Source organism: Fusarium tjaetaba, assembly GCF_013396195.1.
Source record: "Fusarium tjaetaba strain NRRL 66243 chromosome Unknown NRRL66243_c0000094, whole genome shotgun sequence".
Taxonomy (NCBI): Eukaryota; Fungi; Ascomycota; class Sordariomycetes; order Hypocreales; family Nectriaceae; genus Fusarium; species Fusarium tjaetaba.
The window spans coordinates 50589-190997 of record NW_023501290.1 but is presented as its reverse complement, the minus strand read 5'-3'; the positions used below and the strand labels follow the sequence as shown (position 1 = coordinate 190997).

Here is a 140409-nt window from a genome sequence, read left to right as displayed (position 1 = left end):
AGAACTGAAGAGCAGATCCGCCGAGAGACAAGTCTATCTCCTGTTTGATCAAGACTGCTTCGGTACAAGTTTGAAGCTTGACCTAGCGAGAGCAGCCAGGACGATAGTGTCTGATGGGATGCCTGCGGGTATCGAGACCCACGACACTGAAGAGTTTGTTTCGCCAAAGTCGATGGCAATAGTCAAGCTGTTGTAGTTAACAACTGCATCGAGGGCGTAGTTTTGTTGTTAGATTGAGAAGTGGCAGGCACGCGAGCCGTATCTTGCTCAGCGGGTGATGGAGGACTCGCAATTTGCACAGGAGTTTCAACCTAGCGAGAATGGAATATAACGACGCGGACGGGTAATTGGCGATAGTAAGCAAAGTCCGAAATGAAGCATTTGCTCATGGTATGACTCGTTGGTAGAGTCGCGGCCCCAATCACGAGCATATCGAAGTTGAAGTAATGAAGATGCCTCGCCATTGCCTCGTGTCCAAGCAGAATGGCAAAGCACGTAATGCACTTTGGACGACTCGCTTGATAACTCGCTCAACTTGCAGGATCAATCTTAGTCCATTTGGCTTAGGAGTCAATCTGGCCTTCTAGACCGTGACAGTTGACTGCTTGTTGGTGTTGATGTCAAAGCCAATGACAGCCTTGATCCCGCCTCTTGGCTTAGGAGTCAATCTGGCCTTCTAGACCGTGACAGTTGACTGCTTGTTGGTGTTGATGTCAAAGCCAATGACAGCCTTGATCCCGCCTCTGCTTCCGCTGATGCAGGCCTTCGTATTGTGTTAATGCTGAATTTCTTGACAAGAGCTGGATCTTGCCTTCGGTTCTGCCCATGTAAGCCTTGGCAAGTTCTTCAGCTTCTTGCCTTGCTAGGTGTAAGCGATTTCGACGACTACGCCAGGGCGCCTTGACCGGGTTTCTGACTGCTGGTTACATAGCTATGCAGAAAAGTAGGACAGGGCGAGGATAGTGAGGGCGAGGATAGTGAGGGCGAGTGGGTGAGTTGGTAGGACATATTTGATATGTCGATTGACGAGAGTTCACACCAACAGTTTCCGTGAGGGTTTGGTCGATCGTCCAGGGGACATGGTACACACACGAGATGTACGGTTTCCACATGCAAGACACCGGTAGGTTGAGCTGTAAAGAGTCCTTCAAAACATGATTCGAATGGCTCTTTGGTGTTCTTCGCAACAATTCATGCGATTCTAAATTCTCTTGCACTTTTCTTAAGCATAGTTAGTGTAATGTTTCACCTCCTCGTTGCCGGCCAAAGGCATACCTTCATCTCCTTCGGCCCGACGACTTCCTTCTTCTTCTTGTCGGCTCTGGAACGTTCCATTGAAGGCGGCTGAGAGCAGCGTTGCTAAGGAGCATCCTGCTTGAGCTTCTCTCTGGGAGAGTCAAGATAAGGAGTGGCTGAGTGAGCGATCTATGAGTCTTTCTCGTTGGTGGTCTCTGTTGAAACTAACCGATAGTCTGGCAACTGGCGTAGTGTATCCAAGATCAACAGAGATAGGTACTGTTGGATCAACATTCCTAGCGACCACCGCACCATCACTGATAATGTGGGCAAGGAGATAGCAATATATCGTAGTAGCGGTATAAAGGGCTCCAGGAACATGGTTTTGTCGGTCACAAGTCGCGCTGTGGCAACGCTGAGAACCACTTCGTGATATCACGCGAGGACCAAAGATATCATTCTTGTTTGTGATGTCGGTCAAACAAGGATATTATTGCTAAGTGCATGCTTTCCAACTGTTGGTGTGTTGGTGTATAAATAGCTCTATAATCCTTCTTTCGACGGAGGACGCGGCCGTGGAGGTTTTAGAGGAGGATTCGGTGGCCGTGGAGGAGGGTTCCGAAGCGGCGACCGAGGAGGCGACCGAGGCGGCTATGGCGCACCTAGTGATGCCCCGTCTGGCTGTTGTTTTTCTTCTTTCCAACAATCTCATTCACCACGGCGAAGCTAAGCTATCCCTTGAAGAAGCACCTGATCCTTTCAGAAGAACTTCTGTAAAGATCTCGTGGTTGTTCGTGATAGATGCAAGCGCGTTGGACCTATCTCCATCTTCTTCCACGAGGTACTTGCGCCTTGCAATATCGAGTTCTTTGAAAGATGACACCGGCGGCTTAGAGTTTGTACTCGCCAAGGTCGGGCTCTTCGTACTCTTTGTGGTTGTGTCCAGCGATTTCCAGAATGATGCTACCAAAAGGGTAAACTCGATTCCCCACCCCGGGTTTTGGACTGGTCTTTGTCGATCGCGAAGTTGAGATTCTCGGGAAAGTGATCAGTGCAATTCTGATGCCATGCTAGGAAGATGGTATCAGGTGTGATACCTACTGCCTTGATTTTGCTGCCGACAGCCACTTCCTCACCCTGTAGTCGTTATCGTTGATGTTATTGTCGAGTTCCGTGCACAGATCGACGCCCATCATCACACTTTCAGATGGCTCGGATTGAACGCGGCCCAAGACCTAGCTCGCGAGTCGTGGGATTGGATCTAGGCGACATCCAATTATATCCTTCTCCTGTATCGTCTTAAGAGTCACGCTCAAGTTTGCTCTGGTCTTCGGGCGATCTAGACGAGAAATAATCACTCCCTCTTGCTGTAGGGTGTCTTCGTGTGTGGAGGTCCGACTTGCCAATGTATAGCTTGTATGTATTGTTCTCATTTGAGGTCCGAAAGCCTGCAATAGGCGGCTGCCCTGCGTGACTCGTGAAAGTGAGGCCATTCAGCTCAATGCTCTCCGGGCAGGCCTAGCTTTTTGTCGAATCGAGCACTTCTTCCGAATGAAACAACATCAAGGTTGGGCTGTCCAACGTATTGACACCCCTGTGGTCGTCAATGTTGGATAATCAAACCCTGGATGTCATCAACTGTGCCTCAGAATACTCCATGTAGTCCGCAATTACCGCGGTCTTGACAAAGAGCTCGAGATCAATTCTGGCGGCAGATGCTGGTATTATCCGTGAATGGCATTGATGAGGCATGGCAAAAGCTGTGCCTCTTCTGCTTGCCAAGTAGCGGTCGAACAGATTAAACTCCTCCTTTATAAAGAATCTAGAGTTTTGATGCTTCCACTCTCAAGGTAAGAGCGAGTCCATAGATCTCAAGGCTTCTAAGTTGATGCTAATATTCCATTGCGAATCTATCAGTCCTTTGCTCGGCTCGAGTAAAGAACTCTGTTGTTGCTGAGTCACGCTTATTACCGCGCACACCACGGGCTGAGGAGCTCCAGTTGGACCATTCGACTTGTCAACACACTTGAATCCTGAAGTCGAAGTGGGTATTGGGTGGTTGACGGGATCAGTTGGCTGACAGGACCATTTTCTCAATGTCGATACCTGCATTCTCCATCATTTGGAGCGTGGTTTTCAGGTCAGTCAGAAGAGACACAGTGGGCAGAGCCTCATCATGGAGCTGTACCAAGTCTTGTTCCTCTTTGAAGAGGCTCCGTGTGTGGTAACATGAGTAGTGCTGAGCTGAAAAGGGAGGTCTGTTCGGATATTGGTATCTGGCAATGATCCCAACCGTTGCAAATATGACCGGGTCACAATATTTGCAAAAGACCAGCTTGTTGTGTCTTGGATACTCTTTGCCAGTTGACGTTGAAGTTGACGTCCTAGGCTGGCGACAATTTATAAGGAATTGACAGCATGTCTTGGAAGTCCGATCCAAAGACAAGCTCAAAGATTGCAGCTCCTCGGATAGGACGAAATGTTTATTGAACGCAGTGATCCACCTGGACTTTCCAAAGAACAGCGACAACACGTTTGTATTTGAAAACTTGCCCTGTAAGTATTCGCCTGCTAAGGTCTTGTGAGCTTCACTGCCGTCTGCACGGTTGAAGTTGCCGCACGGCTTTGGCAACGTCTTTCAGCGCTCAATTGTGGCAGCATTGAAAGGGTCGCCGTGACCATCATCAACGGAAAGCGAGTATTCGACAGTGCTTTAGGTATCTCCAGTGTAATCGCAAGCCTCATGGAGAGGGCGTAGTATTCAGCTTCGGTGGTCGATTTCGCGATTGTCTTCTGCTTTCGCGATGCTCATGAAATCGGGCAAGGGGCAGCGCGACTGGATTGTTTGAAGCACTCTTGTTCTCTTCTGGCTAGACGCGCGTTGAGAGGGGCGAGATTATTTTCGACACTATCTGTGTCACTTTCTTGGTAATTGTGCGCCGTCAGGTGGAATACTGAATTGTGAGGTGGACAGATTAGGGCATCCCGCTCGTGGAAATCGAATCTAGGGGTAATGTTGCTTCGGTCGAGACCTGCGGGAGCTGAAGATATCTGGCACTCTTCTTGTCTCTTTGCTGAGTCGTCAAGTCTGAAAGTAGCGGGAGAGGAGGGGTTTTTCCTTCCACAGCTGGCTTGTTGTCAATTTTATGGAAGGGTTTGTTACTGCAGCCTTGGTATATCGCAGGATGTTCAATGTATGAGAAGTATGCTGCTGCATAGTTCCTGTCATCAGGCAGTCCTCCAAGGTGATGGCTGCATGCAATCAAGGCTTCCACCTGGGGATGAAGTGGCTGTTGTGCATCAGAAGGTAAGAAATTATCTCCAGGCATCTGCTTTGAGTGAGACTTTGAACTGATCCTCTCCCGTTGATATCAAATCCGAGCGCTTTTGCTGTTCTGCCATTCGACAAACGCTTCGTAATGTTCTCGATCGATCATCAGAAACTGTCTCCAGGCATCTGCTTTGACGGATGATGCTTGAGGCTGGTCTTCTGTCGTTGATACAAACTCCGAGCTCTTTCCTGGCGGCATGATGTCGTGGTAGTTGGCACCGAAAGGTAGTATCGAAAGGTGGCAGTATTCCTTATCATGGTAGTAGGTAAGGAAGAGATTTGGCACTGCTCTTCTAAACGCTGGCTACTGGTCTCTTCGCGAAGTCTTCAAGTCTCAAAGAATCGGGAGATAAAGACATTCGCAGTCTTGAGGCTTCGACAAGCACCTAGATGTACTTGGTCCGCTTGTCTGATGGTTTGAGCTGCACCTTGATCTCCATAGCCTGTGATTCCATTGCGTATGACTGCCACGGCTGATCTCTCATTGACTGAGGCTGTGATATAGGGATATGTCGTCGCAGCGTAGTTGAAGAGGGAATTTGACTTTCTGCCTGATAAAGGAGTCAAGTCATGTGGCCGTGTCGTTAGGTACTTTGTTCTTGCCCTGCCTGCAATGGACTAGAGGTGGTTAGTCACAGGGATTGAGCGGTTTGTATTGGGGCCTTACGTGTTTACTGTTCGATAAACAGAGCTCACACATGATGTCGATGTGAGGAGACAAGGATAGGTAGTCGAGATATTTGATGCTGGAACCCAAACATGATGTTCCTCGCGGCATTGCAATCAATGTATCGCTTCCCAATTGTGCTGCTTGCTGTCTTGCTTAGGAAGATCAGTGGCATCGAGTTGAAAAAGTCTCGGTTTACTCCCAAAGCTAGCGATGAATCGACCACAGTTTGTTGATCTCGGCAATTTGTTCCTGAGTTCGCCATTCATTAATATCCTTTTTCCACGGAACCATGAGCTTAAATATGTTGAGAATATACCCCATCGCCTTGGAGTTGAAGGGTAGTTGCAAGCTTTGGATCATATCTCTTGGTTGTCGAGGTCTGAGTGGTGATCATTTGGGCTTGGGACCTGGTACTCCAAGAGTTGAGCTACTCCCGATATCAAGGTGCAAGAGCAGTTTATCAACTTTCTAACCCTTATACTGAAGCCGGAACTAACCTAAGGGTGGCACTGAGAAGATCCAGAGCTTGAACTTTTACTAAGAATAACACGGACGTTGAGCCGAGTCACCTCCGCGTCGCAGGTACAACTGGGAGGTAGATGATCCTTGCTTCGTGAAGTTTGCGGTGTTGAGTGAACGCGTACCTCTTCGCAGTAAGGTTCTGGGGGTAAGATCTCGGTGGAGGTCGTATAATCAGACCCTGTATTAGAACAGAGAAACCTGCGTTGGCAGTAGTGGTCTCTTGGTCCTTTAGGCGTTCGGGAGTAGACGACCCTTTGGCGAAGCGGGATCTGCTGGTCTTGGCGATTGCGAGACCGGAACCAATTGGGGGTGAAGCGCGCTGCAGTCGGCTGAAATGGCCGTTCACTTTCTCAATTGCATCTTGGTTGTCATCAGGCAGCGCATACATTCTAGGTCCCGGCCAATGACCTTGTTTCGCATCTCGAATTCGATCTTGTAGTGCCTTGATCCAACGTTGTTCCCAGCCTTGTCACCAGTCGCTTCCTCGAGCGTGATCAGCCAAGGCCTCATCCCTCAAGAAAAGACATCGAGTTCAATCAGGCCAGCACTTTCGGCGCATGTAAAGAGCGTGTCAGAGTAAGTCAGGTCGGGGGGTGATTGGCTGAGGGCCGCTGCGCACACCTCCCCGATCTATGCGTAGCATCTCAAGCTGTTGACTGACTATATTTGCCAAACCAACTGATAGAAGCCGAGTCTTGATGCATACCGACAGTTTGTTGTGTATGACCCATTGCTAAGTTCGTCGGTGGTTGCTGTAGTTATGGCGTACAAAGAATTGCCTTTCCTGGTGACCTCCAATTCGAACTTCCCCAATGAGAAGTCTCAAGTGATGATATAGGGGGTTCGGATTTCTTCGGCTCATAGGATTTCTTCTCTGGCTTTCCTTTGGAAATATTAGCTACTATATAGTGTGTAGTATGACTCTGGTTTCTTACCTTGAAGTTTATGGAGGCCAAAGGGTGTACTTGGTGTCCGGCCAGTGCAAGTCTCCATATCTTCTACACTGCCGTGTGTAAATATCAAAGGAATAATAATAAGCTCAAGCCAAATTTCTGTTTCGAGTGATGTTCTGAGGCTCATTCAAAATGGCCCGCCGGAATCGGAATCGTAGCCAAGGCGAGATTATTTGGGTTGGGTAGGGCAAACACAGAAGCCACAGGATTAGCTGAATTAAGTCACCTGCGATTTTGTTCTCCTGTCTTTGGTATCTCGTTACCAAAGATGTCTCTCTCCTCATAAGATGGACGTTCCCAACCCTTCCGAGCATAGTGCCTGGGGGTTTTGGATGATTGACGTGAACTGAGACGCATTCATGCCAGGTTTCAGAAGGCTTACCAGCTCCGTCCATTCCTCAGCGTTATCTTCTTTCTACTCTTGGAACCTCTCTTGCGTTGACTTTGTGCCAGGCGGAAGAGGCATCCATTGCTACAGGAGTGCCTGTATGGCATGGACGTGTGATGGCCGGTAGGCTCTCAACCCAGGCTCGTTTCGTTTGGGACGTCGCTAGTGCTTCTAGCAGTATCGACCGTCACGCTCAAGTGGCTAGAAGAGCAGTGATATGCAACGGGTCATGCGGTGTACACACCGAGTTTCGAAGTCATCCTTTAGATCATTTGGGACCCCGTCGGCAGTAAAAGTTTCCATCATCTGCTGACACCACTCGGAAGAGAGGGATGGGTGGTCCGCCCCCTGCTCCAGGGTGACTTTGTTCGGTCATCATGAGGCGCTCATGCTCCCTTACTTTAGCCATACCAATTACTCTATTACACTGGCGACCCTGTGGCTTTGCGAAGCTGCTACACTTGACTCCTTCTTGATGACAGTGCGGGACACCGTTTGTGAGTCCAGGCCTTGGTCTGAGGACTCGGTCATGAAGCCGTCTAAGGATAGGATACGGCCTGTGATGAACGTTCAATAGCCCCCTTGTAGTTCTACATTGCAATTGTAGGTACTTGTTGTTGCCAAAGTCGGAGGACTGTCCTCCGCATCACAAACGTCGTGGTTTCTCTTGATATGCCCTTTAAAACTGATTGACAATCGCTTGCTCGACAATGCCGTGAGTGGTCCCGGGCCCGGGGTGGTCATAGACTGCGTGGAGGCTGAGCAGTTCCAATTCGGGAGCCAATGTGGTATTTGTAGAGGGGAGGCTGTGCTACAGCGTAGTCAGCAGAACGTCAGGCGACAGGTTGAAAGGTCTTGGTTTTATTCCTCTCATCCTCGTCGCTTCACCCTGGACTTTGGGCCCCCGTTCGCTTCGTCATACTCAATTGCTCGTGCCTCAGCGGTTGGGTGTTTGCCTTTGAGGTGGCTCATGGCAGTTTGAAGCGGGTTCTCCTTGCCGAACTGTTCATCGCGCTTCTCACATCCAATATCCTCTGTATTTGTCTGGCGGTGGCTGTGGAAGTTGAACTTCTGGTGGAGGGAGTGAGACGGCGAGCTTTTCGTCGGCAGACCTCCCACAAGCTTTCGTCTTTGCACGTCTGATTCTGCGGGCAATTCTCCTGGGCAGGATAAGATGAGCAACCTCATCGGGCTTGTTTGCTAGTTCCCAATGATGCGGTAGATGGTTGTTATAGTCTCGTTGAGGTTGATAGTGCTGCGCGCTTCATGGAGAGCGGTGATTTGGCAGTGCTTAACGAGCCGCTCGCCACCCCCAGTAAGTACTCCCAGCTCCGGCGGTTGTCGTCTAGGTGCCCCATAACAACACCATTTGTCTTGCGACATGGTTGTGTTCGAGTGTTATGTAAGGGGCGATGGCTTAGCTGCTTGTATAAACATAATAGAGAATCGCCAAGCCGAATGACTCTGTTTTTTATGGCTGGCGTGGGCCACTGCAGTTGGATCTTCGCTTTGAGCTGCCTCTGCCAAAGCACCGGAACTGTGATGGCTTGCATGGTCTCATGTGACGAAATCTGGCAAACAACCTTGACGCGGTCACAAATTTCTTTGTGAGCATGTTTCCAGACGTCTCCAAGGTACTTGGAGCAGGCATCGACGGCACACATATTGAGTGACTTGGGCCTCGCATAACTTGATTCCATAATGAGCACACGTGCTGTGTATTTGGCGATCATGGTCTAGCTGACGAGACCCTTCTCTCGGTCCTTGACCATCGCAGTGATTCTGCCAAGGTGTTTCTTGCAAACCTCTGTAACCGCCACAGGCTGCTCATCTCCCCCTCGTAATCTCGCCCTGACGGCGCTGCTTGTTGTCGATCTTCAAAGCTGCAAGATCCAATTGCTTTAGCGAGAAACAGCAACGCCATCCAGGCGTGTCAATGGCACTGACGTGTGGCCAGTCGCAGTTGGCAAGATCAGATTCTCGAGCGTCATTGCTGCTTCTGGCGTACGAGGGCTAGTTGCCCTGATCCAAATATATTGGTCATCCCGTAGTGCTTGCAAATAACATTGGGAGAGATCGATTGTCTGACGGGTCCGTGCCGAGGTGAACAAATCGCCCGAGTTGAGTAAGTAGCGTGAATCCAATGCGCTGCTGATCCAAGAACCGTCTCTGGATGTACTCATCGACCCGGCGATTGATGTCTTCATGACCAACCCGCAATTTGCTAGGATAGAACTCGTCCGTTGTGTTGCAGTCCAACGACTTACGCTTCAGACGTCTTGGATACTGTGAGACCACCTGATACACTTCGTCAAAGGTATTTACAACACGCTTCGGCTGTGAGCTTGTCGGCGGCCCAGGAATTGTTTCCGGAACATCGCTCTGTGAGCTCTCGCCGTAGAAAAGATGAAGCGCTGAGCTATCATGCGATAATTGAAGCCGACGGATTGAGGTCGTGTTGAACAGTCTTCAAACTTCAGACAGAAGTATGGCCACGTCGTGAGCTCAAGGTGTAGTCTTCTCGTAGCCCAGCTTAGGTCTTTTTATCCGCTTAGCTTCTCATTGCAGACGTCAAAGTTGCTCTTCATCCCTGGTTCAAAATACTCAAGCATGAGTATCTTGACAAGAGGTCCGATGCTCCCATAGTTTGCTTCGAGTTCTAGGTACGTTTCGTCGTCAAGCTTCTTGAGCAAGTGTCTCGGGTTCAAAAGGAATGAATATGGCGGCCAAAGTGACCATCGCGCCATGTTTCGCAACTATACATCTAGTATACGTTCCGGCTTTGATGGAGGGGAGAGGTTTTTGACGCTTGTGTTTGGCACACCGACGCCAAATTGAGATTGAGGCGGGGAGTAAAGTGTTTCATCGCTGGAGAGGGCGTGTTAGAGACATCTCGACATCAAACTCTCCATTTCCGTAAAGTCTCGGTCACCTTGAGCCTTGTCCTGAAAGGTGAAGCTGTCTCGGGAACTGTCCCAGAAGATTGTGTAGCCAACCCAACTACCGTCAAAGCGAAGCTGAGATTGGGCATGATGTAGGGGGTAACTTGGGAAATCTACTATCGCGTCTTGAGAGCCACTAACGATGCCATTCCTCTTCAGTGTCCGGAGAAAGAAGCGCAGACAGGTAGATTGGGTTGGATAGCGTCAAGATAATGATAGTGTAATGTGTACTCTGCCATATCCAGTGTTATTGCAGACTCACAATCGAAGGCTCGACATATGCCTCCAAAGCAAATGGAGCTCCCCTCGATGCTGATCTTTTGATGGGTATCGTCAGCGATAAAGGGATGTCGCCAATTAGACCGTCTCGCAGCTGCAGTTCGTATTTGCATTTCTCGGTCAAGTGTCGTGATGAGATGGTGGACGAAGTCAGAGTAACGATCACCCCGACCGACTGACCAACTTGATGATCGAAAACAATACAAGGGCAAGGAGGTGGCACAGCAGATGTGATTCTTTTCCATCGCTCGGTGTTCAACGTTGAAGTGCTGAATGGCCACCTTTGCTTGGTGAACCCCATTATTGATCTGAGGGTGAATGATGACTTTGAGGGCTGGTTGACTGGTTGCTGGTGTGTCTCGCGGTTGACGGTGTTTAGTGACTGCTTGGAAGGACGGTGCCAGGGTGGTACAGCCGCAACAAGTTCGTCATCGCTGTTGCAAGGCTGGTTGATCAGACGTCCTTGTAAAGCCTTCTTGACCACTCTGATGTGTTGTGTCTCTGAAGTGCGAAATGAAATGAGCGCGTTGATTGTCAAGCGTGGGAAGTGAACGTGATAAAGCAGCGGCCACCAGTTCTATCAACACAAGACAGCACTGTTGACTCGCTCTGTTCTTAGCTCGATATGGCGAAACTACCGTGTATCGGAGAACTCATTCGGATGGTAATGTCGCCTTTGAATGGGTCGTAATCAAACCGACGGAACGTCACTTCTGCCTCTTTCCGAGCGCTCTTGAGGTCTTCACAGCTAAGTGGGACAGTTCTATAAAGCCGAGTGACAGGTGAGACCCCACGCTTGGCTTCGATCAGGGCGTGTAGAGGAGCGACGACGACAGCACGAGGGCGCTTGACGGAACCGAGAGGGGATGAGAGTTCGGCGGGCGGAACGGCTGCGACGCAGGACTCGCGTGAGAGAACGACTGGCGGTAACTCCAGCTGATAGCATACGACCGAGCAGAAAAGACAGTGAGTGCGCTGTCGCAACTTGCTGCACAATCTCACTATCTTAGCCTTGCCAAGTTTCATTGGTGTCTCTTGCGGACGTGGCGATGCCTGTATAGCCTGATCTGGTTGGGCTTGATGGCATTGCTGTCACCCAGCTCAGGACTGAGTATGTCAAGTAATACTGCGCCAGTACCTCGCGTCGAAGTAGAGGAAGTTGGGAGAAGGCCATGGAGCAGAAATGGGCAACGGGCGTAGTCTGAACCTTCACCGCAGATTTCCTCCGGTCCGACCTTTATCTTCGCCATCCTTGTGTAGTCAAGGTGGTTTTCAGAGTGTTCTCTTGCTCAGACATCTTCCACAAAGTGTGAGGAATGGAAGATGTTCAAGACCTGGAGACAAGTGAAGACCAGACTCCAACCAGGCCTTTATCACACCGGAGACTCGGGTCTGAAGGATAGATGAAATCGATAGCATCCACTCGCTGGAGCTGAGGTGTCGAGGCGTTGGTGGTGGTGGCGGTGTGCTGAGCGCGTCTTTAAGGCGACTTGTTGAGCCAAAGTGTCTTAGTTCACGAGTCGAGACACGTCGCTTAGTCGGCGAAGACACTGAAAAGTCCGTTGATCAAGCAACGGCTCTCTGAGAGGTTTAAGTGGAAGATGTGCCGACTCTGACACAGAGGGTAAGGACATCAACCAACTCATTTGGGCAATATACTCGTTGTCCTCCTTGGGAACTAACACATGACTTTTAGGCGACAAGCCAGAAATGGTGACGATTTCGTCCAGGGGTGGGCAAATGAGAGCGCTTGCTGCTCAATCATGGAAAGTCTCAGGGGGTCAAAAGTGTTCAGGGAATTCGACTGAGAGAGAGACAAAGTGCCTTGCGAAGCGGCAAAGACAGTCAAGGTTGAGTAAAGGAAGCGCTCTTGCTCAGGCGTAATGTTTATCGGAATTGTACATGCTAGGAGGGCGTCGAGTAGAACAGTTGAGGACGAGGGTGTGTCGAGTGCGGGAGTCTTATACACCAGCAAGACTTTGCGTGCGATGGACCAGACCTTCTTCTTGTCCTTAGAGCGCAGTTGAAAAGACCCCTGAGGGAGAAGACTGCGAAGAAAGGACACAATAATGGGAGAAGACCACAGTAGTAAAGGTCTTGCAGGATCCCCAGCCTTAGAGAGGCCGATGATAAGATGACAAGAGTATGAACGTGTGTAGAGCGTAGAAGTCTCCTGCACTCGCGAAACTTTGCGCGCGACAGACCAGACTGCTTCTTGTGCGTAGAGCGCAGCTGAGAAGACTGCGAAGGGAGAATGTTGCCGAGAATATTGCAAGGAGAAAACTTTGAAGACTGAACACTGCGAAGACAGAAAGACAAATGTGAAGAGAGTACTCAACCGTGGGAGACGACCGCAGGGGTACGAGTCCTGCAGGGTCCTCAGCCACAGATGGGGGAGAGGCCAAAGGCAAGAGATGGTCTTCTGAACAGAGGTGTTAGTAGGACTTGAACATGATGTAGATGGAGCTTACCGGCAGTAGATGTCTAACTGTCAAGACCCAAAGTGGGACGTTGAAGCGGGACTTCGCGGAGCAGAGAGTAGAGCGAGGGCAATAGCGGAGAAGAAGTCGGGTCTTCAACGGTAGGTAGGAAGATGCCAAAGAGAAGAGGTACCTCTCTGAGAAGAGACAAAGGTTAGTTTGTGTTGCGCATGGTGAAAAACAGCCTACCTCAAACAATGTCCAGCTGTCAAGCCAAAGCTGAGGGCAGCTTGGAACGAGGCCGGATGGAAAATAGAGCAAGACTTGACGGAGGATGGAACAAGAGCTCACAGAGCACAGAGTGGATGTAAAGCGATGGCAGTGCTCAGAGAGTGGACGCAAGGCAAAGGTGTTGATGACAAGATCCTCAGCAGCAAGGCAGTTTCAAAGACAAGAGGAATGGCCAGAAAAAAGGCCACTAAAACCTCTGTCAAAGACACAGCGAGTGCAGAGTGGAGGAAAGTGGAAATATAAAGACAAGATATGCCAACAAGAGAAGAGGCAAAGTTCGAATGCGTATATTGCAAGTGATTGTGTGTGTCTGAAGAGAAAGGAAGAAGACGATGGAGGAGGGTATTTGAACAAGACTTCTTCTCCCTGCGAGTTGGGACTTGGAGAAATTCTTGAGGTTGGTATCTTTGGCCAGTGGTACATGAAATGCCATGTATTTACGCAGAGAAGCAAAGTATTCCTGCCCTACACCGGAGGATTTCTCTCGATATGGCATCTCGTGTCACGTCGCTTGGTCGATGCCTTACATGGCGGTCCGGGCGTGTCACGTCTACGTGCCAATGTATCACCTTAATTCCCGTGATAATGGCCGGACGGGAAAATTGTGATCAGAGAGCCGTTAAGCAAGCCCAGAAGCGGTGTTTGGCCTGGGGAGGTTGGCAAGACTGGCCAGAGTCTCCGGGGTGTGAATGTCTTACCAAATGCTGTCCTACGATACCTTGATGTCTAAGATTCCCGCTGAGTGTCAATGTGCGGTGCTGCGTTAAACGTGAGTTTAACGTTGGATGCCGCCGTTGGTGCACCCCGCGACTAAGACAGGGGTCCAGCCAGGGCGTGCACCCCTAAATCTGATCGCCGATCTGAGATCTGGGGCCGGCAGGGCAGATGTAACCTTGAATCTACACATTGCAGGGGCATAAGACACACTTTCGGCGACAGGAAGATGCCAAACGATGGTATTGTCTACGTCTTGATTGATTCAGCAGCGTTGATGTTGTTTGGGTGACAATAAGAGCCAATGTTCTGGCTTGAGATGTGATATGAATTGAAATGAAGTGTTGTTTGCAGGGTCCTTGCTACCCCGCCATCGTCATTACCCCAGCGCACATCAGATCACAACGTTAAAAATAGAAATCTCGAGATATTAAGCATAATTCACACGTTTATAATCTTGTAGATTGTTGCCGCTCTCAATTTTACAGCATCAACTCAATGTAATTGCGTCAGAGATCACAACAATTCAGTTGTGTTGACGCATTGACCAATGCCTCCCGTCCCCGTCAACTCACACAGCGACTCAACCAGATTTCCAATGCGGCAGCCCGGATCATGTCAACTGCAACATCGCCAGCAAAAGACCACGTCATCTCAGGGTACAGTAGCTGCAGTGTTTAGAGGTCCGTGAAACGTAAACGTGAAAGCACAGAAAACAGGTTGCGTAATCTCAGAGACAGACTCTAGCCATGTCGCACAGTGGCACACCCTCCGGGGCGACACCAGAACAACGACGGACCGCTAGACTCCCGAGGATAGGAAGCCTCCGTTTGGCTAGTAGTGGCTATCCGCAGAGCAAAGTCCCTCCTTGATAATTATTGTTAGTTGACCTGTCGTTCTGCGGGCTGGCTTGTCGGCATCAGTGTTAGTTTGGCACGCGTGAGCCATGTTGTTGATGGATGTGCTGTTTTCGCGGCACAGCAAAGACTGATACGTCATGAGAGACTGGCGGTCAGAGGAGGAAGACAGGCGTCGAGAAGGTGTAGGTTAGTCGAATGCTTGGAGTCTATGATGCGATGCGGTACTCGCTGATATCTTGGTCCATTTCTTCAGGCATTTATTTACCTGCTACAGGAACAGGCCGATGAATTGAATTGACTCTTCCCTTGCACTCTTTGGCCTTTTGATTGATATAAACTTGCTGACCTAATATGAACTCATGATGAAGATAATCCCCCTCATGCATGAAACTGGTTGGAATTTGTCGACTCCTCAGCGCAAGACTCCTGAATATTTCGCAGATCTGCAACAAGTTCAAGATGTATACACGGCCAATCGCTGCAAACAGCCGATGAATTAGAAAGACACCCGAAAATACCTGCAACAATTCTACACCGTCTGAGAATTGACGACATCATATGTGCGACAACGCTGCGCACCCGCCCGCCGAGCCAGCTGCCTTTCTAACACGGCACATGTAGAAGTCCATATTGTCGGCGCTCAACGGTCGAAATGCAACACGTCGACGCCTTCATTCCGTAGGCAGCCTTCACGTGCTTATCAGATAATGCCTGATCATGATTCATTTGAGTTACGCCCTGCTAACGGATGAGTGCCTAAAGGTCCGGGCCTTATGCGCCGATATCTAGGAGGGCGTGGCTTGATACATAGATGCCTGATGCCCCTTTAACCTTTGCACGCAACGGCCGGGTAGGCTGAAGTCCAGCGACGGGATCTTGCATACAAATCGCTGCATGACTAAAGTCTAAAAGATGGGCTTTGCAACGGCATGGGAAATTCCGTCTTGCACTACCGTCCTCTTACACCACCTCCTCCCCGTTGCCCAACATTCACACCGGACCCAGACAAACAGAGCGAGACTGAAGGGAATTCACCATGAGAAATGCGCTCCCCTTGATCTTGATGTTGCCAGCGATGCCGGCCCCAAATTTGCGCGCGGAACCGGGTGCTGGCTTTTGACTGGGCATCTTTTTCGCAGGCAACCAAGATTACACTGCTGGAGATCGGAAGCTGATGATTCGCGAGGCAGTCAGTCCCGTCCCATCACGATGTACGTCCCAGTATGTGACAGCAACATCATGACTGTAAGTGAGAGCCTGGTCAGCGCAGACATGTGTGGCGCTGTCCTCGTCAACATAGAACTGGTGGCGGCCTTCATCACCTACAAGTCATGGTTCACAATAGTAAGTCGTCCGGAGACAGTTGAGGCGTTTCAAGAGAGCAAGTCACGCGAGCAAGTGAAGCGCATCCCTTGAGCAGATGAACCGTACTTGTATAGAATCTACTACAATAAGCCCGAGACTTGCAGCAACGTGAGAGTCCTGCTAGATGTGCGTAGATGCAGTACCAGAAGTACTTAGTGTCTTCCCAGGTTTCGCTGTAATTACAAGTACTCTTGATACTACAAGTGTGATCCGTTGACTTTCCTACTGGTGCGCTTCATGTGCCCAAGGGATACCGGTACTCGTGCCACTGAAGGCATTCCCAACAACATTGAACTGAAGCTCTGCCGAATCCAGCGCTGTGGTCCTAGGAACCTCTACGAGTGTACCTTCCGCAGGACTACAAAAGACAAGTAGGAATAGGGTTCCAAAGCCGCTCACAGTGCTTGCTTACGTCTGCATGGCCATACTGCAAGTCACCCCCTTTACGGGGTCCCAGCCGCTCTCCCATGGCATAATCAGCGAACTCTCACTGTTGTGTGTCTACTTTCTGGTGGCTTTGGCATTCATTCTCTTACTGGAAAGTAGATTTGTGATAAACTGAGGCTGCTGTCATCGATCCCGTAGTGCCTAAGACCCCCAAGACTGTCAGGGGGGGTGAAGGCCGTCTACCAAGACTTTGCCGTCATCACCAAGAACACTGAGTTGAATGCTGTTATGAAGAAGCCATAATTCGGAAACGCAATTTGGACTGTTTCGTCTCCTTCAGCACGCAAATTAGTAGACGGTATCATGGTAGTCCTTGAACATCATCATGCACCTCGACAAGCATAACATGGCCGTCAAGCGGAGGGTCTCAAACTAAACATCAATGGCCAGCGCAACCAAATCCGGTACTTCTCGAGCCAGCAGGAAGCTATGCCCATGTGTAGGCCAGCCGCGATGCACAGCCAGGAATAGCGATAGCAGACGCAGAGATCCAAGCCCTGGCAGACTGGCACCTAGTCGGCATTGTAGTAGTGATAGCTGCGAAGACAAAAGTATGATACAACGTCGGAAATTTACAGGGCTATCGGCGGCTGATCAGGAATCAGCCGAGTACTCACTCCATTAATGCAAATTGGACTTTTCTCATCAACGCCATTCAGGTGACAGACCGAAGGTAGCATGTGCTACGGATAGAACTGTTTCTTTGCATATTACGCGACGGTAATAAGCTCAGTCTTTGGAGATTGACATCGTCCCCAACGTCACTCCTACCTCGAAACATTTCGCATTTAGCAACATACGGCCAAAGGATCGCCAGTAGACGCAGAACCAGAGATCATCGGTTACATGTGGGCACCTACAATAGAAAGTCTTGCAGTATAGCCCGTTGCATTTCAGCATAGGGCACAAGAACAGTCAGAGTTGCGCGTTCAGAATGAGCGTGTCCCTGACAGCATTGCCTCCAGTTGCCCTGATTAATTGGGTGTTTATACCAGAAATCATCAGGAACTGGGATTGACTCTTTGACGTGTGCCTCGTATCTTTAGGAGGCGCGCTTGTGGTGTAATATGGTTCTGTAAAGGGGCAGATCACGGGCTGGAAAACCCCGAGGTAAGGGGTGCATCCCAACCCGTAGCTTGTTCATATGCCATGTTTCCGGGCTGCGAGAGTGCAGGCACAGTATGAAGTGGCGAGCTGATTTCGAAGACTCGAGACGCGGAATCAGGCCAACGCAACGAGCTGGTGGCTGGAGGACAGGTATGTCGAGCTTGAGCATGTCAGAAATGATGTCCCATCTGAGGCCAAGCATGCGACCTGGAAGTGAAGCGCCTTACAGCATCAATTGTCAGAATCTGGTCCTTGATGAATCGAGGGCGGCTGTTGTCGTGAGAGGGTCTGGCCTTACGTGTACTGGCTCAGTGTCAATCCATAGTGGCGCTTCTGGTTGCAATTGGCGCTGGTGCTTGTTGGTGATAATGCTAGTGCTGGTGCTGCAGCCGTTGCGATCGACGGGATGGCTGCCGGATCCTAGATTCCATCTCACCTGTGGCAGATGCCTTTCTCTTCCATGTACGCAGGGCATGGTCAGACCGAAGGACGCTTGCCCTCAGAGAAAGCAGCGTTTAGAGAGAAATGCGTAAGATGTCGGTGTTCTTTAGTGCAGAGTCGCCTCGCAGGATTCCGTCCTGACCGTGCGGTTGATCGAGATAGCCAGGAGTCGCGTGGGCTGCATGAAATGTCGTTGGTATAGGAAGAGGGCCCGGCGCCTCTGGATAAATGATCCTACACAATGAGATCAATGGGGACGGCAAAGCGCCCACTCTGGAGAGCGCTGCCTTGGTGTTGTGGGTGGCGTAGCTTCGAGAGACCAGATGTTGAGAGGAACCATGCCGCTTGGTAGACACAGGATGCAGCGCTTACAAGATGAGAGCCCCTGAAAGGCCAGTTATACATAGAGTAATGCAGAAGTTATTATTACTGGCATCGCATGGCCCAAAGCGCCGTCGTATCGGAGCTTCAAAGCTCAATATCGCAAGACGGCAGCCCCATCACTTGGATACATGACCCAAATGCCCAACCAAGCAGTCTCCAATCATCATCAACTCCGTCGATACAGAGGCCAAGGTCAGCGAAGGAGATACTCTGCTTTTCTCCGATACTACCGTCATCCTTGCTAGGCCTGTTGTATTGACTGTGATTTGCATGTAGCCTGATAGATTCGGCTTCCTATATCGAGGTAGCCAAAAGTCGCAGGGTAGATCGAGGAGTAAAGCATTCTCAGCACTTCGCTTGCTCTTGTGCAAAGGCTGTAGGATAGATCGAAGATTGGAACCCAACGCCGTGTGAAAGCCGTAGGGGTAGATCGTGGATTGGGGCGGTCTCGGCGGTCGCTTGCTCTTGTGTTGGGCGAGGGTTGGGTGTCAAAACCATCCGCGAGATGAAACTGAACGCGGGTGGGAGCGTCTACGTATCATCAGCTGATCCCCATATTCTCGTGTGGATTTGAGCAAAAGCATACAGGGCTGGCCCGAAAGCAGGTGAAATATGTCTCCTCGCCTCCCGCAATGCTCGGCTTTCTGGGCTTGCTACCACAGGAAGATGGCCGAACACGATCCAAGTATTTCACCGTGAATAACTCTTGTTCATCGCAAACCACAGGGACCAGTTCTAGCCAACTCGCCTCTTCAGGTCAGTCGTAATCTCTGTGGGAAGCTGCGACAGAATAGATGACAGGAGGAGGCGCTGGCGGATGGGAACCAAAGGTGAGAATTGTCGGTACTTGTGGGAGTCTGTGACTAGCAGACATCAAGTAAAAGAAAGAATTCACCAAGAGTAATAGCCATCGCCCTGAAATAGAGATAATCGCAGTCAATCCGCTTTGGATCCTGTTTGCAGCAGTTGAAGAGGGAGGGGTATTGAGAGTGCTATCAGCGAGGAAGACATTCTCGGGACTCCATCCAGACCAAACATAAGATAAAGAGCCGTGCAAGTCATACCGATGTTGGCGCCTGGTTGCTTGATAGCCTCAGTATCCCTGACCTCGGTATTGGCCTCAGTCTGGGGAGAGGTGAGGCCATGATGTAGAGTCGAGTCCTCTGTCTTCCTCCCAGCTGAAAGGCAAAGATAGTTATCGAGGGGAGCTCGAGTAAAAAACAAGGTCATAAACCAGCTCATCAACAGCTTCAATCGTAGCTACAGTTTCGCATCGCATCAGCCGTCAGATAGCCAGGATAACGAGCCGGCCGGTCGAAGCCTTGTGGATCAAGCTGAGAGCGTTGAGCGTGGCGGATGGACTGTGTGTTGGGGGAACGGTAGCTTTTCCAGCTAGCTCTAGACTCTCATGCTTTCGCCACTTTTGAGGAAATCCGATTCCAGTCGGACTGATCGAGAATGAACCAGGAAGTGACCATGGATTCGGCGACGAGAAGGTTGCTGGTTGCCGACAAGCACTCTTTTGTTCTGGTTCCTTTCCATATAGCTGCGGACTCTTGCGGTCAAGTTTTGAGAGACTCCCTTCCTCGTTACCTCTGTATTGAGTCGAGGTGATCGATCTAATCCCGAGATGTTAGCGGGCGGCCATGCTGCCTGGTGACTGTTCTCCGTCGGGCAGGTGAAGCGAATAGATGGCAGTGTCGCACGTGTTCATCGTCTTTCAAGATCAGTATCGATTTCATTGCGCTCAACAATGGCATCGCGAAGGGACTCGGCAGCTTGCCGTCGCGATCGTATTCGGTTGGGTTGCATGCTTGTTGTCGAATCGATCAGGGTTGCTAAATGCGAGGCTCGATGCACGCGGGGCGCGAGTGATGCTCTTCATTGCGAAACTGTCTGTCACACAAGGCGATTTCGCGTCGTCCGGCAGCAACAGCAAAGCTAATCAACATCGAACCGATTTCAAGGAGAATGTCATGGATAAGCTGCAATGGCGTACTTTCTTCATGGCTCGTATGCGTCGTTCGTTGCGGGCATGTCGCGGGTGCGTCTGGTGCATCTGTCAGGCAAGTAGATTAAGAGACACAATCAGTGATCGTTCCCAATGACGATGTTGGGCGAAGCTGAAGGTGGAAGCGTGCTGTTGTGATTGGTTGGTCAATCGTTATCAGCTTATCGATATGAAAGACCGCGGGCCACCTCTATGGTATTTTCATTATCACCATCACAACCCAGTTACAGCATTATGTATTAAGAACCTGTATGTCCAGAAGTCTGATTTTGTATCGAAATTCAGTTTATTCTTTTTTTCCGTCATGGTGCGTGATGCATTGCACGTTTCTTGGCTTAATGCTGCACATCACTTGTCGGACTTGAACAAAAGTAGAAGATGAATTGTTTATTGGATTTATAATTATTCTCACAACCAGGAAAGGAAAAACGACATCTTAAGCTCTAACTATTATCAGGTTCAAGTTCCATTCGCCCTCCTAAGCACTTACGTACAGCTCATTGAGTTGTTAGAACAAAATGTCGTTCTTCATGTTTGTCAACCTTTTATTGCCCTGGCTACCCTGTGCCTTCAGCAAGCATGTGAAAACGGTCTCCAAACCACCACTGGGCAGTACCACCCCGCCAAACCAAGTGGAGATCTAGCGCAGATCAACCGACGTCACCAGCCATAACCGGCGCCTTTCTCCACGAAGTTCAACAACATCAAGTCCCAATCACCACCCCAACGTCACCCGTTCCCAATCAACTGCACGACTGCCCCGACCGCTATACACGGCCACAGCTTGAATCCGAGGTCTGCTCAGATTTTATCCGACTCGTATATGCTCAGAGGAAGACGGCCCGACGCGTCTCACCCCGCGATGAGCCAGATGGCGACGATGCGATGCGATGCGCAGCTGGCGCGAGCACATTTGACGCAGATGTCGCTAATCTATGTATGTAATGATGTAGCAGGACATGTCTACCACGAACGACCGCCGTGATTCTAGCCTACGCGACAACAAACACGAGCCCCCGATCGAACTAAGTCCCGACCGACGGATAGAGGAAGCAGTAACGACGCTTTCCAAGGCACTCATAGCCAATGACCTCGAGATATACATACAGAAGCAATGATCTCTGTATCTGGGATAAAACTGCTTCTTCTGTAACCTCCATCCATCAATACATGCTCGTCCGCACCATAGGAATTGAGTCAACACCATACTTGGCCAATGGGGCTCTCTCAGCTTTCACTCCCTCATGCATGCTGCTGGCTTCCATTTCCGGGTCTACTGGCATTGCTAGACTGGACTGATGCTTCCCTTGCGCTGTAATGAGATCGTATTGTCTGCCTGTTAGCATTGCCTAGGCTAGGCATCCCGCATGCTTTGCTGAGATGCATGGCTTTCGCTGTTGGTGCTCATTGCCTCTCACCCTCGCGGTTCGTACTCAGGTAGTCGAATGCCACCTGGGGATTCAACTGCCTGGTGGTAGGCCTCGACGTCATATATTGCATTGTAATTTATGGCTTTCAGTCTCTGATATTATTTTGCTTTTAATTGAGAGGCTTATCTTTGTTGAGGCTATGCGCATATTGCCTTCCAAAAGCTAAAGTTAAATGGGATTTTTCAGTGTGGTGGCTTGATATGCCTCGCTGAGGCGTCATAAGCTTTAAGTATCAATCAATAGTCTCTGCACCAGTGCAATGTGACGAAGTGAAACAGAGGAACGCCAGCTTAAGCTTGGACCGATGAACAGCTTACTTTTCGAGGACTAGGGCTAACGTGGAGTCGCCGGTTTGTACACGTCCAATTTGCTCACTTAACCAGGCATTCAGTTATTCACGTTCTTGAGCATGGTTCGTGACTGGGCTCGAGAATGAGTTACCGGGACGTTGTTTCAATGAAATGGACTCGCCTTGCTCGGTACAGACAGTGGGTATCTCAGCCCCCAAGTGTTTGCGAATGGAGGGTTAAATGAGAACTGTCTTCCTATAGTCGATGGAAAGTAGATGTTGCGAGGGAGACTTCTTTGTGGCTTAGGGTTGGGAGTCTCGTGTGGATATGTAGCCTTTGTATATTTGTGAAGAGACTGGATACAGGTAACATGCGGTTTCGGGAGGTCTCCGAGCAGAACACGCCATGCGACTTGAAGCTCAGATTGTGGGTTGGAAGCGGGGTTGATGAAACGTTGCTGAATTGACGGCTCTGAAAAACATAGAGCATACTGGGACATATAGTAACTTTCTGACTGAATTATATATTCCGCCCTTGACGCTGGAGATTGGCCGATCCAAGTCTGCAGTTCCGAACCACTTTGAGTCTAGCAAGACTGCGGTATCCAAGCTGTAAAGGATCCTTATTAATTTGAAACGACAGAAAACCTCGCTGAAATGGCAAAGGACTGTGGGTTCCTCAATGCTTATTGCCTGTTGGTCTCTTGTTGGACATGATATTGATGGACTGCTAGGACGGGGCCGGTCGCTGCCGTCCAACATGGCTCCTATCTATCCCAGCACTGATACAGGAGGGCAAAGATGGTGGACCCGTAATCGAAGCTCGAATTCCCCTTTGCTTACCTCGGAACTGCGAATCTCACCAAGTCATTTACTGCCCGGTAGGAATCGTAATATGGATGCGTATGGGGGCTGGGGACTGATAAGATCTGCCATTCTCTTGGGAACAAGGAGATACGCAATGTAAAGGTATATACCGCTCTCTATTGGGCCTGGCGGTGTATAGAACTGCTGCCTTGACGGCGAGTAGATAGAGTTACAGTCTGGCCAGATAAAGAAGGGATCACGTGAATGCATTGAAGGAGATCTCTGCTGCACAAGGTATAACGATAAAAAGCTTGCCTAAACCACGAACAGTTGCCTTTGTCACTTTAGTCACTACAGCTAAATCCTCTCAACTATCTTGCACTTGACACAATCTCGCAAGCTACCTTGACGCTTAACTAGCGGACCTTGAGGTCCTCAACGAGCATGGTATCACGTTCCGGGACTTGCGGAGAAGAGTGAGTTTGTCATTTGAGGCCCGATACCAATAGCTCGACCTTGCTACACGTGTATGTTTAGCCAAAGTAGGTTCACAAATAAGGAGGCCCTGCAAAGAAGTGCTCCTTTGATACAGAAACACCCCGTGAGGGAATCAAGCCCACTGGCTGCATAAGTCGATTGTATTTAGCTAGAACATGACATCTTCACTGGGAAACACAGCGACATTCAGAAGCAGTACATATTGCTGCTTTAACAGGCCACCGACACGGCAAGTATGCGAACCAGTAAACCCAACAATGATGCGAGATATTGGGCGACATGCCCCTTGAATTGTCATTCATCGGTCACCAGTACCAGGTCACTATTGATCAAGAAAGGTTATGTTGTGGAAATTGAATACCAGAGCTTTCGGGCACCTCCCCTCGCGGGAAACATCCAGCGTTACTACAGGTTTCTTAAAGAGAATGAGCACTACGTATAGCTGACTCTACTTATTGGTTTCGGTCATTCGAGGGGGCAAAGATCTCGATTAGATAGATAATGTGTCTCGGGGGTGTCGATTTGCTCGAGGGCTATGTCGATATCGTTGACTTTCACCGATCCAAGGCTATCTTTCTGAGAGCAAGGTCGAGGGTAGTCTTGGAGACGTCAAGGGTAGTGAAGTGGTACCCGATGGAGGCCACAGAGCAGCTTATCCAACAGATCAGAGTACGCCGCGACGCTGAGGAACTCATCGGACAGGGTTATCGTCTTTGTTCACGGTGGTAGTAGACAGCGAATGCTTGGTGACGTTGCTGTTCTCGGAACAGCTTGCAGGCGTAATCGAGAAGCACTCAATAGTAGATATAAGGTGGAGATGGGGGAATCGATGAAGTTCTTGAAGACCATATGATACGTGGTGAGGTGTAGTAACCCGGCGCTTATGAGAAGGACCTCGTGAGGAGGTTCGGGGGAAGATCCGGACAGAAGACGAGTTCAGCAGGAATTACACCGTGGAGATGACGATGGGCATCCAGAACTGAAGACGGCACCCAAAAGCCCCCGTAGTCATTGACGAGACAAAGAGTGATGACACCGCATCGTCATCCATAGCAGGACCAACCTCTTCCGGATCGTTCTTCGGGATCGTCGACTATGAGATTATCTCCAACTTGGTGAGCAAGACCTGACCAAATCTCCCTAAGCTAACATCCACGCAGAGGATATGCTTCCTCATTGTAGACGAGCACGATACCGACCACAATAGCGTCAACTAGAGCGGCACTGTGGTCAACACATTCATCCACATATGCTCAATCACAGACAGGATCAAGGCCAAGTTGGAGAATATGCGCTTTCACCAGGTCGTCGGCACCAGGAACTGAATAGAGTACTACAAGCCACAAGACTAATCGACGAGAAGACTATCTACCCTGAGTACGAGACGATCCCATATATTGTAATAATGAAGGATTACGTCTTCTCTGCGGGTTTCGAGGACTTCGAGTCCGAGATCTGCGCGTCCCTTGACTTCTGTCTTTTGTTGATGAACACTCTGAGTAGGATGTGGTCAGAAGGTCGGAGATGTTTGCGGAGAGATTACGAGATCACCAGTACAGTCCCATTCTTGATGAGGTTCCCGAACTTCTCAGTCTTGTCTACCACGTCGCTAATCTTCATCTCCAGTATCACACCTAACGCCCTCATCCTCGCGTTGGACTCCCTCATCTTGGCGTACATTAACGCTGCGTTCTGGAGCATCGATACCCATCTTCATGCGCCATGGAATCTTGATACCTGACCCTGTCCATGTATGAGCTCCCTTGCCTTACCTATCAGAATTGCGGAGGGACGTCATCTAGAACGGGAATCAATACGATAGCCGCTGCTCCGGACATCTGTGCGATACAAGTTACGGAGATCTTGCAATGTAGCCTGTATAGGCTTTTACTGCAGATGATATATGCAAATGTCATGTCTTGTGCTAACAGGACTCAATTCCTTGGTGCCGGTCAAGGTTAAGACCGAAGCACTCAGCGAGAGAAGCCGATAAGCGCATTGATCAACCAAACCAGGCCCCTTTATTCGATTTTACCAAACAGAAGAAAGGGACAGAGACACTAACTCAATCCCAATTCCTCAGCGCGAAACCAACACACGGCCAATCGAAGTCGAGTTATATTTCTAAGCCTTCGGCACAGAACGATCGGCGATTGCGGGGACTATCAGCAGACAGGTCGCGTTGGCCTATGGACTGGTCGGTCGGTGCTGGGTGGACATTGCGCGGTGGGAACGGAGTTGAGAGCGATTCGGTGCGTGAAGAGCGGAAGATTGACGAAGATGGAGGAGTCGCAATGAGCTTGGCTTGGGTTGACGTGCGGTTTTGGGAGCGGTTCGGAGGGAGTTTGTCGGATCTGATGGCTTTACTCTTTGCCCTGGCGTTGGGCGTTATTCTCTGCTTTGTCAGTCAGTATCTGCATTGCATACTCGTCTTTGCTGCAGCGTGAATTGAAGAGCGTAATCTGGAGTTGAAGTGGAAACGCGGGGTTAGCGCGTAGCTACGTTCTTGTAGCATCTATTACCCCGCGACGCGCATGACGCGTTATCCAATGCATCCCCACCACTTTAGCAATGGCCCCTCTGACCCACCATCTCAACACTGCATCTTGCTTTACCAATACTTCTGCCGGCTACCTATGGACTTGTGTGAAGGCTGTGCTGTATTTTGTTGACTGACAGATCAAGCTGGTCTCTAGTGCTCCAAATCCTCCCCCAAAAGCGAACAATGGCTCTCCGATGAGCTTCGACACGCACGTCCCCAACCGACTTGTGCTCTCCACGACGAACTTCAACAAGCTTCGAAGAAAGTGCCCACGAGAATCAACTTTCGCTCCTATACAATTTCCCAAGAGACCGACCGTGACCAGCTTCCGCTCAAAGATGAGCTTCCATGATACCGCTCTTGACGAGAGATCTCGCTCCCAAGAAACCTGGTATAGATGACGAAACCGCGCTCTAAGAGCAGCCTTGGAGAGAGATTGCACGAGACCATAGATACAACGACAGCGCCCAACCTCCCGCTTAACACGGTTATGCAAGAAATCACTCTTGTTTCGCTCCACAGCAATCGATGCACCCAAGCAACCGATCCCAGTAAAGACCTTCGCTCAACAACAATCCTCCCACAAACCCCTACCCACGACCGAACATTCGCGCCGCAACGAGTATCTTGAGGCCGCTTCGATTGAAAACATTCGCTCCACAATAGTGAAAACAAGGAGATTATACTGGGGGAGCGGAATATCCTGGCTAGGCTTAAGACTGAAGTCCCTTCACGTTTGCGCACCCTGGGCAGCGACTTGGTGACCTGCTTCCAATTTCTCGCAAAGCGCCCGAACCTTTGACGCTTCCCTCGCTCTCGTATTGCACCCGACCGTCCTATAAAGCCCCTTCGACTTCAGCAATGGACACCGTCAGCTCCTGCTCAACACAATCTCCGTTCGCCCTGCCAGTTGACATCATGCCTTTAACAGCGATCTGTTAGACTTCAGGAACGTCCCAAACATCTATGTCCCGCACAGTCGACAACGGCTAGGGTGTTACCGACCTCACATCTAACGCTATCGCTGACCTGACTTTCCACACCGGCTTTATCGATCGCGGCCAAATGGTCCTGGCATCGACCCGGCTCCCCAGCATCGCCCCCCAGGCAGGCTTGTTCTTCAGCTATATGCCTACCCCCAGGCAGCTGAGTTATCGAGCCGTCCTGGCCCAGATGATGCTTCCATGCCCATCGCCTGTACAGTTTGCATCCCCCGCACACCTACCAGACCAGCCTGTGAAGATGTGCTCATCCACCAAGATGACGACAGAGGAAGCTAAGGATTCATGGATGCCGACCCTAGCGATGGTATTTAGGCACACCAACTCACCATCACCAACACACCTGACTTCTACTTCCAGGCCCCTTAACCAGCAGTCAGAATCGGGCGGCTGACGGAAGAAGATGGAAGCGTCCTTGTGAGGCTGGATGCAGCTCAAGTCAAGCCCTCCGTAGCTGTTCGGGAGGAGTTTCGGCCAAGGAAGGCCAGCGGGCTCCCTTATCGGCAGGAACATGATCAACTTGGAATGCCTAATAGTCAGCCACATATACCGAACCCGATGATAGCAGTATACGATGTTCGACACTTGCTTGGGTGCCGATGGACTATCGTGAGAGGCCCCCATGCCTGGCTTTATGTAGTTCATGAGGCGCTAGAGGTTTGGGATACATACTCGACGAACTTTCACCACTGAGCTTTTCTGGATGCCGAATGACGAGCTCCTCTCGAGTCTACCAACAGGCCACATGCAGACTGATTTCCTATACTCCCCCCTAACCTGCCAGTACCTCTCACCCACCCACACGCGCTGCGGCGCATGATGACACAGGCATACTCATACTATGCATCCTGGGATTGTCTCTGCTGACTAGACACTCGATCTCGCAAGGAAACGTCACAGGAGATCATTCAACGGCCTCAGCGGTGACTTTGCGTAAGGATATTCAGTGCGCTGGCAGAGACTGATGTCTCTGCCCCAGACCAAAGACAGCTGGTTATGATCGCGGCGGCACTTGACGAGACTCTCACTCTCCCCCGAAATGATGCAAGGACTTATCCTGCTTCCCTACAACAGAATCCGAGAGGCGCTGTAGCTGATATGCCTCTGCGATGGGCTTCATGATATCGATAGCGAGCGGTCTTTCAGTCTGGCCAGAGCACTCCACCGCTCAAGGCAGCTCGCAAGGATTGTCACCACGAGGACAGAGGACTTGAGCAACCTTACTAACAAGCAGAAAGTGACTCTCCAAAGATTTTCCATGTCACACCGGTTCTTCGGAAGAACCTTGATTCAGAGGGAATCTTGCAATTAACTTGACAGAGCGGGAGGGTTTTAGGAGATAGCGTGTTATAATACACAACCAACAACCAATCATCATATCATCAGCAGCCGTTACCTCCCCCGATATCACCAACACCTCCCAAAGCAATGGGCCCCCCGCTGTCCTCATTACCGTCATCACTAAGATCAGCATGGCGCTTAACCGTTCGCCCCTCGAGCGCCTGAAACGGCCTCAGCTCCCCGTGTCAACAGAGCATCTAAGAAACGCGGGATTCATGCACAGTCTACTGAACCGCCCCAAGACTGGGGCAAGTCACTGTAACGCGAAGTGCCTGTGTAGTCTGCTACGATAGCCTTGCCTGTGAATGACACACCTAAGAAACTCTTCTTCGCCAGCCGCGCTGCTGCCGCCTGTCTCCACGATGCGCTTGACCAACAATCTTCGTAACGTCGAAACCAACTGCAAGTAGCAATAGTAATGAGTAGAGTTGCAGTAGAACCGAGATGTCTTCAACTGCATTAATGCTTCATAGCAGCCAATACAGCTGCAGGCATGTGCGGAAAGCAACAACAAGCGGTATCACATAGGTCTTTGCCTGTGAGTCTGCTGGTGATATCAAGTGATCCAAGATAGCATCGAAACATTTCATCAAGCCCACTCGAGAGTCCAATAACGATGATAGCAGAAAGAGATCTGATACTGTCAAAATGAGATCGCCATCACTGGAAGCTTGAGCCTACAGTCAAGACACATCAACATGTCCAGCTCCCAAACCCTCTGACCACATCATATTCTAACTGAAACAGATCTGGCTGCACTTAGCCAAGTGATTGAGCAACTCGCATCAACGCTTCTCGTACCCAGTTCCATCGCAACCTGGTCATGATGCTTGAACGGCCACAATACGTAGATCATCATAAGGTTCTGACTTGGCAACTAACTGCGTTTACAATCGAGAGTCACACGAGATACGACTGCGTCTCATTTGTTCTCCCGTACTCTTCCATTTCTGTCGTCGACACTCGCTCCACTGACAGTCGTGGCTATGGTTCTTCGCAGGTCACGACGTTGCTCTCCTGAGTCTCTTTTATCGCGCACAGGACATTATCACAAGTCGCGCCTTGTTGCTCAAAGGCAGCTTGGTCTCATCGCAGCACAGATCACGACATCGAAGAACCGTCTCTCTTTCTCCTATTTCACCAAGTCCTCCTCCCCCGGGGACAAGCTGCTAGCCTTTCAGTCCTTATCAGATTTCTTCTCCATCGATTACTCGCATCCACGCATAAATATTTACAATAAACCTGCAGTCTTAATATCGACTCTTAGCCACGCCATCCAGTTCTCTGTTGCCGTCAGTAAAATTCCAGCCAACCTTTCTGCCTTAAAACATGTTCCGCCTCGCCTTACCTCTTGCAATGTCGATACCAACACCGATTGTTCTTGTTCGCCAGCCCAATCGAAACATCAGCTGCTGGTATGCCAACTTTCAATGTAGCATTCGATATCACCAAAAAGAATACTTCAAGATTTCACCTATGCCCAAAAATGCAAAGCGCCTGAGGTAGCCGAAACCGCCGCATGCTACTCCTCCATTACGTCTGTCATTTTCCCCTCCAAACGAGACACAGAGCGCATCGATATTCTCGAAAAATAACCTCCGAGTCTTCTGACTCCATTGACAAAAGCACCGAAGACTTGATCCATAACCTAGCTGCATTCCCCGCCGCCGCAGCGACTTTGATGTCCGTGGACATATTGATGAAATCGACATCATCCCTGCAGACAACTCTCTTAGTAACCGCATCTCGACGAACCCTTCAACGAACTCTTGACTCCTTTCTCCGGAAGAAACCTGTGGCTTGTCCTCACCCACTTCAGTCTCTTCACACTGCGATAAGGAAAGGAGACCAACGCCACCGACGAAGCCACTGCGACCACCGCCGACGAAAGCAAGTGCTGCTATACCAGAACGAGGTCCCGACGTTGAAGAAACCTTGGCTATCCCCATTCTCCTTCTACGAAGGCGTAGGCTGTACGAGTGAACGTGACACCTTTGTATGGCGAATTTCCCTCTTTGAAGACATAGCCTGGGACGGATACAGATTTCCATCAGGCAAAAGTCCCTTCGGGAAAGTGAAGAGGTTATTTTGGAAGACCTGACGATAGTTTGGTAAGGACATTGATTGAGGGAGGAGGAGACTGGGAAGAGGCTGGGGCACGAATGAAGGCCGGCTTCATGAATGCCGGTTAGTTCATCTGGCTTGCAAAGATCCGGTCATCCTGCAAGCCAGCGGATCAAGCCCCAATTTCCCTCCTTGACAGACCCTACCAAGGTCGCTGGGGGATCTTAACATACTGACCCTTCTGGAACCAAATACACCATTGGACGCCCCTGGGTTCAAAGTGCTGGAATTACAGCAGCCCTGTCTTGGAGTAGCTGTCGTCACGGCATTTATCGGCACCATATGGCTGTCTTGCCTTTTGCGAGGCACTCTACACACAACATGTCTTCTTCCGTGAGGTGTTACGGATACCAGCCCTTCATTTGCTGCTCTTGATGTTTTGCACATGAAACCGCCCACAAGACATGTGCCCCGTGACTGCAGCTCAGAATGTCATCTCGGAGTAGGTGAATCAGCTGAGCTTCGTAGTATTGCCGCTAATTCAGAATAGTGTATGATAATTCGCGTTATAGCCTTGCGCTTACGGCGTTGAGGGAACCTCGCTGTTCTCTGCTAAGCTGATTTATCCCCAAAACGTAGCTATTCGCTTCTCAAACACTTACAACCGCTCGTATACCATGAAGGCACGCCTCTCAAGCGACAGCGACCCCCTTATCATGCTTGATCTTTTTTGCTACTGTATCTCCCGCGATGTTAACGACTCCTCCGCCTTCAACCTTTTCGGACCAGAACACCGTATGCCGTGGAAAAACATTCCCTGGCGGGTTTTCGAAGAGGGTCTTGGCTTTCAACCTAGGCTTATGAAGCCTAGAGGCCATAATGATCTCGAGCTGTGGCGACTGACCCTGATATCCTTAGAGAAACTTTGACCAAAGAAGCGTCACCTTGCCGCTGATGTTGAAACGCACCCTCACATCAATACAGCCAATCGATTGAGAGAAGGAGATGATATTGTCGCTCACCCAGCAGAAGGCCGCTTCTCCAGATATGCACGTTGTGAGGAGCACGCTTGGAGAGCGCAAACATCATCTATCTGAGGAACACCAGCCGCAATACTAAGTGAGGCCAGGTTTTGGAGGAGGCCCAACTTGAAGGCGATCATTTCCACGGGAGAGAATCAAGAGCTTCAGATGACGGTTAACCTCGCTTGTCAAGGACAGAACATTATCTACGGTTATAGGGACTCCAATTGTACATGTCAAGTCAACATTGGGAATATTCCTACAGTTGAGCTTGGGTCAAGTCGCAGCATCTCGCTATCATAAGATGTGATCAGCTAGGCATTCTACAGAGGAAAGAAGTCAGCATAATTCGCAGGGGACACGTTTCTACCGCCTTTTCGAATGTCTCAATCTCGCAACTCGATGCCTCATCAAGAAAACCCAACAACACCCAGTCGAGCTTTGGGTGAGTCGCTGTTCCAACATGACCTACACAGGAACTAATACACTGCATGCGTTACTAATAGGGCTTATGATATATCTGTCAGTACATCGGTTACTTTGATTGAGAAGTGGTGTCGCTGTATATGAGATAGGAGGAGCTGAGTTACTGCAGACAGAGTAAGATGGAAAGAGGTTTCCAAGGACAAGGTGCGTCAACAGTTTATGTTTCTTACACAACAGGTTCTGCATCTCATATTGGCTCTCGCTCTCGCGAGTGGCAATGGAAAGACCCTTCCTTGTTTGGCCAGAACCACTGCAACCACGCAAACTGGCTCGGATTTACTCGACAACAAGCTCCCGCCACTCAGAGAACAACGATGAGCGTGTTCCTTGAGAGCACCATCACCTGGAAGAGTATATATTCCACGTGCAGCATGCGCTCTTCTCGATAACACGACTCCTAGTTCATAGCATTGAACGCCGTCTACTTCAACGACTGATCGTGGCTTGGACATTCCTCTCCTATTTCGCCTTTTGTAAATCATTTAGAATCCACCAAGGCCTCTTTATCTATGAACCTCGATAACCCTGAGGTCAATCATTATAGATCATTGGATCGAAACGTGGGTCTGTCTGCACATTGATTTTCCCACATGATGCTTCGACAATCGCATTTCGTAGCACCATTCCCTGCGTCTCTCAAGATAGCGCCCGAGAAAATACCTATATAGATAGGCTGACCAATGTTTCAGTCTCAGTCGCGACCCACATGATCGACGAGGAATACTGCCGCCGCCGTGCCTTAACAACTCCAGCCGGGCTGCGCAACATGTACTTGCAACTCACTGAGCGGTACTGACATATTTTGCGCTCTATAATCACTGGGCACAAAGAGATGAACAGAGTCAAGACGGGCTATCGACGAACGGGATACCATTCTGTTGACTGAGATGTACAAGGCACGCGGTAACTCAGCCAGTGTCTCGCAAATTGGTGAACTGTTTGACATGGCACTAGAGCGTGACCAATCGTATCCTCTTCCGCGACACTAAAATACATAAAGTCAAGACGGCGCTACGATGGAGAGCCAATCAACAGAGATGTGAGAGACCAAAGAGGCAATAGTCCTCAGTAGTACCAGGGTTTGATGGATAGCAGACAGGGGCCATGTTGAGACTAGGGCTCGTTGATGGAGATGAACTTTATACTTGAACTATTCGCAGCTGGAAGAGTCTGGAAGAACAGATGTATCGCTTCAAGTTCACTATCAAGCTTCCGCTCAGCACCCAGGGCCCGGCAGTTTTTGAGCCTCATCTACCAATACGAAATGTGCTGAAATGAAGAGACAAAGGTGACTATTGACGTTAGCACTTCTTGAGTGACTGTGGTGCGTAAATCTGTTAAGGAAACAATGTCAAAAACAAGGAAAGTGGCTCTTGTATGTTAAACGCGATCTTGATGAACACGCCTCAGATGCAGGGATGCAATTCCAGCGTTGAGAGGTTCTATTAGAGGTGCAGCTTCTTTGCTTCAGTGCGTTACAGGGCACCTTCACTATAATTTAGCGATGTCATCCAAATGGTGTGAGTGGAGCCAGCTGACCAAAGCAGCCAATCACTTCAAATTCTCACCCTCCTTCATCACCAACGACCTCTTCCTCCTCTAGCTCCTCAATCAGAGGCCGCGAGCAGCACAAACGTCCTGTACATCCCTCCATCACCCGCCGTTCGATTTCCGCTACTAGCTTATCGACCTTCAACGTCATGCTCGTTATTACTTCAAGCCCATGCATCTCGACGCAACAAGATCCTCCCAGACGTACCCGCACGACGCGAAACCTTGCTCCCGAAGCCACCGCTACCGGCGCTGAGCACGCCAAGGGCGCCGTCAACAAGCGCACCACTCGCAGCCAGTCATAAGGGAAACGACAAGATGCTCTCAGATGATCAGCTGTATCGGATGGAGTGATATTCAAAGCGGACGGAGAACCTGTGACTCCAGCATCCCGAGCCTGAAATGCATCCTCTGACTATCCTCCTCTGTGGTCCATCTGGCGTCTTCAGCCTCGCATCTTTGACACCACTTCAAGCGGACCTTTCAACAGAACGCGCCTTCTTCGACTTCATCGAACCTCCTTATCCGAATGCTCCTCTTCAGTCCACTGCTGCAATTGTACCGCACTACAGATCAGCACCGAAGGCCTCTTCACCCATTCGCGAGCCCCTACGACGCCCAAGGTGCGAACACCAACAACGTCGGTTTTACGAGTTCATAGTTGGGCTCAGCCGTATATGAAATGGACTGGAATAGGCTGCATCCCAAGACCTGAGGGGATGGCATTGTGTTTATCAACATCAGCTCCTGCAAGGGCTTCTTCAATTCCGTCACCATCTCTACACCGCACAAGGGAACACCGCGACTCTTTGCCTCATGGCATTCCCTCTAGCGTCATTCAGGTTGGCCGCCTTGACAACCTTAGTGACTGATGATCACTAATGCAACGCATGACAGCACAGAATTGTCGCCCGGTTCCCAGTCATGTCCCGAAAGCATTCTCGCCAGCCTCGACCGCGATTGACTTGTCACGTTTCAATCGCCCACCACCCATCAAGTTCCCCAGGGCCGCGACCAGCTGTTCCATCTTAATGACTCCGATCTTTACAGCAGGCGTGTCTCTCTGCGAACCCCGGTTTGGGAGGCGGCGCTGAAGGCCCTGCCCACACCCCACCAGTGCTTTGCAAATCGGCTGGAGAAGGATGTCCGTCAGATAAACCTCTCATTCTGTCAAAGATCACAAGTTTGGACGCCAACATAAGCCAAGAACGACCAAGGTGACGACAGCCCGGGCGAAAGCTGAGCAATCTGTCACCTGAGTCAACATTGGAAGACTGCAGAAGAGGTGCACGACACCGTAGTGCGACGGCCAGATCGAGAAACCCGAGACCAAGCGACCACGGCTTTTCCCATGTTCGAATTGGATGGATCGAATTGGCTTGGTGCAAGCAGAGCAACCCTTCACAGCGCATCCCCGCGCTTCAGCATTTTGCAAAGCACTCTGTGTCAGCCAGAATGCGCCGCAACGCCAAACAGAGTCGAATAAGACACTCCGAAGACCAGGGGGGAAAATAGCAATGACCTACAGCAATTGACCTGTTGGTAACGCAACTCCGTGCATTCAGTTGTCGTCGAGCTAGTAGAGTCCACGCGCTAATAAAGATCGTCACAGAACCTCTATCACCATTGCCCTCGATCCAAACCCGAATGGCCAAGGTATCGCAAGAGACCATCGCTAACTCGCCATCGCCTACAATTATTTTGGTTCGACTTCTTGGACGTGCGCCCAACGCCCCCTGGATATGGGCAGTCTTCTTGATGAAGCACACCGCCATTGGGCCGGCTCCCAAGTGCGGTCCAGCTCAAGTGCTCTTTTTGGCAGGCTTGTGATTTGTGGCTGCGGCTCTGAAGGCAGGCGAGTACGATCTCAAGAATATTCCCTAACGAAAACCTCGCGGGTACGACATCAGCGACACCGAGTTACCTCCCTTTACCCTTGACTTCTGATGAAGAGATTGCTTGTGGCACTATCTCATTACCAACCCTACAAAACCTTCTCAACCGGCTTTGACGACGTTGCTCAAGAAAGACGACAACGAGCGGACTGTATTACGCCCGAAACACCAAAGCATTTGACATAACGTCTCGCCATCATAAAGAGCGATCTGATCCTCGACATCAAGTTTTGAGGCTCAGTCTACCTTGAGCTGAGTGACATGGCCCGGGTTGTGTATATCCCAACACGACACCACCGTCCACCTAAGAGTAGGAGTCGCCGACTGAATCGCCGTTCTTTTCGACATTCTTCACGATTTCATCCTCCTGAATGACGAGACAAATGCGGCCGTGTCGTTCTTTATGGCAAGCTTGACCAACTCGGCCACTACCGGGTACAGCGATGTGATCTCCTGGGGCAATGCAGCGACTCGTCACCGCAGAGCGTCGAGGAGGTGGACCTGGCCCTCTCGAAACCGTTCTTGATCTTCAGCTTTGTAGGAGAGGGGATAATGGGTGCCCCCTCACCCCAATCATCTGGTTGACCTTCCTGCAGTGGTTGGACAGGACCATGATCGTGGTGGGTGTCATGATGAGCCTCCGGACGCTCAAGAAATCATCTGCGACGAGCTCACCAATTACGCAACCACAAGAGCAAGCGCAGAAGCCTCTGTGAAGTAGTGTCGAGGGATCCTGGGCACTTCAAAGCATCACCATGAGGGCAGCCCCATGTCCTGCCGGGGGTCACGAGATCACCTACAAGCCTACCAAATACGCCACCACGAGAGCCAGCGCGTAAGTCTCTATACAAAACGTTCCCATGAATTACCGAGCCACCAACGTTCGAGCGCCACGACAAAGCGCATTATCGTGTACCCTCTCCGTCTTTCGTTTCATTGCCAGAGTTCATAGGCTTTGACTCACTGGACTTTCTACGGAACCCGCACAATGGCGCCCGCCTTCAGACACGGGACCCTGTTGAGGATCAGCGAGGGGACACAGGCGCGACGTTGGTGGTGTGCGAGCACAAGTCCATACCTACCGGCGAGGACAGATCGAAGAAGTACAGCGCTGAGATGCTAGGCATGTCGAGGATGTGGCCGTTCGTAAAAGAGCTGAAGTTTGCGACGCCCGGCCAGCGTCCACTCGTGCAAAGCGGCTTTGTATACGTGACGAACGGCCGATTGACGCTTACAAGGGCATCGCGATGATGGATGCCGTATACCACACCATAGAAGCCAGCTACTCAAAGACGCTTTGCAAGCCCATCGGGGCGGTAGCAAAGCTCTACACCACCACGAATTCGATCGAGAACGACGTGCCCACCTCGACCGATGTGGCCGCTGAGACCGACGGCGGGTACAACATGGAGCAGAGGATGCCCTTTCCTCCGTGCAACTTCGTCGACCCCTACACCACACAATACCAGTGGGCCGGATTCAAGACCCTCGCAACGATGGTTGCGTTGAGAACCTGCATGAAGGCTATGGAAATGACGAAGGATATCGTGGACTCGGCAAGCGAGGTTGAGGCGTCGTCAGGGAACTGGATCCTAAGAATCATGGAGTGTACGATCATGGTCGCCGAGTTGTACATCAGGAGGATAGTCCAGACCTGGAGGAAGATGCGCGACCTGGAGATTCCCATCCGCTGACTGTATCTACATTCCAGATTAGTTTCCCCCGCCCGTTAATTTTTACAGCCTCACTGGCCGCTCCTCTGCCAGCATTTGCTCATTTTCGGGGCTTATGAGTGTATTTCTTCGAAGTCTCTTTTCATCAATGCAGCAGAAGCTTTTCAAATTTGTTATTTGGTCCTTGGACTCAGTGATACTGTTAGCTCCGGAGAAGGAAATGTCGAAAACGCAGCAGCTAACATGGCGAGCGGTCATCTTAAACAATCGGCATATAAGCGACGAGCGTTTGGACCGCTGATCCCCCGGGTTCTTTTGATACAGTAACAGTATCTATCAAAGCGAGCAATGCAATGCCAAACATGACTACAGACAGAGCCCCTGGATTTAGCCAGGATGATCACCAATCTCTTGCTTAAGAAGAGACGCAGCCGTTCTTAGATTGTCATGCACTTGAACAAACATGCTACGCAGGGCGGTGTCGAAAGCTTCTTCTCTGAAGCTTGCTGCAAGCGTTCGTTTCAATTCGGGTGTAAAGCCGTTCGCCATCAGCGAGGTCTGATTAGAACCGCTGAACTACTTCGCCGCAGGCGGTTTGACGAGCGCGGTGAATACATTGGCTGTTGATGTTCCAGGTCAGAAGTGTTTCATCATGCTTCAATTACTAAGATCCCTGCGAGTGAACCTGACTTGGGCGAAGTAAATTCCAGTTCTTCAATGTTTTGAATCCACGACCTTCCGCTTCTTTCAGCCTCCGCGTTCACGCAAGAACATGCGGAGTCTCTTCCTATTGCTCAGAAGCCCTACCATAGTCAATATCGTGCTGGGCGAGTGTTGTGCTGTATAACACTCCCTCTCCAAATTGCGATTCTCTATAGCCAGTTCAAGCTACGCAAGCCATTCTGTCTTGTTGGGTATCGCCTACAGCGCGGCCGCTCTACCAGAAAGCCATTCTGGCGATACCTCTTCCCGCCCTTGCCTGTGTTTCGACTCACCGTTACTTCGAGTGGTATGAATGGCAGCTTGCAATGGTTTCTGCACGCTGAAGCACATGATACAGGCGGCGGTTGGTCATAGAAGGCCTAAGATGTTCCTCTGGAGCGACGGTATTGTGAGAGGGAAGCAGGATTTAGCGCCACGGTGACCGCAGCCTTGATCCCATTCGATGCCTCGCCATGACACTGCAGATTATCTCTATTCCACCGGAATAACATAGCGCGGAGACAGCGACGAAAAGCCTCGGGGCGGTATTGTCTCTTCTGAGTTTGAGGTCGAATTGTTCAGAGCTAGTGTTCCTTGGCCGGAGAAGCTCGCCGCTCTGTCAAAGTGCGAGAAGGAGTTGCAATACTGAGGGTGTGCTAACTGGGATCTGGCCTAGATCTTGAGATATCCCCTCAGTGGCAACGCGGTCATGTCTCTTGTCTGTGCTTCTTCTACACGCTCTCCGTCACAGCGCAGCCCGCGAAAGTCTACCTCTTCCGACAGCCTTCTCGGGCAACAGAAGCAAGACCAACAACCTTGCGAGATCTGGGTTGATATGTTTCCGATCTGTTGCTGACGCAGTATACCCTTCAGTAAGGGCAACTGCCATAGATTGACAGAGACATTCGCAAATCTCATCTTACCTGTCGCCAGCTGACATTGGCACCCCGCAAGAGAAGAGTATCCGAGCGACCGATATGAAGGAAGCTTGAGCATATGCGGATAGGCCAAGAGAGCCTTTGAGGAAGTGAATGTGGCAGCTGATGCAATTCGCAAACTGCTACAGTGGTCGCCACGCAGATTCTGTTCCTGGGCCAGCACAGGGTCAAGGTTTCTGTGTACTCGAACTGATGCCTTGGTACAGAGATACGAGTGTGATATATACCAAGGCTTGGTATCAATGAGATTGTCCCAAGTTATCTGCTTCGATTGAAGACTGGGGTCAAGTGGCTGTTTTCCCTCCCTCGCAACCCGATCCCATACCTCGACAAGGAGGTTTCCCTCGCGATACAACTTCTGAAGACTACGAAGGCCATGAATCAGCGCCGACAACTGGGTCCTTCTCGCATTCCCTTTGGCATCAAACATTACGCAGCAGGGTCCGGACATCGCAGTGGGTGTAGCTCACACCGCGGCAAGTAACATCGTTACAATTGCTGCAACAATGCAGACGATATGAGGTAGTCAAGGGATGGCATGTGCCCTGCGTGATTACGAGTGCAGTCTCTTGGTGGATGGTCCTATATTGGGTGCGAGACCCAGTGTAGTACAGTCACAAAGTTGCTCTCAAGCAATCCCTGAATCATCGACTTCTGAAGGCCTTGGTCAGATTGTGCCTCGGATGTGAATAGTATAGATGATGATGGAGGGCGATGAAAGGAAGCTTGTGAATTGATCATGTTTCTTTGTTTGACTGCTGTTTGTTTGTGCCTTAAGCAGGAAGAGTGAATGCTGAAGTGAATCGGAGTGATCAACCAGCTGTCTTTTCATCTGTACGGCTACTTTATTTATATAGTCCTACATACTCCCTCTTTCTGTACTACTTTATATACTACTTACCTAGAGAATAAGATATCTCCAACTGCCAGAGAGCATCCCTCACGTATCATCTTCTTCCCACACTTGTCGCCGACCGTTTCCCCTATCTTCACTCTTCTATGACCTCGACCTTTACATCATCGTCCCTGCAACCACCGAACCAACCTCAAATTAGATATTCGTGAAAGCGATTACCTTGCAGGGTCACAAGAAGTCTATACAGCAACTGGGACCTATCGAGAAGCCGATGGTCAAGCCAGTGGGGGTCATGGTTACAGCCGAGGGCTATCCTTGAGGCTGTTGAGTGCGAGATGGAACACCTAGTCTGTGTAGATACCTCTGGACATGCCTTGGGGGGCGGAAATGCCCCCCACAGAGAGCAACGTGCCGTGTTGCGACTCGGCGGCAGTTCTGAATAGCATAAGAAGCGGGGAGCTCGGCGCTGTTCCGGAAAACGTGTCCTGAACTGGGAGATCAGACTCGGAAAATCTGGGGTATATGTTGACTTGATGCTCATACTGAATGGCGATGGCCGCACTTCTCGAACAGCGCCGGGCTTGGGTTTGGCACCAGAACCCGTCTCGCTCTTGGTCGAGTGTGACAGCTGAGAAGGCTATTCTGTCTCAGAGCCCATCCGCAGCATGCGAGAGGCACCTGGCGCTGAATTGCATGATGATATTTTTACAGTTGTCGCTTCTCACAGCCGCCGATACCAAAGTTGCTGTAATTTATTGAAGCGAGATCCACGCTACATTTGACCACTTCTTTATATGTCAAGTGTCATCAGACTTGCCGCCACGATGGGACCGGAAACTCGACGCACCAACATCAAGCAGTTGAGCGAGACTATAAATTTGATGGAGCTGAAGCCCTGGCAACAATTGATATGCAGAGATGCATCCCGTGCGGAGGAATCCCTCGAGTTCATCACTACCAAGGCCAAGAAACGCAACCGCAGTGACAACAAACTCTTCGGAATGAACAAGTTACATTTTCATTGCGATCAGGCGGTTTATCAAGCTAGTTCACAAGAAGGAACGCGCGCTCTTGATAAAAAGATCGGCATGGTTACAGAGAACAGGTTCTCTCCCAAGCCGTGGCAGAGACAACGAAGCAGTCGCCAGCGTGAAGATAACGCCGGATGGAAGGTTATGTAGAAGCTCTTACCGCGCTGAACATATTGCAAGACTTCTCAGTATATTGAACTCTTGATCGTAGTGGATGATGATCGTAGTAGATCAGCGACCAAAGGACGGTAGAGCTGACATGGGCGCAGATATAACTCAGATGCTACAGAGAGAGAGCGGAAAGGGCCAAATAGGGCGGGAGATAAAGGCGATGAGAACGAATAGCCTGAAATATCGAGAGGAAGGTCGGACGTGGTTCCGGTTGAGTCTTCGGTTGTCGACGAACTTCGATCTGCATCCAGAGGAAGAACACTAACTTGAGAGGCATGAAGCAGACCTCAAACGGGAGCAAAGCAATCTGTGTAGACTTAATCTCAATAATCTCAATGCATGATCTAACCGATCGATGACATTCTGCCTCTGTAAATTTTCAATTCGTCAGTCAAGAAGTCATGATCGTGATCACATTCCAAATACAGAGTTGGTGAAGGACACCTTCTTTCGGTGGTGAACCCTCTGTGTACGTGTATGGCTTTTCGGCAGGAGGATACCATTGCTCATCTCTATCACTGATATTATTTCTCCGTATTTTGAGCGCTTATATGTTGTCTGTTGTACGTTGGGGGCTCTTCCAAAGCGCAGTCGCTTCGTTCGTCAGAGGAGAAGTGTTGACCTACCAGGGCAACGGCCGAGGCTACCGCTCACCTCTACTATGCAGCATATCATCCGAGACGTGATTATCGTTAGAAATTTCGGGTCGCTGAACATCAGTCCACGGCTGGTGCTCGGGCTCGGCGATGGGTGAAGGGGATAACATGCTGTTGTTGAAGATCTTCATGCACATGCAAAGTAACCAAAGACTTCCGTGTTCAAATGGTAAGGACTCCCAACACCCCAAGACACCCATATCAAGAAACAAGCAGCCAAATAATAAGAGTATGTAAAAGCACAAAAGAAAGAGATAATAGAGAAAGGATGTAAGATAAAAGAAAAGAAAAGGGATGACCATCCCTACCCCTCACTATCATCATTCTGATCCTCACCAACATCACCCTCCTCAGCATCTTCATCATCAACCTCATCCTCCCAACCATCCTCATCCTCCCCATCTTTAGCACCCCGCAGGCCGTTAATCTGGGCCTGCATAGCTTTAACCTGCCCCTCAAGCTTCTCCCTCAAGCACTTCTCCTCCTCCAGAGCCTCCTTGAGAGCTTTATTCTCAGCCCTCTCCTCTCTCATGTGGCGCTCCACCTCTGCGGCCACCCTCTTCACTTGCAGAGAGGCCGCCCTTGCTCGTTGCCAGGCGTTGAACGTCTGGAGGCTTGATAGCACACCGCTGAGACCGGTGCGCCACTCTTCTGGGTTCTAGGTCAGGTTAGATATGGTGCAAAGAGAGGGGACAGGTTTTAACATACCACTGCAAGACCCAGTCGATGGCGGTGCGCCATCTCATGGACTCTCTGGACGTCTGTGCGAGATTCCTCAAGCATATCCTGCATATATCAGCAAAGTCATTCTGTTTATAGGTATATACTTACGTCTGAGCATTCGACCCCATCAGCCTCACAACTAAGACAAGGCCTCTCTGCAATAATTAGTATAAGCTATAAGTGTCGATAAAGCTAAGACTTACTGCCAGACTCGGCCATCTCGCAAACCCACGATGGGTTAGTCCTCCACTTCTCGATACACTCTCGACAAGCAACCGCATGGCACTGGGGCGCAGGGCTACGAGTAGTGAGATCAGGGCTCGCTTCACCTGCCGGCTCATCATCGAATGTAGACTCTACCAGGAGCTCAATGCTCTTGAGCCGTTTGGTCGCAGGCGTGAAGTCCTGTGTTGCAGCACGCTTGGTGCGGATCAGGCGTCTGACAGGCGTGACAGCCTGCGATTCCATCGCCTCTTCATCCACAGAACCATCCGAGTCTTCAATCACCACAGGACTTTTGGCCTTGAGAGGCGTTTTGCTGGCCCTCGCGGTCTTGGGCTCGGCGAGCTTGTCGACCTTGGGCCTGGGCCGAGGAGCCTTGGGTTTGGGCTTGGAAGCATCCGTCTGGAAAAAACACTAGACTGGTTAGTCAAGCAATTGGAAGTCAGAGGGATGGCTTACGCTGAACTTGTCGGAGGGTGTAGCTGCGGTCTTCCTGCTGTCATTCATGATGATAGCCTAGATTCCGAATTCTGTGTAAATATTAAGGATCGTAAGTAAGATGAGAAGAACTGTTCGTTAACGGTGAATGAGATGCGAAAAATAGAATGGAGAATCACGACAAGTGGTAGGCATAAGTAAGTAAATGAACATCAATTGAGACTCAAGCGCAAGATAATTCTGACAAGACCTCAACTAGCCTTGTCGTCTCTGCTCCCCTGGCTCAATTGCTTTTTCCCTCCTCTTCTAGGCAGCATGCATGCTCTGTCCGTCTCTCCGCCATAACACGACTGCATTATCAACATGTTTGGATCACTTCGGCTCGAAAGTTCAACGGATGTGAACGAACATGCACTCAAAGTTGCAAAAGTTGCGTGTCCTCTGTTTGAGCGGGAGGATCCGAGACGTTCAATCCGTTTTCGACGTTAACGGGCGGGACAGAGAGCTTAGTTGGTGTGTACAGTGTTATTCGGGGGGAGGGGTGAGATCGGCCATGCAAGCGCGCGTTTGTGAACGGGTACTTGCGCTGGGGAGTGAGATACAAGAATACAATGCGTACAGGTTGGGCTGAGACATGAGGGAGTCAGCACTTGGTTAATTTCGCTGCAGTGTGATAGCCCGTTTTGATCAAGGTACAGTACCCTGGTCGACGTGGTAGACACGGGAGGAGATTGGCAGCTCCGAATACCCGGTTTGTCGCTGTGTTTCTGTGAGTCTTGGCTGATTTGCTTTTGGGGGTCGCTGTTGGATTGTTGCGCTATATGTTGCACTTCGATGAGGCACTGTGTGAGGACAGAGTCACGAAATGCAGGTACTGAACCTCATGCCTAGCTACCTGCGGAAAGAATGAATCTTTGATAGTGACTGATTAATCCACAAAGCTGTCTTGGGTAGATCAAGTGAGCACTTCCAGATCGAGTGTTGTGTAAGTCAAATGCTGTGCAGAATAAGCAAGCATGAGAAATGGATCATTTGACAATCATGTGAACTACTTGGGAATAACCATGTAGTAAGTTCTCTGTGCTCATTCAAGCTCTCAGCTACAAGTCTCAATTGTAAATAACACATCTACGACTGCGTAGTCATAGCGACGCTGGATCTCTGACTGTGTTTCATGTTCTTGGGAGATGTCTGCCTCCAAGTCCACTCTCCATCACAAATGTTTACAGGTTCAAGTTCAGTAACGAAAAAAGAAATCCTGAAATCACGTGAAATACAGTCACGACTGTATAAGATACGTATCGTGCCAGCCAAATTGAGGAATTGACAAAAGACGGCTGGGCGTTACACAACCAAAAGCAACGGCCAACATATAATGAGACATCGGTCATGAAAAGCAGTGGTAGAACTAATGTATCTTTCCGCGCAGGCAGGATGCCGCCCCAACGAAACGCAACGCGATTTCAGGTTCTGATGTACCATGCGAATTATCGCAAACGAAGATGTGAGGTGTTGGTAGTCCTCCGTTCAGCCACATGCAGGGGACACGGTGATCACTATTGAGGCTCTGGATTTTGCACGATCTTGTAGTATCTACAGCTACAAGAACATCATCTTCAATATAATTATTAAGTCTCCTGCCTTTAGCCTTCAAAACGATATACATCACACCATATTCGGTTCTCAAGGTGCCAGCATAACTTTACGCAAAGCAGCACCATCACATCAGAGGTAGCCAAGATGAATGGCACTGTAGATACTTGGCCAACCACTCAGCAATCTCATAATCCCCCACATGGCTGAAACAAGGCGGCAGCAGACCTTCACGCTCGAATGAGAAAACAAGACTAGCCTCTAGACCTGGTCGAGGATGCAAGTACCTACCCGTTGATGAGGGCGTTTCTGAATGCCGTTCTACGGAGCTCCGATGCTCGGATTTTCTTGAGTTTTTATTTATTTTTCCATGTTCAAAGACGGAATGATGAAGTAGGCGATGGTTGACGACTTTGTGTACTTACGCTTTATACTCCGTTGGCAAAAGAGGAACGCATCAATCTTTTACATCGATCTTCTGTCTTTCACCCTCACGTCTACTCACATCACTCTTCATATCGCGTTTTACATCTATACTTTATGTCCATTCCACACCCATCCTTTCTAATAGAACATAATGGCTCCTAAGGTATGCTATCTACGCTCCAACATTGCATTACAAGCCTGACCTTTATAGCCCAACACTAAAACCTACTCTACAAAGGGAATGCGGCGGGCATCGCGTGTAAGTCCACGTTGCCCTGGATCTTGGCCGATTATCGCACTGACACAAGCCTGAGGACGTAAATCGCCTTCCTGATCCTGGATCCGGCTCTGAGTATGAACCTGAACCCGAACCTCAACCTCCATCCAACGCCGATGACGAGTCGAACGATGTGGCGCCTCCTCAATATGGGACTACACCTTGTATTCCATGCCTGAGACGCATGGTCAAGGTGCCCTTGAAGGGACATCCTGAGCCGTGTATCTTACCAGCGACTCAGCGCTCAAAGGCGTGTCCACAATGCCATGGGAGAAAGGACAGATGCGACAGCGTAAGATACACTGACAGAATCTATTTGTCTTTTTTTGATACGTCCTAACCTTGTATAGCCCGCGCGCTCAGTAGAACTATTCCTCAAAGTAGGTACGAATCTCGAGGATAACGTCTCTTGATACTAACTGCTCGTGTTTCAGGAATGGGAGAACAAAGAACGCAGGGACCGCATGGCAGATTTCACGGAAGTCGCTGAGAATTTACAAGACGCCGCCAAGCTCAAGCTCCTCGAAGGACAACAACTCGTACGATACCCATACCCTTAATAAGAACAGTACTAATTCACAGCAGCCAAAAAAATGGGCGGATTGGGCCAAGGAAGCCCAGGGATACATCGACGACGTGGATGAAGGAAAAGCAAAGCAAGAGGCGCACAACGAAAAAGTCAAATACGACGACATGTGTGCGAAGATCAAGGTACTAGAGGCTCAGGTGAGCAGTATTGAGGGTTGGATTGCAAAGAACGCGGGGATTCTTGTTTCGCGGGATGAGAATGATGAAATGTTTGTTCGGTTTATGGCTTGTGCGATGATTCTTGAGGAGGACGATTGCGAGAAGTTTCAGAAGACGTTGGATCGTATTCGGGGGGTGGAGGAGGTAGGTAATGACGGTACTGGTGATGATACTGTAGATGAGGAGGAAGATGAGGAGGAGGGGTCTTTGTCGGGGGGACGAGATGATGTCTCAATGGTGTCGGAGTGAAAACGCCTAAACTACCTCTTTAGCATCTTTATAGTCTCCGAGGGGAGACCTGAAGAACTTGGTTGGATTGGCTTCCTGTATGTAGTTGCTCGTTACTTGCATGGCTGTTGGAAGTGATTCGAGGGATATTGAACCACTACTGAGAGGCATTGGGCTGGGCGATAACTCGGGGCGGGAATAGTTGCACGCAAATTAAATGAACATTCCCTGTCGTGGCAACTTGTGCGTTTCAGTCTTGACGAGGAGAGTAAACGTATTGCGGATAGATTGAAGTGACCAGAAAGTCGATGAATGGTGATGCAAAGTGAATGTCCCATGGATGTCGCGGGCTAACGAAAGTGGAGGACCTGAGGATCAAGTTCACAGACGGGGGAAAGCCTCGGTATTTTATCTCATATCATCGAGCTGCTGACGGCGTTGAGAGCGAGATTCTCCATTGTCGAGTGGTGTGAATAGATGCCCGGGATCACAGACCGCAGTGAAGTACTGTTTCTCAATCGCCACCGATACTTCTCCCTCGTTCGAGTCGCATGAGTTCTTGTCCCTGCCTCGGCATGTAATGAGGAACCCCTATTGTCGCGATGTATTGTACCAAGAACTTTGTCTTGAGATGCAAAGCACAACGCGATTGAAGGTGTTGTTTTAGTGGGGTTTGTGCATACGCAGGCAAATTTTTGGTTGCACTGGATCACGACCGCGTTGCTGTGGACTGATCCTGATGGGGCTCTCTATCGGCTGACAAGTCGCGAAGAGTCTAATCGGCTTAAACTTCTTGGTATTGCCATATTAAGCGTCGCCTCCTTCTGTGATTCGGCCGGAGTGTTTCAATCGATCGGAACTCAATCTTGGATATCGAGGCGCTAACGTGCGGGACTCAGTCCAACCTGGAAGACGATTTTGGTTGGATCACCATGGGGACCTTGAGAGCAACGCGCCAGTGAAGGATGCTTTCAATCACTATGAGAAAAGAAGAGTTAGGTACTTTATTGAATTTGAGTCGTGGATGTACAGCTGTAGCGACTGTCACAGTTGGATCGAGAACCGCAATCGGTTAAGCGCATTTTGGTGGTTTGGTTCCAGTCATAAACAAGCATCCATTAAAGCCTTCACCTTGGCAGAAAACACAAGTTTAAGCGCCATAGTGCACGGGATAATCTGTTCAAAAGCCAGGCAGTGAGAATGACTGAAGAATCTGTTTATTTTCTTATGTTGAGGGAGACCGGGTGTTGCGGTTGTGATAAATTGCCAGACCGGGAAATTGATCTAGGGTAGCTTTGTCACTCGTGGCCACACAAAATAGTGAGCCAGTACAGCAGACACCGCGCTAACTAACTGGCCCACTGTTCAAATTGCTCCCCCGCTGAGAAACGCTGCTCCTGAGCCAAGCGCCCTGTATCATTGCGCACTGGCGATCCATATCTCGCTTTCTATTTCCATTCAGTTCTTCAATCGCCACTCACAAAAATGCCAACGATTATATATAGCTGAAAACAGGGAAGATAGTCAATTGGAGCAGCGTCGACGAAACTGTACTTATTCGGATAATTCTAAGGGTTCTGGGGACTGTCATTCTGCGCAGCAAAGTTGACCTAAGAGACAGCCTGGGGTAATGGTCATTGATTGATTGACCTGGCTGGGCTGATAAGCAGTAAAATTACGGGGGGCTTATCGCAAGAGCAGGCGGGGTCTTCACTGGAAGAGCAATTAAGTTACAGTGGACAGCTACGCTGCTCCAGAAGGGCTAGGCGGGTTGCTTCGCGTATCACAGATACGTCATTTGCCTTTGGGCATCTCAAGCTTGCAAGAAGCCTCAGTCATGGCAATCATCGTCCCTCATTCATTCCACCAGACCACAGCAAATGCAATGCTCAACATCCTGCGAATGCCTCACACGCGAGCAGCATCAGCATCTCCACAGTTAGCGCTGCAATCAGAGCGCGACAGGTTTAACAGCCTACCTGCTCCTTGTCGACTTTCTCAACTCTACGCGTCGACAGCAATTACCGACATCGAGCAACCCCGATCGAGACGCGAGCACACTGCAGATCAACTGGAGAATTGGCGCGCCCTTAAGAGTCGAAAAGATCATCGAATCGAGCAGTGTCTGACCTGAATGGTGCTTCACAAGAGCTCCAAGCGTGAGGGCCAGGTCTGCCAGGTCTCCATGAGGCCATCTCGAACGCGCATGATCTTAACAACAAGAACTCCTCAACGCCGGTCGCACAGCGCCCCCTCTGAGCATCAACATCTTTCCCACCGAGCGCGTTCAGCGCGTATACGGCGCCAAAAGCAGCATTCACAACCCGTTGATCCCGACGACAAGCCATACCCAGTAGGACCCCAAGCGATGCTTAACAACGCGATCCTCAAGTTCACGCCCGTGATGGTTGCGATGCCCGACTCCAGCCCGAAGCCCCCGACCGCTCTCGCAAGAACAATTTACATAACGGCCGACGTCGCGTCATCCGCGCCGAGACATGTCGCAAGCCTGAACTCTTCTCCGTGAGCTTCCAGGCTGCCTCGAAAAGCACATGATTGACCGTCCGGCACTACGACTACGTGAGCGACTGACGAGGCCCCCCGACACAGCCTAGATAGGCTGAGCCAGTAGTAGGCTCAAGATCATCACTTTGTTGTTCAAGATCAGGTTGAAGACGTTGACCGCCCGGTACGCCAGCTTGTACAAACCCTCCGGGAAATATCTTAACAGCGAATACTTGAACAATACTGCGAGGAGCGAGCCAGTCTGCCAATAGATCCCTGACCGTGCCATGCTGCAGCAGAGGCGCTGAAGCTCGTTGCGGCGACGATTGAAGATGAAGAACAGGGCTATGTTATACGGATACGTCAACTTGATCGCAAGTCTTCAGGTCCGACAACTGACGATCTGACGGCGGAAGGCGGAAGTTCGTTTCCGGTGCTAGTTTGGTCTCTAACATCCTCGAGCTGACGCACTATAAAGCGCTGCGCCCTTTACTATCAATGGAGGTTTCGAAGGTGCCGTGCCTCAAGGTAAGTTTCCTGCATTTCTGTCGTCAGCTTTAAACTAATGTTGCAGCTCCTCCACTCTTTCAACTACACTAGGATATCCTCCGAGAACACCTCCCCGCGTCGCCCGAAGATCGCTCGCCACGAATCCAACGTTGATACACGAGAACGCCCATGCCTAAGAACGACGAACAGGCCAAAGAATACTCGCAAGCGACTATTTACGAGATCGATACTATATTCATGGACTAGCTTGAGGAAGGGCTGCTTTGGAGAAGGATATTTCCAAGTCTGAAACCATGAATGTCACATGTGGTCGGAGGTCGGCAGTAACCTGGTGCTGTTATCTAGAGACCTTATATAATCTGAGATCATTCCTGAGAAATCTAGTGCCAAGTCCTCTAACACGACCATTCGGCCGGTCATCAAAAGCAAGAGAGGCGTGAAAGAAGTCAAGACCGACTCAACCAGAAAGGAGACTGGTTCGATCAGATGGGCAGGTAAAGCAGTTGCGCCCTTTTGCTGTTGTCGTGTATTGTATGGGATATACGTTTCTTGCTTGCTATCTTCCCCCTTGGCCCCAGACTCATTGCCGTCGGTCTCTGTATGGAAGTCCTCCCCCCCCATTGACTGCTTTTGCAGAAAGGCATATCTTTACTCAACATATCAATAGAGCGAAGCACAAGACAGTTAAATATGCGATGCAAATACGGACGGGTCCGAATCTCCACTTCATCAACAACCTCCTCCGAGCATGAGGATCAAAGAGCAAACCCGGAGTGAGCTTTTGGCTACACCATGGAGGATACCAACACCAACGTCTCCTCGAATTGCAGACACCAAGTCGCGTGCTTCTCAAAGCCTTAGAGGTCCTCCATCAGTACAGGTTACCGCTCATCGAACGTGCCACGCCCGCTTGCCTGAGTGCGCGTCCTGGAGAAGATCGCTACCACACGCTGTCCAGCTAACAAGAGATGAACCACTTTCTACGACACCTTAGAAGTCTGCTTGAAGGCGATTACCCGGGTAGGGACGAAAGCTTGATCAATGTCGGCCCTGGTCCGCCAAACCCGGCTTGAATGAATCGCGAGCTGGCAAGATCTCGGTTGAAGGCATACCAAAGACAGTCTCTTTGAAGTTCGGTGTATACAATCTTCACGGGTTACATCGAGACACTAACAACCATTAACGCTTCTTAATTCTGCTGGGTACCGTGATATCTCAGTTGTTGATGTATCCTTTCGCCAGCTTGATCATGGGAGCACCCAGCATTTGTCCAAGTTCTTCGATAACACGAACACCAACTTCACTACTCTTAGCGAAAGTGACATTGGTGAAGCTTCAGGACTTCTCTCTTGTTATGGTCTTGGCGGTTTTGCAGTCCAACATGTCTTGATCAGATTCGGCTGGCTTTCTCTGGATACAAGACCTTAACAACTGGACGGGAAACCCTCCGCTGTTAAGCGCCAAGTGCGGTACATTTTGCTTCGTTTCTATAGAACGGCTTACATCCCAGCTGGCGTGAACCACTCCTTTCGCAAGTTGGGCCAGCCATCCTATCGAATGGTGAACAATATCTCACGCTGAAGGAGTTCCGAAGATCGATGCAATGCCAGGAGGACAAGAGGAGTGTGTGATGCCACGAGCGACTCATCCAAGATGCTCACGTGTCTCAAAAGGGTGTTCGTAAATTCGCAAAGTGGCTTGTTGGCGTCACCAGAACTCTTGACGATGTTAGCAGGCCCGGCGACGTAACAAAAGGAGCAGCAGGCAAGACTTGGAACTGAAGACCCGAACGAACGAAGGCGCCGTTGCAGAACTGTTCCCCTCAAAGTGCTTGGGGATTTGCCTGGACACCACCGCGAACATACCGAGCTTCTGTTTCCTGGCAGTCGTGGGGAGACCAAGCTCATCACCAACCCACTGGAGACCAGTCTCGTTCTAACCGAGTACCGTAAGAGCAGAAGTGGATTACTTTCGAGACAATGGAAGATTATGGTACATTTCAAGGATGGGGCCCAAAGTCTACGGTAGCTAAGCTGCAGCTGGCTTGTAGACTGACAACTCACGACTAATGCGTTGATGACATGTGCAATTTCTGGCCCCGATTCATCTCTTGCATAATGTGCATCACGAAACTTGCGATTTGTTATGGTGTGGCGAGTTACGTTGAGATATGAACCGGCCAACGCAACTGCACGAACCTTGTACCACAACATTTCAGTCGCTCCTTGGATATGGACCAGGAAAGCCATTAATGAGCTTGACTGTGATCTTGTTCTTTGGTGGGAAGTGTCGATGACATCTATGAAGACGGCGACTGTGAGTGTATTGCTGTTCTTGAGATGGAGGTCGAGCTGAGTTATTGTACCTTCTTGTTGTTGACGGACTGGTTGTACGCCTAGTTGAACAATGCGATACAGTAGGATCAACAACGGTGCATATAGCAGAGACGTCTGCGGCCTTTTGGGAAGGTGATGAAGTCGATGCTGAGTAGTCTGCAACGATTTTGGAAAGGAGATGCCCCCGAGATTGAAGGTATGGCCTCTTTAGTTGGGCAACGTGAGACGCTGCTCTCGATAGCCGCTCCTGATGCCCCGAACTGATCCGAAAGAAATAGGCGGTAGACATCTAGTAATGTTCTTTTATGCTGTGTGAGCGACACTGCGTACTTCGAAGCTTTCAGGCTGATACATCTGCCAGTCTTTCGCTGGAGACCCCAATAGGGAACGGCGTCCTCTACTAAATCATGCTGCCGTCGTCTTAGGGCATCGGTTTCACATAAACACCATTCATGCAAGTCAAGCTACAAGGTAGTAGGGAACAATGACGATGTTGGAGTGCGAAGATACACTCTGGAATGAACTGGCTACCGTCGGATGATGTAATGACATGTCCGGATGCCTCAACATCGAACGTAGTGAATGCTGGCTGGTAGTCTTTGTCAGGCAATGATATATGCCACGATGAGAGTAGCACCTTCACTTGTTATCTGCAAAAGGGTCTCAAGAGCCCCAAGCGATGAGCATCGCAAAGCTCGACGGCGGCGATGTCCTACCTATATTTCTTCTCTTCGCTGCGGCCATTGATAAAGCTCCCCGCGGACGGCCACAGGCTGGGAAGTTCTAACACCTCATCCGAAGTCGCCTTATACGATGGCATCTCCGCGAGATGGACAAACTGGGAAAGCTGTCATTACATGTTGTGGCAGTCCGAGCCAGCCATGTTGAAACGTGGCCATGCACCGCTTGTTAGTAGTCGTAGTTCGTTGAGGATAGTGAATACTAAGAGTCTTATAAGCGTCCTTGTGAGTATGGACAGTCAATGACTAAATAGGGGCAACGGACCAACAAGCGACTTGACTTAGAATCCTTGAGGCCATTTATTTATCTCGATATAGCACCGAGAACCTTACCATAGACATTCATGGCTGCAGTGATGCCCTTCTCCGTTGAATCAGCCCTATAAGCCGAACTGGGAGGCCTTTAAACCTAGAGTATAAATCACGATGCTCCCGGCCCAACTGATGTGAGACAGTTCAGGCGCTACAATTGAGAACACTCAAGCACGGATTTGCGGCGAGGGAGAAAGGGGAGGGGGAAGTTTTGTACATGGAGGACCTGCGGCGTATAGTTGTTAAGGAATTGATGGACTGGCTAGACTCGGAGGCCGAAAAGATGCAACTCACGGAGGAACTGTCACGAAGCAAGCATATGACGGAAAATTGACAAAGGCGTGATTGTTCAATGTGGCGACAAGGACAGACCTATGGTATACAGAGGGCGACCAGAGAGTACCGCACCTATGTCCAAGGACCACTTTGACTACTGCTGGATAGAAGAGCCATACTCGATTTCTAAGACTTGTCCTGCCATTGAGGTGCTTCTCCTTACGCTCGCCAGTCTCGGGGTTCTTGTGACAAAGTGCAACTTATTGGTGTGGCCACTCTTATCGGGATCGAAAATGATCACGTAGGGGATTTTGCTTGCAAAATCTTTCTGATAAGAAGCTTTGTTGTCGGCAAGGAGCTTCATGTAAGCACCATCACACCAGTGCATCTCATCAGACCTTTGCCGACCTTCGGATGACCACTCTCAGTTTTGTCAAGTCGGTGCTTCCTCGACTAAATGCGTCTCTCTTTGATGCGCCAGACCCATACCCTCTTTCTGAGGGCGTTTGGCTCCGCCTCGATCTGGGCGTACAGATAACAAGGCCAGTCCTGTCCGTCAACCGGGCCAAGGGGGACACTGCCATCACATCCATGGCCATAAACAACCCCATAGTCACAGCGCCACTCACCAAGATGACAATGGACGCGACCATCGCTCGCGCTAGGTGGTGCTGCCGGTAAGAACTTGGTGACTTTGATGCCCAATGCGCGCTCATCGCAGAGTGTTGGTCTCAAGGGATCAGTCGAGTCTCGGATGTTCGCGTGGCCGGAGCATATAGACCACTCATTGGAAACGACACATACGTCAGGGTAGGTATGAAAGTCAAGGACGAGTGCTGGTGTTCACGAGGGTTGGATGGGGTCACCGGGGATATCGGGGTGAGCAAGATGGGCGCCTCGATTGCTGGTGCCTATGTGACGTCGAACAAGTGCTCGGCACCTATGACGGCCTCAAGTTCACGCAGGGGAGATAATGCCACTCGAGGAAATGGTGACAACATGCCTCGAAGAGATCAGTGCGTCTTGGTTATACAAGTTCACCTACAAAATGAGAACAGCGTCCAGAACAAGACCATTGGGATCTGAGGTAGAGCTTGATGTTGTTGACCTGCTTCGAGTGGATGTTGCTGTCGCTTCTTCCGATTACCTCCCAGGAGCAGTTCTTCCACGCACCCGGACTGGGCATGAACATGCGGGCCAGGTCGAGTAGGCCGTTGCAGCCGATTCCTAATTCTGAGCAGACCATGGCCTTGTGCCTCACCACCCCCCTCTCGTCTTAGTGAGTACACCCTCCTCCGTGATCCCGTTCGTGGTGATGTTTGTGATCGCTGTCAAGTCCGGCTCGATGCGTTCCATCGCCATCTTCTTCCTGCACTCGTGCCCGGTCTTCAATATACCCAAGCACCATAGCGTGAACTGGGGGGCGATCTTGTTCTGGCTCCAGTATGTCAACGGCATCTTGTATTCTGCTCCATCTCATTCAGATCGCAATCGCTCCGGATAACCGAATCGCCTTGTAGCAGCAGTCCGTGTACCCATTCCTCCACGAGTCCTGTATCGCATCTCGGGTTCATGTACTTCGCCTTAATCCCTTCGCCAACCTCACCCACAAGCCTGAGCGAGTACAGGAACATGGACACCTCAGTGACTGTCATCTGGTCCATGATTGCGCTCAAAACCGGGTACGAGGATATGCACAACTCCCTCAAGGTTAACTTGTTGGCGGTCATGGTCTGTTCTCGTCTTCACACACATAGACCCATAGCTGGCAGTTCGTTTTCTTCACCACAATCTCGACCTTTTACTCGAGCACGTCCGAAGCGAGATCTTGATGACTGGTTGGTGCTTGAGCTGTCCTCTGACGTTGCTCCGGTGCGCAAACGGCGGTGGAACCTACATCACCACTCTGACGAACTGCGTGTAGTCACATGGCTTCAGGGTCTCAGATACCATCATCCCCGCTGTCGAGCATCCGGTTTTGCACGTCACTGGGCTGTAATACGGGATTCGGATGCTGTTCAAGAAAGATTCCGTGGTGTAGCACGAGGCATCGGTGATGTACAAAGGGTCGATCCGGAATGAGCTAATGCTACCTATCTCGTTCGTGCTCTTGTTCCTACACAAGGTCATGTAGACCGTGGTGGCCGAGTAGGTACACGTGTAGTTGGAGTTGACCATGATCCGGATGCCGTTCTCGTCCGTCTGCTTATCCTTGTCAGCGGTCTAGTTGTCGGCTCCTGCATATGACGGGGTGTAGAGCCTAACCGGCGTAAGAAATCGACTCTCGATTACGCTAGAGATCGCGAGCATGATGTCTATTATGTCTAGGCAGTACTGCAAGAGTTTGGCGAGCAACTCACCCCCCTGATCGATCAGCTCTGCGGCCGTATGCTCGGTCACATCCACGCCCGTGGTGCCATCTACCGCCACAATCACCGGCCAGATCGTGATCGAGTCGTTCCGCTTCTACGTGTTGCACCACAGGTTCCTGATTCTGTAGATTCATATATTCACGTCGTTGCCCAAGATGACGGCCTTGATCCTGTGCTTCTTCTTGCGATCGATCCAGTGCGAGATAGTGCCCAACTCCCTGAGTATGTTCATGTACTTCCTTCTTCAGGACGCCAGGTGCCTGATCCCAACCGCGTGCACGAACGAGGCTGCGTCCAAGGCATCTAGACGACCGAGGCCATGATCTAGGGCGGAAGGGGGACGGCCAACGGGAACAAGCACCAGTTCAGCATCGAGCTCCGCATCGTGTTCTACCTCAAAAGGGCGAGAGCGGATGGTCTTGGACATGAACGAGGTTTGCAAAATATGGTTTGAAGTTACTTAGACTCTATCTAAAGTTCTGTCTCCTATATCCCTGCATCTTCTAATGCAAAAATCTGCTGTAGCAGATTAAACCTCTCTAGATATCTTTCAATCTCGTCTGGTCCTCTTTCTTTCGCCTCAGAAGGGATAGCCTCCTCATCCAGTGCTTCCGCCAATTCCTTTGCTGTGGCTGGTCTCGCAAATTCGGCTGTCAAGCTTTTATCTGCGCCCGACCTTAGCAGGAGGCTGACGGCTTCAGGGCATAGCCTTAACACTCCCCAATGAAGCGCTGTCGTACCTCCCACTCCATCGGCTTTGTGGTCGATATCTCTTGGGGTGCAGAAATGCTGTAGAAGTCTCTCAAGAACTGGTAGCTCTAAGTCGTAAAGTCTTGTAGGGACAAGTGCACCTGTCCTTGAAATGTCATACATGGTCCCTGCTCTTACTGCAGTCATCAAGGCCGTAATTCCATACTCTTTGTTGACAATATTGGATGCACCATGTCGAAGAAGCCATTCCACGGCTCCCATTGTTCCGCTATTATTAAAAGTTATTACTGTTCCAAGAGGCGTAGTGCTTTGGCCAGGCTTATGACCAATGTTGGATGCTTCTTCTTCAATATTGGCACCGTACCGAAGCAGTACATCTGCAACATTGAAATGCTGATTTTGCAAAGCTATTGACAGAGGGACCTCGTCCAATAATTTGCCATGGCTATTAACGAGCGTGCGCGCATCTGAGGAAGAGAGATTGCTTAATAAAGCATTCATAAAGTGCGGATCGGGATGAGCGTAGGCTGCCAAATGAATCGCGCTCTTTGTTGTTCTGTTGACCTTCTCAGATGCAATAGTTGATGTTGGACGTAAAAGCCAGAGGAGCCCTTGGCTGAGCCAGTTATCCGTCATTCCTTGCATCTTGGTCGGAGACACCTGAGTGTCTGGGCCTGCGTAGCTTAAAAGAAGATCGAAAATAGGCCTATCGCCGAAGGCGAGGGCAAGCTGAGCAGGCAAACGCAGATGCATCCCTGATGGAACAGGGTTAATCAGTTCGGGAACTGTCTGCTCGGGGTAGGCGGCCAGGAGATGTGAGACTATTGATATGTCTCTACTGAGAATAGAATGTTTGATCGCAGACGCATAGTCGAACGTGACACGTTCAAACTCCTGTGACTTGGCCGATGCCAGTATATCTATAGTTAGTTGCATTTGCTGTAAGTAAGATTCCCCGTGTAGTGCCATCCGATAATGGAGCGGATCTGGATTTACTGCATATCCCAGCAAAGAGCTCTGAGCACCTCGTTCTGTCATTGATTTCCAAACATTAGGTGCAGCGGATTGTATTGTGGATTCTCCGGTCATGTATGCCTTGAAAGCTTCTCCAGTATACTGGGGGTCAAATAAACCAGCTTTTCCATACCACTTAGGAGGTTGAATTGGTATGTCGGAGGCGAGTAACAATAGCAGCATACGAGAGTTGTGCGCACAACAAGCAAGTGCAGCTGCATGAGGTGCCCTGCTGTGGTCGCCCACTCCTCTGTCTTTATATGGATCCGCTCCTAGATTGATCAGCACTTTGGCGGCTATGTATGAGTCGCGTTGTACTGCACGGCAGAGAGGTGTTCCACCACCAACAGTTTCGCGAAAGTGCTCATTAAAGACAGTATTGGGAGCACAAACTCCATCAATATCTGCTCCACTATGGCATAACGCTAAAGCCAGCTGAAACAATTCATCTTCATCTCTATCTTCAAACGCGCAGAGCCAGTGAAGAGGAGATTCGAAATTGTCCGTCAGGATGTTGCCACTGGCCCCCGCTGCTATGAGATACTCTACTATAGCATAGTTTCCTGACCGAGTGGCTTGAAGAAGGGCAGTCTCGCCTCTAATATTCTGCGTGTTGATTAACGCACACGGTCCATCTTGAACAAGATGCTGTATGATATCAAGCCTGCCAACGGTAGCAGCAATATGAAGAGGGGTGTCTCCTGACTCTTGGATAGTCTCAAACTCAGGTATACTGGATCTATCCGAGAACAAGGAATGCGTTGTGATTTCCGCTTTGTATACTGAATTTTCGAGGAGCTTGTGTCCGACACCGCAATACTCAGTTCGAAATATTGAGAGTGCCTCTCTCCATGCATTGGGATCTAGTTCTCGGAGGGTACTAGATGCAACATGTGAGCCCATCATTGTTGCTCGCTTCAGCCACTGAATGGTTGTGTGTCTAGAGATTGTGTTGCTTTTTGGAACATTTTGGATCGTGGTCAAAACGTTACTGTCTCTCGCATGTGGTGTCTCTAACGCCTTGCTCACCCGATGATATATCGCTTGCGAGGATGGTGAACCCTTTGAGATAGTATTCTCGTTTGCGGCAGACTCGAGTAGCTTAAGAACCTCTGCTGCATCTATATGGTACCCGGTGTACTCTGCTGATCCTGGAGCGCTTGGAGCGACTGTCCCGATTCTGAGGAGGTTCATGATGGCGGCAGCGTGGTGAGCCTCAGCAGCCTCACCTTCTGATCGACCTGAGATGTTGACAAAAGCCAGTAGTATCTGGCGCTGCAGAACTAAAGGCAAATTATGCAGGTCACTGAAATCACCGATGGCCTTGTCAATATGTTAGTACGGCTATTAACTAGTCCTTCAGGTCTGTTCTTATCTTACAGTTTCTCTACTGGCTCGCTGCACAGGAGATAATCTATTAATGACTGTCGATGGCTCTGGTAACAACCTATGTTGTAAATTAGCTAAAGGCTTCGCCAATCTTAACCGCCCGTTCGGTTTAATACCCTGGTTGATAAGCAAGAAGAAGATCCAATGATCTTTCCGCCGGAGTCGTGAGTAACGATTCGAAGAGGGCTGTGACCTCATCTAATCTCGCACTTGGGACTGTCCCTTGATCGCGCATAAATCCGATGGCTACATCAATAAGCATCTTACTATCTTTCTTGAAAAACTCTAGGAGCTCCTCGGGGCTATGGTTCTCAAAGGCCTCGAGATAAATAAGCATCTTATTATTTTTCTTGACAAGCTCGAAGAGCTCACGGAGGCTATCGTTTTCAAAGGCCTCGAGTTTCCAAGGTGGCAACCCATCGAGTATGATTGACCACAAAATCAACCCACAGCTATAAACTAGTATCGTCAGTAAGCAATATCATCCTTGGAAACCTTGAAGCTCACTATCTGCCTTGATAAGCTGGTCTGTCGTGACTGGTGTCATGTGTTCTGGGGCCATCCACGGACGTGTCCCTGCAGTCCATGGTTTCGTGGAGTCATGCTGATCGAGGAAAATAGAAAGACCAAAATCACCGAGCTTAGCCACTGGCCTGAGCTCGGTGTCATGATGGACTACTAGTATATTTTCGGGTTTGAGGTCTGAGTGTGCAATCCCGTTCTGATGAAGGGCGTGCACAGCATGCGCAATATCACTTGCAAGCATGAGCTTGGTATCAAGATCGACCTTTTGCCTGCGGCCAAGGAACTGAGTAAGTGTCCCATATTCCCCATACTCTACCATGATTACAGGTAGCACAGACTCCCCTGAGCTTATTACTTGCTTGTCCCAAGCGAACCCATAGACATCCAAGATGCGAGGATGTTCTCTGAGTCCGGGATGGGAGATGACTAAGAGTTCTGTGGTAATCGACTTGATGACATTTTGCTCATCCAAGTTGTCTGCTATTTCGAGGTTTGGCCACTTCAGAACTATCTCTGCTCCGGCTGTAAGTCTTGATGAAGGGTCATCTGAGGTACGGACCGGCATATAGTCAGGCAACCGGAGGAGTCGAACGCTAAACTGGCTGCCGCGTCCGATCTCATTACTGATCGGCAGAGAATTAGCCATACCGAAGTTGGAGTAATGCTTATCTCTGACGAAAACTTCATTAAAAATCATGATGAAGGACGCAAAGTCATAGACTTGATAATGCTGTTCAATTTGGCCGATTCTGGCAGGGCCTCGGCTTCGCAATCGTTGGGCTACGCTGCTGTACATTGCGTCAGGTTTAGGGTGTCCAAACAGGTAAAGACATGCGAGTTTCTTTGTTCAAGTTTGACTGGTGAATCGGTTATTCGAGTCAAGCTGATCAGGTGGGAAGGCGGCAGGTCGTAACATTTATCATTGTTCATCAAATGTAATTTGACCTGTCAGAAATGCACTCTTGGTGGCTGAACATTTCAAGCCAAGCTGAAAATTGATGGTCGGCTGAGCAGCGTGCAGGAATGCTTGAAACCGACGGGATTCCGTAACATCCAATGATGGAGCGTATCTAGCGCCAGATCTACAGGGTGGTCAGCATCTGTGTGACTCTCGTTGAGTAAAATATCTTAAAATCTTACTTTTCCGTATTTTGACGGAGGTTAGCATCTGTGTGACTCTGCTTGAGTAGAATCATTTAAAGTCTTGTCCGTACTTTGACGGGGATAGGACTGTAATTCATGCCCATATCAGGTGATGCTCAACTCTTTATAACTTTCAGGTTCAACGGGAAAACAGCTATCAGAAAATTCGTCACTCCAAGACCCCAGTGCTTTCAAAATGGCCGAAGCTGTTCTAGGTGTACTTGGCCTCGTCGGTACTGCAATCGACGTCCTCAAACTGGGTTACATAGCAAGCGACCGCAAGGACAGCATCACCATTCTTCGAGGCCAACTACACCTCGAGAGTGTCCTTCTTCGGAGATGGGCAGAATGCGTCTTAATCGGCCCACCAGGCGAGGTGCCTGTTATACCAACGGAATACTGTGCCATCGTCCACGAGCGTCTAACCACAATGCTTGCTCTGTTTAGAAATTCCGGGCATTTGATTGAGAAACATAGTAGGGACATGCAACCACTATTCCCACCAACCCAAGCAGCAGAACCTTCTTTGCCCGGAAGGCACACAACTCTCTCCAACTATATGTCAAAGGTTGGCGCAAGGTCCAGTCCTTTCAAATGGGCAGTCCGTGACGCAGAAGTCCTTCGGCAACTTCTAGGGGATATTCAAACTATTAGGGTTGGACTAGAAGAATTGCTGCCTCCAGATAAGCAGCTCATGAGTCTTCAGATTCTTACAGATATTATGCCATCTACATCCACAGAATCTATACCCAGTATCGACACCGCGGCAAGAATTGCATCCGAGAACAACAAAGTTGACGCACTTGCATTGGAAACACTCCGTGCAACACTGTCCGTTCGCGCCCTGTCCCCAGATACGGTTCCAACTCTTGAAGAGGTCAACGTCAGGATGCGGCAACTCTTCATTATGAACTATTCGGTCAACACCGCAGATGGGATCTTGCCCTGGAAGATGGATCGCTGCAGTGTTCTCATGAGCAGTAACAAATTTTGTTCCAGCCCTCGGCCCGTTATTATCGAATGGCGACAGTTTAACCCAGAGTTGTATACCGATTTTCGGTTTTTCGAGGCAGATGTTGTTAAGCTTTGCTGGCTCTTGAGCTCTTTGAGGAGTCATCCAGATGTCCATCTTCCACGCTGCCTGGGTTACTTTAAAGACACCAAGTCTAGCTTAAGACGGTTCGGAATAGTCCTTGAATACTCGCAAACAATTCAGGCTTCTCCACTCAAGATTCAACCGAGTCTAGAGTCGTTGTATGATGCCTTGAAGAATGGTTCATATCGCTTACCAGCAATCGAAATACGGTTGAGCTTGGCTCAAAATATTGCAGCTTCAGTATTCCAACTTCTTTCAGCAGGATGGCTCCACAAATCTTTACGAAGCGACAATATTGTACTCACAAATGGCCTCAAGGTCGTTCAATCAGCCAAACCTACCGAGGATCTTGGGGCTGTTGACTTCATCATTGCAGGGTTCGAGTTTGCTCGCCTGGATAAGCCGGGACAGATTTCGGATGGCGATAACAGACCTAGCAAGGAGGATCTCTATAGACATCCAAATGCCACCAGTGAGAAGAGAGCACGTCTCGAGTATCAGCAAAAGGGTTATATCAAGAGCTATGACGTATACAGCTTGGGGGTACTGCTATCGGAGTTGGGCTTCTGGCGAAGAATTGACGAGTTGCAAGTAAGCCAAACTGCTAGAGAGGAATGGCAGCATGAACCATTTCCGCATTATCTGCGCGACAGAGTCAGCCGCGACATGCCAGGAATGATGGGCAGTCGGTTCACGCGAGTAGTGCTATGGTGTCTTGCTACTAGTCAAGGAGAGACGGTGCTTTCAACCGACCAGGAGCTTTTGGCGCAGTTCGAGGGGCAGGTTTTAATTCCTTTGTTTCAATGTCGACGAGCAGCAACTTTTTTGGTATAAGAGAAGACCGAGATTAAGATCAAGGAGTTATCGAGACGAACTTGTCTATACCCGGCGCGGCTGGGCATCCTGGCTCGTCGCAGTGCACCAATTTGTCCGCTAGCTCATTCGCGTGCGGTGTCATGAGCATTGTCGGGTCTCTAGTCATAGTCCTGACATGGAGGTCATCCAGTCGACAATCATATGGTGGTAAGGGCTCGGAATCCGACCTCCCAGCTGTGTTGGATGGCGATATCCCACATTGCGGATGCGGAGTAGACGTTGGTGCTGGTGTAGGCTTATGGCGGGAGTTGAAGCTAAGACTGGAATCACCAGAATGATATAAGGCACTTCGACGACTGGGGGAGGGCTCGGGACGTGTGAGGACATGAGCGACGACAGGATTGTGGTGGCGGAGGACTTGCTACGTTCTTGTACCTGGTTGTCATGTCTTAGCTTCGTGTTAAGAATCTCCTTCCATGGGGATGTGATTACAATACTCACAAGTTTCAGAACCCGTATGTTGCATCCAAAATTCGCATTATAGTGTTGGTCTGTTCATGGACCTTGTCGTAGATCGCATCCTTCTCTGCCTTGCACCTCAGGCGGAAGTCGTGAGCCTTGTCCAAGTCCATATCAGTCGGAACTCTACGCCCGGTGCCTGACAGACCTCAAGCTGTCGCCAGTTGGGACGAAGGCGTTCCCGCGCTCTGACAAGTCAATGCACACAGAGCCCGGGACCAGCTTCTCGCATGTCATGGTGGGAGACTGCATAATATCTTGCCAGCAAAATTGCTGATAGAGAACAACACCGAAGTGGTATGCGCACTTAGTAGGTTAAGTATGAACCTAAGGGATGCGTTATATGTATGTATAAGGTCGAGGCGCCTGAGGTGATGTGTGGGTGTAAGGGCCGCGGAGTTGATGTTGGTCTCGATGGCGACGAAGCCGGACTTCAGAGCTGCGGAGGATAAACAAGCTCTCCGCGAGAGTGTCGAGATAGTCCCCCTGACCTCTGGGCCGGGTCAACATGCCCTCTATATCATAGAACGTAACGCTAGCAAGTCGTTGTCATTCAAGGCGTGGGAGAGGATGTAGTCGGGGCTCGGGGAGACTTGGAGGAGATCAGGTGCTGGAAGTTCGGTGGGAGGTGTATAGCAGGATCGTAAGGCTGACGGTGGTGTCGCGAGCGGTCATCAATACCGTCTCGGCCGGTCCAAAGACATGTCGTGTCGGTGGCTCTTGTGACACCGTTGGTCGAAAGGTTGATTGTCCGACGAGCGGCCCGGTGCCTAGATAAATCACTGGGGTTCATTTTGGCACTGTTGGCAGAACCAGCAGTCGCGTGCTAGACATGGTCGTCTCGAAGGACGTTCGTTAGAGAGGAAAAATATAAGATGTGAATGTGTGAGCGTGGGTTGTTTTGAGCTGAAATTAGTTAAAGAGCGACACGGAAGGAGGACGTCGGTCGCGTTGGTTAGGTACGTCATTGCACGGCGCGTCACTGGCCCCACAATTGACGGGAGGCACTGTTGCAGTGGGAGATCTTTTAGCGAAGCATAGCGCGGAATTCCCCAGTGTCTTCTGACAGGGCGGAAGCAGTGGCATTGCCTGTAGTTTCAGTGGCGGAAACTGGGCCCAAAGACCTGCAACCACTCATTTCCATTCTCATCAGTTCCATACCAAGAACATCGTGAAGACGCAGACGCGGTCAAAGAACAGTCTCGGTTCGTTATTGAAGGCTGACACAGCAGCGATACAGCAGTGACGATAATCCCAGATTGCGACCGAAAACAGACTACGAATACTTCATATCTAAACCACCGCGGCTGGATCTTTCCGATCAACCGTGACCACGCTCAGCAACCCACTCCTTCTGTTATCCCCGATTGTTGTCACGACAGAAATATTGGCCGCGAGCACGAGTAGACACAAGTCGAACGCACCCAATACCTATGCCCACCCACCTCTGAAGACGAGACGACGCTTACTCGGTTGACGGCGACGATATCGGAAGGTGATGACGGACCGCGACGCATGATTCCTCGAGCACCGAGGTCAAGGTGACGTCAAGGCGCCGGCAATACTGACCTTGATGTTGAGCCATTGAGAAGTCAAGCCGCACCAACAACACCCCCTGTGGGCTACCGACCCAAATTGACCTCCGGCGTGAACCTGCTGTCAACGTGCTTCAACATCTTCTGCCGTCCGCGTCCTTTGTGCGGTTGACCCTCAACTCATTGCGATTTGCAGGCTCGACCTGGCAGGAGACGATGTTGTCCCCGCACATATTGCTAGACTTTATGAGCCCAAGGTAGGGCCCGAGGTAGTGGTGCCCTACCGTTGCTTGAACCCATCAAGATGTGATACATGGAGCTTTGAGCGTGGCAGCCGAACTGAAGAGCACGATGTGGCATGTATGTGATAAAGATGAAGCCCGAGAGTAACAGAGGGTCCACTAACGGGGCGAAATGAAGCACGGGGTCTCTGAGCACGACAACAACTCCGGGGTCGACGGGGAGGTGGGGGGCAACCCTACATGGAGGTATGATATGACATGGGGAAATGTCTTGTGACGTGGACCCTGTATAACATTGTGATGACCCCAGTAATATCTTCCAAAGAACATGGCAATGTTCCCGAATGACAACACGCCTTAGTTAAACAGTGGCTTGATGCATTGAGGTCATGACGGAAAACACTAGCCAGAAGTCTCATAGAGCATTCTGTAGGCGTGGAACTAGCTGAACATCTTTTCGGTCTAGGTTGGGGAACCGCATGCGAAACAAGCAGGGCAGCATCCAGAAGGTTTACCTGCCTGGCCCTGCCCTGCACAAATACAAAGGTTTCGAGTTCATAATGCCCCACAGAGATCTAATGATAGTGCTGGTGTATGACATGAGCCATATCTACTGTTTATTGGCTCTCTTTAGAGAGATCGATCAGCGGATCGGCCCGAGCCTTGTTTTTAGATCGGATGCGACTTTAAGGGTCCCGAGGGTGCCGCAACCACAAAAGATGACTTTTGTGGAGCTGAAGGTGCAACCAATTCTCACACAGCGTCATATCCCATTACAGCGATATTTGCCGCACGAGCAGAGACTTGTGGACAGTATGTACCATAGTATCTTGCTAGTAATAAAAAGATTCGGCGAATACTTGTCAGAAAGTATTGTTGAAGTCATGCAAACGCCAACTCCATGGATTGCGATGAAAGGATCCTCATTAAGACAACCAGTATAAGCTGGCTAGGATGCAGCATGACCATAGGGATGGTATGCCAAACCAGAGGAGTTTCTGACCATAAGGGCTTACAGAGGCTAACAGGATGAAACCTATCAGACGCTCGACAAAAGAGTCGGAGGCAAAAGCCATGGGGCCGCTGATATCTCATCAAATAATTGACAGTTAGAGTCTGCGCTTTTTGAAAAGGGCGACTTTGTGCATTCAATGAGTGAATGGTTCAAGGGTGGATTGAACGGGTTGTCCTAGTAGTAGTGACAATACTGGCGGATGGCAACTGATGACAGTTACGTATCGTTGAAGACATTCTGCGGATAACAGATTACATGAATAATCTGCTAAACCGGAGGTTTGGTGATGAATAAAGCCAAGTAATCAGCCGGAAAAGAGGTGTATTTGTTCAGAAGTCTCAATGATGATATCTGAAGCTTTGCAGTAAGAAGATAATCTGAGATACTCAAGAGATCAGGTCTTCCAGAGCCGAATAGTCGACCAGAAAAGAGAAGATCTTGTGGATGCGGTGTGCCAATAATGGCAATTGCGTGATACTGAAGTGATCAGGTACCGTGGAGTATTGGGAGCGCTTTTGACGAGATTGTCGGTGATTCACAGATGCAGTATAAACTGTCTCTGTAGGAACAATCTTAAACCAGTGTAGACAAGGAGATATTGTAGATTCTCAATGAAGCAGCTTAGAGCCTCGCAGCTTGGGAGCGAGAACACAAGCCATGGGTGTTGATGGTGATGTATGTGGATAAGGGATGATGCGAAAAGTTGGACCATAAGATCAACAGATTGGCGCAGAGAGCGAGTTTGGCGAGAATGGTCGAATATGTCATTTGTAGTATCTTTGATGTTTTTGATGTGACATCGTGTTTTTTAGGTGGTGTTTCCGAGTATGATGTGTTGTTTTGGACTTTGAAAGCAGCAGTGTTTATGTCTGAAGTCCTGAGCATTTTATGCTGTTCCCAATATCACATTCCTGTCCAAGGCAGTTTATGCCTCTTTACCCCATACAGCTGACATTCTAGAGTATCTTTTGCTCTCCCAAATCTGATATTATTTCCGAGGCAATTTTGCTTATCGAGTCATTAATCCAATTTGTTCCTCTTAGTGTTCCCGCCTTTGTAGGCTTAAAGAGCAATTTATGCGTCTTCTAAAGCAATTTATGCTTTTATAAGGACAGTTTATGTCCTTTTAGAAGCATTTTATGCTTCTTGGACTATTCTTTCTTTGGGCCTTCCTCCTTGTGCTTGTGGCATTCGTTGCCTGATAGCTGCACGGAGCAATCTATGCTCACTACTGTGTGATGGTGTTGGATGGTTAAAAACAGGATGAATGGTTGATGAATGAGATAATTGAATGACGGTGATAGATAGCTTGAGGTCTTTGTGTTCTTGTGGATAGAGTCGTTGAATGATAGAGGATATAGAAGAGATTGAAAGCCCGAACAAGGCGTCGTAGCAGTCTGTGGAGGATAGAGTCGAGGCTGTGGCCGGGGTACGGTCACGGAGGGGTTACTACGACCGAGTTCAGATGTTATGTATGGTGTAGATGATAAGCTGTGCCACAGGTGTCGTTGAGACACAAAATTGTGAGACTGGAAAGCTAGAACAGAGATCCCAACGTGGTTCAAGTCGGACAGTCATCTGGGACAGGTGCTGAAATACTTCTCGCTCTCCTCTCTGTTCTTAAGACTTCATGAACGTTGGAAGCCACCATCGAGAAAAGAGAAGAGTCAGATCTCCTTTTGAACGCGACATGGGTGTATCGTACCTAGCGTGGTAATGGAGGAGAGATATATGGGAATTCCCGCTCGTTGAGGCGTGGTGCAAAGGTAGCATTGCGACAACAGAGCTGTAGTATTTGAGCCTGGCATGGCACCTTCAAGGCAACTGGATAAGGGGCCGTGAAGGACGAGTGGAAGGGAGGTAGGTAGCCAGTACTTCTAACTAACGGTGTGCTCGCGCGAGCACTTGGGCGTTGTAGCGAAGGTGGTTGAGAGATTGCATGGTGGATATTGACGTTTATAAGTCGTTAAGTGAACTGGCTTTTAAAGAGGGAGTTCCTGAACATAGTTAGAAAGTGCGTAAGTCGTGAGAGGTTATGAGGACTTACCAACGGCTGACACAGGGATTCGCCAGGGCATAAGGATGAGGTTTGACCAACATCCGATCCACGAGGGGAAGAAGCACTTCGGTTGATTGTAGAGTAACAGAGGCATATTGTGTTTACTGTGGGCGTGAATATTGTGTAGAGTACCGCGGTTCGTCTGGAAGAGAGTCGAGTTAGTCCTGAAGTCCCGTGGTAGCTCACGGAAGCAGACTTACGCTTGTGGCATTGGCTGAGTGAGACTGGGTCAAGAGTGCGGTGCAGCATAGCTGACAGACACAAAGAATGTGTAGAGAAGAGAGGCAGTCGAAGGTAGCAACGCCTGAACAACAGGTAGTGAATATGAAACCGAAGCTTGAGCATAAACGTGAAGATATCTCGCAGCGACTTGTGGCGATGAAGTCATTACCGCCCTCAAGGACTTGAAGATGTGCTTGAATCTCAGCAAAAGAGAGGAGTGTAAGCCTTGAAAGTGCTCAAGTCCCACGATACAGAGCGAAGTGAGAGGTTTAGATGTAAAAGAGTTGAGAGATGAGAGAGTTGACAGTTGGAAGAGCCCAAGATGAGAAAGTCTTATGTCATCACCACCCAGGGCGGTGAGATATCTAGACATCATATCGCGAATACTTCAAGCCGGCTTCTTTATTCTAGTACCTATACAGCTAAATTTCAACAGAAAGACTACTTCTGATCCAAGCCAATGTCCAGGTAGCTCAGTACACGAGGCAACCTCCCCTTATGCTAGGTTGAGTGCCTGCATGTACGAAGCAGAATCAACGTCATTCACGCCATCTCTGTCTTTATCATGCATGCAATTCCGCGCAATTCGACGCTAGCGATAGTGGTTGCATGTATGTACGGAGCAGGTGTGAATGTCTTTATTCAGAGCTTCAAGCTGCAGACATAAGACCCAGTGCCTAACGCACTCACCATCACAATATTCTGTTTAGTAGTCCTAGGAAGTCTGATTGAGGATGGAATGATCTCCGGCGACGTTGAAATAAGATTTACGGTATTATCGTTGCTTGCTGCCCCGAGAGTCTGGACGCTGAGTCAGAACACAAGGAACGGCGGGAGTCACAAGAATTGTGTCCGCTGATGGAGAACACGGTGTTTGCAAAGGTATCATATGGGACCCTTGAGCCTTTCAGAGGAAATCTGGTGGGTCGATACGGTGCTTGAGTGTAATGCGCGGCAGAGTGCATATTGAGCTCGTGCATCCATTGGATCGTCGCTATGCATCAGAGGCAAACTCACGAAACATCATGCTATCAGAGGCCTTTGCTTCAGGCTTTGTTGCATGATAGCGGTCTGTTAACGGGTTGATGCTGCTGCTACGAATATGCAAATGTCATCTCCTTTCCGTCGCTGGTGGTGTATCAACTGGTGTCTGTGGATATTCGTTGGCATCTTCTGCGTCCTGTCTTTCTCTTTGACAATCTCAGTCAATCTACTCTACTCAGACAGTCTTGAACAAACTCAACTTCAGTCAAAGATCCTCAAGTAAATTCCTCTTGCGTCAGACAACCAGCACACCAACATGTGTGCCGATAACTCAGAAACACTAATATGCGGCCAGCAAGTCAGCAGCTACGCGCAAGGGGGAAGTTATGGACCCCAGGCAGGTGTACGGCAATGTGCAAAGACCAAGGCAATCCTTCTATGGGCAGTGTCCAATGGTCATCGCCCAGATAATCCCCAGAGCTGGCAGAATATACTCGAGTGGTGCAATTACAACCATGGGGCTGAGTTTCTTAACATTGTCGGGAAGCGACTAGAGAAGACAGTCTGGTACTTTACAAAACTGGCTTCGGGACACCAGTTGAACCAAGATTCATTTGGCAACTCTACAGATGGTATCGCAGAGGCAGAGGCGTGGCTTGCAAGGCAAAAGAGTCTCAATGATGTCGAGATGAAAGACGCAGACTCTGTGGTCAAGACAGATAACAAGGTTAGTTCATCACCCAAACCTGGCGTCTGCATATACTAACGCCTTCGAGTCACAAGTCTCAACTTCGACCCGCAGACGCACCAAAGTTCATCGACGCCATCGACCTCCACGCTCTAGCGACGCAGCTTCCTCTAGTGTCGGGTCATCTACATCCGAAACACGACAAGGCAGTGATAAAAGGAAGGCGTTGGAGCGAAGTTGGGAGATCCTGTGGGATCAAGCCAAACGGGATGCCGGGCAAGGACAAGATTACAAGTTCCGTCGCCTGATGGTAATGGAAGAAGCAATACAATCCATGAAGATCGAGATTGACAGGCTACAGTGGGAGAATGCCTTTGGGCTATGAAGGCCATTGTCTGGTCAGAGCGACGTATCGATGTATTAAGCGCGGAAACAGAGGTGGGACGAATGATTGATAGGTCCTTGTCGGCTCTTTCCAATATGGATGGGGAGCAGTTTTTTGGGATTTCTGGCACTGGCTATTGGACTACCTGCAGTTATCTTGTTGTGGAGGTTTGGAGGGGCGCGAAGGCAACGCAACCCGTATGCCCAGGATGTGACTAAGTAGATGTAAGAACAGGCTGAATCAAGACAGAGCCTACTCAGATTACCGATCACTTCAGCAATTTGACCTAAAAGCGATTATATGCTTAGTTGTATTGAGTTATTCTTGTACCTTGCTCGATGAATCTGTAATATAAATAAGGAGAACACCCATCAACCATCAAGTATTGCTGTATGCGTCCAGGACTCGGGGCCGACAACGAAGTACGTATTTCGATTAATAACCCTTTTCACAAGGTTCTTGGCAGTCCATCTCCAGGCGTACACCGTTGGCGGATTCTGCCAGTACTCGTGGCAATATCCCCAGTTCTCTGGGTATTTGGACCTTCGCTGGTGTGCCTGGATTAGTTTCAAGACCTCGTCATTCGTTTTAGCACTGCCAATATCGTTACGGGGAATTCTACCAGGGCCCTCGAATACTATTGCTGCGTCTTCCATGTAAACCACGGGAGTGTAAGGATCCTCTGCGAGGTGGTACACACGGACATTGTTGCGAGGTCCGAAATGCACGTTATCACCTTGCACGATAGCAATTTGGCCGGCATCTGGTCCGCAACGGAAATAATAATCTCCGGACCATCCCCAGAAGTCACGAGATTCATAGTATGCAAGCAGAGCCCCGTTGGAGTTGTAACTCACAACATCGCCTTCATACAGAGAGTCAGGCATGCTACCAGACGACACGTCCGGAATCAATCCTCGAATACCTAGAAGCCGGCGATTGTGGATTTTTTGAGGTGTTCGGAAAGGGATGGAAAAGAAGTCAGTTGGTTTGACTCCTCCCCAATGGGGGATCATGGTGACTTTATAAGTGCGACCTTTTACTTTGGGTATTCGGTAGCTTGTCACCGTGAGGCTCTTTCCATTATCCTCGATATGATTCAACACCATGATGATATCGTAATTCGTGGCCCACCCTGTCATAATCTGCTGCATCTTGTCCTGTGGGTACAGCAGCATTGTCTTGGACGTATTATCTGACCACAGCGTATCGACCCACGATTTGGCAGTGATTAAGAACCCAGCAGCTCCCACTGCAGCGGCTACTAATTGGGGCGCTGTGAACCAGCACCCAAGGCAGGCAAGGACGAGGCCTGCATTAGTCATGGCTTCGGTATAGCGCTCGTCAGTGCTGCTTTCGACTGTACACGAGACAACATCAGTGCTGTCATTTTCGATAATGACAGTGCCACTACTGCTGAAATCGGTAACCATCTGCATAAGAGTCTCCTGGTGCTTCTCTAGTTGCGGAATAGTAGCTACGGTCCAGTCCGTCGATCCGGAAAGACCATGACGAATGCGGAGTGACAGGTCGAGAGCGCACTTTCCGTCTGCACACTGGCTGAGTTTGCCTTGGAAGTCATGGCTTTTGTTAGTGAGGGAGAAATAGGCACGTTCTTGCTCTCCATCTTGTGCTTGAACGCCAACTTCCAGCTCTTTAGTGTGCGAAAACAGCCCAGGTACCGCAGATGTTTCTCCAGTAGTTGCTACTTTGCCATTCCAACAAATGCAGGCGTGCATTGGACTTGAAGCCTCCTCTTCTTGCTTCTTTTGTGAGAGCACCAATGCAATAAGGTTGCCCTGGAACTGATCGGCAAGATAAAGTGGTTCACGGAATATGACCGGTACATAGTCTCTAGACCTTTCCGCCGAAAGAGGGTGGTGCATTGCGAGAGCCATTGAACAGCTCAATGGTGGTCGTTGACTGTCCATCTGAAAACTAAGATGCAGTGTGGTCATATCCTTGGGGAGGTGCAGCGTAAAACCGAACTGCTTAGAGGTAAAGGTGGCCGCTTTTCCGTCTAGGGCAATGCTCATGGTTTCAATAACTGCCTCGAAGGTTTGAGGAGCAGCACTGGGAGCTTGAGCATCTTTATCAAGACTCTCAGACAGCAAGCCATAGATCCCACGTTGGCAGAGGACGATAAAAGGTGAACCAACTTCAACTCTCGAGGGAAGGACTATAACAATGAACTCTACCAGACTTGATGTGACCTGGTCAATAATTCCATGATAAATAAACATGATTGAGATAAGATAAATGCGTATGGCATAAGATGAGAGGCGGTAGAAGCTTTGGGGAGTTAAATAGCATATTACTCCATCAATCCGTCACCACAGTACCTAATATAGTAAATGTATAGCCCCACCCATTCTGTCTCTATCAACGGCATTTATAACGTGGAGATAGGAATGGGATTTGGCTGGCACTCAGGATACAGACCACCTCCCGTCTTAGATATGACCACATACGAAAGAATAAAACAACGTAAGACCGCACAAGAGCCGAAGCCTACTCTCGGTTAGCCTTCATGCAGAAATATTGGCAGACCGACCGAAACTGACGCCTTAGATTGGCAAGGATATGCAATGGAAGGAGGCCCAAGCACGAACGAATGAAGCTGAATTTAGATAAATCGAGTCACCAGACAGACAAACCCACGGAAAGCTGCTGCATACCAGCATTAGAGCGATAAGCCATGATCAAGCATTACGGGGCTCTACAAGAACAACATTCGCGGATACAAACGGCTGCAAGTGAAATTCGCATTTCCTGCCACTTAACTCTGCATCAATATTGATTCTTGGGTTCCACTCTGGCCCAAATTGGAAGGATATTGCCGGCTGAACTGCACAAGATACAGCTCACCTCCTTCATAAATACGGGATATCACGCAGTGTTTGTAGCTAGGTTCATGATCTGATAGGCCCGAGATAAGACACTGCATTGAAGATAAGGAATGGAGGAGTTCTAGCCAGCCACAATCTGCAGTGGGCGGTCCAACTGCAGGCACTAGACATCTCAGCTGTTATATGCGTTGCAATTATAGCCTGAATGGGAAATATACTGGGTTAAATGCAGTATTCAGCACTCGTATCCAACGGCTCTAAACTAAAACGAGTGGCACCGCTCCACCCCCGTCCCGTCCTATAGGTCAGGCAACCGTCAACTTCGAGACCTATGCGCTGTCGCTATGTATCATCATCAGGCAATGATCTACAGACTGAAGCAAGCTGAAATTCAATTGCCGAACCGCCAATAAGCCAATTATGTTAATTTGATAACATTGATAGATAGTAGCCTTGATGGCACTATTGAACCCTTGAGTTGTATACCTGATCTGTGTAATTTTACATTGGGGGTTTAACACAATAATAGGGTATAGTGTGACTTGGCCGTGAGCTGTCAAAAGGTAGCAAGACGCTGACGAGATTAGACAGGTCAAACTGGTCGAGGTTAAATACTCCTTCCTTGCCCTTCTTCCTTCTATTGCATTTTCAACTCTATACCCATTAGACGTGCTTGCAGTTACTAACCCCTCTTTACTGCCACCAAGCAATCAAATCCCACCAGCAAGACTCTTCTTTCTATAACTTCCACCCAAGTATCCAAGATGGCCTCCCCAAAATGGGTCAAGAAAAGCTCCTCTCAGGGCGTATCCAACGAACTGTACTGGCGGGGTGATGTTCAAGTCCCCAATACACGTCTAGCGGACGGGCCTTCGGCCGTGGTCTACCACCATAAGATTTATTGCTTCCACCGGGGCAGTGGCAAGAGTGCCGATCTGTGGTACAATGTCTATGACGGGTCGCATTGGTATGGCGACACCAAGGTTCCTAACACAGGCATGTCAGCTGGGCCATCCGCCGTCCTCTTTGATGACAAGATCTATGTCTTCCACCAAGGAAGTGGTGGTAATGGCGAGCTATGGTACAACGTCTTTGACGGTTTCAGGTGGCACGGAGATACCAAGGTCCCCAACACCGGCATGTCATGTGGGCCATCCGCCGTCCTCTTTGATGACAAGATCTATGTCTTCCACCAAGGAAGTGGTGGTAATGGCGAGCTATGGTGGAACACTTTTGACGGTTCCTCGTGGTGGGGGGATAATAAAGTCCCCAATACAGCCATGTCAGCGTCCCCTGCTGCTCGATATGTTCCCTACGACAGAAAGATTTACGTCTTACACCAAGGTGGTAAATATAACGGTCAACTTTGGTATAATGTTTTCGACGGCTCCGGTTGGTATGGCGATACGCATGTTATGAATGTAGCCATATCGACAGCGCCATCTGCGGGAACGTATAATAGCAAGTTATTCTGTTTCCACCAGGGGGGCAAGAACAACGGCCAGCTATGGTACAGCGAATTTGGTGGCGAGTACTGGGAAAGCGATAGCCGGGTACCGAATACGGGTATGTCATCAGACCCGTCTGTTGTTATCTATAACAACAATCTCTACGTATTTCATCAGGGCCTCAGGTCTAACGGTCAGCTCTGGTATAATGTTCTAGTAGGTGGGGAAGATGAATAAGCCCTTAATAAAAGATTATAAGCATCATCAAGTTCCTCCTCTGTCTCCCTCATCTCCCACACCAACTCACGTCTCTTCTCAAACAACTGATCCAGGATTCCCATCAACCCCTGCCTATCATCATCGCAGTCCTCATCTTCAATCAGTAAGCGGTATATTTGAAGAATCATCACGTTCCACTCGATGAGCTGCTGAGTCCCTTCGTCGATCTTGGCGCGGTGCATTTCGATCGTGGCCGTGAAGCTGTCGCCGGCGTTAGAGACAGACTCGGAAGCTTGGATATCGACATCGAAATCGTCGTGGTCCTCAACCATCGGGGGCTCGCCGTACTTGGCCAGGAGCAGCTCTGCGCCTTTCTGGGAGAGGTCCTGCCCATCCCACTCGTCGAGGAGAAAGGCGCGAGACCATGGCGCGTACATGAGGCGGTAGCCTGTATTGTGCTTGTCATACGAGTCGAAGCAGATGCCAGCGGCTTGGAGTTCCTTGTGGCGCCGCTGCACCCACGATCTGACCTGCTACCATTAGTTTCACCGACTGTAGAGAAAAGCATGCTGTCGGCTACTTGCCTTGTGGGGGACGATGTTCTCAAACTCCGCCGAGTGGGAAGAACCGTCTTCCTGCTTCAGATACAGGGAGCGTTCGATCTTGGGCCAGCCCGTGGTGCTGAACCAACATGGCTGGGCATGTTCGCGGATCAGATGCTGGGTCGCTGCCTTTTTGCAGCCTGGGCAGAGCGTGAAGTTGACACCGGGGCGTCTGAACTTGTCGAGGGGTTGATTGCAAGCAGTCTGTTTGTACGCCTCAGCACTAAATTATCAACATAGGGGAGATTCCTACCTCGGCGTCGTTGGTGATTCCCATCGTTGCGTTTGGGTCCTGTGTAAACAAGGAAGTTGGTTTACACGAGAAGTGAGTATTACGTTTGGCCTTTGGCTGACGTCTAGCCTCTAACGCGACAGTGACCTAGTTGTATAACCTTGAGATATGTGTAACACAAATTTCATTCATCCACATCAGATGCATATCTTGGGCAAAAGAAACAACACTCTTCATGCTATTTCCAACTTTTTTCCTACAACATCTCCAAAATTCACTAATTCGCCTTTCAACCACCACAATGGACAACGGACAAGATTATAACGATCCCTTTACAGAAGTGACTAAAACAAGAAAGCAAGAAATAAAGCAGTATATGAACGACGGTAACATCACGTCTGGTAACGCCACGTCTAGCGAAGCCGGGACCGCCAGGGCTGGTAGTAGTTTACGAACCACACAGGTGAACTTGAGCGACCTGAGCGAAGACAGAAAGCACATTCTAGCAGCAAGGATGAAGCAGACAAGAGACGAGTGGGACCGGAGCGAGTTCTCTGCGAGTAAGTCTTCTTCAGCTACACAGAGATAGACATCGAGCTGACATAGATGTACTAGGTACCGTCGACGGAGGCTCCGTTACGCAGAGCCACAAGGCAAGCCAGGTAGGCTTCAGCAGCCTGACAAGCCGTCGTCAGAACCAGCGCGCCCCTGCAGTTCCAGCGTTGACTGCTCGAGGTCAGAGAGCGACGAGAAGCTTGGGCGGCGGTAGGTCTTCAACAAGCACGCGAGAAGGGAGAGAATAGACTAACATTGACACTCTAGGTTCCCTCGCCGGCGGCTTCGTTCCTGTGCTCAAGACACACACTGCGTCCGGTGCTTTGCCTGCCCCGAAGTCACACGCTACGACCGGTCCCTTTGTGTCTGCTACTACTGGCATTGGCGGTTCTGTACCTGGTCCAAAGGCTCCGACTGGTATCAGCTATTTCCCTCATGTCACCAAGGCTCCCACTGCTACCGGCGCTTTTATACCTGTCTCCAAGACGGCTGCTGCGAACAGTGCCTTTGTACCTGCTACTACTACCGGCATCGGCGGTTTCATGCCTAGTCCTAAGGCACCCACTGCTACTGGTGCCTTTGCGCCTGTCCCTACAGCACATACTGGCGTCAGCGGTTTTCCTCCTGCCCCTAGGGCACCTACTATGACCGGCGGTTTCGGATATATTCCCAGTGCCTTTGCCCCCAAAGCACCTACCACGACCGGTGGTTATGGACCAATTCCCAAGGCCCCTTCTGTCATCAGCGCAACGACAACGGTTCTTCGCGATCCGAGCGTCAGCCCAGGACAAACCACAACCGCCCCCTCCCTAAAGATCGTCAAAGACGCAGACGCATCGCAGCTCGGGACTGGCTCCTCGGAGCAGACTGAGGAGCAGTTCAAGGAGCTCATTGATGAGATGGCGGCTCTACAGCAGAGCATGTCTGTCAATGAGCAGAAGCAGCGGAAGGAGAAGGGCGAGGAGAGGAATTAGAAGGAAATATGGTGAAGATGGATAGTCAGGAAGGTGTCGTTTTCGCGAGCAGATGGACAAATGATGTGGTATTATGTACATGATGGAAGTTCTTGCTGTATATCCCCTAGATACCTCATGGGACATCAGTGAAGTCGTGAGGCGCTGATTGAGACTTGAGGCTATTCATTCTTGTATGGTAGAGCTTACGCACCGCTTCAGGTGCTGAGGGATCAAGATAAATAACCAACATACATTCAATTCCTTGAAAATACACAACTTTCAGCACCATTGAGCCAGTGAACTCCCAAACTGACCACCCACTGAATCTGAAGCATGCCTTTTTGCCGTTGTCTCTCCCCATCGACGTCCAAATCACCCCCTCCTCGCCCTCCTCTCCCTCCTCCTGTACCGTTTATACTTTGCAAAGTTTTCGGGAGTCAGGAGGTCCTCCACATCACCATCTGTCTGCAGAACATGGCTGCCATTTGGGGAACTTGGGAGAGGCTCAAATACATCAGAAGCAGCACCTAGCCAACTCTCATCCTCTTCCCCTTGTGAGCCGATATCACCTACGGGGTATGCACTGCTTCCCGCGCCCTCATGCTGGTTGCGACGCGAGTTCCCTGGCGGAGCGGCGAATGCACGTCGAGTTGGTGGCTGTGAGGTGTCGTAGAGCTCAAGTATTGTACCAACTTGATTACTTATATCAACTTGATCCTGGAACGCTGGGGGCCAGCTCCTCGCATATTCGTGGTGAGGTTGGACTTCGGGGAGCTCGTGAGGTATGGGTTCGCTTTTTTGAGCTATATCTGATTCTGCATCTTGTCATGGATTTGTTTCGTCCGGCATGCTAACTGCAGGAGCAGATATCGGCGATGACTAAGTAAGATGTTAGAATGGGAATATCCGCAAGCCGACTGACTTACAGGGCGTGGTCGGTGAGCCATGGTGTTGACTTTCTCCTCGACAGCGGGATGTTCCTCATGAGTGCGCTGTTCACCATGTCAGCCACAACCAAGTCATTAAAAAGCATAGGAGCATACCTCTTGATTGTCCGCCATATTTAACTAATGTGGTGCCCTGGGAGGAGACGTCTAAGATGAAGCCGAACAGCAGTTACTTAGGCTATCAAGTCCATCCTCTCTACCCACCGTCCCCCACCCTACTCGCACGTTTCACGAGCAAAGAACGGTCGGAGCTTGGGAACACGAGCCAGATCTGCAGGTCTGATAGGACCTTTTGTGGGGTTTCTCCCTCTGGGTTGTGGTACCGCCGGATCTGCCCTGCACAAAGCCGCATGTCACCAACCACCATGTTGTTGTCGACTTTCAAGGTAAGTCAAGTGAGCCGAGATGAACAATGTTTCTACGGCTGAGGTATCGCCATATGTGTAGTATATGTCCCCTATAGAGGGTATCAAGAAACAGGAGAATCGCTGACACCAATCCGCCGATCTGCCGCCAAATAGATTTCCGTTTTCTTTCCCGCAACCCCGAAGCTCATGTTTGTATCCTTCACCGCTTTCTCAGTCCTCACAGTGTGATGCCGTGTCATCAGTATTATAGTCTGCTTGCCTGTACACTTGCTACCGGCCACGGTCTAGCGGGAGAAAAAGTACGGCGGATCATAAATCACTAAACCTAGATCCTCTTTCGCGAAAGCCAGACTGGGGCGAGTATCGAAATCGGGTTAGGGCCAAAATTGAGCGGAAATGGAGAGTATCGATATCTTCTCCTTTTGGCGTGATATAGCCAGACAAGTCGTTGTGCCAGCTCACATTTGAGTGTGTTTTGATGTAGATTTTATGGGCAATACTGCAGTCGGCCTCGCCAGGCTCTGAGAAGACTTGGTTTTGAAGCCTGCATGAATTGTAGTCTCCTACTATCAGCGAGATATCACGGAGCGCCGACGTAGTCAATGATCCCAACGATCTCAGCAATGCCGCGAGACGCTACAAGTACCGCTTGTTCGTAGAGGATGCCGCCGAGTCAAAAGCCATTGATAATATGATCCCAGAGACCTTTGGGACCAGGATCTGTGAGCTGAAGACCGAGATCGAGGATCCGAGGGAAGGGCTGAGAGAGTAGCATGATGTAACTGATATCCGAGGAACAAACTGCAGTTCACAGGCTGAGAAGGCACCTAATGTGTAGTGTACCCCCGAGGCATAGCAGATGTTTACTGTTGCGCGTTAACTGTGGATACAAAAGTCTTGAGTGAAGCGTCCTGCGCAAGCGAGCCAATCGAGGCAGCTTGTAGCTTCACGAAGGAGATTCAGCCGCATCATATCCAAGGTACATCCACCACGGCACAGTTCACTCCGCGAATTGGCCTTGTATACCTGCCAGAAGGGAATAGTAGCAAACAAATGATAAAGCATTTGGTAAGAAGCTGGTTTACTACCAAATATTCGTTGACCTGGACTCTACCGCTTGGTCTGGGGGTAAGACCTTCTGCATGGATGACCAGTCCCATGAACGCAGCGTTGTACTACCATCAGTCCCCGCGTCAATCTTCCCACGAGATCATGGCATATGATTGATTCACTATTACCTTGCTTGCTTTGAGCACCGGACTCTATCTATCGATACTTTAAGACAGGCACTCTGAGGGCGAATCTCCTCAAAATTGTGGCTACAACAACCAATATAAATATTGCCCATATGCAAGCGCAGGCCGAAGATTCCTTGCAGTCCGGCCAAAAATGTCCAGTACAGCAACGAGCTTGGCAACAAGTCTGGCTTCTCAAAGGTGTCCAAGATCAACCTCACCGTGCAAAGAAGATAGAGCCAAGCTTTACACGCCATCAAGTCATGCAGTCGGCAGTTTGTTCAGCATCGCGGAGACATCCTCGAAGAAGCGCGCGTGCACAAATTTACGGGTCGACACCGCGCTATCTTACACGGCAGCTGAGAGGCAGATCATGCCTCGGCGGAGTATACTGGACTATTCCTTTTAATTATCTCGTTTTCGTATATCTGGGAATTAAATAGAGGATTGCCTTTTGTAAAATAGCTGTATTGGTACAGGCGTCTCTCTAAATACCCTATTCACGCCATGCGAAAGACGATTTTTTGTGAGAATGTTACGTTAGTACGGCGCTACAGCCGGCCGGACCGGGCCGGCTCACGCGCTTCCACGCCGCGGTCGCGCTACTGCGAAGGCACTGGCACAATATTGTTTTCGCCAATTCAACTGAAGCTTGCAGTGGAACTAATTCTTCATCCCCTATTGCCTGGTGAGAACTTGGTGATTCGATTTGCCTCTGTTTCCATAAAGGAATCTTCATTCCACAGCTTGGCTGACGACGCACGCGATTGCCATGATGCGTGGCGTGCGGATATCAGTGTCGACACCTCGAGGGAGCGCAACAATGCTGCCCTAGAACCGACATCTTCAATCACCTCCGATGTTCAAGCCGCGCCCTGCCTGTCGCGCGAGGGGGAGCGCCACAGAACACCTAGCTGAACGAGAAGGAAGCGATCAACGATACTACCAGCAGCGCGTTATTACGACATCCTTCCTTTGACCCGCCCCCAAACATTGACGATGCGATCCTCCAGCTACGATATGCATGGTTCTGACAATAACCACTGGCCAACTTCCCACGAGCGACCGAAGAAATAAGAGGAGCAGTAGCAGGCGCAGCGAGAGGAAGAGGAGAGGCTATAAGATGAGGAAGTCGAGCGAGAAGAAGCCTAAGAAGCTCCCCGCCAACGCGAACAAGAAGACCGCAAAGAACGTGCGCATCGGGATCTCAATTTACACCTTATGTATCTCAACGACCTCACAAACGGTCCGAACGAGTGGTTCCACCGCCATATAATATATAGAAGCTGCGCCCTGTGCGGTCTTCTTTCTATGCCTCCTCTTGGGGCTTGTTCAGGTAATTTGAGGGAGGGAATATAGGAACTGCTCTTGACAGCTTCCGGGCCATACTGCCGCTGGCCTTGTTGATCGAATTGTAGCCTGATCAGTCGCGCGTTCGGCTCCGGATAGAAGAGGAGAAATGCTTCAGAGCTTGTGACATGCTGAGAGTAACCTCGGGCTATGTCCTTGTACTCGTTCAAGAGCATCGAGAGGTATTACCTCGTTGGAAGGAGCGGATCTCGAGCTACCGTGAATGGCTCTTCATGTCGGTTGTTATCCTTAATAGAAGATCTAGCTAGCATGGACTGTTTCATCGACCCTTGAAGTTGGAGGAAGAACCCCCGTGTGTTTAGCTAGGTAAGTATTGGCATTATCCTCCAAGACGCGCCAGGATAGGGTATACTTCGAATCGCTCACCCAATGGCTCTCCGTCGAACAGTAAGTTGGTTCAACAATTTACCAAGCACGAATCTTGCACGGCTGTCGGGAAAAGTGAAGTTTAAGTCTCCGCAAGAGGAGGTCGAGGACTATGGTAGGGGTAGAGTCACGGTCACAAGAAGCTGGACGAGTAGACCGCCCGACGAGGCCAGGGATGTTCAAGCCCAAGACTGAGCCTCATCGCCCGCCATTTGAGTCAACCTTGTTCTCCTTGTCAGATATAGAGGGAGCTCGTCGACAGGCTGATCTTCTGAGCCTCCTTTGCCGAGTTGCTTAAGTATAAACCCTAAGAGGAGCCTGCTTTTCTTTGGATAGCCATTATTCATTGCATCAAAACTCATTTTTAATGTGTCCAGAGTGATCCTCGGTCGAACTTGTAGCATATGGTGCTATTCGTCCTCTTTCAGATACGCCCTACAAGAATCAAGATACAGACAGGCTTACGTCAGGGTTGCCGTCCATTGCAATCAACGTCAATACAGGTAATAGTAGCATGACTTCCCATCTCGGTCTTCTCAGTTATATATCATCAATTGGGGGAATAGCGCCAGTAGTCTATAGCGATACCTGCAATAGGGTGAAAAGAACTATGATGAGATGTTGTTTGCGGTTGAGACTTGTACCTGGGAGCTTAAATCACGACAGAGGACTTTGGACTTTGAAGTAAGACCTGAGAGATACTGATGCCGTAGTAATTGCTGTGATCGTGAGACATGTATCCTTTGGAAAACGGTGACCCCTACCGAAAAAACAGATTGGCGAGCAGACTCCATCTCAGATCGGACCATTCACCAAGCTTAGATTGTGTTTTGATTTCCCAAACTGGCAATTATTGACCTCGCTACGGAGTAACGTTACAGAGCTTACACGGTGTGGCACTACGCTGATGCCCCTCTATGATCAAGAGCGTCTCTAACGGTATGCCTGGAGACTGAATGGTGAGCGAACCAGTGCTATATTTAAGTCTTCTTTATTTATTTGATATCGCGAGGATTAAACTTAGTCATATCCAAAGCATTTACTAAAATCTCTTCCTGAATTCCTGTTATATCATCTCGTGTTAGTAGATGTCATGAACTTCAATTGAGGCACTGACATTCGAGGTCGTTATTCTTGATCTATCTTGGATGACAAACCGGGAATAAGTCCAATCGATAGAGTCTTACAGGGCCTGTGTTGGTTAGGCCGTTTCTAGATGGCCATTGTTTGAAGTTACTGACTCGGTTGATGCCGCCCCAATGGACGGAAGTGGATAGCGTCATTGAAGTGTACATCTTGTTGCCAATTGCTGCTCAATGTCAGCCGCGCAGTATCTCGGAGAAGCCGAGTATACAGTTGAGCATGAGAAATTGGCAATTGGTCACATAATAGACGGTATCCCCGCCCTTATGAACAACCTTAAGATTCTTGCATGAACACTGAAAGATAATCGAGAACACCACATCAGCTCCGAGGATTTCGACAAGATGCCCTTCTCCATTACCGAGAACGAGTGCCATTTTCGGTCCCTCCTTAAGTTGCTTCTTATTTCCACGAAAACTCCGGGGTTCTGACGGCCTGAACGAGATGACGAAACTCGTTTTGCGCGGTGTCATGTTTGTCTCAATTTCAGCTCGTGTCCCATCCGCGCTTGTCGGACGTTCCCATTTTCGAACCCATGACAATCGCCTTGCATCGTCCGCTGAGGACCGGAATGCACCACAACTACTCGAAAACGGGTTGCTGGATGACATTGGGAGTGTCATCTCAGTCTTTGAACCTCGGAAACGCTGGAGTGGTTGGAAGAGCTTGTGAGCTGTAGCCAAGAAGCGATTAGGTCGTTTGAGTCGGGAGGAAGCGCAGGTGGGCAATATTCACAAGTCTATGAACCGAGATGAAGCTTCTTCTTTGTCCTCGTCAAAACAAGCAGCGCTGGCCCTGTCTGTGGCCGTCGTATGGAGAACGAGATTTCTCGTTATTTAACGGTGAAACAGATCTCACATCCGCGTAATGGTGGTTCTTTGGTCTGGACTCTGGAGGCTGAGCTTTATAGCCCTGGTTACAGGTAATAACATATATGTTGACCAAACCTAGCATCCTTAGTGGAGGGACAAGAATAGCTGATTCGAAGCTGAAATTTTAGGATCTTAACGCAGTTTATCTCAGATCACCCAAGACCGTCACTACTGTCCCCTCGAGAAGCGAAATCGGTCCCATTTGAAGCATGATAGCTGACTCGCATGGACTGAGGAGCATTCGGAACAGCTACATCCAGTAAATTTCAACGAAGGTAATAATATATCCTTTAGACTAAAAAGCCGTCGACTTAAGTCATCGAATTGCTTACTGGTGTCTATGGGGGTGCTACGGCAGTATATCTAAACCATGTCCTCTCTATATCTTGCGCCTACAGACTATGGGAAGAGTCATGTCAATCTTAAGGTCCTCAGAGATAAGGCCAACGGCGGCTGAGACAAAGGTAAAGAGGAAGAGGGCAGCCTTGAGGGTGGCGGTCGGGATAGCTGCGGGGCAGGGAATTCGTGTATCTGGTTTGTAGATAAAGAAAGAGATCTGGCTGGCAGACAGTAGGCCTTACAGAATGGGAAGAAGCGATACAATTCTGCCCGCCTTGGCCTCGGCGCAGAGTTAAAGGTCGAGGTTGGTGGGTAAAAGGCCGAACGCAGCAGACTATGTTGGGGTTTGCTTTGACGCGCTTTGAGCCGATAGGTCGAGGTTGATACCAGGACATGCGTTATCAAGGGGCTTGTGCAACAGAAACGCTCTAATCTGAGGTCTATTGTTACAGTAAATAGTATAACTCTTGTGATATTTCTCAATGCTTCCCATGTCGCAGAATTGAGTTGGGTTACTGTGGCTTAGGAAGTCTCATCGTCAACTTTAGGCGATCCTCCACTATAAGACAGCTACGTAGACAGAGAGCAGCCAATGGTCTTACACCATTCAGGTGTGAAATTGGCTTCGTTAGTGGCCAAGCGCCATAACCCATGTTGATCCCACAAACAGCATTTACATCAGAGTAAGCTAGTCGAAACGGAAGAATGCTAGTACAGAAAAGCTTTAAAAGTATCTTGTTTGAGCTTCTTTGAGGCAATCATTCTAGGCGATAGTCACTAAGAAGACTTCCCAGTTGACTTAATGTTCTCGCTTTGTTGAGCAAAGGAGGATCTTGAGACACAGAGCCTTGGTCTTGAAATGAGTACAAATGTATTCACCGGAGCCATCTAGACTAGAGAAAATGAAGTCACAGTACATCACCTTGAGCTTGGCCAGGGTCAATCCAGGGCGGGTGAGGGAGTCATGTTGCAGTCCGTCGGCCAAATGAGCGTTGTGAGAACGAACGAGAAAGACGTTGACCTGGCGTTTGAAGCACCTAATAGCTGCAGGAACGGATCATCTCGGCGGGTGTAAAGGGAATCGGTCTCGGTCAGCGATTATTGGAGATACGGAAATCGTAGGCAATACAGACCCTCGTCTACGTACATCTTTCACAGAAGAATTAATCATGCATGCGGCCAAAATGACTTGGACGAGTGGCCTCGGGCACGGCGAAGAAGGCGCCGAGTTGTTTGGAGCTGTTGAGGTCAGGCTTTCTTTACAAGGGCAGTCAACATCGGCCATGTCATGCGCGCATCCGCGACTACGCAAGTTGAAGAGAACGAATTGAGAACTCAAGAAGTAATTGACGGCGAGGCTGAATTGCACGGAAAGCTAACGAGGCCCCCTGCATAACTTGAAGATTAGGTCTGCACTGGCCAAGTCTAGTCCGTCAGATCGATCTTGACCACTATGAGCTTTTGAACCCTTCAGATCGTCATCAGCCTGTTGATTCCCCAGCTTAGTCTGAACTTGTGAACTGATTGAACTACTTCAAAGTTATTAAAATTCTTCCAACCAGGACCAGAAAACCATCACAACAACTACACTTGCTACAATGCCTCCAGCCCGCACAGCACGCAAACGTACTGCCAGGCGGCTAAGCCAGGACCCAACCCATCTACTCGAGGTATGTGCTGTAATCTAGAAATGTCATTGCATTGATTTGAGAGACTGACTTGTCGGATAGTTCATGCTTGGACGCAACATGGGCCAAAACTCCACCACACGCCCCGAAGACTGAGACTTCGCTTTTGAGGAGAGCTCTGACGATTTACCAGCTATCCTGACCGTTAGCGAGATAATCACCTTGCGAAGTCATGAGCTTCTAGACTTGGTGGGCCAGAGACACCAGGCCGAAGCTGAACGGATCAGCAAAGGAGGACATGTCGACGGGGCGAGATTCGACCAGTGTTGGACAGCTTTTATGAATGCTGCCTCCGAGCGCGATCAAGCCGAGAAAAGACTCAAGGGCATTGAACAGAACAAAGAGCCTGCTAAAATGCAATCAAGCGCGAAAAGTGATAGATAGTATACCAGGAACACCGAGATGCATGGAAGCCCGTCTTCTAGAGCTTAATGACAAGATCCCTCTGTTACAAGGGAAAGCATCTAGGCGATCCAATGCCCACAAGGCTCTGCAAGAGCGGGAAAACAATAAGGCCTTGAAGAAAGCCGGAGACAAGTCGTATATCAGTCATGGTCTCAGGCGCTTGCTCCTCCTAAATGGAGTAGATACAGATTGGGGCGTTGCGAGGCAGGAGATTTTGCTTGAGGTTATTGGCAACCATAAACTTAATGACATTCCGTCATTTAAGGAATTCATTAGGTGGATGTATGAGTAGCGAAGGAAGCAGGAGGCTATGGAAACGGGCGATGAGCCAGCCAAGCTTGAGGATGTCGAGGGCGACGAGCAAACCCGGGGTTAAGCATATCAGGGCACTACTGGTTCTCATACCTTACCTTCGCTTCCACGGGCTACATCCTCTCGAAAACGGCATATCCTATCATGCGCCATGATTCAGGAAAGCTTGTACACTAGGAAGCCTCTGTAGTGCCCGAAGGAAAACCTTCTCTGGTCTCCTTCTCTGACTTGACGAGTTCCCCTCAAGGCCGTAGAGACTACCTCGCACGTAAGATCCAACATCGAGGTCATTGCCCTACTACTAAGAGTTAAGGAGACTACAAAATGAATATAACTTAACCATCTTTTAACGAAGAAAAACAGTCTTTAGGGGTTTAATAAAAGAGATGCGAGCGCTCTCAGGGAACACCTCGCGCGTGACAAAGTGAAGATGCTCCTCAACCACGATAACCTTTTACCAGTGACTGATCTATTAACTTGACCAACTGCTAGACTCCAAAACGATGTTTCTAGATAGATATTTATAGGAAAGGGTTCAACTACAGTAGCCCTGCAGAGTCACAAGGGCGCCCTGATTACAGAGTCATCAGTAGCGCCAGACTCTAGGCATAGACCTCATGAGCCGCTTAAACGTTGCGCCGAAGAATAACAAGCTGTTGGTCGGCGTTTCGAGGAGGTTTAAGCCAGAGTATGCATGACGTTGCATGGCCGGAAGATGACAGCGTGACTTGCGACTCCTCCGAATGCCACTGTCAGCGACAATCCCCGGAATGTTCGAGGCCGCGATATAAGCATCAGCTCAATGAGGTGCTCCTTTCGAAAGGAGCCGAATCCTCTGGGTCCTGGCTCGAATTCATCCGGAACGAACCTCAAATTGTAACCTAAAAGAGACATCCAGCAAGTTTCTCTCGGCCGCAATTCCTCGTCAGTCCTTACTCTATCACTGTTCCACCACATCAGGGAGACATAGCGTCTGGCGCTCTAGCCTTTGGACGCGTTCGCTACACGGTGTTCAGCCCTGCGTCGAGAGTTCATCCTGATCAGCATTCTCTATCCCACAACGTTCTTCAGTCCATGCACTTCTAAACCCCCTTTACTCCCGCTTCGACGACCTGCGCCAATTGCAACAATGTTGCACATCGCTGCAAGTATTAATATATTAGGAGGCTTCATTCTTCCAGTACATGTGCAGCTACAGAACAAGATGAGCATCTAACTCATCTCTATTGCGGAGCTGATGATTGACGCGGGATGCTGACAGGATCTCGAACATTGGACTTATTGCTGACCCTTGCTTCTCCGAACTTGTTTCCTCCGTTCGAGATATCGTGACGCATTCTACACCAAAAAGACTCGAACATCGAAAGGGACGATAGATCGCGGTCTATTTCACATGGTCGATACGACTTGAGCTCCAAGAAGAATGCAGGGATCAGGGCCAGAGATAACCCTCAGACTCTTTCGCGCAATTGCAGGTCTAGCTGCCCAAGCCAGAGTCTGATTGTTGGGTGCCGCTGCAAGTCTACTGTTCCCGTTATTAATCAGTGCTAGCATCAATTGCAATGGTAAAATACCAAACCTTTATCATCTGAACAAGGCATAATCTCGAGACGATACATAACGCAGGCAATCAGCTCACATCCAGTCATCCCCCACGGCGCAACGAGCCTCTGATGTTTCCACGCTCTATCGCCATTATGCAAACAAACTTGTCTCCTCGCTGTCTAAACCCATCTCTCTGCCACGTTGGCAAGACTCGCAAATATCCAAAAGGCTGCGCACGTGGGAACGTGACTAATGAGGTGTCGTCTTAGAACATCGGCCTTCTCGCAACACCTTGGTGATCCTCAGGCATCGCGCTTCACGAGAGCTGTTCTTGGTCACTTAGGGGTATGAAGCGAGGTATTGATATTGGATGCGACATCTTCCTGGGTATGCGCGCTCTTCTCGTCGATCTGCGACATGTCGGACCTCAATCGGCCGCGACTTCATGCTTGCCTAGCCATCGGTACATCGCCTCAGTTAGCTACCACCAAAAGGAATGCAGCTTTTCTGGCGGAATTATCTGCTCAGCATTGCCCAATGTTCCCTACAGATGCGAGGTTCGTTGTTTCTTTGCTCGCCCTCGTCGTCTTGCCTCTGCCTGATTGTAAACAGCACGAGTCACGGCACGCCTTTCAGAATAGCGTGTTCTCATAAGGAACCATTTACTCACTTGCGGTGATCAAAGCGCATTATCACTGATCGAGGATCAGCATTTCAGCAGGGGCTGCTTTCTGCCTCGGACACCAACATACACCTCGAGATGATACAGGGCCTGGAGTACAGCTCTTGCGTGTGCTGTCGCTACTTTTGGCACGTGAACCACGACTTATTGTTGACTGATGTGGAGGTATCGATGCTTTGAGTCATTCTCAGCAAGCTCATATTGCCAAATGACTTGAAAGATACACTCACGTGTCTGCAGTGGTTGGAGTGGAGAGATATGGAAATAGCAGACGCAGCAGGCCAGTTTCTTGCCATTACTATCAATATCAGCACAGCGGCAGTTCTGGGATCGAGTATGCTCTGGATGGAAAGAATCCTGTGTCATATTGACGATAGACACTCGCATGTCGTGGGTCAAGTGGTATTCTTTGGTTAGCAGACAGCCTTATTAGGACGCAACGAACAATCATTCTTAAGAGTGTCAGCCTCTCCAATCTACCTATCCAATTTAGTTACCATTAAACTATTAGATACTTTATTCACTCAGCTCTCCAATAGAGCAGAACGATGGGCGCTAACTTCCACCAGCTACATCATCGCCAGTATATTTTCCGCGGAGGAACAAGGACGGTTCGGCAATGCCTTGTAGCACCGTAAGACTCTGCGGCTGAGCTTTCTACTGTTCTTTATGCTCAGCATTACTCTCAGCACCCCAAGCCCTGCTCCGATCCTTTCTGAGCATCTGTTAACATCTTCAAGTACAATTCCCCTTGAGCCGCCCCGAGACCCAAGCTCAATGAAGTGTTAACAAACTGTGGTGGTTCATCGGAAGGTCGAGTACCAGGCGCGGCACCGGTACTGCGAGAAAAATGGCCAATATGCAGCTGAAGTAGCCAAACTTGGAGGGTATGGTTCACCAACCAGGGAGTAATGCTTACAGGGCTTGGACACTATATTTACAGGGCATGGGTACCTAAAACTCAAGCCGTTCATGAGTGACCGCTAATTTTGACGGATCAACCTTGTGCTGAGCTTGCAGTCTCCATGTAAGCTGCTGGTATTGCCCATGTCTCTTTCAATGTACATGGCCTGAATGTGGAAGCCAAACATACGATGCGATAAGGCTGAGGATCCTGAAGGACGAAGGCGAGGGACGTTAGCCAGGTTTGAGCGACCACTCAAGTGAACCATGATCTGGCGGTAAAAGGCGAGCATTCTGGAACCGAGTACTTCTTCAAGAGCGGATCGCCTCTTTCTACATAATTTATTCTTTCTTAAAGCTATTGCTAGTATCAACATGGGATTCCTCTTCTTAAAGACAATGGAATGTTTTCTTTGATCTTTGTGCAGGGAACTTCATATCTAGTCTGCCGCCCGAGAAGAACGACCGAAGGCTTGACTTGGCGGATCATCCTCAAGCGGAGGGCCAGCAGCTCCGGAATAACCTATTTCAGCTGGGCTGCTACTAAACTATGAATAGCTTCACTTTCCAGGCAAGACGCCATCTACTCTACGCGTGCCTTGAGCCAAGGACCAAAAAGCTTTTCCGCCAGCGCCTCTGTGGCTGGTTGTATTACAAGGGTGACAGCCCCGGAGGTATCTTTACACTTCGTTTTCAAGTCAACTTGAGTGTCTACCAACGCTCGGGAGGCTTTGCTTTGCACAGGCGACAGTCGGATCGACAAGGTCTTGCGCGGGGTTGTCTTGTGCAATGGGAGTGTGCAGATGGGGCATGAAGACGTACATCGAAGGGTGCCAGAAGGTGTTTGACGTGGAGTTGGTGAGAACGGGTTCCCGCGAATTCTGACACCCCGCCGGGGGTGTACTCTATAACAGCACTCTTCAGTAGGGGGTGGCGCTCGGGAGTGGCGTCCACGTGTAATCGGGGGCGTGTCTCGACATAGTACTCACTATAAGCATCTTCCGTTTGATACCCATCTCGACGGTAGCATCGTAGCCGATTGTGTTTGTTGCCTGCTTCTAAGGGCTTGAAGAACGAAAGACGGAAACACAACGATTTAAATGTAACCCCGGTATTAGAAACCTCAGCCAGAGGCAAAATTTCATGTATTTGTATGCTGCTTTGCTTGAAAGGCTGGAGAATTGTCGACACAACATCATTGAAGGGCGTTTGGACCACCAACATTCCCTGTAAGTAAGAATGAAAGGTTTCTCCGATTTTTGGAATGACCATGGTTGGTGCTGTTTGAGGTAGAGGGTCATTGGCCATGGAAGCTGGTTAGAGTGCCTGAGGAAAGGAAAAAGACGATGGATGCTGGGCTGTTGGTCACACGAAGCTACCAAGACACCGTTTGTTAGAGGTTCTCATCAGCCTATCAGTCGTAGCAGAAGTTTCCATGTTAATGGTACGGAAATTAAGGTACATTCCTTTGACTGCTTCGGTTCCTTGGCTGTGCAATTTGATACGTTCCCTCTTCCTTTGCCTTTCCTTGTGGTGGGCAAAGACTTCTGTGCTCCAAGGTCATCTTTTCAGCCTTATTGCCAGCAACCCAACGTACAACCTCACTCAGTCATCCTGAATTTATATATGGCCATTCAACGATGCAGGAGATGGCTTCACCAGCAAGTGAATTGACCCTGCGCTAGCATCCCTCATCCGTTGAGCTTCTGACTTGACAGCGACGACTTCCGCAGCTCCACTCACCTCAAAACGGCTTGTGAGATATACGGCAGCGGAAGTCGAGCATCCATGTTCTGTGGTGGTGCATAATAAGTCTATCCGAAGAGTACTTGGGTAGTCTGACCTAGTTCCTCGCATTCGGCATACAGACGGGAGGTCTTCCGTTACTAGCCACATAATTTCTGACTTGGCTTAACATTAAGACAGCAAGAGGCATACGGCAGAAATGAAACACGAACTGATGAACGAGACAAGGCGACACAAAATATACCTCTTCGCTTTCCCTACCTTCTTCTTCTCTTTCTCTCTTCTTCATCATTACCAACATCCATCGCATTGGCTGAAACCCACAAACCCTTTTTTACACAACCACACGCATGTCTTTACAAGTGCGCCATCTTCCGAGCCTCTCTATATCAGTCACTAATTAATGCGCCAGAACCAAGAAGAACCAACCATGAACACACGCCCAACTCGCAAGCGATCCCTTCAGCAGGGCACCAGCCCAGCAATACCTCAACCAGCCAAAAGGCCTCGCATAACAGGCGGAATGGAGCCCGAGTCAATCCAGGAGCAGATACTGAAACTAGACCCTCAAGCCCTCCAAAGAGCGTACCAAGTTGTGCAAATGTCTCGTGACGCCAGCAAGATGCGCCTGGGTGCGGATGCAGAGTGGTGGAAAGATGGAGGTAAGGGCCCTACGGAATTCCGAGATATTCAGCTAATGAAACTAGGATATAAAGAGGAGCAGGAACATTTCGAGAAAAGGGAGAGGGAACTTGAGACCCTCAGAATGGCGATTAAATCCAGACAAGGCTTTCAGCAGGGGAAGGATCAGAGTGCTGAGCTGGATAAAGTGGAGGAGAAGATTAGGGCAAAGAGGGAGATGATCAGGAGGAAGTTTGATGGTCTAGCGGCGCAGGCAAGGGCTCTCGATATGCCCTTCTTGGTGAATCTCACTAGACTTCATTGTAGTGGGTGGGTTAACTTGGAGCGAGCTACGGACAAGGAAGGGGAGGATAATGGAGAGGATAAGGAAGTGGAGGAGTAAGAGGAAGGTCTTTGCAGCGCGGACTAAGATCTTTACGATATGCAAGGGAAGTTTCTTTTGTGCGCTCATTTGTTTTGTTCTTGGGCCAAGGTCCTTGGAGACATAATTAATTTTCTTCCTGTTCGTCAATATCTGCTTCTCTGGCATGACTAGTCGTGACCATCCGTACTACATGTTTCGTGTATGAAGCCTTTACATGTTAGCTAAATGCCGACTGATCCTAAAACATGCTTCGTAATATAGAAATATATTGTACAGAGGTGCGAAATGTATTGAGGACAGGGAGATACGAGTGTGAAAGCAGAGGCAGTGGTATCAAGCGGCCAAGATCCTGAGCGTTCACGACATCATTGCCGCTATAAAAGCTGCTGATGGCAGATAAATCTTATTCTTGTTTGTCTTGAAATGCAGAAGAGTCAGCTACAGGACCGAGGTTTATATATTAAATCGATGTCGAGTTTGGCATGTCCACTGTGGATCTTGGAACCGTAGCTACAAGATCAAGTACTACGTGAAAGCCAGAAAGCGATGTAAACCAAACACCAATGTAACGGAGCATCGAAGAGTCTGTTTGAGGATTGGGTGCGCTTCGATGCTGGCTGTTTGACTGAAGGTCGGCTGACAAAGTCGACAGTTGCCGTGAGGTTCACTGTCCCCACGCAGTGCATCTAGCAAGAATATCACAGAAAGTCAATTCTAAGCTTTCATTCCTTCAATATCAGGAGATAGCTCATTCTTCTTTTATTAATCTACTAGTATCTGAGACCATCTCGACACCCACGAGCTTCTGCAAAGGTTACGCCGACCGAGCTCAAGCCAGCGCATTAAATAGACCCTTACGCCCGGCGACTGCATCGAACGTAACGAGATCAATATATTGACGTACGATGGACGTCCAGAGAGTACCCTCTGCACCATGCGAGAAAGGACACGATTTCGAGTCCTCCTTCACGACTGCCCGGCCGGCTACATCCGTCACGGACCACAACTACAGGCCATGTTCCAGACCTCTTCTACGATTCGCAACACCGACAGCTAAGAGATGTCTACAGCCAAGAAAAAGGGAGAAGGAGACAGCAGAGGCCCAGTCTGACCGTCGACGCTTCCACTAACAGCAAGTGGATTAAAGTCACTTTATCAGCCTTGGAGTTTCCAGACTTGCTTTGAGCCTTGGACTATATACCTACGACTTAATAACTTAAGGCTTGCCGCCGCCGTGAAACTTGCAAGGAATTGTTCTGGATTCCTCACAGAGCTTGCTGGATTACATCCCCAAGTTCGTCTGCTTCAACGACTCAAGATGCAGTAAGTCTAGTCTTACCATTCATCCATTGCTATAAGGTCGCATTTCTCCTCATCACATTATCACTCAAGTCAGCTGCAGTCTCATTCCTGTTTGTCCTCCTCATCTGGACAATGGAATATCCAGCTATTTGCCATGGCAAGCTATTCGTTGCAATCCTCCCAGCCGACCCGCAGGCGTCAGTCTCAAATGCCACATATTCTCCAAGAAAATAACCCTTATTTATCTTATCTCCTACTCCCGATCCTAATGGTCCAATCGAGATCCCATCGGGTCACGAACCCCGGTATATAGGTTTAGAGGGAACAGCCATCTCCAGCTTCACGTCGGACTTGATGCTGTACATAGATTCCGGTTAAGAGAACGCAATACAATGCCAGCGTCATCAAGGCCAGCCACGAATCGGCACGGCCCACTGGGAGATCCTGTGATTCACGAACGAGATAATAACTATAAAACGCAAGTTACATGCACATCGAGGTGCCTTCATAACCAGGTTTCAGCGTCATACCCCCGTTTCGCCCCATCCGAATCAGCGCTCGGCCAACTTATCAGAAGACAGCCAGGTGGATGTGAGACGTTCGTGACGGTACAAAGCGACACGCTACAGTGATAGATGGGAATGATGGGTTAGGTGGCGGAAAGGTAGAGGGAGAAAGAGAAAGCCGCGCAACGAGCAAACGGATGGACGGGGCTGTGGAAAGTTATCGTTATGGGGGTATGATGCCGAGCATTGCAACTGGTTCATCAAGTTTGGCGAACTCGACGCCGTGGGGCCTGTGATCCAGAAATATACAAGCCTACAGAGAGGTCTTGTTGCGTGCTTGTTTATTGAAACTCCAGAAATACAAAGAGACGATTTGAGCACCCTGATGTTGAAGATGGTGCCCTTGGCCACGATGCGGGGCCGAATTGCAACTCGATGAATAATGAGTGAGGCGACTGGGCCCGGACTGTGACCCTTTTGAGGAGCATGGGAATAGGATCTCGAGCAGGAAATGGTACAAGACACAATGATGTCGCAGGAACACTGACAATGAGGTCGAACGAAAGGGAGGCATTGGCAGAAGTACATAAGAGCAACGATAGTGTATTTTATCTACATAGAGTACTAAGGAGGACCGCTACGCAATCGTACTACCTTCTAGCTCATTCAAGATATCAAGACCAAGTACCCATTCTGCCCGCCCAAGTTATCATGCAAACAGTCAATGGTTCCTCAAGCGATGCGTTCGTTGTCGGTTTTGGCAAGCTCGACGCTTAGAAGTCTCGTGAAGTCTGAGATGATTCTGGCCCCATTTCCTCGGGCTGGAGGTAATGACCTCCCATGGCCATTTTCCGAGTCGACGCAACCAGGGGCAATTCATTCTCGACAAGGCGGCCACTCCCACTCAATAGCCCCGTTATCCGTGACGGAGAAGTCCCGGGGCATTGAGACGCTGTGGTAGAGATGAAGACTTCAGAAAAGGGCTACATCGGAGAAGAAGCGGCGTTCGCCAGCCTCAGGGACCTCGCTGAGGAGTTCATGCCTGTGGTACTTTTGTCGAGGTTGAAGAGATGCACTGCTTGAGGGCAACGTGCCGACGATGAATAGAAGCTGAGACAGAGCGATGGTATTGTCGCGTTTCTCCTTCTCACCTTGGGTTACAGTCTGGTCGTCTGTTGGTGCGACCTTTGTGTCATCGTCTGGATACAGCGCAGACCGTGAACAAGGTACAGAAGGGTTGCCGGATCAAGGTGGAGCAGCAGAAGGGCAGGCGGACACCCCAACTCCGAGCTTCAAATGCAGGGAACCAGATTCCAGTGAAAGGTCATACCTACCGTAGTCCAGTGGGTACTGGCCTTTATCGGATGGTCATCTGTTCAGCCATGGAGGCCTTGCTCGATGCGCCAGGCCCTTTCCTACTGCTTCTATTGCTGGCAGCCACAGGATTGGTGTGGCACGAGGCGTGGAGGAAACTGTGCCAGCCTCATCTTCAGGGATTTGCACGTACTGTCTTTGTCACCGGGATGGAGATGGGGGGAGAGTGTCATACAAGTAGGACGCCGACTCGACTGAGGAATCGATAACAGCGCGCGCCGGGGTCAGAATTGTGCAGGCGGTGGCTCAGTAAGAAGTATAGGCCAAGTAATGGCATAGAGGTTACGAACCCTCTCCGAGTGGTGACTGACGTTATCGAACCCCCTCCTCCTTGACCCAAATGTAGTGATCTCGCTGTTCTGGCCCTTGATCCTATCACTGTGCGACCCAGACACAGCAGCTGCTCGCTATCCTTCGGCGATATCATGGACCATGAAGAAACATCCAATCTTGGATCGCGTGAGTACCAACGCTAGCACTCTCATCATCCACGTGGTCCCTGTGGATTGGCAAGGCATCACCAATGAGTATCTCCACCCCGACCATTTTGGAGCAGGTTCCTGAGTGGGCTGGTCTCACCCAAAGCGACCGACCTGTTCGGCTTGTGTAAGCATTTGAGGATGCACCTGTTGATACGAAGACGAATTTGGCACACGGGAGGCAGCAGTAACCGATAGCATGGATAGATGAGTGCTGTTGCTGGAGTGGACTCCAACTGGGACCCCGCGAATCTGTCCCTTGTACTGAGCGCGCTTCAACGCCGCCGAGCCCTTCTGCAATACCAACTGGCGGTGAACGAGGCGATCCAAGGGTCTTTCAATGTCGACAACATCAGGATAACATCCGCAGTACAATCCGTCCTGCCCGCCCAAGCTGCTGCATGAAGATGATGAGAACGACTCTCCTGGCACTATGACCATGGCGAGATGTCGATGCCCAGCCTCAGCGCAGTCATGGCCACCGTGACGCTGCCAAAATCCACCCACCTCTACAGCTTATCCTCGAGCAAAGGGGTCGTAGTTATCGTTGGCGTCGTGGGATGTAGCTGACGGTAGGTCCAAGAGCTGGTCGTGAAACAGCAGTCATTCGAGATCGTCGCTTAGCTGGTCGGTGGGATATGGACAGCGATAACGCCTGTTGGCATAACATGCCTTTCAAGTGATTGGTGAAGTCCAGTGCCGACCGACAGGCTTCAGTGCTCCTTGGAGTTGAGGCTGATCGATGCATCAGGTGTCTTGCTGTACAGCTCCGTCTCCTTGTCTTGTACTCGGCATCATCCCATCAATAAGGCAAGGTCGCTGTCTCACTGCTCCTTCGGCTCTTCTTGGGGTTCTTGTGATGACCCCATTCTCAAATGCGATCATCATCCACCCCCGAGCCCGCCGTGGTCTCGGGGAAAAAGGCGCTCGGTTGGTGCTCCTCGGAAGCGATTTGGTTGCGAGGGACGATCGATGCGTGGTGCGCACTTGAAAGGTCGAAGCAGAAATTAGCGACAGGCAGCAAGGGCCACAGGCTTGAGCCGAATGCTCTGCAAATTGTTCAACGATTGGGATGCGGAAGGCCACAAGACCGTGTGAGGTAAGGCGAGCGTTGCCGATCATGGAGACGGTCTGTCTGGAAGTTGGAAGGGAGCCCGTTCCTGTTGCTGGCGAGCAGCGACTTCTCCTTCATCAGTGGACCGCCATAATCCCCAACAGTGATCTTTGTAATCACGATCGTCGAGCGACAGGAAGTGGCTCGCCTTGATCGGTGATCAAAGAAGCCCGACGCAAAGCCTCTAGCATCTGTATATTTCTCGTCTTCGAATCCCAATGGTTTCAACATCGTATCCCAGGACCGTCGCTTTTATACCCCAGCGGTTCGTTGTAATTTTTCCAGTATCGCAATGTCATCACATATTCCACAGCAAAGCTGCGATCGAAGCTTATCTCGGAGTCGCAGTCGGAGCCGGAGCTTCGGTGGCGATCGCAACGGAAGGTACTCCAGTACAGGGTTTGGGTTCATGTCTCTGGGGCTGACGTTCTTTTGTGATAGTGCGCAGTGGAGTCGTTGACGATGACGTATGGTGGGACTGACAGGCTGCAATGCAGTTGGCGATGCTTGACGAATTTGTAAAAGGACGGGGATAAGGGAGAAGCTATGGTGGTGAGGGTTTTAGGTCACTCGCTGTCTGTATAAGTGGTGATCGCCAGCCGCTTGAAGAGGGTCGGTACCGGGTTGGAATTGGTGGCTCGGAGGTAACGATATGCTGAGGGAAGTGGTAGGCGCGTATCGGAAAGAGGAGGACTTTATTAAGCGGTTCGACACGTATCCGTGAAGTCGAGCGAAGGAGGGCAGTAGTCGAGATGCTGGTCGAGATGAAGCCAGGCCTGCAGTAAGCAATGCTTGACAATATTTATCGTGAGAGGGAGGATGTCATGGCAATCTCAACGCGTGCACTGGGCAGATTCTGTGCAAAGGGTCTCTGAGTAAACCGCAGAGATGCGAGGTATAGAGTGTGGTTTTAAGGTACCTTCTCTACGAGCCTTATCCAAACTCAATGCAAGATCAGGCATTAGGCAAAGTGCAGGAGCATATTCGTTAGGCAGGGTGGAGAACTCCAGGCAAGGCATTCACTAGGCAGATCGCTTCCCAGTCGTGCATATTACTGCATATTACCCTGGTCAAGCTGAGCAGACATGCTGACATGAGGGGAAGGTTGAATGAAATGAAGTACCGTGCCTGTCCGCACTCCGATTGACCATTCTTCGCCTCAACTTTTAACCTTCAGTCTCTCTCACAATTTAGCCATCTTAACTTAGTCCACTCCTTGCCTCATCACTAGCCACGGGAACATTTTTTCGCAGCAAAGAATCCTGCCCGGCCGCAATGCCACAAGGACAATCGAGTGCTGATGATGCAGTGGGGCAGAAGAGAAAGGCCAATGAGGACGCCGACCAAGCTACAGCTAAGAAGCCAAAGAGCCGCGATGTTCTGACGCACAATGACTACACTGTAGGCTGGATTTGCGCGCTACCTAAAGAGCTTACTGCATCTATCGCGATGCTAGATGAGAAACACCCGGGCTTACCAAAACCTCAGACAGATAGCAATGCATACACTCTTGGCTCTATTGCAAGCCATAACATTGTTATGGCCTGTCTGCCTAAAGGTATCACAGGGAATGTTTCAGCAGCCACAGTTGCCCGGAATATGGCAAATAATTTCCCTTCTATCAAGATTGGCCTGATGGTTGGTATCGGGGGCGGCGTTCCATCTAACAACGTTCGACTGGGAGATGTCGTGGTCAGCACGCCCACCAGCACTTTCGCAGGTGTTGTGAAGTGGGACTTCGGCAAGCATCATGATAATAAGGATGATTTTGAACGCACCGGGGCACTTGATCATCCCCCCCAGTCGCTCCTCACAGCTTTGACACTCTTGGAAGCACAGCAGAATCTCGAAGGGACTAAAATCCCGACTTATCTGGAAGAAGTGAAAAAGAAGTGGCCAATGCTCGCTTCGAAGTTCTTGGGAAACGATTCACTCAAAGATGTGCTGTTCAAGGCGAGTTACAGTCATGTCAAAAAGTCGACCTTACGTGGAGAAGGAGGAGGACAAGAAAATGGAGATGAGGGCGAAGACGAAGACGAGGAGCATGAGAGCTGCCACTTATGTGACAAGTCGATGACGGTAACGAGACGTCCTAGGGACATGGTCGTTCACTATGGGCTTATTGCATCAGGTGACGGGCTTATCAAGGGCGCCACTTCCCGAAATAAGCTTAATAAGGACCTAGGAGGGCATGTCCTCTGTATCGAAATGGAGGCAGCAGGGGTTATGAATCACTTCCCTTGCCTTGTTATTCGAGGTATCTGCGATTATGCAGATTCCCATAAGAACAAGGACTGGCAAGAGCATGCAGCTATTGTGGCCGCCGCGTTCGCAAAGGAACTTCTGCAACATGTCCAGACAGACGATATACAGAGAGAACGTCCAATCAAGGATATAATACAAGATGGTTAGTTCATGTCACGGAATGTCTCTTCGGTAGTCAATCTTAACACAAAGCCAGTTCATTCAGTCGTATCCGAAACACAAGAAGATGTCAGGCAGATCAAATCTATGCACATAGAAAGCCATAAAGCCCATATCCTTAATTGGCTCACGAAAACTGACTACGCTTCAGAACAGTCAAAGTTTAAGAACCAAAGGCAATGTGGAACTGCCAATTGGTTTTTTGAGGCGGAAGAATTTCGCACCTGGATAGCCACATGCGGGCAAACGTTGTTTTGCCCAGGTATTCCAGGTGCAGGGAAAACAATTCTGACATCAGTTGTGATTGACCACATTGAATCAGCCTCTAAAGATGACCTTAGCATTGGCTTGGCGTATATCTATTGCAATTTCCAACGATATGACCTTCAAAACCCAGATGAGCTATTGTCAATTCTCCTGAAACAGCTTCTCGCAAAGTTGCCTTCGTTACCAGTCGATATCAACAGTCTTTATGCTTCTCATAAGGGGGGTGGAAAGCGCCCAGAAAGGCAAGACATCTTCAATGCGCTTAAAAATGTTGCTGCACAGCATTCCAAGGTGTATCTCATCGTCGATGCCTTGGACGAATACGGGCCCAGTGGAAGCTCACGGGAAATCTTCCTTAGTCTTCTACGTGAGCTCCAGCGGAGACATAAGATCAACGTGTTGATGACATCGCGGTTCGATAAGAGAATCATCGCAGAGATCGACAATATCTTTGGAAATGCGATAAAATTGGAGATCCTGGGATCCACGGAAGACATAGCACGGTATGTCGAGCACAATTTGAACATTTTGCCCTCTGCCATAAACGGAAATAGAAACTTGAAGAACGACATTATTAAAAAAATCTCAGAGTCTGCGAAGGGAATGTAGGTTCCCAGTTATTAAGAGGCTACTGCAAATGCTCATCATTTACAGGTTTCTGTTGGCACAGATATACTTAAAGCTACTAAGTTACAAGACGTCAGAGACTGAGATGCGACGTCAGTTGACAGCCTTCCAGAAGGATGGAAATAAAGACGGAATAGCCGAGGCATTGACTAAAGCATACAAAGAGACAATGGACAGAATTAACCAACAACAGCCAGATCACATTATACTTGCCAAAAGGGTGCTCTTTTGGATTGCACGCGCCAAGAGAGAACTGACTGTCCAAGAACTCCAACATGCTCTCGCAATGAGCTCAGTGCAGCGCGAACCTTGCGAAGCAGATTTGCCATTCGACGAAACATTGGTTACAGTGTGTGTTGGGCTTGTTGCTGTCGATGAAGCCAAGAAAACTATCCAGCTAGCTCACTACACTGTGCAAGAATACATCAACCAAAGACCCTGCCAGTTGCTTCCTGTTACGGAACTAGATATTGCGCGAGCATGTATCGCCTATCTCTCATTCAGCTCGTTTGAAGGAGGCTACTACGATAGCTGGGATGGCATGGAAGATCGACTGAAGCCGTACCCATTTTACCATTACGCAGCCAAGAATTGGGGGCATCATGCTCGTGATTCATCGATCTCCGTCGACGAACTGATGGAACATTTCAATCCCGGAACACAACTCATGAAATCGGTCTGCGTACTCCTGCTCAGAGAATCATTATTATCAGGCATGTGGTATTGGCCAAAACCACCGAGGTCAACGTCGAGACTTCATATCGCGGCATATTTTGGACTGGAGAATATCGTTCAGAAACTTCTTTCAACATGCCCTCAAGCAGACTTAACCGATGATGACAACAGAACTCCACTATCATATGCGGCTGAGCAGGGATTTGAAACTGTCATTGAATTATTGATCGAAAATGGAGCTGATAAAGATTCTCAGGGTACTTCCGAAGTCCAACATGAAGGAAGAACACCCTTATCCTTTGCTGCAGAGAAAGGCCACGAGGCTGCCGTTCGGACATTGATCAACCAGAAGGCATGCATACACCTCGCGTCTAATACTTTATTCGGAGGGGGATGGACGCCACTTTCATATTCTATTCGATGCGGGCATACGGCTGTAGTGAGGCTGTTGTTGGAATCGGGTGCTAAGTTGGAATACGACAACTCAGGGCGCACAGCGCTATCCCATGCAGCGGAAAAGGGACACAAGGATATTATAATCCTCTTGCTGCAAAAACGGGCTGACCCTGATCTTCGTATGACTTGCTCTGAAGAATTTGGGCGAACAGCGCTGTCATTTGCTGCTCAAAAAGGGCACCAAGACATTTCCCAATTGTTACTTGACGCGAGCACAAATGACCTAGACTCTAGCGATCAACGTGGGATCAGCCCCCTGTCATATGCTTCATATGGAGGCCATGAGAATATTGTCGGTCTGTTACTCAAACAGGGGGCCAATCCAAATCCTCAACCACAGCCTATAAAGGGATATCAGAGGTTTCTATTTCCAGATACACCTTTATCATGTGCTGCGTCAAACGGCCACGATGCTATTGTCAACCTACTATTAGAATGGCGTGCCAATGTCGACTCTGGTAGAGAGAGAACGCCATTGTCATTTGCAGCGGAGAAAGGGCATAAGAGTACTGTGCAGCTATTATTAGAGTCTGGCGCTACTGTTGATTCTGGCCGGGAGAGGACACCATTGTCATTTGCGGCGGAGAACGGGCACAGCTCTATTGTCCGTTTGTTAATAGAAAAAGGAGCTGATGCCGACTCTAAAGCTACAGGTCTTTATGGAAAGGGCAGAACGTCGTTATCATTTGCAGCACAAAGAGGACACGATTCTGTTGTTCAGTTACTGTTGAACGCGTGTGTTGATATAGATTCCAAAGTCACAGAAAGCAAGATTTACGAGGGGAGAACGCCATTGTCATTTGCGGCTGAAAATGGTCACGAAGATATCGTGCGAGTTTTATTGGAGCGAGGCGCTAAACCGAACTCTACAGGTATGGACAGTGACTCCTACGTGAAAAGTCCAATGTCGTTTGCAGCAGAGGAGGGCTATGAGGCTATTATCGGGTTACTCCTTGAATTCGGAGGTGATCCCTGTGTCGGTGATGCCACACCACTATTGCTAGCATCACGCCATGGGTACGAGGGCGCCGCAAAACTGCTCATTGATACTGGGAGAGTCCAGATAGACCTCCCAGATGATTTGGGACGCACGCCACTGTCCTACATGGCAAAATGGGGCCATGGGACACTAGTTCGGTTATTGCTTGACCAACGAGCTGAACTAGAATCGAGAGGTGCCGACTACAAGACATTCAGAACGGGATGTCCTGAAAGGAGAACACCACTCTCATTTGCTTCAGAACATGGACATCCATCTGTTGTTGAGCTTCTGCTACAGCGGGGCGCAACCGTAGACTCGAGAACAGAAGGTGATAATAGAGAACGCAGTGGGAGGACGCCACTTTCATATGCGGCAAGTGAAGGGCACCTTGATTTTGTCCGAATGCTACTTGGTGAATGGAATGCCAATTCCGATGCTGCAGATGGTATTGGCCGCACACCTCTTTCATATGCTGCAGAAAATGGGCACGCTGTCATTGTGCAGGAGTTGGTCAAAGCAGGGGCCAGTCTGGAGACTAGGAGCACCAGCACTTACGGAGGCGCAGGGCAAACCCCGCTGCATTTTGCAGCAAAATCTGCAGATTGTAAGACTGTTCGAGTATTGGTTGAGAGCGGAGCCGATGTTAACTCTGAGGACGCTGAAGGACGAACACCATTCTTTTGGCCAATGGGTTACAGTGACACTGAAATGATTGGAATACTGCAGGGAAGCAACGCTGAGAAAAGAGCAGCCGATGTTAAACACTAGAGGGCGATTATTCCAGAGATCGGATACTTGAGAAGAAGCTAAAGGAAATATATAAATAAATTGAAGGTTGTGTCATAAACTGGATTCGAGCGAAGAAAAAGTCAACCTGGCGGCCCGATTCTGGTATTATGTGACATTGAAGGTATAGAGACTGTTGTTTTGTAGTTGCTCCCGCCGCTTTCTAATCGTTTAGTTTTACACTCAAAGACTGATATCCGGCATTCATCACTGCTGAAAACCATAGCTCGACTTACTGTCTGTGGCTATAGGATCTCAGCTGAATCAGATCCTCACTACACTTTCTTTTGGAAGCAACCTAGGAAGGCGATTCAAACTGACCGTCTTGGTCCTTGAAGTACGGGATTAGAAGATCTGGTCGGTGGAGAGTAATGACTGCGATCGAGTGCATGGTTGGCAGCAAGGCTGGTCGCCGGTATTGGCTATACTGCAGAGAGGCTTGCATCAACAGTAATATTATTATTCGCAATGAGGGCCTCAAGTGCCTCTAGCTCGAGATCCGGCTCGATCCTCGGCGTTTAGATAGCTACTGCAAGCTCTAAGTAGCACTGGTGTGGCGAAAGATTTAGTATCCGATCTGTATGATGAAATGTACGAGGATCGCCAGTGAAGGAGTACTCAGGGGCTTGGAGCAGATACAGCCAATACGGCTGGACGAGATGAGCATCACCAGTCATGGGAAGAGTCGGAGGATGAAGATGGTGATGACTGTTGAATCGATGGTTGAGCATGTTGCGACACGGACGAGATCAAGCTCTCTGTTCTTGATCGCAATGCTGGTGCTCAAGAAGGGCCTTGAAGCTTCGGGCCACTCTCGCATGCGACTCTCAGCACGGGACGGTCGTTCTTAGCGCACCCGTCGTATCGTACTGAGTTTGGCAATCTGTCTGTAATTCTTCCTATGATCTCGATTCGTGCTACCTCATTTGCGTTTTCGATATCCGTTTTCCCTGTGGTCACAAGGGAGCCGAGCCATCAGTAGGCTTGCCTTGTGGTAGTTAGGCAACGTTCTTGTTGTGCTTGCACCCGACGGGGCTGAAAGGGACCACGAATCTGTCTGGGAACCTACGCCCCTTTTTTACACTCATGCATCATTACAGAGGCAAGCTTAGGCTGCAAGCTGGGTTGTGTGTATGAGGCCAGGAGGTTTCAGTAAGTCTCAGCGACGAGCACTGATGGCTGGCCCTTTGAGCGTTGACTGGCTCGTGCCTGTGTCGGCCGCCAACGTGATGATGTTGGTGGCTGTGAGGTTTTGCAGGGAGGTTCCGAAAAAACATCGTCTGGGGGACACAACGCTCAGAGGAAGAGCGGGCGACGGTGCCAGATCTCTTGGTTCAAAGGCGTAGATATGAATCGGGCGCACTATTGAGATCTTTGCTGTCGGTAGGGGTCGAGTCATGGTGCTTGCATAGCGGCCGTGATCGGGGATGGAAATGTGTGGGATCTTAAGTCGAGTCGGATTGCTTCTCGAATAGCAGCAGTATCCTCTGGTATCTCCAAGACAGCCTGCGAATCCGGAAGTATCGTTCAAGGCATTTCCATGACCGCGAGCGGGCAGCCCAGAGACAGTCCCGACCGCGGCAAATGTGCTTGTCAGTCCCGCGACTGCGGCAATCGAGGATGTGATAACCGCCTGCGAAGAAGTGGCTTCAATCCGATATAATGTTCTTTCGTAGCCGCGACCGCCGGAAGCTGCTGAGAAGGGCAATCACATCTGTCTCAGCACTATCGTCAGTCGGGGATGAAGAGTGGCTGGATCGGCAGTGACTGACCTGTAGATTTTGCGCTCGAATGCTGACAAGTTTGTAATTTCGAGAACGAAACACCGCACTACTTGAAGATGTGTTCCCACTTCCCCTGCCAGGTCATGTCCGTCGTCGATTCCTGGGAGGCATCGCCGCTACAGTCCCTGGCTGCTCGCTAACAGAATTGTTTGGCTTTCCATATTGAGACCGGCGATCGAATTTAGACTCTTGTTTCTTTGGCGCCTGGGCTATTGTTTGTAATTCCGAGAACGAAGCATACCTCAAAGAGGATGTTTGGCTTCCACTGCCGTTGAGACCCGTGGTCGAATTGAAACTCTCGTCCTTTTGTCGGCCGAACCGTTGGTTTGCAATTCCGAGAACGAAACACATCGCATCAAGGATGTTTCACTTTCCATGGCCGTTAAGACTGGTGATCGAATTAGATTCTTCGTCCCCTTGGTGGGTGGGAAGAGCAGCGGATTAGTATGGGATATTGGGGCTCAGCGAGGTCAACAAGTGCGCAAAGTCCAAGGATCATCCGACAGATGCCGCGCGAGAGAGGTGCCAATGTCGGCTACGCCATATTATCATCAAACAACTCTTCGCGAAGAATTAAATTGGTGACACGGCGTACCACGTGCAGAATGACAGAACATTTCCACCACCCAACCAGTCAGATGATGCCCTGAGTTGTTTGGCCTGTTGTCGCCTCTCGAGGTTGAGGGTGTGCAATTGTCTGGAATTGCGAATGGCGAGTGGGGGTCTCGCATCGTGTTTCGGCGCAAATGGCGAAGCTCGGGTTGACGTAGAAGCGCGGGTTTCTCATGGTACCTTGGAGGGTTGGGCAAAGGCTGTGGTCGGCACGGGACGAAAAGCCAGAGGTCAACGGCTAACCGTGGAGGCGCAATGGGACATGTCGATGGTTGCTACAGTCTGTAGCCGAATTGGCTTGGAGCATGGCAGGCCTGTTGTATTGAATGTGATTCGCAGGTTGCCTGGTTCCCTGCGTCAGGCAGTCGAAAGTGGGAGGATCGATTGATCGAGGTAGGAGCATTGTCGGCGCGTCGCTCGCTCATGTGTTATCGAAGGCTTTCGGTCCCTAATCAAGCGGAGTTAGTGACTTGATCATGGTAGAATGCAGTTGAGCTTTTGCTAACGTGAGGGATAAGAGGGGGCTTGCGATGCAGACCAAGTTTGTCGCGTCGAGGGTGCTGCTGACGCGTACTTGAGGGGGTCGGGTGAAACAAGATGAGCATATATACCGTCAGAGATGCTATTCAATGTAGCCGGCATCAAGCCAGAGTCCTCTCTTTGTTGCATGCTGCAGCGCAAATCGGGCACGTCGCGAATGATTGAACGCTGAACATGGGCAATGACGTCGGTAAACAAAATGCAAGAGCTGGAGAGCGGCAGGCACGTGACGATCATGTGCGGTCGGAGCTTTTACCCCGCGCTAGAGGCATCAGCTAAGATATACCTCGAGACCCACGTAATTTACGTATATTGGCAAGTAGCTCTTAGTAATCTATTCTTATCATCCTGGCCCCACCTCGCCGGCCCGACAATTTTTTGCTTGTCTTGAGGACTCAGCAATTCAAAATGCTCGGCTGCGAACTACAGGGTAGGTGAAGCTCAATTGTGCGATCGCAACAACAATGAGTAAATACATCCTCTTTCACGAGATTGGAAAGGATACAGTTCATATGCCGAATGAAATTTGTAGAGAGCAATCACTTTACGTATTTTCCTCGCTGTTTACTACTATTTTAAGGGCGTGGCTGACATAATAATGGAGATTGTTCTGCAGCTGCAAATTTTCTGAAATTATCACCAGCCAACGAGAGTGATAACTTGCATAAAGACCAGTGACTTATCGGACGAGGATTAAAATCGGCGATCTCTGACAGCGTGGATTCGCTATCCTCTTCATTTCTCAATCCCGAGATCCGAAAAAGACTCACACTTCCACGTTGTTTATAAGAAAAACGGAGAATACTCCCAAGGCCTCTACACTTCGTGAAGGCCAACGTCATTTGGCAACTCAAAGGAGTCATTCTACAAGCAGTAAAGATGGTAGCCATGTCTATTATGCCGACGATATAAGCGCTTCTTTCACGCACGGAGATGACCATATCATCAAGTGAACAGAGGGCTTCCAGAATAGTGCCAAGTTCGACGATCTCATTCGCTGTACGACGGCAGCGGAATGGAATGGTTGAAAAGCACATCAGTGAAATGCGTCGATGCGCTCTGGCATAGGCCAACTCAGCTGAAACTCACATAAGGTACCCAGCTCTCAAGAGAGCTTGTCTAGACATGCTGCCAATCCATTACTTGATTCAAGACCGCGCACCATCGGAGACAATGTCCATCGTCAACACCATCATCAGCCAACTGCACACCCAGGACTTGAAACCGGATTCCAACATTCTTACAGCCCATCCGACGGAATAAGGCAGCATGGTGCTGTGATCAAGCCACGACTGTACAATTCCGAAGACCTTGTTAGTCAGATCTTAGAAGGAATCCGAGCGAGATGGCATTAGGAATGTTTAAATTATGGCCTTAGAAGAAACACCTCATCCTATACTCACTTCAGCAAAGTGCGCGAGAAATCACTAGGGGAAATTCGTGGCATGGCACTGGGTGAAGCGGATTTAAGAAGGACTTGGCCGCCAAAATAGACAGCCTTCACCAGAAAGGTTGGGAAAGGAAATATAATCGCGTCATTTCAGTCAATCGCAGCCGTGTTCTTGATGGTCATCAACATTATCTCCCGTAGGCTTGACCAATTTACAATAATCGTAGGAAGGCATGGCATGACCTGCTCGTAGAAGAGCACCGACTGAAGGTTCATACTGGGCGGAAAAGATGGCTAGATAGTACCCTTGCTAACACTTTTACACTTGATGACATCGGCGGCCTCCATCAACCGCGCAACACAACATATCTAATTGCAGCACTCCATTTCAATAAAGCGTAGTACTGTTCTTAATGCTCTCTGCAGCTTAAAAATACATAGAAATATTGTGAACAAGTATCAATAAGTGATTAATACAGATCGTTGATATCTCTTGCAATCTCAAGCCGCTTTTTCTCGAATCCCCGTTATGGCTCCGTCTGGGCAATTGTCAATCACAGCTAGTTCACGATAAGGTTCGGCCCGCTGAGATGTATCTTAGCCGGCCCTCACTAGAACGAATCACGAAATGCCTTGAGTCCAGAAAGAGTAATAGTGAGCCCCTGTGTGTGGAGTGTTGAGGTTTAGCGAGCGGCGCAGGTGTGGGGAGAACTGATCAGCTTGATGTACAGCTTAACACAATTGCTGCCTGCTTGTCCAGTATATACAGCAAAATAAGAAGAAAGGGCGCTCTCACAATACTCCAATCTGTCGTTCTCTTATTGCATTCATCCTGACTCTTGCATATTGCTCGCTCTTTGATCGTGGAGCAATATCTTGTCCCAGTCTGTCGTCTTTGGCAGATGGCTACACCTTGCAGGTCTGTCGTCAGGCGATATAAATCACTTGACTCTAAGACATGGGGTATTCTCACTATTTTAGAGGATAAAGGTTCCGTGGATGTAAAATTGTCTCTGTTCTGGACCTTGGTAGCCATATATTAAATTCTTGACTGACAAACTGAGCCTCCACAACTACAAGACGTGGAGCCGTGCCAGGAGTGTTCTCACGCTCTTGAGACTCTGGGTCAGATTTTTCCTTGCCAGTGTTATTTATGGCAGTTGCAGAAACCAAGGAAGAAAACTGCTTCTTGTCTTAGAAGCTTCTGCCTCTGGATATCCCTGATGCTCGCATTTTGACGTATGGGTATGAATCGAACATCACGCACTTCCTACACAAGAAGCCGAGGGATGGAGATGTTATAAGCCATTGATGAGGCCTTTAGCATAGTCTGGCGGACCTAAGAATAGGCAGTGAGAGCCGGCTGTGTCTTCGTTGTGCATTCAATGGGGGGTCTGGTTGTCAAATCTCCGAGAGCCCTCTTCAGCCATTGCCGTTGTGTCTCTTTATTTAGATTGGCCCTTGATTCGGCCATAAAGAGCTATGGGCAAAGGTAGATTGAAGAGCTACCTGTACTTTGACAACTGCCGTGCTGTTCTTTGGGAACCCCCCATTTAGGATGGCAGGGCGGAACTTGGAGATAAGTTGGCGCTGGCATTCCAATGCCTAGGGGAAACTTCGACCAGCTTAAGTTGAAGGCCAGGATACTAGAGACGGTCGACAGTAGTTTCGTCCGAACCTTTGCTTCTAGGTATCTGGATGCTCAACAACCTTGATAGCTAAGAGGCAGATACTCTCAAGATCTACGCCTCATGTCAACGAGAGAGCGAATTTACACAAAGCTTACGTTGATGTCCTTCATTCAAGGTGCAAGGCTATACCGAGAACGACATGAAAAACCCCATCGTAGGTGAGCTGAATACTCTTTCACTTGACAGGCGTCTGACACCAAGCGACCATTCGGTCTTGCAATACTTCGTACGGGATAAAATAAAAGTGCAGTGGCGTAGACCTAAGACCAATACGACGGCATACTCTCTGGAGGCATGGTATGATATATAGAACCAGCTAAGGGTGCAAAAGGAGATCTAGAGCGTGTCAGGAGGACTTTTCCAGCCGTGTGGGATCTGCATTATCACCAGAATATGGAGAAAAGCATGAGACAGACGATATCTCGCGTTCAGCCGGACTCTCAAAGCTTCTCGAGCGGAAAGTCGGATTTCTCCACTAGATAGCAAATGACTATATGCATAGATCGACGCACAATCACGATCTCCCGACTACCCCTGATATTATACCTGGCAAGGGCCACGAGCTGCGCCTTCCTCTTGCTGGTACCTTTCTCAAGGGTCTTCTTCTTGACAAGGGCACGGAAGTGAACAAAGATCTTTTGGAAGGAAATTGATCGTGCCTGATTTCTCGAGGAAATAGGACGTGGCGACAGTCTCTCGGGCTTTTGAAAGCGTGCCACCTCGCACTCGATCGTCTGTTACATTGTATTCATCCGCCCCTTGTATCTTGAGCACCTTTATCCTCATTTGATTTCACCAGGAGTTCCGAGTCCCAACACACCACGTCAATAGTAACGGTTTCCATTGATCCCTTTGCAACTGAGCAAAAGCGCTTAGTAACACTCTATCAACTCGAGGGTTCCCGACCAGGAAGAAAGCCCTTGGATGTTTGTAGCAGGTCTACTTCTTTCTGTAGTGCCTGGCTCTCTTGTAAAGAAGATTCGCGACGCATAGGTATGAGCTTGAGGGATACATTTAAATGGAGCACACTGTAATCGATATGTGACAATGGTATCGCGGCGTATTTGAGTTAATTGACCGTTCTTTGGATTTGTCACCTCGGGAGATAGAAGGAGCCCAAGCTTGACAAGGCCATCCTTACTTTGTGCCTCTGAGCTCCTGTAGACGGACGGTTCATCTACAGACGTCTTGGGAACAACGAGGCTTCATTCTCACCATCTGTAATGCCCGTCTTGGAACCTATGCCGCGCTCATCCGTCTTGGTCTGCTCCGCGAAAGCCGGAAGATGGCCGACGCCCCGGCAAGGGAGCGTAGGTCTGACGTGGACACATTGATCGTGAGAAAGACAGCAGCGCAGAGACGAATCTTGGCACCCAAATTGAAGGGACGGCAACACCTTTATGTGATAATGGCAGATGCGACATTGGTAAGATCCTTCCTGCATGGAGGGCCCAATGATTGATGGTGACGACGAATGTTCACGCTGTACTTGAGTGTTGATTATCGGTTCCAAACACCAGCTGATGTGCATTTGAACGAAGAAGGGCATACTCTTAGGTGTAAAAGTTCAGATAGCTATCTGGTGTCTCTTACACAACCACGTGCATCGCAGAATACAAATATACATCAATTCAATTGCTACAAAGCATATGGGACTTCCTCTTCATCGTAGGCCGGAACGAGATGTCAAATCCCGAACCCTTATGTATGCCCAGCTAAGCCCCAAGGGCGATCCAGACATCAACCAAGGCGACGCTCAAGCTTGTCTTTCTCAAAATAGCAGCGATCATTCGCGCTAATCCAAGCCTCAATGGACATCCCGGGTTCAATCTCAAGTTGATCCTCAACCTCAGCTTTAATCCGACTCCCACTCCCAAACCGAGCCTTGCGCAAAAGCTCATTCCCATCTTTCAAATTCTCAGCTGCCATTGACTCTAGTCGCATCACCTTGATCTCCAACGCAGACAAGCGTGACTCAAGGCTCGAGACAAGATGTTGATGACGCCTCTTCTCAGTTTCTAGGATCCCGACTCTGGCTTGGAGCATGTTTATATCGAGACCGACAGACCAATTACCCAGCTTGTGAGACGCGTGAAGAACCTTTGCGCATATCACCTCGTGGTTTAGGAGTCTGAGGTTCTGGAGGATAGGTGAAATTGCTTCCTGTAGATAATACATTAGTCGATACTGCAAGAATGTAGAGAGGAACGTACAGTGGTATCGCATGGGGTTTCTTTCTGAAACTTCTCCTGCAAATCATCAATAGACCGGAAAATAGTCATAGCTCTATCCTGTATATATGCGTTAGCGGGTTCAGTTCGTGTCAATAAAGCAAGTTGATCTGGCTGCGTTCTAATATCTTAACATCCAAACTGGAACGCCTGAGATGATGGGTGGACTCCATCGCAGGTCGCGCATAGAATCTCCCTTGACATCTATCCCTGGAACACGCTTCACAACACCCAAAGGCTTGTCTTTCCGATAGATGAACAACTTGATCAAGGTTTGTGACTTGGTTGCAGAGGGTTTGCATCATAAACACGCGGGACTCACAACATTGAAAGGGTCGCGTGGCTTCGGCCTTTTTGTTTTGTTCTATCGGGCATGGATTAGCATCTACGCGGGAAGCAACCAGCGACAGCCACAAGACTTACCGAGACGATATCCGAGTCCTCAGCAAAACGAACAGAGTGAGTCTGTTTTCTCCCCTTCATGCTAGGGAACTCGGTCGGGTCGGGGAGGGACTTGGGCTGCTTTGGCGGCTTGGGGAAATGCTCGAGGAAGCCCCAGGTGAATTGCAATTCTAGCTCGGATGACGGACCAGGCTTGAGAGACTTCTGTGCGGCCTCACGAAGATGCATTAGCTTGCCATGCAGATGATTCAGGAACTGGAAGAAGTACACTTACAACAGCAGTCTCAGAATACTCAGCAGAAAGATCGGTGAGAGTTTGTTTGTGGTTCTCAACAGTCATCTGCCCACCGGGGGATATGATGGAATTCTCGATCGATTTCTGATATGACTCCAATTCTGCGTCGGAGAACTCAGGCCATGGATCGTCAGTTTCGACCTGATAAAGAGATGTTAGTGTTAAATATTGGGTTTAACGACTAGATTACTCACGCTAGATGGTGTCGGAGGCTGGTCCATGGCGAGATTCTAGCACAACCAGCTGGGGTCCGTGGCTGTAGAATGCGACTGAGCCTACAATCCAGGAGCCAGCAGAATATTAGGCTTCCAAGCGAAGCCACTAAAAGAGAGATGAATGAAAAAAGAAAGAAGATAAAGCCAAATGCAGATGATTTTGTGAGAGGGAACAACACAAAGTTATCGCAGATGATCAGGGGATTTATCTACAACCTTGGAGCCTTGAACGCGAAAGGGAGTCATGTGTTTCCCATCAGCAGTGGCCCGCGACATTGCTTCTTTTCTCACCTAAGACCGGCAAGTTGCATATGCAATTTCCCCTCACTTGTCCATACCGTATGCCCTCCTCCATGGGATGAACGCTGGAAAGATGATGTTCCGAGTCGAGGCAAACGTAATGTTAGTTCTATACGGTGCCTACAGCTTGAGGAGATATGTAAGTAACTTAAGGATACTGCATTTAGGGGATGCAGTTCACAGCAAGTGCAGGTATCTAGATCGCCGGGAACAGATCTGAGTTTTTCTCCAGAGATCGTCAGCACCGCATACCCGGTTACATACTGTGCAAACACCCCGAGATCTGGGCCTGCTAAGCGCTGTGATAACGCAGCCTCCGACGAATCAGCGAGGGCGAAGCATATCCACAGCGCCCTCCCAGCACGTTTGCCCTTGCATCTGACGATCGGGGCCTTGAGATCTCCGAAGCGGCTGAAAGATGCGGGTGGAGATGAGATCAGCCACGAACAGGGGGGACAGACAGATAAGGCTGTAGAATGGAGCGAAGCTCTGTGCTGTGGATGCTCACCAGAGGAACGTTTCGCAATCATGGTTGAGAACATACGTCTCTGGCGTTTCGAACGATATACGACATGCAATGGTAGCATGAACAGCGCAGTACGAAAAAAGGATCACGATGTGATTCAGCAAACGTAAACTCTATGTCTGAAACAAGGACTTCATTAGCGCAACAGCCATGAGGAAATAAATTCCGGTGTTAGGGCTAGAGAAACGTGGCTTCGAAGATCTTGCCCAGCAGATCCCCTCATGTCTCAGTCCGGGTATTCGAGTTATACCCGTTATTCTATGTTTATGAGGCAACCGCACAGAGAGACCCTCACATGAGAAATTGGCTTCTCGTTGAGCGATTCGGCTCATGGAAAAAGTTAAAGACCACGGGTCAGGTTCGATGCCGACGAGGTAAACAACTGAGAGGCTTCTGGCTGGATTTTGGTGTCAGTTTAGCACAGCCGTTGCAATCGGCTCGGTCCGCCAATGTTTCGTAGTCTACACTATTCAGAGCTAGTTTAAACTAATTTTACCAAGTATCTCCAGCTTGATTCGCCTCCGCAGCATGGTCTCAGTCAGCTCACAACGAAACGGCAATGTGGAGCCATTTTGCCCATCAACTACAGTATGCATCTCAACCAATCCGCCTGAGACAATGCCCACGCTTATCGAACTATTGCATGTCATATTCAGCCAAATTTATGGCCGGTCGCTTGTAATGGTTTGTCCAGTATGAAGTGGCTTGGTTCAGTCGCTGACACCCCCAGAAAGCAGCGAGCAAAACGCCCATGTGAGGCGGAAGACGATCGACTTTACTAATATCCATAAGCGTAGGAAGGATACCTAATTCAACCGCCAGTAGAGTCGAGATTCAGAAGCCAACATTCTTCAAACGCAAGGCAGTCTTTCCAACAGGCAGTGTTGCAGCGTCCATGCAGCTTGCCGATTCCCCATGACATGATGTCATGGATGCCAACCAGTCCGATTCTACACCACGACCAAGATCAAGTTTAGCTTCGTCGCTTGGGCTTGCGCAAGCCTAATATCACTGTCGCTCACGCGCCTGCGATTTTGATAAAAGTGTTCATTTTTGAAGCCCTAGGCGCAACGCCAACAGGATCAGCAGCAGAAGACGAACAACCCTCGGCATCTCAAAGTACGACATGCTTCCCAGCTGCATTTGCCTCCGTTCATTATTCTTCGCCTTGCAGCAAACAATGATCAGCGAAATGCTAACATCTTGATAAAAGTCGCCGCCAAGCGTACCCAGCCCACAGGCTCGGCCATTCTATAAGCATTTAGTCGTGATCCTCTGAACCGCCCCCAGAACAGAATGGCAGAGAAGGGTAAGAAAGGAACTACCGAAAAAAACCAGCCTAGTATCGAGGACCTGGGTAAAATCTTCGACGAAATGGCTCAAGAACGCTTGGGACAGCGTGTTACGATATCACGAAGAAGGCAACGAAAGAAACGGGCACCATCGATCTGGGCCATGAATCCAGAGCACTTTAACATGCAGGTCAGTTTCTCAAGATTCGCGATCCATATCTACATTGACTCTTCCGAAACAGATGCTCACCCTGGAGCCGACACCTACCTCAGAGGATCGCTAACGAGGACTATTTGGTGTATGAATTCACGCGAGAGACCTCCCATGCTTCCGGAGAAGCAGGTTATACCCACGTTGCCACTTTTGAGCTATCTTATGGTCTTAGTGAAGGGACTACGCGATGCGAACAGCGCTGGCGAGATTATCCTACTTGGAAACGGCATAGAAGAGAGCCTACTTATTACATTGCGCGCTGGAAGGTCTGATTTAGTGATGAATGGAGAACTCAGTCACCAGATCGACTCTGATTGTGACCAATTCCCTTTCACATTGTCACCTACGAGATTCATGAGCAGCCTAGCAATCTCATCACGGGAGGGTTTTCTTTTTTATCGCTGATACTCTCTTGGTCCGTCGACGTGGCTGGCGTTCTGAGGTGGGTGTGCAGTCAGCTACACAAAGGAGATGAGGATAATGGTCAAGATACACACAGGCTACTAACGTAGCATCGTAGGTACTGAGGGAATATTTAGAAATCTATAAACTTCCCGATAACATAATATAATGCTTCATAAGCGTCTTCATCTTAACTCAAGCAACTTCTCCCATGAGTTCGCAGAATAGGAGCTGAATTGTCGTTCTCGCTTTTTGGCATCGCTTCCATTTTCCATTCTAGGCGAAAGGTCTTTACAGGGCCTCGTACTGTAACACAGTGGATCAATATGCCCCGTAACCCCCCGTGGGGCACAATTGATCTGCCCCTGCACCTAAAAATGTCCAGGTCAGGCGCAGGTTTTTTCTCCCCTCCACCTCTCTCCTCAACCGTCGCTTGATCCTTCACGCCAATCTTTAGGACTTGACCTCCGCGTTTAACAGCCCAGATTTTTCGGATCACCACCTACACTTTGACTGCGCAAGCACATTTTGAGTGAGCATGGCCAAACGTTGGATAATACCCGCGCTACGACGGCGTCCCGTCGAGCTGTTGGCGCGACTCTCTCATCCGACCGAACCTTGGTAAGTTCCTCGCGTTAACATCCTCCCGCCGAGAAGCGCGTGTAAGAGTCTGCGGCACATGTTGCTTCACAGTAGCTAACCATTCCTGACTCTTTACAGCAGTTGATGAACCATAGAAACACACCAAGGACCGCCGCCCCAAGCGCCCGAACCCGAACCACCGCTCATTCGAGGAGGGCCTTGGCCGCAACAATCACCGCCCCGCGCGCGTGCGCAATTACTTGCCTTAGTAGCCGACCCCCCGATAATACTAGGCCGACCAAAGTATATGCCATCTTCCGTCGAGTCCAGAACCACAGCAATACACCAAAAGCTCCTTGCCAACCTGCCAAGGACCCGAGAATCCTACGCGTTAAACCAACAAATCCTGAACAGTCTCGAGCGCGACACGCCCTACGGTACTCAGCCGGCATCTTCGCTTCACTTCCGCGACAAGTGTTAGATTGAGGGCCCCTAAAGTTGCTTGCAAGAACCGAGTCTCGTACCCCCAAGGTCCCAGCGACGCGAACCTCAACCGCATCGAGTATCGAAGAGTTAACACCCCAATAATGCTTTTTGGACCAACGCATATGCCATCTTCGCCATGCCCAGACTTACAGCGACAGAAGCTTGTTGAGAGCCTGCGAAAGACCGAGGAATCTCGCACTTGTGAACCACCTAATACAAGTCGGTGCCCGCTGCACTTCAACGTCGTTTCACCCGCTTCGCCCAGGAGGAACCCAAGCTCCTTTCTAAAGAAGCGACCCCCGACCCGTCCATATCTGCAACCGGCTTTGCATCAACTCAAGTGCTCAAAATAAATTGCTCTCCGCAACTGCTCGCGCTTCATGGCCTTACGTCTCTCCCTTTCCAGCCTCCACAAGGCTGACGAACAAGGCCACCGTTGACTCAGTTCCTCAACCCCTCTCGGCCTCTACGAAATTTACTAGCTGGCCCCGCTGTAGGCATCGCGTATGAAACTTACCAAGACTAGCAGCTCCAATCTAAGAAGTTGTCCAGCGTTTGGCAGCTTTCTCGTTGGCTCATCGTATCAGTAGTAATAATCGTACACTAGGTAATTTAGAAGTGACTCCGAAAACAGCTTTGGTGACGAAAAGAAGAAAAATTTCTGAGAGGTCAAAAGGATATGTCACAGAGCGTTCTATCGGTCGGGCAGACTGATCAACAGTGACGAGTCCGGACATCTTATCTGTACATGATGCCTCTGGAGGGATAATACATGTGGTTGTCTCTGGTGTTGTGCTCACGCTCATATAATATCTTAACAGCAAGATTAGTGGTCACAATATGTAGGTCTTGTAATAAGGCATGGCATGCTTTTCGACGGTGACATGTCTGGAACTGCAATGCTACTGCGGCTGCCAGACATGCCCTCCAGTATAAACAAACCCTCCACATTGCAAATTCGAAAAGCCGAATGATCTTTATTGTTTAAAAATGAGTCCTACTTGATAGAAATGCCAAATTGGAAGATAGGTACAGCAACCGAGATCCACTGGTAGTTTCGTCAGGCTGGACCTACAGGTAGAACCTCACAATCATACCACTCCATTACAACAAGAACAAGGGTAGCAATCGATCCAATATTACATCCTCCACGTAGCTTCTACCGGAGATTTCTTTACTTACAGAAACTAAAATTGAGTGTTGATACGAGAACAGCCGCGACATTACTTCTGTCCTCAACGGCGATATCTAGAAGTGAGCCGAGTCTCCACAGAACACCCTTTCCCAATTCAAGCTTGGTGTAGCCTCCCTGGAACAAATACTGCCCCTTTTGGGCATCTTGGACATTGTGATTGGCAGCTGGTCAAGACATCCATCGCTTAAGGTTCAGTCTCCCCGCATCACATCATCCGCTAGGCGATGATCGCGTTTGTGGACGGGATGCTGATGACCCAGACAATACCTTGACAATTTGCGAGTTCGAGCTCTACTCCAGGACAGATCTGCTCGCACCTCGATGCGGAGCAGACCCAGGAACAAGCGGCTGCAATCAGACCAACAGAGGATTGTGACCGCTTCACGAACCGACATGACCAATTGAAAAGTGAACTCAGCGATAGACATACTCGAGCCATGAAGCTCCTTGCCCTTGACCATAAGATATTGGAGCTAGTTTGGTTGATCACAGTTTGAGAACGATGTATATCTAACCCTATTTCCGGGCCCTGGACAAGTGGTGCTTCACCTTAAGGCCATCGAATTCGATGTCATTAACCCCAGGAGTTCGGTCACGGTGCAAATGCGGGGCCGACAAGATACAATGTCTATTCAACAGTCGTCAGCCTGACATGGCCTGAGGACTTGTTCGGCCATAGCTGAGAGTTGGGTGCTTGGTTAGACTTCAGGTGTACTGTTCATGTCCTTTGGGAACTTTGAAGACTCGTCAACGCAAGCCTGGTCTTGCTTGAGGTGCTGAGGGGGAGAGATGGCATTTTGGCTGCACCAGAGACAGCTTGTATTGAAACAGTTGGGGATATGAAGGCAGGGGAATGAATGGCGTCGTTAGTCCTTGAACAGTTCTTTTGCTTGTAATTGACTGATGAGTTATTTAAGCGGCAGTATCTAGTGGATGAAAGAAAACGCAGGATCTTGATCCTAAACTGAAAAGAGAATTGTATAATTTGGCATAAATTGGGATATACTTTACTAAATTCATTTCAACTCCTGTATTAAGGTCTGATGTTCTCTTGCTCCCCGATAAGTATTTGGTGACCGATGACCATAGCAGAGAAGCGCTGTGAAACAGTGGAGGCCCGTTGCTTTGGCGCATCCCGCCTGCTGTTGGTGGTTCACTCAGGCCCTGTAGCACTGGCGCAGGTACCAAAACTCGGTGGCACCTTACCAAGAATTGTGCTTGTTCTCTTGGGCATCATGCTTTCCATTCCTTTACGGAGCAAGCAATGTTGTTCTGGGAAGTCGTGCGTACGTCATCAGATCGAAGCGACCCTAGACTTCTCGTCCAACTTCTTCACAACACTCATCCCACTCTGCCTCACAACCTCTTCACACGCACATCGCAACAAACCATCGCGGCATCTCCCCTTCAACAAGCCTGCCCTTTCTTCCTTTATCAACTCGCACAAGAATTTCGAATTTGCAACCCCACGCGGGTGGGAGACAGTGTGCGGCGGGCTCTCGAGTGCACCGCACACTCTTCACTCGAGAGCTCGTCATTTGTCCTTATCAACAAGCGGGACAATGGCGGTACCCGAGTACCGCGACGAAGGTGAGTCAACCCCAGAACGATGAAAGGATTGTACTTGACCACTAACATTTGTAGTTTCCATCACCTCTCGATAGCGAACCCCCATCTTGCTTCCATTTCCAACTCGTCGCATCATTCTCAGCAAGAAGAATCCGACCAAGAGCAGCGACACGGGATATCAACTACTGAGAATCCGCATGTTCTCGCCAGGATCACTGTTATCCATTGCAATCATGCTTGGCCAATACCCAAACACTAAAAGTTGGCAAGTCAATGGCGGTACCCGAGTAGCGCGACCAAGGTAAGCCTACAGAATGGCCATACTCCCTGGAACTTGAAGATGACTGACAGTCACAGTCGCTATCACACTCACAATCGCCGCCCCTCGCCCAGCTTCTCATTCCCAACTCGTCGCAGCTTTCTCAGCAAGAACCCGACCAGAAGCACCACCACACAATATCATGTTCACCCGAGAGTCTGCATATTCTCGTCGGGGCCAGCACAGTTCCTCAGTATCGCAATGAAGGTAAGCCAACAGAGCGATCATACTCCCTGAACCTTGATGATCACTGACAGTCACAGTCACCATCACACTCTGGATAGCTGGCCGCCCCCCGCCCAGCTTCTCATTTCCAACTCATCACATCTTTCTCAGCAGAAGAATTCGACGGCGAGCATCACGTCATCATCTTGACAAGGAATTGGATCAGATCAAACTGTGCGGGGCAGATACCTAGATTAGTTCACGTATCCAATAAGACGCCATTTCATCATCTTGCCTCGAGAGTCCTCATATTTGACGGCATCGACAAGCGATCAAAATGGCGGTACCCGAGTGCATTCATCACAGCCTCCCACCATCAACCATCTTCGTCCTCGCCCTCGCTTTCACCTTACCCGCACCATTGTCAGACTACTTCCTCCTCTTCCCCTTAACGTTATTCAGCAACTACTTCGCTCGGAATGCCCTGCCAACCACAAACTCGTCTGCCTTCATACAGGACTGTCGCCTGACTGACCACTGGACTAGCTCCGACCTCACCTCCACAAAACCTCACCCAAAGACGAACACCACCAGACCAAGATACATAACGTCCTCTGACGAAAACGAATATGCAGCCAAGGACTTGGCACAACCCTGGAAAGCATCGTGCCCTGTGAAGCAAGAAGCGTCCCCAATCGAGCGTGACGATAACGATATTGCTGCCAGGGCCAACATCGATCGGCACACCCATCACAAGACAAACACCTCCCTCCACCACCAACAAGTCCCACAAGGGGCGAGTCACCGCCATGCAATTGAAGCACAAGGTGCAGACTGCGAGAACATACTGCAAGCCGTTTCTCCTTGAAAGCCTTGAGAGGTTGAAGAAGGGTCTCCAAGAGATTTGCCAGAAGACAGTTCCGCTTCTCAACTGCTTGTAGTAGCACGTCAGTATCTCACTACCTCAAGTTTGATGGTTTCTTGCTAAAATAGGTCCAGTTCCCTGATAGCAACAAAGTCAACCTTGCTTCTGCGGCCCCAAGGCGAGACAAATACCTGGCATTCAATCTCATCGACGACATCTGTATCCGAACGAAGAAGTGCGAGGAGTTACGTAGAGAGGAGTGTTCTTGGAACTGTGACGTCCATCTCGAACTCGTCTGTCCGAAAAAACCCAGGTCTAGCTTACGATATTCCTGACCCTGGTATGGTCCCTCCCTCCCTAGCTCTCCACAATCAGACATAATCAAGAAGCAGTAGGATATCCGTCATTGTGCAGTCCAGGCTTGCAAGATGGGCTCTGTGGATGACGGTCGCTGTCCAGTCCTATTAGTTCTTGGGTCAAATGCACGACAAAATTTTGGAGGGTTGATTTGATAAACAATTATAGTGGGAATCTGGTGATCTGAATAAGGCTATGCCTGAATCGTGGGTAGGATAATAATCTGTATCTTATTACTTATATCCCGATCCCAGATGGTCATCACTCGAGCTGAGAATAAAGGCCTAGAGATAATCGAAGCAAGGAATAAGACACAGGCGTCCAAGAACACGAATTGTGTTGGATCTCATAACTTGAAGCATATACGCCATCGCCATATCCATCGAGACCAAGGCGATGGCCGAGGAACCACAGCCATCGAACAGCCAGGGTTACTGGCACTCTACACAATAATACTACACAATGGCGGAGCTTATAGTAGGTCAAAGACTGTCACTCTCTCTTTCACGTTGAATCCCTCCCCTCTAGAATCATCAAGTGGCATAGTCGAGAGCTTCATCGCAACAGGCCGGCTATTCCCTTTCGCAGCCTTCCATTTGCTACTAGCATTGCTCGAACTCATCTCCAGGTCTACAAGTTGTTGATGCATTACGCTTCGTTCGTGTGCGTTTAGCAACGCATTCTTAGCCTTGGTATTTTGTGGTGCTTGGTTTGTAGATAGATGTTTATTTGAGAAGATGGTCCCGTCTTCTCGGTCGTATTGAAGTCTGCATCACCGAGTCTGGTCTCGGTCATCGCTTATCCTCCTGGGGAGATGACTTCTGTTCTTCATGAGCTTTCACTTAAAATTGGCGTCAATATATCCAACTTAAACTTATTGCATTTGATAGCTTTTGCTACAGTCTTGAACGTAGAGAGGGCTCTTCGGTGTACAGCTCTATTGGTTTGGTTGAGGCGGTGGCGGGCTGTTGGTTTAATTGAATGTGCTAAGCTCCAGTGGATATGCCCTGTAGCCCACTGAAGCCAAACGACTGCACCTCGAGAAATCGGATCCAACCTTGAGAAATTGATTACCAACCTGCAAACATAAGGTCTGGAACCATTTGCGAGGGGTTGATTTGCCTACGCTGACAGTTGGTGGCCTGTCTCTGTAAGGTTGAGCTCTCACAGGTTTGTTGACGCCGTCGATCCGATCCAGCAACCTTTACCCCGACGCTCAGCGATATTTCACACTCTGCATGTTTGATCTCTCATCGCCGAGCGCATCGTCTCCGCGACTCAAGCCTATCATCTTCGTCATGAACTCTCAGAACGCCTCGCTGAATTTGTGTTAGCCTGTCACGTCACCAAGCTTGAAGCTTGAGGTGTTTACACAGCCGGCGAAACATTACGCTATCCTCTCGCACGCAACTACACTTCAACGACCGTCGCGTCTTCGATCAGCGCAAACGCGTTGCTGAGGACGAGCGTTTATACATAATTTGTCTTCAAGAAAACCTCATGATTGCATCCCTCCTGTCTCCTCTGTCTCCGCCATCTGCGTCGTGCAACACGGCCTGCTTGTCCTTCGCTTCCTCCATCCTTGCCCGCCCAGTTAACATCTTTGCTGGAATGGTATAAACGCATGAGATACTTTCTGGCCTGGCTTTTGGATCACAACAAGGCTCGCTGGCCGAAGCTGCCTGGGTCATGAGCAGAGTTCTTATGGCAACCGTCCTCATTTGAGCAATTCCAACAACAGCACTGGAATCACCATCCCTTGGAACGCAGTAGAAGAGCTTGTCTGGGTTATAAACGTCGCGGGACGTCAGTTCACCTATAGTTATGAAGCTCAAGTCCTCGCTAAACTGGGTCAGCAGCAGCAGATATTCTTGATCAGTCCCTCGTATACCAACAACCAAGCCAGGGTCGCCCGATCGTCATGCCTGCCCGGCTCTTCTCGCAAGTTCAAAACACCCATGCCAACCAAGTTAACTACCTATATTCTGCGCTGAACCTTGGAGATTTGACGAGGCCCTCTACGCATATTGGCCGGGCCTTCGTTGGTTTGGAGGGTAGAAACGCGTAGAATTCCTTAACTGATGCTCTTACGGTGGTTTCTCGGCCAAGTCACCATAAGCTTCAGCAGGAACAACCTGCGGGTGTTGTAATATCGTTACTGGCTTCAGCCGTTGTGTACCCCTTAGCAGCATGTCAGATTGACTTCTCCAATTGAGTCGCACTGCCGCCGCTTTGAAATGTCTGACATTAGCATCCCAATCCATCTTACGCAGATGAACCGCAAATGCCAACGGTGTAGTATTGCCAGATTTCCCAGGCCACTGAAACTCCTCAGACTCCTCGCTCGCCAAACTCCCATGAGTCTAATGTTGATGATGCGGCTATTGAAAGACTCGTGAAGGACATACCGTGAGGAGAGTGGTGGTGCTAGCCGAGGAGGAGAGGTGCATCAACGAGTCGACATTTTCCGCGGGCAGATTCTGAACTACGAGACGGCCACTATTCAGCGACCGGGAGGTTCAATACTCTTGCCGTCTCAATTAACCCTCATGTATGCCCCTGGGTTTTGTCTTCGACGACTCCATGGATCTGATGCAGACTACGCGGTGCATACAGGGTCAATTAGTTCAGGGTTCTCATGATCTTAGAGTCCGCTTCAGTCCGAATACCACTATACAAAGGCTTCTGGGTCTTTTTAAAGAGCCATATCCTTGATCAGGCAATCATAGAGCTCTATTGTTTAAAGACAGGACAAAATCCCATTCACTCAGCCCCCTTTAATCCCAGCTTTGCCCAGATTGGTAACTCGTCTCTTTCCTCAAAGAAGACCTCAAGTAACAGAAAGCTAGCTCCTCGATCTCAGTACTTGGACTTTACTAAAGGCCTGAGCCTAGGCTGCCTCGACTTATCTACACACTCCCAACACCAACCAGAGCTTGGCCTCAAGCATATTGTGGTCGCAAGCGAGCTAATGAGAGAAAGCTTCCATTTGGGCCTTCAGGACATTGACCCTGAGATTGACCACTACATCAGCTGCGCAGGGAATCGTGTGCATTTTGGCAACAGCTTTTAGAATCCCCCGCACAACAGTCTTGACAGCATTCGGTCCTGGGGACATTGGTAATCTGATGGAAACACTCGAGTACTATTTGAAAGTCATAAACTTGCTGCCACAGGGGGGCCATCACAGTAAGGGCATCAAGCGAGACTCGCCTTGCCTCGTCAGAGTCATGTGAAATTCGCCATACTTGTCACCATCTACACCAAGAAACCCTGCTTAATCATGAAGCTTGAGATCATGTCAATGCTATGAAGTGGACTTCGCTTCAGCAGACAACTGACCAGAAGAAGTATTCTTTGGAACTAATACTGACAGCCAAGCGTTGCTTTTGTTTCTCCAGTTTTGGTCTGTGACGGCAGAGCAACTGTACGCCATTACCCCTTCTCTGTCCCTCAATTTATGTCTCTTACCTGCAAGCTAACAATCACGCATATATTCTTTTAGCAAACATCAGGTCTCAGCGACACTGTGCGCTGTTTCTTCTTGTGTAGAGATAAAGTAGAAACTACTTATTCTTTGGGACCAACTTCTATCCATTAAGAAATCTCTGACAACTCTGCACTCAAGGGCTCATTCTTAGGTTCCTTGTGTCGCATCGCCTTTGCACTTGAGTTATCTTCGTCATGAAGTGTTTTTCGTTTCGTAGCCTTCTGGGATTTATTGTTCACAATCTCAATATGGAAATCTGCGCTCAAGTAGAGAGAAGCAAGGCTGCATTAGGTCTGACACCAGCAGAGGGGATTCTGCGCGTCAAAGAAGCTCGGTGTATCTAATTTGCTGGTGTAGTTGATAGAGAGAGAGCGCGAATCTTGGATAGTGATGACTTGGTAATGCTGTTTGCGCTTCTTGAAGATGAGATCTCCTACTCGTTGAACAAGTATTGTGAACCGCTCGCCTGCTCCGTCGAGTTGCCTAGGTCTGAAGATACTCAGATGGCGCACCCACTGATCGCAGCACTTGCCCTTCGGAGGAACGTCGGGAATCGTATCGCGGACACACATCTCTGTGTATCTCGTATCAACAAGCAGAAACGCCTTCATCCCAGCAAATCCCACATTCACTGATCCGAAATTGGCATCCTCTTGATGCATTGCAGTCCCCAACCTCGGCCACCTGCAGTGCGCGTAAGGCTTAAGCCCTTGTGAGCTCCTGAGCCTCAGCGAGTCTTCCAGTATAAAGAGGGCAGAGATCCCACAGGGGAGTTTATGACTCCCGCGTGGTAGGGGGTAGAACGTTCGGGCTTTGATGAAGCATCATAATATAAGAGCTACTTCTCCTTCAGTTCTGCGGTGGTTCACGCCCTGGAAACCAGACTGATAGAAAAATTGCTCCTCGTTGGTTGTTCTCATCCAGATATGATCTCTGGAGTTAACTGTGATGATGTTTCTGTTGACGTCTCTGCCATTTCTCGGTTCCAGATTCCACGTGTCTACTGGGCGGTACTTCATGGCTTCTACCAAGCCCGATAACGGTGCCTTTTGGATCTGATCAGTGTCAGAGGCGAGGGCGTCTATTGTGGCGGCGAGATTCCCTCCTAGCTGCCGTAGCTACAAGATTGATATGTCATGGCGGCCATCGATGTAGCGTCCGAGACTCGGGTTTGACTGAGCCATCTTACTTAGTCTGGCGCTGGTGCGAGTTTTGACTTGTCGCTTGTGCACCGCTACTTTGGCTGCCCTTGAGGTTACTCTTTTCGCATAGCTTTGCAGTATGGGTTCTGGTGATGAAGCCTCAGACTGGGTTGCAGCTGGACTTGCTGTGTTTGTAATGGCATCTGGATGAGGCTCAGAACTAAAATCCGGTTGGCTTGTACTTGGCTGACCCTTATTCGCAGAAGTGGCTGATCTTGAACTCAAGTTTGGTGAGTCGGATCGCCCAACACTCCCTGTGTCGCCTCCAACATGTCAACTATCGAACCAGTCTTGCTCGCAGAGTTCAAGTTCGAGAGTTCATTAGCAGTAACAACATATTCCACAGCTGAGACAAGTTACTTTCTCTTACATAAAGAAGCGTGTAGATGTTCTCTAAATCCTTTTGTAATTCCGCTGGCGGTATGTAGTCTCCGGCTTCGAGTCAGTTGGGCTTACAAGCCTCTATCCTGACCTCTGCGACGAGGGTCTTGAGCGTTGCGACTATGGCGAGTGTGCGGGCTGGTTTAGATTGGCGTTCAAGATCTGCTATTGTATTGAATTGTCAAGATGCTGGTTTGACTCGGACTTATGGATATCGCAATGAGGACTTTATCGCTCATCTTCTCCGCGCTGTGTGACAGACTGCCTGACGTCCAAGGCTTCATCTCTCACTGTTACACTCAAGAGACAAAGGCAATGAAATAAGTCTTGCTCATCATCTCCGTTACTTTCTCCCCTCTTGTTAAGTAAATCTGGATTAATGTTTATTTTCTCTTCATCACAGCCCGCCCTGTAAATATGGGCATTTAGCGTATGTCGATTTTTAGAGGCTACCAGCATGTTGATTGAACATTTTATGGGGTCTCGTATGTCGTCTGGAACGCTGAAGCCAGGCCATTTCAGAAAATTCCCTCTTGTCGGCTTTCCCCCAACGTCGCAGCATGGACGAAGCGTCAACTCTGCAGCCTCGAATAAACGTCAGATGACAGGGGTTGTTGCGCGCCCCAGCACCATCACTAGCTCACTGTCACTTGCCGGGGATCCCAGCCGCAGCCGTTGTTTGCTCAGAAGTGAAATCAAAAGGCATCATAACGCGTCCATGTGCTCGTGTTGAGATGACCAAGTTCAGAATGGCGCGATATTTCCGCTTCCCCATGGATATCATGTTGCGTTGGCTGTGACCGGGAAGCAGATGAGACGTGACACTCTAAATTGTGCTGCCTTACAGAGGTCAGGTCATAGCGTTCTGATGGTTGAGATGGTTCAAATTTATGCGAAGAATTGACAAGTTCGACAGCAGATGCAGAATGCACTGATGACATTTAACCACATCAACCAAAGTATCTCTACAGTCTAGCTCTATCCTTTTTACACCTCTCAATTGTAGTAAAGAAGGAGATATTAATATAAAGCTGTAATATTTGCACACCGTGACCAGACGACCTGATTCACGCCCTGTCGGATTCCCAACCCTAGAATAGACTTGCACAGTCAAATGATGCCGCGTAGATAGCTACAACAGATACTCATATCTTGGGTGGCACACAGGCAAGGGAAATTGCTCTGACCAGGACGAAAAACCCGTGAGCTCTATCGGTTTCTCCTTGAATCAGGGCGGGCGTGTTGAGTTGTTGGCACCCGAGCCGTTGCAAACGGAAAGCAGTAGAATGCCGTTGACACACAGGGGCATGCTCAAGAAGGCCGCAGCACACTCGGCCAACAATGTACCACACATTTTTGCCTGAGAACTGCTATTAATTAGGTTGTGATCATGTACCTACTAGGCTGGTCCTCATTCCCACCATCAGGTTGAGCACCACTCGCTCGAGTGACCGTTTGATACAATTACAGTTCACTCATCATTCACGTCACTACCCGCCAGAATGGCCTCCAGAGCGGGCAAGCCACCATCGACCTCTGATTGGCGATGAATCGCCTCTGTGAGAGTTACAAAAACCCCCATCGCCGTCTGTTCTTTGCATCTCACAACCACCTGCAGTCACTCTCACTCACACTTACTCCCACTCGCACTTACTCTCACGATAAATCACCCTACAATGCCTCCTAAACGACGTGCCTCTGGCAGGAAACGGCGACGATCGCCAGACGCCTGTTCCCCCCCACGGCCAACGCAGGCACCACGCCTGCACAGCGAGGACCCAGTCGTCAGCCCGATCCCCGAAGCCGACGAGCCCCAGGGCAGTCGAGCTGGCAGTGGCGATGAGGAAACCGCATGTGCTAAAGATGATAATCACCACAAAGCCGTAAGTCAACGCGCTTCCTCATCAGTGTACGATACCGATTATTGATCAATAGCAGCCTAGCATCAAACTCTCCGAGAAACAACTTCGTCTTGCGGCCATCAATGAGGATATCTACCAGTACCTTATTGCTTTGAGAGAAGCAAAGGACAAACTCGGCGTTGACTCCAATGTCGTCAAGGTGGTAAGTAGCACTAGTCTTGCCGTGAAATAGATAGAAACTGACTGTGGCTAGTTGACGAAAGTCTACCGTGAAGCCTGTGACCACTACAAACGGGTCGATGCTGAAAAGACGCCTGATGTAGAGGTGCATGACGGCCAGCTTGAGGCTCAGAGTTTGGAGCAGCGGGTGTTGGCCCTGGAGAGTCACCATTTCTTGTTGAGAGGCAATGTGATCCCGATGATCAAAAAATTGGAGAGGGGTATGATGGCACTGAGAGCCGAGATGGAGGGATGGCGGGAGTAAAGAAGAGGTGCAGATGGCTTTGAGTGTCATGAGAGATTGTTATGCTATTGAGAAACTCTTATGATGAGCTTTCACAGATTGGAATAACCCATAGTTGAGTAAGAGCATAAGCTTGAATCCAGTCTACTCTTTCAAGACGAATAATTGCTAGCTGAGCATCCTTGTGAAGAAAGTGCGTTGACGCTTCATACAGACGGAACTCTTAAGGGCTCTGATGTTTTGATGGGAGTTTCACTTGGGGTCCAAGTTCAAAGCTGACGGTGTTTTGAAGTCAGCCGAAAAGGCTAAGACGTGGACAGAAATAATGTAGATGTGAAGTATTCTTCTCAAGCGTTCCAGTCTGTCACTGACTTGTCTCTATCTACAACTTGCGCCGTTTTCAAACTGTTAATAGACCATTAGTCTCGGGATCGAAGATATGCGTTCAAGACCCAATCCATAGGTGTATGTTGTGGTTGAATCGATTTAACTTCACGACTCGCGATAATTCAGCCCCGTCGCGTGTTGCCAGTCCAGAAACGAGGCTTCGCGAAAACTCGGAAGCCAAAGTGGCCCAAGCAAGGGTTATGCCAAAAACTCCACTGCTCACCCTGTACACATCTATTTAGCGCCATCTCAATTTGTCCGCACTTGAACTACCCTCAGGGCGAAACCCCGTTGTTGTCGCCATGTTGGTGCGCGTTCATCGGTGTAAGGGCGGCGAGGAATGATAGCGGCACTGGGTTGGTGGAGTGAAGACTCGATTCGTCAAATGGTATCCCTTGTGGGATGTTAGCCTGGCATTAGTTGAATAGCAAGACGGCCAGTGGGGTTATGATGTGAAGATGGGAAAGGTTAGCTTCTTTCTTTCTAGGCCTCTCATTAATTCGAAGAATAAAGACCTCTTAAGAAAAGAAAAGATCGTGGTTGATTGTAGCCTTGGGCTTTGACCTACTTGCTACGCATGAATGCTACGATGGGGACTTGCTCTGAGGGCGATGGCCAGGTGGATAATTGAGACTGTGCCCCAGGCTAGTGGCGATCAAAGATCTGAAGCTAAATACGATACTACCGTATTTGGATCAAAGATCATGAATAGTGAGTTTTGATTTGGCGGTTTTCTGGATCTTGATCAACGTTTATCGTAAGGATCCAGATCTTAGTGGGCATGACTAGCCTCATGTAGTAGTCAAGCTGTCCACTGTAACCTGATTGCTCTTCTACAACCCCTGCTCCTGTGACAAATACCCCCTAATTTCACCACCGGATCAAAAAACTACTTAGCTTTTGCAACGTCCATCGTCAATAAGCCTCACCATCACCTCCAAAGCCGGATTTTCGTCGTCTGTAATTCCTATACCCGTCTTGTTGTTATAGGCCATGCGAGATTACATCTTTTCCAAGTCTTGGTGTCATGCGCCAACGAAGCAGCGGACCTCTTGGCCCCTCTCTCCTCTACGATAACGCGCGAGAAGCTACGCAACCTTCCTTTTCCTGACCATCCGACCGTCAACAAACCAATCTGGCCTATGTTAAACAAGATAGAACTGCTGGGGCGAGTGCAACCCACGAGCATGGCCACTTTGTCATCAACTCCAACAGAAACGACCTCCAATCTCCTCGACCTCCGATACTATAAACCTTCACCCGCCGCGTCGACACGGCACGACTTTATATATCCCGAATAGCCAAAGATATCTCGTCTGGGCAGATGATGTCAGCAATGGCCTAGATTTCACGGCGGCCGTCCTTGTTGACCAACGCGTATCGAAACACCGGCCGACACACATGCTGAGACATTGGGGAAAGGCAATATGCGATTAGACCCTTATACGACGTCGCAAGTTGAGGATAGCGGTAATCCCCAATAGTAACGGCAGAGAATCAGACCCTCAGCTTAAGCTTCATTGCCATGACCGACGGCCGCCATCGCTCCGACGTTCCCTTTCCTAGTTCAAGCCTCATCGGACCTTCACAATACTTATCAGCAATACAAATGAGGCCGCCAATAACCAGCCAGACGACGAGCGAGTGTTGCTTCACACAAGAGAGCAGGCAATGCCGTCGATGAAGAGGACAAGCATGCGCTGCAGCCCTCCTCAACCATAACCTGCGGTGCGCCGTAGGCCAAGGCGAAGACTTTGACTCGAGGTGCGACTAGAACAGCATAGGGGTCACGAAGTAATAAAGATCGCAGGAATACTATTGGGTTTCGTCGTACCATTTTGACTCAACGGTTGTGGGAGTATGTTTGAAAGGAGCAGCTCTCGCGGGAACGCTGAACTGATACGTTGCCGCTTTCTCTGCAATTCGATTCGAGGTTACACCTACTTACCTACGATTTCGCCATCAAGCATCGAGGGCTTGCGATACTATCAAGTCCGGTTTCGCACCTATCACCCCCCGGCAAGATCAGGCTTGTAGAGATATACATCTGACAACAGAGTAACTGAGGCTTCTGCTGCGCTAATTTTAAATCGCAAGTCCTTCCAGGATATCGAAGCAACTTTGACATCACGGAACTTCCTCAACTTGGTCCTTTGTCTTTGTCTCTCACGAGTATCCAAGTAATACGACTACTAGTCGTGTTTCTTTCTCCCCCTCCAATAACCCCCCAAAGCCTGCCTGAGCTTGGCATGGGAAGCATAAGAGGAGTCATTGGGACACGGGAAAAAGCTGAAATGCAGCCAAGACCAATACCTCGCATGTTTTGCAGAGCCTGATTCATCTGCTGGGTGATGATTACACATTCTTCAAGGGATTCAGCAAACGACAGAGCGCCTCTACAACACCATCAGAGGCAAGGTTGCAGATTCAACCTGTTTTATTCCCTTGGGCATGTCTTGTACCACAGTGGCTGGCACATCGTATCGACTCTCATTGGTTTACTCACGCCGTAGAGGCTAGATTGCGACCTTATATCCTGTCTTGTGACGGCATAGTCCTGTGACTAGTTGCCTTGTTGTCAGATCATGTCAACAACCCTTTCTTCAGAGATAATCAGGCTGCGCAGAGCCGCAATTGCGCCTTTATCTGCCCCAGTCGACGCCAGCCATCTACGTTCCCTTGTTTTTTCTGCTGTGTATACCATAGAACTCATCAATTACCTTGTCTCGTACCGCCAGCAACAGCCCAATATCCTATTACAATAAGTTTCAAGATGGCAGCCGCTGAGGTTGAGGTTCTCGTTGACCAATGCGAGTTTCGTACCAGGAAGAACAATGCGGGCAAGTATTACCGCTACAAGTCATGGTACTGCCGACGGTGCAGTTGCAGCTACTCCAGCGGTTGTGGACAAGGCGAAGCTTGTACCTGTTTTGGATCCCACTGATGTTATGTTTGTCCTGTGCGTCATGAACATTACTGATACGCCGACTACTCTTCAGCGGCCTGGAGGAAACTTGACCAAGATCTTGCCAGGTGGACTACAACACGGGGGTCAGATCGAATGCACTTTATATCAAACCCTACCAGATTCTTATGAGGAACGAGCAAGTAAATATAATGAGGATAATACACTTTTATTGCCTGTAACTTCTTAATTGTTCAACCCCAAGGCGCTAATGCCCTCCCCTCCATCAGTCAAAAGTGACCTTGCCACCACTAACAATGTATTCCTTCAATTTCTCCAGGCCGTGCAAGTCGTTCTCTGGTGCTGCAAGCTCTGCTTCTTCCAACTCCCGACCAAACGTCACCCTCTTGTCCCCCATCTTCTCCCCTCGGAGCCTGCAGGAGTCAAAGTCGATAATAACCGGGATGTTGCCATCGAGCATGATGTTGGCAGGATTCAGATCGTTATGAATGAGCCCGATCTGGTGCAAGTGTCGCACCCCTCTCTCAACCCCTTCATAAAGCTTCACCCTCTGATCAGGAGTGGAATCTGCCACTTTGTCGGAGAGTTTGGAGGTGTACTTGCCCAACACAAGACCAACGATCTTATCGTCTTCACCCAAGCATCCGAAATATCGCACTATATTCGGATGCGGATGCTTCTTTAGAGTCTCACAAATCTCGGCTTCCTGTAAAACTAGATCTGCAATACTCGTGGGGTTCGGATGCTTAGTATCCCACGAGATAAGGCTGGGTTGCTTAAGGTATACGTCGTCAAGCGACAAGGTCTCGGGTGCTTTGCTGATGCCTTTTATGAACTCTGGACAGTAGTGATGTCGCGGAATAAGGGTGAGGTCAAGGGAAGAATGATCGAGGTTCTTGAGCTGTGATTCTCGCTATTAGGAACTGGCGGCAAAGTAGTCGTTGCCAATTCGCAGTATGATCTTGGTGTGGTTAAACAGCCAGTCGTCATCTTCTCAGAGAAGGCCTCACTGTGAGCGATGATTTGCGACTTGGCCTTGAACTCTTGGCTTTTGGCAGGAGTAGATCCGTCGGAAACTGGCGGTGATGGTTGCTCAGGCTTGGCGAGACTTGGTGAAGCGAGGTCGCTGGGATAAGAATTCGAGCTCATGTCATCAATAGCGAATGCACCGCTGTGACTTCGCTTGAGATTGATGTCTTGAAGCTCCGCGTGGTTATTGTCGCTATCACGAGCGCTGGATTCATTGTTATTGTCGCCTTCTTTGTTCTGCATTCTGACACGATCGTCGGGAAGAGGAACGCCATCCGTGATTTTGCTCTAGTCTTGGAATATAAGGTTAAAAAACCAGGTGCTAGAAAATGAATAATATTAAATAACTTACTAGACTTGGAAGCTAACAAGTCAGTTGACGGCGGTTCATCTACATTGTCCACCATAACAGTAACTTGAGTCCGTTAGTGTAAGGGAGAACAGTATAAACTGAAGAGGGGCAGCCAACGGTGGGTCGAGTCGCACGTGACGGTTACGCCTCTAACTGCTTATCATACATCAGGCTACAAATGGGCTGTACCACCTTAAGCGCAGCAATCTGAGAAAATGCAAAAAGGAACCAAGAGGGGGGGAATCTTTGCTCCTTGAATTTGACATGATAATTCGCATATCGCAACCTAACCACGTTACGTGCAGTTTCTTAAAGACTTAGCGCAGGGTACTCAGTACTCCCTCTAATAATATTGAACTGTGCTATTCCTTTTACAGTTAGAGAACTTATCAAAGCGCACACATGTACAAAGCCGCAGCCGGTCCGACTTGTGATTGGCAGCATGCAGGTCCCAAGCACTTTGTTTGTCTTGGCGCTCTGGCCGGCTCACCTTGCTATTGGATGGTATATTTACTGATGGGGCTAAGCTGATTTTCAACTACCCGGTTCTCATTAACAATGGCTAAGAACTGAGGGAGAGTGGGCCAATTTGTCAAGCACAGTTCCTTCATGTACAAGTCAGAAGTATCTCTTCGACATATAAGACCGACGTGTTGTCCCTTCAACCAAGACGGTATAACTCAGAGTATAGCAATTCTCAACGATTAACACACTTGCAACATGGAGCTTCACTCAGAAGATTCCACGGAACTTGCTTCGGAAGAACCTTCTGAGCTGACCGAACTGATTCTTAACCCTGAAATTACCGAAGCACCCCTGTCTGGTTCTCTTATCAATGAAGAAGCAGGACATAGAATTCTACAGGAAATTGACAGTGAGTTCTCATAATCTAAGGGATATGCTCTCTTGCTCTCGATTATGACATCTTTCTCACTTGCGAACCAGCCCAGGCACCCACTGACCTTGGTTGCGATACCTACAACATGCCTTCGATGCCCACGTCCATGCTGGCTACTTTGCCTCTTGCTGAGATTGAATTGGACTTTTCGAATCAAGATGTTACATTTGGGCTCGATTGGCCGCAAAATAACACTATGGATAACGTAGGTCAGCTTGATCTCGACATTCAGCACGAAGAGGCCAACGCCACTGACACCTGGCCTTTGTATTCCTTCGACCCCGACCACGAACTCCCACTTCAACCCTTCGTAACCATGACTCAGAGCGAAAACATTGAGACTTCCAATCTTGATACCTTCTTGAGTGATATCTGGTTGCTTCAGGGATCAGTAGGTGATCAGACCCTCGGCGATTACATCGAAACGGAAGCATCCTCGAGTGGAGTTCCCGGACAATTTGAAGGGTCGAACGATGCTCTCAATCAGTTTTGGCGCCCTTCGCTCGACTGGCCAACGGGCTACAATGATCCAGATCAAAATATCAGTCTCGGAGAGATACTTGCAGATAGCACGCATCACTCAAATGATGCGGTCTGGTCATCAGATTTGCTAAACATTCTCGATGCTTCCTCTCAAACTAATACGAATGCGGCGGCCCAGATCCCGCATGGCGCCTTAGCTCATCAGAATGGGCCAAAATTTGACGGAAACAGTGCACAGTCTATTCTGTCTGTCTCTTCTGGAGCTCCCACCCAGGAATTGCACCCGCAAAGTGAGCCTTCATTGGCCGCTCCGAGAGCAGAGATGTATCTACCGGTCGCGACGGAGACCCTACTAATGGGCACTCTTGGTCCAGTTCGGCCAGTGACGCTACCACCACTCCGCAGAGGTGGCAAGAAGGGCCCTCTTTCAGCTCAGGAAAGACAAAACCGCAAACAAGCACGGAGACGAGGGGTTTGCATAAGGTGTCGCAGACTGAAGCAGAAGGTACTTCTGGCGGAACAGTTTGATCCCCGAAAAGATCGAGTACTGATGTCCATACAGTGTTTTGGCGGTCTTCCTTGCGAACCTTGCCTTCAGTTGTCAAAAGCGACCCTCTGGATCTCTCCATGTGCTGTTGCAAATTTCTTCGACATTGTGAAGCTACAGCCTTACTTCCTGGGTCCGTCATCCTATGTGCTTGGTGAACAATTAGTTGCTAATATTTTCAATGAGTCGATAGGCTCCAAATCTCAGCAGAAAACCGTCGAGAATCTAGATATTGCCACAGTAGTGAAAGCCGGACTTTTAGTGTCTGCCCTCGGTGGTAGCGGAGCAGACGGAAAGATCCAGGCTCAGACGTTTCCGCCACACAAGACTTACGCTCTGGTAAACTGGGCTGCAGCCGCAAATATTCTGACAACTTTGTTGGAAAAAACTACAGATAACGACGCGCCCATGTTTGATCATCTATCCCAAGTCGCAGATGTTCAACCAGAGCCATCTTCCTGGCATGAGCATCCAATTCTCGTTCCTGTTCCGTCCCAATACCAGGAGAAGGGGAAAGATCTGGTAAGTCTACTGCTTTAAAATAAAACGCTTACTAATGCACGGTAGGACAAATATTTATTGTTTTGTGCTTTGCCCCAATTTGAGTTCATGTCTTGGAAGAACCCAATATCTCATGTTCCCGATGAGGAAGCTACAGATGTTGGTTGTAAAACTCTTCATATTCTGACCTGGATCACCAAACGACGGCTAGAGCAGAAACTGTTTCAGCGTCTGCAAGGCTATTTGAACAAACTCAACACACTATCGCCTAGTCAGCTGTCATTTACGGCAACATTGATTCTAAGAGTGATAACGTTTGGAAATCAACTTGCCCATTTGGTAAGTCTTATTGGATATTATACTACAGAAGGCATTGCAGTATAAACCTAACTGTGCATATAGGAATTCGCAGACGAATATGCTGAGCAAATACCGTCGGCGCATCTCTCTCAAAGGCATCAAGTTCGACAATCACTCTTTTGCTATTTGAAAATAGTTATCGACAAACTCCCAGCCTGGTCTGATTTCTGGAAAGAGCAAACAGAACACATAGTTCCTATCACACCTGAGATTCTGAGGTTGTCTCTATCTGACTTAGAGATCTATGACAAAAGACTCTTGGGAATGAGTAGTTGCTTTAAGCAGAGTTTGGAATGGTATGAGAACTTTGGAGCCATATTTGAAAAAGCAGAAATTCCCCCCGAGACAGATGATATGCATCTGGCGCGCATTTTCAGCAGCTTAGTCGATGGATCGTACGTGAGTAGCACCATCAAGGCTCTTATCCAAAGGACGGATCATTTTCATCAGACCAAAATTCGGGAGCCACTTGAGTCTATTGAGAACGCTATAGGACAAGGTATCAGCCCTTCTCATCTGCCCATCATACTTCATATCAAGGAATTATTGGTTCAAGCTGAGGAAGAGGTTGAAGATTTGCTGAAGAGCCTGAAAGACGTCCAACAGCGCTTGGAGGGTTTCTCGAGGGCTGAGACGGACATCACAACAGAATTCGACTTAATTGGCTCGATTTCAGCCCCTTCAATTCCAGCGGAGGCTGTGAGCCTATGTTCAGAGGTTCTCAATGAGATTTTGGGTTCCGCAGAAGTAGGCACCGACTAGATTAAAACACCAAGGACACCATTCATTTTTCAGCTTATAAACTGTATTTACTTCATTCTCTATGTTTGTTCCTTATCATAGCTTCAAATCTACCTTCATTATATTAAATACGCTTAAATTAACTATGGCTTGGATAGATTAATCTTTTAAAGGTATAAAGATCTCATGCCTATTTTTAATGCAAGGTTAAATACTTTAGTAAAGAAAAGGACTTTTTAAGAGAACTCGCGGTAGTCGTCCTTGATTCTTGGCTTGCCAACCTATTTTGGGACTGAGGATCTCGCAAATCCACCGAATCAGTGACGGCGACACGCCTTCGAGATCGAGATCGATCACCTGTTCGATTTGGCGCTGAGACGTATCGGGCCACAGACGATCCATGGTGAATCGCACCTCCCGACCTTGCATCTCAAGAAGTCGAACCGAAAGGATGTACGACCAGCACATAAGCAGTATAGCAAGGCTATTGGTTGTCTCTGAACCGACACCAAGGGAGAGGGATGCTGCATCTGGGCAAATAATGCACTGGATTGGATTTTGGGTCTGCAATCGAAACATAACTCGGCGGCCATGAATACGGGCAGTATTGCTGTGAGGATCATGGTCTTCGCACGATCTACCTGCAATGTCAAAGGGTAGTTCCCAGCATGGCCTGCCGTATAGCCAATCGCGGCGAGGTAGCTGCTCTGGCATGCTAGGGACGTCTGTCAGAGTGATGTATGGGTCCAGTGTATCTGCTGGCCAGAGACCTGAAGGCATTTTTCTCGCCCGGTCTAAGAATGCTTGCCACGTTGCCTTTCCGTTACAAAAGGTACGATGAACATCGGTAGGGCTTGGTATTAGTGTATCGTCTTTGTCGCTGTTGAGAGGCCAGCCTTGGCTTGAGGAATTGCATGATCGGTCGCTGGAGGATATAAAAGTTGATATTGTTGATCCAGACGAGGTCGATTGAGAGTCGTTGTTTGCCATGATTAGCAAGCTTCTTTTTTGTCTAGGTGACCTTGGCTTCTGGCACGTTTCGCATGAGAAATTGGCGATTGAGTGGTGTTTGGTGTACAACGGTGCTGCTTCACAATCTGGCAATATAAACGAGTGTACGGGTTATCTTCGGCTATTTCATCATCTATATATACAAAGGAAACTGCCCTATCCTCCGTACATGTCATTCTTTATAGACGAAACTTATACAAAACTTATTCCGAGGTCATGGTACAGGGTACCCCACGAATAAATGCATGAAACGGAAACAAAAGACAGTATAGCTGCCTGAAAAGAAACTAAAGGCGGCTCTTTTTCTTAATGTAGGATGATAAATATTTAATGAAGAGCAAGAAACGACAACAACGGAAAAAATTAGGTCTTGAGAAGACATGTGAGAATGACAGCACCTTCACCTTCCACGATATTTAAAATATATATGGACGCGGGCTCAGATAACAAAGTGATAATATTAGACTAGTAAAGGGCAAGAATATTAACTAGCTCTAACTAGGTACAAACACAAAGGCTTCCCAGTAGACGAATCGTCAAGTCAAGTCAAGCCGTGTAGCAACAAGCAAGCTCCATTTTACCGGACCGGACGCCGCCGGTTTTGTGGGGCCGCGCGGCTCGGCGGAAGTGCACCCCACTTACTGCTTCGTCATTCAAGAATAGATCCTCCCCAACCATCAGTCGGCCCCTTGATTAGTACAATACAACTTCTCTACGCGACAGTGGTTCAAGATCAATTTTTACGCCCGCCGTTATTCGAGCCGACGCGCTGCCACGTTGCGTTACGCATCGCGTCGCGTTTTGTGAGTTAGCGATGCTGCGATGCGCGGTGGGGGATCAACAAGACCAACTATAACCATTCAATCGAGTAGAGCACGCGCCGGACGTTGATACAATAACTTGAGAGCCTTCCTACCCAATTCCCTCAATCGCGCCCGAGCCTAGAACCGCGAGCGACGCCGTCTACAGTCCCTCTGTCTCTTCCCTCGATCCTTACGAACGCGCCCCCATTACTTCCGCCCGACGCTATGCAATATCTCAGTCATAAACCTAGGAACGGCGATTCAGACATGATCTACGGCTGAAGGCATACTCGCATTCCTGTTTATCCATCTTCCCGAAAGACCCGAGGGCAATTGCGAGGCACCAATGTATGACGGAACGAGTTGAGGGCGAGGGACATTATTGGTGTTAAGTCAGATTGAGACGCGCCCAGTGTCACTCAATCGCTCTGGTAATAACTGGTCCGCGTTTATCTTCTCATGGGCGACACTCAGTACCAGACGTCCAAGACGCAAGCGATCGTAGCGGCCGAACAGAGCATGATTGTTTAGGTTCTCAACGGACAGCAGATGCCTTGAGCCCAATCTTGCTCACCATACGGCATGTCCCCTCGGTTTGAACGACTGCGGTCCTGACTCCCGATACTATATCTCGCCGATTATGCCAAAGTCACCTCAATCACGAACCCCCATTACGCCGAAAGGCCCCCAGGTCGAATTTCGATCGAAAGGAACATGCAGGATAAATATCATGATCAACAGCACTGAGCCACGAGGCCCAGTTTGCTTCGTCCATCGGTGAATACCTCTATCTACACTATAAACTCTGGGTAGCTCGGCGCGCTAAGTAGGACAATACGCTGATCGATGCTGGGGATACATGACGGCGCTGCAATGGTGTCGATATCGATATGCACCCTCTCTCAACTCTACTTCCACTAGGTTGTGGTCTCAGGTTGACTCTGGTTTGTCTGCGCCCTATGTCGCTCACGGAGTCTTCATCAGTCTACTCCCAGAGTTCAGTTAAAGCCGGATCGGTTCCTGGGCATTAGGTGGCTGTTCATCGGCTTGCTGTTTACGTCAACGGTCCCCTGCTCAACCTTCTTTTCAAGCGGCCCTGTCTTCCTGTCTTGGTGACCCAACAGTCACTTCATGCCGTCATGACTCACCATGACCCTTTGTTCATACCAGCCCACTCGTTAGTGTGTGGACTGACGTTCATACCTTTGCGCCTATTCATGCAGTAATTCTGCATTGCAATGCATGTCCGCGTGAAGAGGTTGCATAGCCCTGCGTTCGATCTTTTACCCTCCACCTCCGCGGTCCACAATGAACGCGGTGGAGGGCAATAAACTCGGTGAGGCTATTGTAAATGACATCGATGGAGCTCAGCCCTGCAGAGATACTCTGCTCTGGGGCGAGGAAGAAAAGAAGACCGCGGGGCGCCACGACATTAGACAAGGGGTTCTTTGAGCATGCCGACCAGTGTCTGGGGATCAATGCCATGTTTCACTACCACGACGAACGGCCATATCGCGGGCTTGAAAGCGTCGTGGCTGGTTTGAGCCCTCCTTCCAGCTATCGTGAGATCCTCAGCACAGTGACCAGGGCTTGGGGTCGGGGCTGACCTGGCATTCGATACTGACGACAATTCGCCTTTACCAGCTTCTGCAATAAGTCTCATATCAGTGAGGAATCGGTTATACACGGATGCCAATCTCAGTCAAGCTTGCCATTATGTATGTTGCTGGCGGGAGGAAGTCATAAGCCCCCGTTCGCCGTTGGATCCCAATGCGTCAGTTACGTTCTGAGGGCTGACCTACCAAGCAGATTTCGGCGGAAGCGATCAGACGTGCCCTTAGCAGCAAGGACGTTGGTGGAATCCAGCGACGGAGTCAACAGTGGCAAGGACTCTAGGATTGAGTCTGGCGTCGAGGTAGAGCTTGACTTGGCCGTTGCACCTGATAACAGACCAGCACGGCAAACCGTTCGGATGTCTGCCCAGCCTCAACTGCGACTCCGACGATCGATTGAGAGTAACCCCAAGTCCCTCCATCAGATAACTGGGTACAGGCTGCCGCCCATTGCGAGATGTTATAGGTGGCAAACCTCAGTTAGCACAGAGGTAAGCCGCCTGTATAATGCAGAGATGTATCGGGATCCATGATAGAGGCCATGTCCTTGAAAAGGCAGCCAGCCATCGATATCTGGTATGCGAAGAACGTAGCAGTCTGCCGCTGTCATCACGTCTTGACGACATCGAGATGGAACACAGGGATGAAGACATCGCCAAGTTGCTATTGGAGGTGCTCGGGTGATTCCTTAATACTGACGTCGGATGTGAAGTACCCTGAAATGCAACTGGATCAGCCATTCCTTCCAGCTGATCTGTTTGACGCATCCCCCCCTGGTAGTCAATAACGATTGCCCCTGATCGCGTATCTTCACCCATCAGAGGAACGTAAAGTTTCATTAACTCCCAGTATAACGAAATGGTGAATTCGGTACTTATCAAAGAACATGCAAGTTGAGTGATCGCAAAGACAACCGCAGAAAACCTGCTTTGACGTCCCTTTTACACATCATGCAGATGCTGCAGTTCAAAGCTTTCATTCTATCCAATTCTTCAAAGGCTGCATCGCACTAAGAGACATCACACTCACCATCGAGATCCTGGGTATAAAAGCTATTCTTCCGGCTGGCATTTGACTTGTGATTCTTTGCAATTGAGCATATAGTCCTCACTTCTGTATATCCTTATCTATCATACATCAACGCTGGTATACGAACCTAGGAACCAACAATGGCTTCTCCCAACGTTCCATTTCAGGGGGGCTACAAGCGCTTCTTCGTTTATCTCCGTGAAAAGGATAAAAGAAAACGTGTACAAGAATTCCTCAGCAAGCTTGATATTGAGCCCGATCTCGCTCAGAGACATGAAGCCAGTGTCACTGAGACTGATCGTTCGATCCCATCTGACCTGCCAGCGATGCCTGAGGCCGCTCCACCACAACAGGAACTCACTGGCATCTTGCCTTGCCATTGTCTCATTGTTGAACAAAATTTGAGTCGTCTGTTTGAGCGTTTGACATTGGGTCCTGACACGGATGCTCAACCTGCTGCCAAGCGTCGAAAACTCTCTCACGGCGGTTCACCTCATCGTCTTTATAAGGGTCGCAGAGGTTAGCAATGCAGAGTTTGGAATGTGAATAATAGAGAAGAACAATTTGCAGGACGGGAGGTCAGAGGGAACAGGAACAGTTTGGGTTATTAAAGTCTGTGGCCATATTTATGGGTTCTAGATGACTGGGGATCTTGCTTGTTATGATAGAATATGTTCAAACTGTTATTTTCCAAGAGGTCTGCCGTGAAATCAACTTCTCATTGTAGTGACTTGTGTACTCCTTATACTGGGCCTA

At 49.3% G+C, this 140409-nt stretch overlaps 28 protein-coding genes across 28 annotated transcripts; 18 read left to right on the top strand and 10 right to left on the bottom strand.

Moving 5' to 3' along the window:
• Nucleotides 1-4953: 4953 nt before the first annotated feature.
• FTJAE_5056 (uncharacterized protein) lies at nt 4954-6147 on the bottom strand (the record flags this gene model as incomplete). Its single annotated transcript, XM_037351525.1, has 4 exons — nt 4954-5118; nt 5554-5644; nt 5735-5746; nt 5882-6147. The coding sequence occupies 4 exons, from the start codon at nt 6145-6147 to the stop codon at nt 4954-4956; spliced, it is 534 nt and encodes a 177-aa protein (XP_037207888.1).
• Nucleotides 6148-15815: 9668 nt separating this feature from the next.
• On the top strand, nt 15816-16346 carry FTJAE_5055 (uncharacterized protein; the record flags this gene model as incomplete). The annotated part of the gene is made up of 2 exons (XM_037351524.1): nt 15816-15950; nt 16176-16346. The coding sequence occupies 2 exons, from the start codon at nt 15816-15818 to the stop codon at nt 16344-16346; spliced, it is 306 nt and encodes a 101-aa protein (XP_037207887.1).
• Nucleotides 16347-33541: 17195 nt separating this feature from the next.
• Nucleotides 33542-34356, top strand: FTJAE_5054 (uncharacterized protein; the record flags this gene model as incomplete). Its single annotated transcript, XM_037351523.1, has 3 exons — nt 33542-33664; nt 33780-34015; nt 34290-34356. The coding sequence occupies 3 exons, from the start codon at nt 33542-33544 to the stop codon at nt 34354-34356; spliced, it is 426 nt and encodes a 141-aa protein (XP_037207886.1).
• A 1686-nt stretch (nt 34357-36042) lies between these two features.
• Nucleotides 36043-36981, top strand: FTJAE_5053 (uncharacterized protein; the record flags this gene model as incomplete). The annotated part of the gene is made up of 2 exons (XM_037351522.1): nt 36043-36122; nt 36411-36981. 2 exons carry the CDS (start codon nt 36043-36045, stop codon nt 36979-36981), a joined length of 651 nt encoding a protein of 216 aa, XP_037207885.1.
• A 3299-nt stretch (nt 36982-40280) lies between these two features.
• On the top strand, nt 40281-40637 carry FTJAE_5052 (uncharacterized protein; the record flags this gene model as incomplete). The annotated part of the gene is made up of 1 exon (XM_037351521.1): nt 40281-40637. One exon carries the CDS (start codon nt 40281-40283, stop codon nt 40635-40637), a length of 357 nt encoding a protein of 118 aa, XP_037207884.1.
• Nucleotides 40638-41618: 981 nt separating this feature from the next.
• Nucleotides 41619-42766, bottom strand: FTJAE_5051 (uncharacterized protein; the record flags this gene model as incomplete). Its single annotated transcript, XM_037351520.1, has 5 exons — nt 41619-41972; nt 42023-42100; nt 42146-42192; nt 42241-42673; nt 42719-42766. The coding sequence occupies 5 exons, from the start codon at nt 42764-42766 to the stop codon at nt 41619-41621; spliced, it is 960 nt and encodes a 319-aa protein (XP_037207883.1).
• Nucleotides 42767-44867: 2101 nt separating this feature from the next.
• On the top strand, nt 44868-45989 carry FTJAE_5050 (uncharacterized protein; the record flags this gene model as incomplete). Its single annotated transcript, XM_037351519.1, has 6 exons — nt 44868-44879; nt 44928-44975; nt 45025-45285; nt 45344-45373; nt 45428-45532; nt 45579-45989. 6 exons carry the CDS (start codon nt 44868-44870, stop codon nt 45987-45989), a joined length of 867 nt encoding a protein of 288 aa, XP_037207882.1.
• Nucleotides 45990-53695: 7706 nt separating this feature from the next.
• FTJAE_5049 (uncharacterized protein) lies at nt 53696-55326 on the top strand (the record flags this gene model as incomplete). The annotated part of the gene is made up of 3 exons (XM_037351517.1): nt 53696-53853; nt 54276-54705; nt 54976-55326. The coding sequence occupies 3 exons, from the start codon at nt 53696-53698 to the stop codon at nt 55324-55326; spliced, it is 939 nt and encodes a 312-aa protein (XP_037207881.1).
• Nucleotides 55327-55505: 179 nt separating this feature from the next.
• FTJAE_5048 (serine threonine kinase) lies at nt 55506-59454 on the bottom strand (the record flags this gene model as incomplete). Its single annotated transcript, XM_037351516.1, has 3 exons — nt 55506-58027; nt 58401-58592; nt 58641-59454. The coding sequence occupies 3 exons, from the start codon at nt 59452-59454 to the stop codon at nt 55506-55508; spliced, it is 3528 nt and encodes a 1175-aa protein (XP_037207880.1).
• A 543-nt stretch (nt 59455-59997) lies between these two features.
• FTJAE_5047 (kinase catalytic domain protein) lies at nt 59998-61731 on the top strand (the record flags this gene model as incomplete). Its single annotated transcript, XM_037351515.1, has 1 exon — nt 59998-61731. The coding sequence occupies one exon, from the start codon at nt 59998-60000 to the stop codon at nt 61729-61731; it is 1734 nt and encodes a 577-aa protein (XP_037207879.1).
• A 6874-nt stretch (nt 61732-68605) lies between these two features.
• On the top strand, nt 68606-69362 carry FTJAE_5046 (uncharacterized protein; the record flags this gene model as incomplete). The annotated part of the gene is made up of 2 exons (XM_037351514.1): nt 68606-69016; nt 69066-69362. The coding sequence occupies 2 exons, from the start codon at nt 68606-68608 to the stop codon at nt 69360-69362; spliced, it is 708 nt and encodes a 235-aa protein (XP_037207878.1).
• A 371-nt stretch (nt 69363-69733) lies between these two features.
• FTJAE_5045 (uncharacterized protein) lies at nt 69734-71605 on the bottom strand (the record flags this gene model as incomplete). The annotated part of the gene is made up of 1 exon (XM_037351513.1): nt 69734-71605. The coding sequence occupies one exon, from the start codon at nt 71603-71605 to the stop codon at nt 69734-69736; it is 1872 nt and encodes a 623-aa protein (XP_037207877.1).
• A 1370-nt stretch (nt 71606-72975) lies between these two features.
• On the top strand, nt 72976-73850 carry FTJAE_5044 (BNR repeat-containing protein; the record flags this gene model as incomplete). The annotated part of the gene is made up of 2 exons (XM_037351512.1): nt 72976-73777; nt 73837-73850. 2 exons carry the CDS (start codon nt 72976-72978, stop codon nt 73848-73850), a joined length of 816 nt encoding a protein of 271 aa, XP_037207876.1.
• Nucleotides 73851-73853: 3 nt separating this feature from the next.
• FTJAE_5043 (uncharacterized protein) lies at nt 73854-74757 on the bottom strand (the record flags this gene model as incomplete). Its single annotated transcript, XM_037351511.1, has 2 exons — nt 73854-74408; nt 74734-74757. The coding sequence occupies 2 exons, from the start codon at nt 74755-74757 to the stop codon at nt 73854-73856; spliced, it is 579 nt and encodes a 192-aa protein (XP_037207875.1).
• A 256-nt stretch (nt 74758-75013) lies between these two features.
• FTJAE_5042 (uncharacterized protein) lies at nt 75014-76241 on the top strand (the record flags this gene model as incomplete). Its single annotated transcript, XM_037351510.1, has 3 exons — nt 75014-75272; nt 75328-75477; nt 75535-76241. 3 exons carry the CDS (start codon nt 75014-75016, stop codon nt 76239-76241), a joined length of 1116 nt encoding a protein of 371 aa, XP_037207874.1.
• A 354-nt stretch (nt 76242-76595) lies between these two features.
• FTJAE_5041 (uncharacterized protein) lies at nt 76596-77284 on the bottom strand (the record flags this gene model as incomplete). The annotated part of the gene is made up of 3 exons (XM_037351509.1): nt 76596-76880; nt 77150-77215; nt 77267-77284. 3 exons carry the CDS (start codon nt 77282-77284, stop codon nt 76596-76598), a joined length of 369 nt encoding a protein of 122 aa, XP_037207873.1.
• A 13291-nt stretch (nt 77285-90575) lies between these two features.
• FTJAE_5040 (uncharacterized protein) lies at nt 90576-91169 on the top strand (the record flags this gene model as incomplete). The annotated part of the gene is made up of 1 exon (XM_037351508.1): nt 90576-91169. The coding sequence occupies one exon, from the start codon at nt 90576-90578 to the stop codon at nt 91167-91169; it is 594 nt and encodes a 197-aa protein (XP_037207872.1).
• Nucleotides 91170-97201: 6032 nt separating this feature from the next.
• Nucleotides 97202-102125, top strand: FTJAE_5039 (ankyrin repeat; the record flags this gene model as incomplete). Its single annotated transcript, XM_037351506.1, has 4 exons — nt 97202-98333; nt 98502-99120; nt 99172-99222; nt 99272-102125. 4 exons carry the CDS (start codon nt 97202-97204, stop codon nt 102123-102125), a joined length of 4656 nt encoding a protein of 1551 aa, XP_037207871.1.
• A 7775-nt stretch (nt 102126-109900) lies between these two features.
• Nucleotides 109901-111309, bottom strand: FTJAE_5038 (uncharacterized protein; the record flags this gene model as incomplete). The annotated part of the gene is made up of 5 exons (XM_037351505.1): nt 109901-110323; nt 110374-110451; nt 110815-111024; nt 111068-111229; nt 111283-111309. The coding sequence occupies 5 exons, from the start codon at nt 111307-111309 to the stop codon at nt 109901-109903; spliced, it is 900 nt and encodes a 299-aa protein (XP_037207870.1).
• Nucleotides 111310-113425: 2116 nt separating this feature from the next.
• FTJAE_5037 (uncharacterized protein) lies at nt 113426-113705 on the top strand (the record flags this gene model as incomplete). Its single annotated transcript, XM_037351504.1, has 2 exons — nt 113426-113611; nt 113664-113705. The coding sequence occupies 2 exons, from the start codon at nt 113426-113428 to the stop codon at nt 113703-113705; spliced, it is 228 nt and encodes a 75-aa protein (XP_037207869.1).
• A 3859-nt stretch (nt 113706-117564) lies between these two features.
• Nucleotides 117565-118442, top strand: FTJAE_5036 (uncharacterized protein; the record flags this gene model as incomplete). Its single annotated transcript, XM_037351503.1, has 3 exons — nt 117565-117890; nt 117945-118068; nt 118227-118442. 3 exons carry the CDS (start codon nt 117565-117567, stop codon nt 118440-118442), a joined length of 666 nt encoding a protein of 221 aa, XP_037207868.1.
• Nucleotides 118443-118690: 248 nt separating this feature from the next.
• On the top strand, nt 118691-119221 carry FTJAE_5035 (uncharacterized protein; the record flags this gene model as incomplete). Its single annotated transcript, XM_037351502.1, has 1 exon — nt 118691-119221. One exon carries the CDS (start codon nt 118691-118693, stop codon nt 119219-119221), a length of 531 nt encoding a protein of 176 aa, XP_037207867.1.
• A 4131-nt stretch (nt 119222-123352) lies between these two features.
• On the bottom strand, nt 123353-123727 carry FTJAE_5034 (histone demethylation 3d; the record flags this gene model as incomplete). The annotated part of the gene is made up of 1 exon (XM_037351501.1): nt 123353-123727. One exon carries the CDS (start codon nt 123725-123727, stop codon nt 123353-123355), a length of 375 nt encoding a protein of 124 aa, XP_037207866.1.
• Nucleotides 123728-126324: 2597 nt separating this feature from the next.
• On the top strand, nt 126325-126994 carry FTJAE_5033 (uncharacterized protein; the record flags this gene model as incomplete). The annotated part of the gene is made up of 3 exons (XM_037351500.1): nt 126325-126531; nt 126584-126712; nt 126764-126994. 3 exons carry the CDS (start codon nt 126325-126327, stop codon nt 126992-126994), a joined length of 567 nt encoding a protein of 188 aa, XP_037207865.1.
• A 3557-nt stretch (nt 126995-130551) lies between these two features.
• Nucleotides 130552-131558, bottom strand: FTJAE_5032 (uncharacterized protein; the record flags this gene model as incomplete). Its single annotated transcript, XM_037351499.1, has 2 exons — nt 130552-131123; nt 131297-131558. The coding sequence occupies 2 exons, from the start codon at nt 131556-131558 to the stop codon at nt 130552-130554; spliced, it is 834 nt and encodes a 277-aa protein (XP_037207864.1).
• An 829-nt stretch (nt 131559-132387) lies between these two features.
• Nucleotides 132388-135218, top strand: FTJAE_5031 (uncharacterized protein; the record flags this gene model as incomplete). Its single annotated transcript, XM_037351498.1, has 6 exons — nt 132388-132541; nt 132613-133553; nt 133611-133728; nt 133789-134117; nt 134163-134435; nt 134499-135218. 6 exons carry the CDS (start codon nt 132388-132390, stop codon nt 135216-135218), a joined length of 2535 nt encoding a protein of 844 aa, XP_037207863.1.
• Nucleotides 135219-135413: 195 nt separating this feature from the next.
• On the bottom strand, nt 135414-136187 carry FTJAE_5030 (uncharacterized protein; the record flags this gene model as incomplete). Its single annotated transcript, XM_037351497.1, has 1 exon — nt 135414-136187. One exon carries the CDS (start codon nt 136185-136187, stop codon nt 135414-135416), a length of 774 nt encoding a protein of 257 aa, XP_037207862.1.
• A 3606-nt stretch (nt 136188-139793) lies between these two features.
• On the top strand, nt 139794-140177 carry FTJAE_5029 (uncharacterized protein; the record flags this gene model as incomplete). Its single annotated transcript, XM_037351495.1, has 1 exon — nt 139794-140177. One exon carries the CDS (start codon nt 139794-139796, stop codon nt 140175-140177), a length of 384 nt encoding a protein of 127 aa, XP_037207861.1.
• Between the last annotated feature and the right edge of the window lie 232 nt (nt 140178-140409).